Source organism: Lepidochelys kempii, chromosome 27 (genome assembly GCF_965140265.1).
Source record: "Lepidochelys kempii isolate rLepKem1 chromosome 27, rLepKem1.hap2, whole genome shotgun sequence".
Lineage (NCBI taxonomy): Eukaryota > Metazoa > Chordata > Testudines > Cheloniidae > Lepidochelys > Lepidochelys kempii.
In genome coordinates this window covers 12,992,874-13,119,752 of record NC_133282.1, presented here as the reverse complement: position 1 = coordinate 13,119,752, position 126,879 = coordinate 12,992,874, and the positions used below count along the sequence as shown (strand labels likewise).

Sequence of the window (126,879 nt, the reverse complement as noted above, 5' to 3'; positions counted from 1 at the left end):
CACCTTAGAGACTAACCAATTTATTTGAGCATAAGCTTTCGTGAGCTACAGCTCACTTCATCGGATGCATACTGTGGAAACTGCAGAAGACATTATATACACAGAGACCGTGAAACAATACCTCCTCCCACCCCACTCTCCTGCTGGTAATAGCTTATCTAAAGTGATCACTCTCCTTACAATGTGTATGATAATCAAGTAGGGCCATTTCCAGCACAAATCCAGGTTTTCTCACCCTCCGCCCCCCGCCACACAAAATCACTCTCCTGCTGGTAATAGCCCATCCAAAGTGACCACTCTCTTTACAATGTGTATGATAATCAAGCTGGGCCATTTCCAGCACAAATCCAGGTTTTCTCACCCCCTCCTTTTTTTCCCCCCCAAAAAAAATCCCACCATGATTTCAACAATTTCCATCCCACCATCAACCTCAACCTGGTCCAGTCCACACAAGAGATCCACTTCCTGGACACTACAGTGCTAATAAACAATGGTCACATACACACCACCCTATACCAGAAACCTACTGACCGCTATTCCTACCTACATGCCTCCAGCTTTCACCCTGACCACACCACATGATCCATCGTCTACAGCCAAGCTCTGCGATACAACCGCATTTGCTCCAACCCCTCAGACAGAGACAAACACGTACAAGATCTCTATCAAGCATTCTTACAACTACAATACCCACCTGCGGAAGTGAAGAAACAGATTGATAGAGCCAGAAGAGTTCCCAGAAGTCACCTACTACAGGACAGGCCTAACAAAAAAATAACAGAACGCCACTAGCCGTCACTTTCAGCCCCCAACTAAAACCCCTCCAACGCATTATTAAGGATCTACAACCTATCCTGAAGGATGACCCAACACTCTCACAAATCTTGGGAGACAGGCCAGTCCTTGCCTACAGACAGCCCCCCAACCTGAAGCAAATACTCACCAACAATCACATACCACACAACAGAACCACTAACCCAGGAACCTAGCCTTGCAACAAAGCCCGTTGCCAACTGTGCCCACATATCTATTCAGGGGACACCATCACAGGGTCTAATAACATCAGCCACACTATCAGAGGCTCGTTCACCTGCACATCCACCAATGTGATATATGCCATCATGTGCCAGCAATGCCCCTCTGCCATGTACATTGGTCAAACTGGACAGTCTCTAAGTAAAAGAATAAATGGACACAAATCAGATGTCAAGAATTATAACATTCATAAATCAGATGGAGAACACTTCAATCTCTCTGGTCACGCAATTACAGACATGAAGGTCGCTATCTTAAAACAAAAAAACTTCAAATCCAGACTCCAGCGAGAAACTGCTGAATTGGAATTCATTTGCAAATTGGATACTATTAATTTAGGCTTAACTAGAGACTGGGAGTGGCTAAGTCATTATGCAAGGTAGCCTATTTCCCCTTGTTTTTTCCTATCCCGCCCTCCTCAGACGTTCTGGTTAAACTTGGATTTATGCTGGAAATGGCCCACCTTGATTATCATACACACTGTAAGGAGAGTGGTCACTTTGGATGAGCTATTGCCAGCAGGAGAGTGAGTTTGTGTGTGTGTGTGTTTGGGGGCGGGGGGTGAGAAAACCTGGATTTGTGCTGGAAATGGCCCACCTTGATTATCACACACATTGTAGGGAGAGTGGTCACTTTGGATAAGCTATTACCAGCAGGAGAGTGAGTTTGTGTGTGTGTGTGTGTGTTTTGGGGGTGTGTGTAAGAAAACCTGGATTTGTGCTGGAAATGGCCCACCTTGATTTTCATACACATTGTAAAGAGAGTGGTCACTTTGGATGGGCTATTACCAGCAGGAGAGTGAGTTTGTGTGGCGGGGGGCGGAGGGTGAGAAAACCTGGATTTGTGCTGGAAATGGCCCAACTTGATTATCATACACATTGTAAGGAGAGTGATCACTTTAGATAAGCTATTACCAGCAGGAGAGTGGGGTGGGAGGAGGTATTGTTTCATGGTCTCTGTGTATATAATGTCTTCTGCAGTTTCCACAGCATCCATCCGATGAAGTGAGCTGTAGCTCACGAAAACTTATGCTCAAATAAATTGGTTAGTCTCTAAGGTGCCACAAGTACTCCTTTTCTTTTTGCGAATACAGACTAACACAGCTGTTACTCTGAAACCAGAAATTATCTGCTGCTTGCTGAATCACAACTTTCAGAGTAGCAGCCGTGTTAGTCTGTATTCGCAAAAAGAAAAGGAGTACTTGTGGCACCTTAGAGACTAACCAATTTATTTGAGCATAAGCTTTCGTGAGCTACAGCTCACTTCATCGGATGCATAAAGTGGAAAATACAGTGAGGAGATTTATATACACACAGACCATGAAAAAATGGGTGTTTATCATACACATTGTAAGGAGAGTGATCACTTAAGATAAGCTATTACCAGCAGGAGAGTGGGGTGGGGGGAGAGAAAACCTTTTGAAGTGATAATCAAGGTGGGCCATTTCCAGCACATTTCCAGGAGTTAACAAGAACGTCTGAGGAACAGTGGGGGGGGGGGGAATAAACAAGGGGAAATAGTTTTACTTTGTATAATGACTCAACCACGCCCAGTCTCTATTCAAGCCTAAATTAATAGTATCCAATTTGCAAATTAATTCCAATTCAGCAGACTCTCGCATTCCACACAAAGATGGACTACAAGCCATCAGGAACACTATCCCCAATAATGTCACGGCAAACCTGGTGGCTGAACTTTGTGACTTTGTCCTCACCCATAACTATTTCACATTTGGGGACAATGTATACCTTCAAATCAGCGGCACTGCTATGGGTACCCGCATGGCCCCACAGGATGCCAACATTTTTATGGCTGACTTAGAACAACGCTTCCTCAGCTCTCGTCCCCTAATGCCCCTACTCTACTTGCGCTATATTGATGACATCTTCATCATCTGGACCCATCGAAAAGAAGCCCTTGAGGAATTCCACCATGATTTCAACAATTTCCATCCCACCATCAACCTCAGCCTGGACCAGTCCACACAAGAGATCCACTTCCTGGACACTACAGAGCTAATAAGCGATGGTCACATAAACACCACCCTATACCGGAAACCTACTGACCGCTATTCCTACCTACATGCCTCCAGCTTTCACCCAGACCACACCACACGATCCATTGTCTACAGCCAAGCTCTACGATACAACCGCATTTGCTCCAACCCCTCAGACAGAGACAAACACCTACAAGATCTCTATCAAGCATTCTTACAACTACAATACCCACCTGCTGAAGTGAAGAAACAGATTGAGAAAGCCAGAAGAGTACCCAGAAGTCACCTACTACACGACAGGCCCAACAAAGAAAATAACAGAACGCCACTAGCCGTCACCTTCAGCCCCAACTAAAACCTCTCCAACGCACCATCAAGGATCTACAACCTATCCTGAAGGATGACCCATCACTCTCACAGATCTTGGGAGACAGGCCAGTCTTTGCTTACAGACAGCCCCCCAACATGAAGCAAATACTCACCAGCAACCACACACCACACAACAGAACCACTAACCCAGGAACCTATCCTTGCAACAAAGCCCGTTGCCAACTGTGCCCACATATCTATTCAGGGGACACCATCCTAGGGCCTAATCACATCAGCCACACTCAGAGGCTTGTTCACCTGCACATCTACCAATGTGATATATGCCATCATGTGCCAGCAATGCCCCTCTGCCATGTACATTGGACAAACTGGACAGTCTCTAAGTAAAAGAATTATAACATTCATAAATCAGTTGGAGAACACTTTAGTCTCTCTGGTCACTCGATTTCTGACCTCAAAGTGACTATCCTTCAACAAAAAAACTTCAAAAACAACTCCAATGAGAAACTGCTGAATTGGAATTAATTTGCAAATTGGATACTATTAATTTAGGCTTGAATAGAATATTTCCAAAATACCTCTGAACAACATACTAATCCACAGAGGTCTCCCTGCCAACACTACAGAAAGAGGGATTCTAGATGGACTCCTCCTGAAGGTCGAAACAGCAGACTGGACTTCTACATAGAGTGCTTCCGCCGACGTGCACGGGCTGAAATTGTGGAAAAGCAGCATCACTTGCCCCATAACCTCAGCCATGCGGAACGCAATGCCATCCACAGCCTCAGAAACAACTCTGACATCATAATCAAAAAGGCTGACAAAGGAGGTGCTGTTGTCATCATGAATAGGTCGGAATATGAACAAGAGGCTGCTCGGCAGCTCTCCAACACGAGTTTCTACAAGCCATTACCCTATGATCCCACTGAGAGTTACCAAAAGCAACTACAGCATTTGCTCAAGAAACTTCCTGAAAAAGCACAAGATCAAATCCGCACAGACACACCCCTGGAACCCCGACCTGGGATATTCTATCTACTACCCAAGATCCATAAACCTGGAAATCCTGGGCGCCCCATCATCTCAGGCATTGGCACCCTGACAGCAGGATTGTCTGGCTATGTAGACTCCCTCCTCAGGCCCTACGCTACCAGCACTCCCAGCTACCTTCGAGACACCACTGACTTCCTGAGGAAACTTCAATCCATCGGTGATCTTCCTGATAACACCATCCTGGCTACTATGGATGTAGAAGCCCTCTACACCAACATTCCACACAAAGATGGACTACAAGCCGTCAAGAACACTATCCCCGATAATGTCACGGCTAACCTGGTGGCTGAACTTTGTGACTTTGTCCTTACCCATAACTATTTCACATTTGGGGACAATGTATACCTTCAGATCAGCGGCACTGCTATGGGTACCCGCATGGCCCCACAGTATGCCAACATTTTTATGGCTGATTTAGAACAACGCTTCCTCAGCTCTCGTCCCCTAAAGCCCCTACTCTACTTGCGCTATATTGATGACATCTTCATCATCTGGACCCATGGAAAAGAAGCCCTTGAGGAATTCCACCATGATTTCAACAATTTCCATCCCACCACCAACCTCAGCCTGGTCCAGTCCACACAAGAGATCCACTTCCTGGACACTACAGTGCTAATAAACAATGGCCACATAAACACCACCCTATACCGTAAACCTACTGACCGCTATTCCTACCTGCATGCCTCCAGCTTTCACCCTGACCACACCACACGATCCATCGTCTACAGCCAAGCTCTGCGATACAACCGCATTTGCTCCAACCCCTCAGACAGAGACAAACACCTACAAGATCTCTGTCAAGCTTTCTTACAACTACAATACCCACCTGCAGAAGTAAAGAAACAGATTGATAGAGCCAGAAGAGTTCCCAGAAGTTACCTACTACAGGACAGGCCTAACAAAGAAAATAACAGAACGCCACTAGCCGTCACCTTCAGCCCCCAACTAAAACCCCTCCAACGCATTATTAAGGATCTACAACCTATCCTGAAGGATGACCCAACACTCTCACAAGTCTTGGGAGACAGGCCAGTCCTTGCCTACAGACAGCCCCGCAACCTGAAGCAAATACTCACCAACAACCACATACCACACAACAGAACCACTAACCCAGGAACTTATCCTTGCAACAAAGCCCGTTGCCAATTGTGCCCACATATCTATTCAGGGGACACCATCACAGGGCCTAATAACATCAGCCACACTATCAGAGGCTCGTTCACCTGCACATCCACCAATGTGATCTATGCCATCATGTGCCAGCAATGCCCCTCTGCCATGTACATTGGTCAAACTGGACAGTCTCTACGTAAAAGAATAAATGGACACAAATCAGATGTCAAGAATTATAACATTCATAAACCAGTCGGAGAACACTTCAATCTCTCTGGTCACGCAATCACAGACATGAAGGTCGCTATCTTAAAACAAAAAAACTTCAAATCCAGACTCCAGCGAGAAACTGCTGAATTGGAATTCATTTGCAAATTGGATACTATTAATTTAGGCTTAAATAGAGACTGGGAGTGGCTAAGTCATTATGCAAGGTAGCCTGTTTCCTCTTGCTTTTTCCTACCCCCCCCCCCCCCAGATGTTCTGGTTTAACTTGGATTTAAACCTGGAGAATGGTCAGTTTAGATGAGCTATTACCAGCAGGAGAGTGAGTTTGTGTGTGTATGGGGGTGGGGGGGATGTGAGAAAACCTTGATCTATGCAGGAAATAGCCCGACTTGATTATGTAAAGAGTTGTCACTTTGGATGGGCTAGCACCAGCAGGAGAGTGAATTTGTGTGGGGGGGTGGAGGGTGAGAAAACCTGGATTTGTGCTGGAAATGGCCCACCTGTTGATCACTTTAGATAAGCTATTACCAGCAGGACAGTGGGGTGGGAGGAGGTATTGTTTCATGATTTCTGTGTGTATATAAAGTCTGCTGCAGTTTCCACGGTAAACATCTGATGAAGTGAGCTGTAGCTCACGAAAGCTCATGCTCAAATAAATTGGTTAGTCTCTAAGGTGCCACAAGTACTCCTTTTCTTTTTGCGAATACAGACTAACACGGCTGTTCCTCTGAAACCTATACAAAGTAAAACTATTTCCCCTTCTTTATTCCTCCCCCACTGTTCCTCAGACGTTCTTGTTAACTCCTGGAAATGTGCTGGAAATGGCCCACCTTGATAATCACTTCAAAAGGTTTTCTCTCCCCCCACCCCACTCTCCTGCTGGTAATAGCTCATCTTAAGTGATCACTCTCCTTACAATGTATATTTTTTCATGGTCTGTGTGTATATAAAATCTCCTCACTGTACTTTCCACTTTATGCATCCCATGAAGTGAGCTGTAGCTCAGGAAAGCTTATGCTCAAATAAATTGGTTAGTCGCTAAGGTGCCACAAATACTCCTTTTCTTTTTTATAAATGCTTAGTATCCCAGCGCTGCGAAGGTAGTGCCCTCTGGTGGAGGATGGCTTTTTAAGGCACTCCTCAGAGTCCTATCCCTCTGATGAGGAAGGGTTTTGCTGTCTGCCTGATGACCCAGTCCCTGCTTTTTAACTACAGCCCTAGAGTACGCTGCCCTAACAGTCTACAGAATGCAAAATCTTCCTCCCAGATCCCTACAGTGGAGCGTGCCCACTGGTCTCAACTTTGGGACCGTTTGAAAATCCTTTCTCAGAAGGAAATGCCCCATCTGGGTTAGAGAGGTCTCCCACTGCAGTTTGCTGATGTAGGGAAGCAGACTAACTCAGCTGTGGTGCGGCATGGGACCCCGACAGATGAGTTTATAACGCTGAGTGCGAGCATGCACCTTTCTCTCCATTTATATACTGCAAACAGTCTTCCACAGTCATGGTCCCAATCACTCTTGCTTGCAATAGTGTTATTGCAGCGTTTAGGGACATCATTAATATATTCTTTCCCAACAAGTGTTTGCACCTGAAGCAAAATCCTCTTTTCGGATCTACACGCTGCAGCTCCACTCTGCGAGCCTGCTCTCCAGCTATGACAGGTACATGTCTTGAGAGCAGAGCACAGCCGGGATGTGAGCAGAGAATTTCATCCTCGGAGAACACGGCTGTTTTCCTGTCCATAAAACCAAACCAACCAGCTCCCGTCCACAAAACCAAACCCGTCAGTGCTCTAGAGCCAGGGTTGCACACTGCAGCTTGCACCAGGGGGTTGGTGAAGCAGCAAGGACCAGAGCTTTTTAAATAAGTGTTTCCACAGATCAAAATCCTCCTCTTGGTAAAGGTTCAGCTGTATCCAAAACAGGGGTGGAGGGAGGACTAGGAGAGACTACACACGTCCTCACAAACGCTGGGGAGGTCCCATCTGCCTTTTCTCATGTCTGCAGTTTTTCCTTCCGAGGGGTGCACGGTTGCAGCCTAATTCCCCAGCGCCCACGTTCTGCTGTCCAAGCGTGAGAGAGCCCAGCATGGTTCAAGCGCAGGAGAGAGACGTGCAGCAGTATCCGCTCCCGCTGCACGCCAGGGGAAGCGACCCTGGTCCCGCTAGCCCTAGTGTCTCCACAGTTTGCAAGCGCAGCATGTGGCTTGCAGAATCTTGCTGCAGCATTTAACCAGGGCTTTCTGCGGGGAGCAAACTGCCCCCTGGAGGCTGCATGGTGCATCCACGCTGGGCTCTGCCTGCCTGGTCCCCACAGGACTGAGGGGGCGGAACGGCTCTTGCAGGGTGGGGGAGAGGATGCTGCGGGGGAAGGAACAGGAAACAAGGGTGTTTTCCTGCAAGGCAGCTAGTAGAGGCTGAGGAAGGTTTCCACGCAGCATATTAACCAGCTGGTCCCATGGTGTAATGGTTAGCACTCTGGACTTTGAATCCAGCGATCCGAGTTCAAATCTCGGTGGGACCTCTGGGGACTTTTTGCCACCGAGTTCGCAGTAAATTCACGGACAGCGCAGAGGCGGGAGGGGGCGAGCCCCAAACTACCCGTCTGGCTAATTTCAAAGGACGAGGGGGCTAAAGTGGGACTCCATTTTGTGTATCGGGAGCAAAGGGTAGCGTTTGCACGTTCTTGCGCATGCGCGAGGAGGTGGGGTGCCGAGGAACCGAAGAAATCCGAGTGATGCCGAAGGGCCTGGCCCCGCCCTCCCTAGCGCAGATTGGCTGAGTCGGGGCGGGCGCCCGCCTGCCCCGCGCTGCTATTGGCTGGGCAGCGATGCCTTTCCTCGCATTGGCTACTTTCCTGTGGCCCGCTGGGTCTTGGTGCCGCCGGGTTCGGGGGCTGAGCGAGGACGGAGAGGGAAGGCTCGGGGGCCGCGCGCCGGGTCGGCGTCGTAGCCTTTTCCCGCCCTCGCCCCTCAGCGCCCCCGCCCGGGCACCGCGGGCTCTGCTGAGCGGCCCGCCCCCGTCTCGCGGGGTCGGTGTCTGTCTCCTGGGCCTCCCTGGCGGGCCCCTCAGATTCCCAGCCCCCGCCCCCTTAGCTCTGACCCCCAGGTTCAGGCAGTGTTACAAGGGGGCTCTGCAGCCCGCCTCCCCTCTGTTCGGAGGCGGATTTACCGTGAAACAAGCCGTGCGGCCCCCCCCCACGACAGCCCTTCCCCCCCCACGACAGCCCTCCCGCACCCCCCCAATGCAGGACAAATCTCATCTGACAACCTGCCTCCCAAGTCCCGGCCGGAGACCTGCTGCCCCCCTCCCCACAAGGGGCGCGCCGAGACCTGCGGGCAGCCTCCCCCCCCCCCCCCGCGCCGTGCCGCTCCCGGAAACGGCCGGCATTCCCCGGTGGCCCCTGGGGGGTGTCTCCGCACGTTACCCGAGCGCCGACTCCGCAGCTCCCATTGGCTGGGAACTGCGGCCAATGGGAGCTGCGGGGGCGGCGCACGGAGACCCCTGGCTCTCCCCGCGCCTAGGAGCCGCTGCCAGAGGGGTGGGGCGGTCGCTTTGGGAGCCGCACTGTCCAAGGTTAGTGACGCCCCCGCTGACCGCACCCGAACCCCCTGCCCCAGCCTGCACCCAAACTTCCTCCCAGAGCCTGCACCCCTCCCACACCCGAACCCCTGCCCCAGGCCAGAGCCTGCAGACAAACTTCCTCCCAGAGCCCGCACCCAAATTTCCTCCCAGAGCCCGCACTCCTCCTGCACCCGAACCCCTGCCCCAGGCCAGCGCCTGCACCCAAACTTCCTCCCAGAGCCTGCACCCCTCCCACACCCGAACCCCTGCCCCAGGCCAGAGCCTGCAGACAAACTTCCTCCCAGAGCCCGCACCCAAATTTCCTCCCAGAGCCCGCACTCCTCCTGCACCCGAACCCCTGCCCCAGGCCAGCGCCTGCACCCAAACTTCCTCCCAGAGCCTGCACCCCTCCCACACCCGAACCCCTGCCCCAGGCCAGAGCCTGCAGACAAACTTCCTCCCAGAGCCCGCACCCAAATTTCCTCCCAGAGCCCGCACTCCTCCTGCACCCGAACCCCTGCCCCAGGCCAGCGCCTGCACCCAAACTTCCTCCCAGAGCCTGCACCCCTCCCACACCCGAACCCCTGCCCCAGGCCAGAGCCTGCAGACAAACTTCCTCCCAGAGCCCGCACCCAAATTTCCTCCCAGAGCCCGCACTCCTCCTGCACCCGAACCCCTGCCCCAGGCCAGCGCCTGCACCCAAACTTCCTCCCAGAGCCTGCACCCCTCCCACACCCGAACCCCTGCCCCAGGCCAGAGCCTGCAGACAAACTTCCTCCCAGAGCCCGCACCCAAATTTCCTCCCAGAGCCCGCACTCCTCCTGCACCCGAACCCCAGCCCCAGGCCAGCGCCCGCACCCAAATTTCCTCCCAGAGCCCGCACCCCTCCCGCATCCCTGCCCCAGCCCAGAGCCCGCACCCTGCACTCAAACTTCCTCTCAAAACCCGACCCCCGCACCACCTCCTGCACCCCAACCCTCTGCGCCAATCAAATACCTCACTTTATTGTCATTTACTTCCTATTACTTATAATATAGGAGGAGGATGAAGAAAAAAGAATGAAAAACGGGGGGAAGATAAGAGAAAGTTCTTTCTCTTGGCTGTGTCCTGAGGGGGGGAGGCAGCGAAAATGAAGCTGCACACAGGGCCCCACTAACTCTAAGTCCGCCACTGCCTCCGTTCGCAACCCTGCCTGTTCTCTCGCACTCCCCACTCTTCCCCCCTCTTCTCTTGGTACCCCCTAGCCTGAGCTCAGCTGCAGCTCCGCTCTTGGAGGGAGATATCGGAATTCACTGGTGAGGTACTGTGGCCCAGTGGGGAGTGTGCTGGCCTGGCGCTTGGGAGACCTGGATTCTGGTCCTAGCTTGGCCACTGACCTGCTGGGTGACCTTGAGCAAGTCACTGTCCTGCTCGGTGCCTCAGTTTCCCCTTCCCATTGACCAGCTGTGAGTCTGACTCAGTGGGGTGGGTACCCTGTTTGGCCCTCTCACCTCTCCGCTCATACTCCCAGGGCCTGGTTTTTAGAGGTGTGTACACCATTGACTTGGACTGGAGTGATGGACGCGCAGCGCTCCTAATAAGCAGGCCTGAAGTAACTTGCCTCTTTTAACCAGGTGTTTGTGACGGCCAGCTGATGCAGTGGCTTTGAAATACTGCAACTTCTTAAAGCACAGGTTCTTCAAATCCCAGCCCTTCATCCTTCAATTCGCTGCTAGGTCTGCTGTGTGCCACGGGCAACTGCCTTTCCGGAGTGTCGTGTGTCCTTAGAATGAGAGATGCTAGCAAATTTTAAAATGCATCGTGTAGATTTCAGGATGATTTTTAAGGGCCATTGATGTGTGGACAAAAGTTGTGCTGCAAGAGAAAGGAAGCTATTTGTAAAGAGGCTGTAGCATTTGTTGCCATACTGATGTTGCATACAAATGAAACATTGGAGTACTTCAGTAGCTCTCCTGGTATTTGAAACCGAGATTGCTCTGACTGATTACAGTGAAGGCTTCCTAGTCTGGGGTGAGATAACTGGTTCTCTCTTTCTGGCACCTGGATAGATGATACTACCAGCAGATGGCAGACTGGCCACAGGTGGAGATCTGACTGATTTTGTGACTCCTGGTGTCTGTCAGCTGCTGAAATAAGATTGAGTGAGACCACTGCCTGTCTTTTGTCTATGACCACCTTTTGAGAGGGCTTCACCCTTCCTCTCTCCACTTGTTTGCAGGTGGTTCTGGGGAGTGTGTCTGAATTGCAATGTCAGAGTCAATGTTGCTTCATCCTGTGAGTCTGAAAATGGGGGCAAAATGCAGACTGAGGAATGAAGATATGCCCCCAAAAGGGGCTGAGACCAGGGAATTAGCTGATTTGGGAATATGACAGGCAGAAAAGCTGAAAACACTAAATTACCTGATGGAGACACTTATCCTTTGCTCTTACTAGAATGTTAATTTCCATGTACTAGTTAGTCTGCAACAGTTTGCCACTTACAGTGTGGTTTTACTTGCAGAAGGTGGCTAGGTAAAAATGCCCCGCTTAGTCAGCAGATCTACACTGCACACCCTCCAACTGTGTATGTTCAGAGTCAGAAATACTGGTTTTTAGTGGCAAAAATAAGATTCTCTTAGCTCAGCTGAAACACAGCAAAGAGATGGAGCTGGGTTGTCACCATTAACAGAACTTTTAACTACATTCTAATTTGGGGCCAAACTCTGCCTTGTTATACTAGTGCTCCTTCCCTCCCCCCCCCAGAGATAATGGGGCTACCTGAGTGTAAATGAGTGCAAGATGTAAAGACAACAGCATTACACAGGTGAGGGCAGAATCTGACTTGCTGTTACTGGTGATGATGTATGTCAGAAATAACCCAGCTTGATATTCAGATCCCAAGACAGGGTTGGAGACTGGCCACTGCTGGTAAGCAGAACAAACTTAATTTGGAGTCGCTGAGAGAAGATAAACATGAAGCCCTGTGGTAACATGTCTGCAGAATTGCTTTTCAGATTAGAGCTCCACTCTTCATTCATGTGTCTTTTAAAGAGAGACTTGCAAGTTGTAGAGGGGGAGCTATATTGCACCGTTGACTTTTAGGCAGAAGTCTCCGTGGAAGAGAGAGAGCAGTTCTGTCTAAAACCAGATGGTATAGTTGACCTGCTTGGGCCATCAGTGTGATCTAAATCTGGGACCTTCAGATCTAAAAGCATGACTCTTCTCTTTGAGCTAAAGGACTAAATCACCTGGGTGGGAATAATAATATTCTTGTAAACATTTTGTATGGCCAAGGCACTAAAGCAGAGCAAACGCCCACATTCTTTTAGGATGGGTTACACAGGGATTATAGGACACTGGACTCTTTTTTTAGGACCCTTTATATTGGCACAAATAAAGTTATTTTCCCTTAATTTTCTGCAGAAATATAACTATGTAGCAGCCTGAATCATAATGGCCATAGTTATAAGCAGGGAGTCACCATGCTGCGCTCATTTTAATTTCCTGAGGGCAGCACTTCTTGTGTCACACTGGAAGGGTGACTTTGGTTTTCCCCCCATCACTATTAATGCATTGTTAGTTCTCACCACCTACTGAGTCTGCTGCCTCTTTCTCCACAACTGTATTGTATGTATGATCCTGGACCTTGGAAATCCCACCTGCCCTATGGAAGACTTCTGACCTGCGGAGGGTATTCCATTGACTAACACTGAGTTCCTGTACCAAGCTGGTGGAATCTTAAAAGTTCCAGGATTGGAGTTGCTTGTTGCTTCAGGGGATTCTAAGGACGCTGCAGGCAGGGTTCAGGAGGCCCTTGCTTAAACAAATTTCGTAGGCTGGTTACAACCCCTGCTTTCAGTACTGTTGGTAAATCCTTTGTAAAGACCAGAGGCCAGTCAAACAGGAAAGGCCCAGAAACTCAAATCCCTTTAATACAGATTATTTCACTCTGACGCAGGTTACAAGGAGCTCAGCTTTGATTAAATAGGTCAATCTGCTTTGAGAACGGTAATACCTGGGTATATTTGATCTATCTCCCTCCTCCCCTCCCTCTCAGGTTGGAAATGGAGACAAAGAACAAAGCTCTTATCTGTCAATGGGCAAGTTTTAATTTTTCATAAGTGCCTGATGGTGACATGATGGGTGACACATTTCCAGCAGAGGCTGTTGGGAGAGGAAGATTTGGGGGAGGGGTATGAGAAACTGGGTCTTATTTTTAACCTGAAGATGCTTGTCTAGATTAGAAAACAGCATATTCTGTGTGCTGATTGGAAAGACCCTTTGAAAGGATGTCAGATGCTTTGCCCTTTCAGTGCCAACAATGGGCCAAACCGCGCTAATCCTGATTCGGGCTAAATTTCCATGAACTTAAATTGGAATTTCACTCAAGGAAAGATTGCTGGGTGGTTTTGCCCTGTGTCAGGTTAACTGAGCAGAGGGTTCCGTGTTCTGAGCTATAAACTCAGGAACGGGTACTTCTCGAAACTACTAATACCAACACGACAAAAAAAAAAAAGAGGAAGAATGATGAGCAATGTTTAAAATATTCAGCAGATTTATTTATAGTCCACAACAGAATGAACAAAACATCTGCTAATTGCATACAAGACATTGAGCAGGATGATGTCGGCTACTGAGGAAATGCATAATTCTCAATTTGGCTTAAAAAATTAGTTTCTTGTTATTCCCCCTCCCCACGCTCATCTCTTCTATGGGAGCTGGGCTCCTTTATGATGCATGTAGGGCCTGACCCTGAGAAGGCTGAGCCCCCCTTCCACTTCCAGGAGGTTCAGCAGTGGTCAGGACTGAGCCTCAAGTTAGTGCGAGTGGTGGCTTGGCAGACAGAAATCATGCAAGTCAAATGGCCAACTACAGAGATTTGTTCGTACGTGGTGCTGACTAAGCCAGTTCTGATGCGACTTCTACTTTGCCGCAAAAGTATCAGAAGCTGGTACTTTGGCAGGTTCCAGCACAAACACTTGACATGCAGAATTGCTACAACAGGCACCAAAAGATAACCCTGCCACCTCTTCCCACGTGTCAGTTGTGTTTTATACGGGAGGGAAGAGAATGGACAATTCCTTCACTGAAAAAGCCTTTATTGTCTTTAACGCTACTAAATCTTACACTGATACGTGCCTGCTTCAAACATATCTTTTGTACCTCTGAAGTAAAGTGTTTCATATCCTTTAATATCAAATACACTATTACAGAGAAATCACAGGATGCAGCAGGGCTCTGAGTCGTGGTCTTGGCCACACGTCTCACTCAAAGGGGAAGTGGTAGTGGTGTAGACAGCTCTGCCTCAGGAAGCTTGGATTCCTCGCTGTCTTATTTTCAATATACATTTTTTTCTGTTGATTTAGGTTACTGCACAAATCATTTTTTGGGGGGGAGGGCTCCCCAGAAAATGAAGACACCCATAACCACATCGGCTCTTGGAACATTTCAGTCTTGGTGGTTGCAGACGGATACACTTCATCTGTTGGACGGGTAACAGCACGGGAGGTGGCAAGGTGAGTGCCTCATGCTGCCCTGCCAATGCCTCAGATCTGTTGTAGGAGGCTCAGTCTCACACTATAGCTCATTTAGTGCTGAGCCTGTTAGCAAGTTAGTGCTAAATGTGGGGCAGCTTAGGGGTACTTGACCACTGGGGATTTGACTGAGATCCACCCGCTAATACCACCCAAGCCATGGAACTGCAATCTGAGGAATAACTCTCACTATCACCCCAGGCTAGGTTTGAGCAGATGGAGCCTGCAAACATTTCTTTGTGGTGCCTTTCCCCGTCAATGCTTACTATTGGCTCCTTATTATCTTCCTCTTCTGCATACCCCACACCAGACTCAATTTGTATTCTAAGAGGGTGTTTGTGTTTTAAATGGTTAAATTACATCTGTATTAAATATTTGTTCTTGCGTAGTGATCTGAGCGCATTGCTGGGGGCAGACGAGGTAGGGGGTGGGAGGGTCTCTCCCCAAATAATGTAATTAATAAAGGAGCAACATCCAAGTAACTGGTAGCCTGGAATGTGGACAGAGTAAATATGTCAATTTATCAGTTCCCCTAAAATCCTTGGACGTGATAGTTATAATAATACTTAGCACCATTGAAACTTAGATCTCTACGTGCTTTGCCAAAGGCGAGCAAGCATTATTATCCCTATTTTACAGGTGGGGAAACTCTGTCACAGAGGTTAAGTGACTTGCTCACAGTCACCCAACAAGTCAAGTGGAATTGGCTTCCACCTTGTGCTAGAGAGGTCAAGTCTGAAGTTAAGCTTTATAGTCTCAGGGTTTTCTTAATGCCTGATTTAAGTGTTGATTGATAGAAGTGCAGCGAGTTCAACAAATGTGTATGTCTATTAAATTAAATGGAAATCAGCTGTGAGGGCCTAGAGAAGAAGGCTGCCTTCTTGCTGCTAAATTTAGGTACGTCTCAAATATCCCTTTTTTTCGTCCCATAAATGTACTGCATTTCAAAAGGGCTGCCCCACCCAATGGAAAGATCACGCTACAGTGGTAAGCAAAATTCTCACAGTCTTCGTTTTGTAGGAGGAAAGGGTCCGAAGTTTGTGAGTGGTGGGGATCAACTAATTATACAGCCTCCCTTCTCCTTAAAAGGGTTCTTATCCTCAGGAACACCTTTCAAAAGAGGGTCCTCTGCTGCCATGGATTCTATATACTCCTTGAGCTCTTTGCCCGTCTTGGAGACCTGGAGAGAAAGAAGAATCTCTTCTTAGGTTATGATAAAGAGATCTCATTACATAGGATTGGCCAGACTGTATCAGACTCATGGTCCCTCATACTCCACTGTTGGAGAGAGGACAGTGGTGAGTCCCAGATGATTCATAAGAAGGTGCATGAAACCTCTCCCTATGTTGGAGTCATCCTAGCCCCTAATTGTTAGAGATTGGCTGAAGATTTTGGAGCATGCCGTCTTAGATCCTTACCAAACCCGTTTCTTAGCATTAACTATTCTAACTCTGAATAGCCTTGTTACCCATATAAATGTCCAATCCCTCTCTGAATCTTGCACCTTGATGGGAATTATTTTTCTGAAGCAGGCCACTTCCCTGAATCAGCAGCAGGAATTTCCCAGAGCCCTGGGGCATGGTGCTGAGAACCCTCAGCAAGCCAGTAAAGGCTCACTGGAGCTGAGGGTACTCAACACCAGGAGGAGTCAACAACTTCGCTCCTCTGGCACTATGGAACCCTCAACAATAAGGGTAAACGCTCATCTGTACGGGACACAGAACCTTCTTTGGGGCTGGTCTGAGACTATGTCATGAATTCCCCCAGGCACTCAGGGCTAGAACAGGCCTCATCACTTTTCGCTCCAAGTGCAAGGCACGTTTTTTTGACCATGCCTTCTCTAATGTAAATGTGTACAACAGAGATATATTTAACAAATAAACCAAAAACCCTAGTAAAGCATGACATTCCCCTACACACACTTCTCCCTCTGGGGAGAGGATAAGAGAATAAACATGTGACAGAGATGTAGTCACGTTGCTTAATGCACTACAGGAAGGTACTCAGATACTCTGGTGATGAGTGTGCTATAAAAACCGATATAGAGTAGACTAGCAACCCTGGGCCAATGAAATAGCCAATGAATTCCATGCAGAGAGACCGCATTGCTACCCCTGCTCCTGTTTTAAGAACTCTGGCCATGTTAATTCAGCTGGGTTATACTGTAGTAATTTAATGGTACAAGATGGAAACTGGCTAAGACTTTTCAGTCATCTAGTCAATCTCATCCCACAGCCGGTGCAGGATTTTGTCTTCTCTAGCACCTGACTTTGTCTTCTCTGCACGATACAACTAGATTATTTTATGGGGTCTCCTATACAAACTAGTTCTCCTGCCCCTTAACCCCTTTTTTTTTTTTAAACCAAGTGGAACATTGCATATAAGTGTCTTAACTCTAATGTCATTCTCCATCAGTTTGGGCCTGATCCTGCTATCATTGAAGTCAGTGGCAAGATCTTGCTATTATCCAAGCTCCCATGGACTTCAATGGAGCTGGGCCAGACTTTTTATGCAGCAACAGACACTGTGGGCCAGATTTTTCAAAAGATTGTGGTGTGTTGAGTGCTGAATGTCAGGATGAGGCTAAACTCCTAAAAACCTAGCCCTGTGAGACCAATCCTTTGTGCTGAGTGCTCTCTTCTCCCATATACTGTAACAGGAGTTGAGGGCACTTGGCACTGTACATGATTGGACTGTGTTGGCAAACTGCTATTTTCCATCTGTCTTTAAATACTCAAATGGCAGCCAGAGAAGACTGTGTTCCATATACTCAGGGACCAAGATCCTTATGCCTCATTGATTTCAGTGGGAGTCAGGCACCTAAGTGCCTTTGAGATCTGGGCCCAAATCATTTTCTCTTTGTGCTCTCACTAATTGTCCTTTCCTCTAGCCTTTTTATATGCACTAGAAGCCTGAAATTTGCAATCCTGACAAGTAAAACACAAGGCTAAATCCTATCTTTAACGTGGAAATGTGAAAACTCAGCGACTGGTTTTGTATTTGAGATTTAATTGAAGGCCCTTAAATTGGGGCACACTTTGCCTGGTATAAACGTTGGTCTAGATGGTTACCCCAGAGATTAATTTATCCCATTGTGCTTAGACCCTAATAGAAATACTTGCCATTTCCCTTTCATTCTTCACTTCCTTTTTTAGCTGGTCAAGTTCCATCTTCAGCAGTTCTTTTTCTGTGAGATCTTGAGCCATGTTGCCCTGCAACCAGAGTGGAAGCCCTGTTACTGATTTACATACATCTTCTGGAAATGCTTCTCCTAAGGCAGCCCAAAAGCAGGTATGATCAACAGTTTAGCTTCTCTTAGGACTCAGTGAAGTCAGTGGGGCCTGGAGACACACTAAGGCTATCTATCTGTTTCCCCATTCTGAGCTGGTATGGAAAATCCTTGAATTTCTCCAGCATTCCAAATAGAAGATATAAGCAGATCCTCAGCTGGTTTAAACTGGCAGAGTTCTATTAGAGCCAATGTTGCTATGCTGGTTTAGGTAACATAGGAATTTCCACATTAGGTCAGACCAGTTGTCCATCTAGTCCAATATCCTCACCAGCTGTGACCAGTACTAGGGGAAGGTAAAAGAAAACCTGCAGTGGGCAGTTATGGGATTAGCTGCTACCAGAGAGAGTCTTCCTGACCCCTTTGTAGCTAGGCTGATGCCCTGAAGCATGAGGGTTAAGAAGCATGAGGGTTAATAGCTCTTCCAAAGCTTTTTTTTTTTGTTTTTTTTGTTACTATAACTGGATTTTTTTGTTACCCAGAAGAACATCTAATGGCTTGATGCTGATTTACACTAGTGGAGGACCTAGACTGATATTAAAACCCCCCACCCAATTCAGTATATATATATATATATATTAGGTGGGAGATTTTTCCCAGGCACAAATGGCAATTAGGGATTTACCTACCTTTGACTTTTATTGGGTGTTAGACTCCTTACTACCATATGTGCCTTCAACCTGACCCTGAACCTCTATTACCAGGCAGCTTTAAGAGGATTCAATGACTTGAGCCTGGATATTGCCTAGAATTGCCCATTTATCTTAAATTAAAAGAATGCTCTAATCGCTAACTGCATCTTTTTGAACTCAGAGCGTACTATACTGAAAGGGAGCGATTTTTCTCAAACCCTATTCCTCCGGATAGGTTTGTTACCAGGTTGCTATTTCCAGCTAAATTCTAATACTTTGCCCTTCTCTAGCACCTTTCATCCAAGAGTCCCAAAGCACTTTATGAACATTAATGAATTAAGTGACATAATGCCCCTGTGAAATACGTAAGTATTATCCCCATTTTATAGACTTGGTGACCTGAAAATCAAACAGCTCTAGTCACTTGCTCACGGTCACAAAGCAAGTCAGTGGCAGCGCTGGCCATGGAACCCAGGAGTCCTGGCTGTCTGTCCTAGCCCAAACCATTATCTGTGCTCTCATTGTATAAAGAGCAACATGAACACAACTTCCTGGTTCTAACTGAAACACTGTTCTTAAATTCATCTGGTATATTTAATTATTGAATATCTCTCAGAATGCTGTGGGCTGGATTTTCAACTGGAGTAAAGCCGCATAACTCCCTGGAAGTCAATGGGTCTGTGCTGATTTACATCAGCTGAGGTTCTGGCCCTTGGAGTCTGAAACTAGTTTCATAGTTGATGTGGATGGGGAAAACAAATGAAGTATTATTCTGATTTTTCCCCCCTGGCCTTTGTCAGTTTAAGCCAAAACTTAAATATCTCTAATGCTTTCAGGGTTTGTATTTTATTTATTTATTTTTTTTGGCAATTTTGCTTTAATTTGCAATAATTTAACAATTAACTTGCAAAAGTATTAAAAGGAAACAGCACTATAAGGATATTTTGAACTGTCCAGAGAAATTGAACTTGTTCTGAGTATCTAAATATGTATTTAGACTATACTTCTGATCTTTATTATTTATAAGCTGGGAGATAGCAGATGCAATTAGTTAAGCAACTCCACATAAAACAGAATCCTGTTTATGGAAATAGAAGAGGGGATATGGAATCTGTGAATAAATTAGGGTTTGCAAAGAATGAGGAATCTTTAGAATAAGTGATGTGCGTGAAATAGTCATTGTTATCTTAGCAGTATTCAGTAAGGCTTCTGGCAAGAATAAGCTTGGCTGCGACTGGTCTGATGTTTGGGTCTAGTTCAGAGAGACTTTTTAAGCAAGAGTGATGTCTTTTACATAGTGTCCTTTTTTTTTAAATGTTATTCAGAATACCAAAATTAAGTGGCCCACATGATAGATTAATCAGTTTCATATTTAGAATCAAAACATGTTTGGAGGTCTGAGTGCAAAATGTATCTAAGTATAAAGCTGAATGGATTAATTTTAACACACACACTGTGATTCTTCCTGTATATTGCTAGCACTGTTATTGCCATTTTTCTTTGCTCCATCACTTCGTAAGAGTGCACTCTCTATAATGCACTGCAATAGAAATATTCAATATGTCTTGCCCTAGCTTCCTCTACCTAGAGTGGTTATATAAATACTGTCAAATTCCATAGCTGAGACTGTTACACTTTCGTGCCGACCTGCAACTCATTGACACCTGAGTGATAAACCAAGGAAAAGCGAGGCTTTGAAGAGAAGCCAGGACACAGCCTGGAACACAGTGACACGAATGAACACTGCCGCAAAACAGCCCATGCTCTGAGGAAATGAAGGAAACTTACCTACTGGGGTGAAGGCTTTTTCCTTTCCGAAATGCTGAGAAGTTTTAGAGATACATCTGTACAGGCTGCTGAGAGGATGGCCTCTGCTCTCTCCTTCTGCTTCCCACTTGAAGACTCCTTCAGACTTACCAGATGGCCAATGGAGCAGATGTCTTCAGTTCCTAATCTGATAATAAACTCCGTTTATTAAGCTGGTCAGGTGTCAGGCATTAACCTCAAAATCCAGGGTAACCAGACAGGGGGTTGCAGAGGCAGATTTTAAAGCTGATCAATAATTTCATAGCTGGCAACTAACATGCTGCTTGAGTGTTGGTCCCACAATATTAGAGGTGGATGAGGTAATCCCTTTTATTGGACCAACTTCTCTCTCGGAAGTAATGCTTCCTTTTTCTTCATGTTGTGGCATTTCTATTTCAGGCAGCAAAATTCGAGATCTTCCCTGGTTGTTGGCAGAGTTCTTGTAGCTGTGTGGGTCCAATGAAAGCGGTTACCTTGCTCACCTTATGCTACATAAGGGCAGTCTAGAAAGCACCTCCAAAAGCTTGGGAGTCGGATTTCCAAGAGGCCCCAGAGTGCTCATGTGACCAGCTTCCAGTCCAGGCTGGTCATGAGTGAAAAGAATTGCTAGAGATGGGCACAGTAGGCTAAGTTATCTGGGATTTTGTCCGAGGGTCATCTTGACCCATTGCTGCCTGAAGGCTGCTCAGTCGCTTTGTGAACTGAGCTTGGTGGGTCTGAATCAAGTTCCTGGTGAGCAGGGGTCAGTAATGTAAACTGCCCTCTCTTCTCCCATTCCCACACACAACCACCGTTGGCGGTCTCCGCAGAGGGAGGTAAGGATCGAGTGGGCCTCTTTGCCTCCTCCAAGCCAGGACTGAGGAATGCTGGTAGGGCAGCATGGGAAAAAGTTTGCACTGCTTCTATAGACAGGAAACTGACTCCCCGTGTAGACATGGATAGGTTGACAGACGGATTCTTCCATTGATCTAGCTACCACCTCTCGAATTAACTACATTGATGAAAAAACATCTTCTGTTGATGTCAGAGGCGTCTACGCTGTGGCACGGCTACTGCACTGTCGTTCTGCTGTAGCAGCTGTAGTGTAGAAATACCCTGAGGGCTTGTCTACACAGGGAGCGATTCCAGAATAGCTACTCTTGATTATCTCCATGTGTGGATGGTCTTCATCTGCTTTAAACTCACACCCTACCTTATTCTGGATTAATTTTCACGTGTGGACAAGTCCTGAAACTTGTGACCTCCTTCCCCAACTTCCCCCAGGGAGAAGCAGTGATCTCTCCCTTGTCTGCAGCCCTTCCCCTTCAGCAGAAGAGCAGCCAAAGGCTGAGATCGACTGAGAATGGAGTTGCATCTACTTACTGATCTGGCATGGCGAAAGCAAGTAGGAGGGCTCCTGCACTTGAGACGTAAGAGGAATTTGCAGAAGCATTTAGGGTGGGATTCAAGATGGTGCCTAAATCCCATTGATTTGAATGGGAGTTAGGCACCAAAGTCTTTTTCAGTTTGGCATACCTCTGCTGCCTTTGGAAATCAAGGTAAAAGTTAAATTTCCCTGGATTTCATCACGAGCAGTCAGGCTCACTGAAAAGGTTAATGAGATTAGAACCTCAGCCAGTGGTGAGCTGGAGCAAGTTCGCACGGGTTTGCTAGAACTGGTTGTTAAATTTAGAAGACCTTTTAGAACCGGTTGTTCCATGAGGGACAACCGGTTCTAAACGGGCTTCTAAATTTAACCGGCCCAAAGTGGCGCCTTAGGGGCCGACTCCACAGGTGCTCCAGCCCTGGAGCACCCAAGGGGAAAATTTGGTGGGTGCAGAGCACCCACCGGCAGCTCCCCGCCCCACCCCCGGCCCCAGCTCACCTCACCTCTGCTCCGCCTCCACCTCCTCCCCTGAATGCGCCACCCCTCCCTGCTTCTCCGCCCCCGCAGGCTTCCCACGAATCAGCTGTTCACGCGGGAAGCTGGGGCGGGCTGAGAAGCAAGCAGTGGCTTCAGGCTCAGGCCCAGGGAGGCAGAGAGGAGGTGAACTTGGGCGGGGGGGCACGAGGAGGGCCACCTGCGCCGCAGCAGATAACCTGGGGTGTGTGTGTGTGTGCAGGGGAACCGCTCCCCGCCCCAGCTCACCTCCGCCACCCTCGGCCTAAGCTGGAAGCCACCGCCTGCTTCTCAGCCTTCCGCAGCTTCCCGCCGAACAGCTGATTTGCGGGAAGCCGGAGGCGGGGGGGCACGGAGAAGCAGAGTGGGGCGGTGCATTCAGGGGAGGAGGCGGAGCGGAGGTGAGCTGGGGCCAGGCATGGGGCGGAGAGCTGCCGGTGGGTGCTCTCCACCCATCAAATTTTCCCTGTGGGTGCCCCGGAGCCCTCAGGGAATTGGTGCCTAAGGCGCCACTTTTGATGTGATCAGTGGGGGGAGCGGCTGCTCCCCCCGCTAGCTACGCTCCTCCGCCCCTAGGAGCCAGAGGGACGTGCTGGATGCTTCCTGGGAGCTGCCCTAGATAAGCACCACCGGGACTCCCCACCTCGCCCCCCAGCAGGTGCCTCTGGCTCTTAGGGGTGGGGTGGGCACCCACTACGGTTCTGGGGGCAGTCAGGGGACAGGGGAGGGGGGTGGATGGGGAACGCAGGGGGGATTGGATGGGGCAGGAGTCCCAGGAGGCGGGGGTGGGCAATGATGTGGGGTGAGGAGGGAACCCGTTGTTAAGATTTTGGCAGCTCATCACTGACCTCAACACAATGTATATTAACAACAAGGGGAAGGGAATGCAAGCCAAAATAGGGAAAGATCAGGGTAAAGAATATTTAGATAAGTTAGATTTAGATCAAGTCAGAAGGGCCTGAAGAAATTCAGCCTACACTACTTAAGAAATTAGTTGATGCAATCTCAGAACCGTTAGCAATTGTCTTTCAGAATTTGTGGATGATGGGTGAGGTCCCAGAGTGCTGGAGAAGGACAAACATAGTATCTATCTTTAAAATGGGGAACAAATAGGACCCAGGGAATTATAGACCAGTCTAACTTTGATATCTGGAAAGATACTAGAACAAGTTATTAAACAATCAGTTTGTAAGCATCTAGAGGATAATAGAGTTATAAGGAATAACCAATATGGATTTGTCAAGAACAAATCATGCCAAAACAACCTAATTGGGAGGGCTTATATAGTGGGATCTTGGGGCACAGGGGTCAGTCCTAGGTTTGGTACTGTTCAATATGTTCATTAATTACTTGGATCATGGAGTGGAGAGTATGCGTATAAAATGTGTGGATCACACCAAGCCAGGAGGGGTCGCAAGGGCTTTGGAGTACAGGATTAGAATTCAAAATGACCTTGACAAATTGGACAATTGGCCTGAATTCAACAAGATGAAATTTAATGAAGACACAGGCCAAATATTTCACTTAAGAAAGAAAAAAATCAAATGATAACTATAAAATGGGGAATAACTGGCTAGGTGGTCCTGCTGAAAAGGATCTGCAGGTTATAATGAATCACAAACTGAATATGAGTGAACAATGTGCTGCAGTTGTTAAAAAGTCTAATATCATTCTGGGGCATATTAACAGGGGTGTTGTATGTAAAATGTGTTAGGTAATTGTCTCGCTCTACTCAGCACTGGTGAGGCCTCAGCTGGAGTACTGCGTCCAGTTCTGGACACCGCACCCTAGGAAGGATATGGACAAACTGAAGAGAGTTCAGAGGAGAGCAACACAAGTGATAAAAGGTTTGGAAAACCTGACCTGTGAGGAAAGATTAAACAAACTGGCCATGTTCAGTCTTGAGAAAAAAAGATTGACAGGGGAACCCGATGAAGCCCTTCAGATATGTTGAGGGCTGTTATAAAGAGGACAGTGATCAATTGTTCTTCATGTCCACTGAAGAAAGGACAAGAAGTAATGGGCTTAATTTTCAGCAAGTGAGATTGAAGTTAGATATAACGAAAACTTTCTAACTCTAAGCATCGTTAAGCTCTGGAATAGGCTTCCAAGGGAGGTTGTAGAATCCCCATCATTGGAGGTTTTGAAGAACAGGTTGGACAAACACCTGTCAGGGTTAGTCTAGGTTTACTTGGTCCAGTCTCCATGCATGGAGCTGGACTTGATGACTTTTCGAGATCCCTTCCAGCCCAACATTTCTATGATTCTGTGATTAGAGCAGCCTAGGAGCTGCTCTAAAGTGCACCAACTGGCTGCGGCCCCCAAAGGGCCATCTGCCAATTGTAGAATAGCTTGAGCTCAGCAGCACTGTGGTCGCATCCCCTGTGCTCTGGAGAAGAGTAGGAACAGACTAAACTGGCTGTCAATGGGGACTTGCTCACATTGGGAGAATCCCCAGCTGGGGAGATAAAGTGGCAGTGCAGCACAGAGGGGTTGGAATGGAAGAGCCCCACTGTTGCACTTTATAGTGTAGACTGGACCATAACCAGGTTAAAGCTGTGTTTATGACTAAGTCAAGGAACAACTGCTATGTAGCATGTGGAGTGATGCCAGGCCCTGCATGATCTCTGGAAAACAGAACTGAGCTCATGGCACAAATATCTGAGCCAGATGTTGGGTTTTGATCTGCCCGAGTTCAGAGCTGTTTCGAGGGGTTGGTTCAGGCCTGTCTCTGCTGGAAACCTTGGTCCCCCTGAATATGAGGAACCCCATTGCTTTATTGTATTTGTCTCTAAGGTTTCCCTACTCGTTGGTTTCAGTAGGGCCAGGATTTGACCCCCTAGATGTGCTACGGAGGAGCTGCAGCCGTAGAGAAAACTGAGCATGGCATCTAGGTTCGGCTGTGAACACAGGAACAAATGCCTCAAGCAGATGACAGGAGTGGGACACAAGTCGACGCCTAAGGAACCTGCTGTTGCCTGATAGTTTAGCTTCCTAGCTGCTGGATTCTTCTTGGAAATGCTTCTTTTTCCATCGCCGACTTACTTTTCTGCCAGCGGGAACATGACTCACATCCTTTATCGCTGCTGCTTTTCTCTCGCCTGGTCCCCAGAGCTTCCCATGAGCATGTCTGGTGGCTGTCTCCATATCCCTGCCTCCGTTGCTCCTTTTCCATCCACCCATTCCCCAAGAGGATCAGATCAATGGTTTGACACCAGCTTCCTCCTTGCTGCAGCCCAGTGCATGTTGCAACCCCTCTGTCCTACAGAACGTGGGAACCCATTTGTAGCAATCAGTAAACAGACCCAGAGCTAAAATAATAGTTTCCTCTCCTGGCAAATCCTAAGTTTCCTGAGTTATTCCGATCACCTTGGTTTCTCGTTGTATCAGTCAGCCTCCAGCTCAGGGGCTGGGATGCAAGGAACCAAGGGTGGTTAACAGAGTGTTAGGGGCTGGAAGTCGGGTGTCTTTGAATTAACCCCCAAGATGACTGGGCAAGTGACCAGTGCATAGTGAATCTGAGGCATATGACTGAGGTCCTCCATTCTCTATGTGAAATGCGAAGGAAAAGGGTCACTGCTGCTGAAGGCAGTTGAAGTGTGACTGAGCTCCTCCCCAGCCAATGACTGCACCAGCGTGTCTGAGAGCTGCAAGGTTCAAAACCCCAGGCTAGGACAGCAGCTCTCTCAGAGAAGGAAGTGGGAACAGAGCAAAGCAGCAGCATGTCTGAACTGCAGAAACTTCAGCAGCATGAAATCCCCTCTGCCAGGCAAGTCCTGAGGGAGAATTACAGCAAACTTCACAAAGTGGCTGACTACTGTGAGAACAACTACATGCAGGTAGGTGCATGCTGTCTGCCCCCACACACCATGCCGATCTCTATGGTACTGCAGCAGGTCTTCAGGGGCTGGGGAGAATGTGTGCTGGGCATGTGGTGGGCTTCCCCTAATTTGATTGGGCATGTGCCAAAGAGGGGCAGAATCATGAGGCTGCAGGTGCAAAGATCTTGGGCATGCTGTTAGGGGCATGAAAACTTCAGAGACTCTTATGCAAAGGATCAGACATTGCTGTCTGTGCAGAGTAAAAAAAGAAGGAAAGAAAATCATCTTACCTTTGGAGAGACCAGGACTTGGAAGACCTGGATTCTGGTCTCTGTCATCTTAGAGAAACCACTCCATCTGCTGTGCCTTGGTGTCTTTTGTGTCCTTAGATTGTAAGCTCCGAGGTGCAGAGAGACCATGTCTTCACTGTGGTGGGGCATAGGGGGGGAAAGGTATGTTCTTAACTCAAATCCGACCCCAGGGGAGCCTGGTCTTCAACTTGACCTGCAAATGTCTGTGAGACGTAGCATCTGCCTTCTCGTCACTAGGCTTCTACCTTGCACTAGCTAACTTGAGTGAAGGACAAACCTTTTTCCATAGTGAAGACAAGCCCTGTGTGTTTGCAGAGTGCCTAGCACAATAATAATATGTAGCTCTTATATAGCACTTTTCCTCTTTAGAGCTCAATGAGCTTAGCTAAGCAGAAAGTGTTACCCCCATTTACTGATGGGGAGCTAAGGTACAGGCAGGTGAAGTGATGTGCCCAAGGTCACAGGGTCTGTGGGTGGCAGAGCTGGGGAGTGAACCTGGATCTTCTGTCTCCACATCCAGTCTTAATGACAACCCATCCTGATGATCTGTAAGTATAAGCACTGTACTATATGGCGATAAAGACTGGATCCACCCTAATAAGGTTTTCCCTTTGTTAATTTCTAGATAGGTTTTTAAAGGGGAAGAGTGACCAATTATTCACATACAACTGGGGCAGGAGGGGGTGGAGATTCAGTGGGAGGGGGATTGTTCCGCGTGGTGACACCAAGAATCATGTGTCAGGAAACACAGAGGTAAAAGCTGAAACTCTGTGCTCAGCTCATGCACCTGTGAAATAGCAGAACCCCCAAGAGCCGCAAGCGGCAGCCTTGGCTTTGCAGTTTCTGGCTTAGTCACTGCCACAATGCTTCAGTGATAGCTCCTGGGTGAGCAGCAGTCTTCTTCTGCGACTGCTTCATTGAAGAAATTGCAGCGTTGTTCCCTTCCATGTTCAACCTGGGAATTAAAACCCACCTCCTTCCCTTCTCCAGATGGGAGTGGAGAACGATCTTGGTATCTATTCTTGTTTCCTTTGCATTGTGGTAGCACCTAGCAGCCTCAGCTGAGATCAGGGCTCTCGTTGAGGGGTGCTCTAACAAAGCAGTTACAATCCAAATAAACAAGGGGAGCATTATCCTGATTTTATAGGTAGGAAACTGAGGTACAGAGGGTCTCTGGCAGAAGGAAGATTTTAATCCTGGTGTGCGGAGTCAAAGTCCAGTGTGTCTTAACCATCTTTGGTCCATGTGGATTCTAAAGGGCTGTACAAACTCTTGGTTTGAGGGATTAAACTAGTCACTCTGAAATGCAGCCACTTCTGGGGTGGAACACAGATGGCACCACACAACCATTCAGGGCACAAAGAGAAGAATCACAATGTGTCCAGTTGAAAATAGAGGTGGAATTTCAATACACAGAATGTAATTGTTCGAGCTGGAATTTGGGCAGGACACCAAGGGTAGCACTTGCACTGTTGTGAAAACGGCAATGGCTGAAGTGGATCTTGAGTGACTACAGATGGCCAGCCGCTTGGTTTTATTTCTCCTGTGAAAATCAGCACCCCCAGCCCCGGAGGTGTGCTAACACCATGACCACACACTGACTCAGAAAACGTTATCTACCAAATGGCTAGCACTGCTGAGGGGTTCCCGAGAGGATTGCGTCTAAGAACTAAGCTTACCTGACCCTGCTTAGCTTGAGAAGAGGACAGCTTGCAGTGACACAGCAACAGGCAAACAGTGCTGTAGCCTACCTAAGACTCTTGGGTTGTTCCCTTCAGTTCCCGCAGAACATGGGGGTTTTACAGCCTGATCCAAAGCCCATTAAAGTCAATGGGAGACTCACCATTGACTGCAGAGCCCTTTGCATCAAGCCTTCATTTGTTTCCACCCAGGTCATCTAGAACAGAAGATCCATTTCCAGCATGTCCTGGGCTCGGGGTGCAGGATTCTAGGGCCATGTCTATCGGTACAGAGTCACAGCTGTACCAGTACAGAGAGCTCTCCCATCGGCATAAAAAAACCACCTCCACAAGCGGCGGTAGCTATGTCAGCGGGAGAAGCTCTCCCACTGACATAGCACCATGTACACAAACATTTATGTCGGTGAAATATTCACACCCCTATGCAACATAAGTTTTGCCGACGTAGGCGGAAGTGTAGACGTAGCCTAGCTGTTTTGTTTCCCCTTCCCAAGTGAGAACACCCTGGCATCCTTGTCCAGAGTAACAGCAAGACGAGGCAAGCAAGGGAATATCTTTTATGGCACCAACTTCTGGTGATGAAAGAGACAAGCTGTCGGGCTACACAGAGCTCTTCTTCAGGCCTGGGAAGGTGTGTGTAGCTCGAAAGCTTGTCTCTTTCACCACCAGACGTTGGTGCCATACAAGATATTCCCTCACCCGCCTTGTCTCTCTAATATCCTGGGACCAATATGGATACAATACCGGCAAACGGGGATTAACAGCTGCCTTTATCCTCCTGTCAAGGCCAGGGTGGGGCTGGAGTAATAGTGTAGTTTCAGGCAGACACAAGTGTCCCTGAGTAATGGGTGTCAGTGACCTGCTCTTGTTCTGTTGACGCAGCTGAAGGAAGTTTGATGCATTTGGAAAGCAGAAGGAAACATCTTAAAATTAAGCCCAATGCCAATTAAAAGACGCTGTCTCTTCGCAGAGTCAGTTGGTTCCGCTTCCTGAGAGCCCCACCCCTTGCCAGCTATGAACTATCCTCCTCGGGGTCTAATTGAGCAGGGACACCACCCGGTTTGCTCCTTGTAAAAGGAATCACGCTAGTGAGCTGGGGCTGGGCTATGGGACCTTTCAACTCTGCCTCTGGCCCTGATTGAAAATCATTGTAACAAATCCAAGGCTGTTTAGGAGTTCATTGTTGTCTCAAACTCTGGCCTCTCAGAACTTCAAAGTGATGCTGGGATAGAACATGGGATTTTCCTGCTCCAAAACAAGCAGGCATTTAACCTTTGAACTAAAGGGGAATTTCCATGTGCAAAGTAATGCACATTGGTAAACATAATACCAATTATACATATAAAATGATGGGGTCTAAATTAGCAGTTACCACTCAAGAAAGAAATCTTGGAGTCATTGTGGATCGTTCTCTGAAAACATCCATTCAAGGTGCAGTGGCAGTCAAAGAAGCAAACAGAATGTTGGGAATCATTAAGAAAGGGATCGATAATAAGACAGAAAATACCATATTGCCTCTATATAAACTCATGGTACGCCCACATCTTGAATACTGCTTCCAGTTGTGGTCGCCTCCTCTCAAAAAAGATGTATTGGAATTGGAAAAGGTTCAGAAAAGGGCAACAAAAATTATTAGGGGTATGGAACGTCTTCCATATGAGGAGAGAGTAATAAGACTCGGACTTTTCAGCTTGAAAAAGAGATGACGAAGGGGGGATATGATTGAGGTCTATAAAATTATGACTGGTGTGGAGAAAGTAAATAAGGAAGTGTTATTTACTCCTCATAGCACAAGAACTAGGGGTCACCAAATAAAATTAATAGGCAGCAGGTTTAAAACAAACAAAAGGAAGTATTTCTTCACACAATGCACAGTCAAACAGTGGAACTCTTTGCCAGAGGATGTTGTGAAGTCCAAGAGTATAACAGGGTCCAAAAAAGAACTAGATAAATTCATGGAGGATAGGTCCATCAATGGCTATTAGCCAGGATGGGCAGGGATGCTGTCCCTAGCCTCTGTTTGCCAGAAGCTGGGAATGAGCAACAGGGAATGGATCACTTGATAATTACCTGTTCATTCCCTCTGGGGCACCTGGCATTGGCCACTGTCGGAAGACAGGATACTAGGCTAGATGGACCTTTGGTCTGACCCAGTATGGCCATTCTTATGTTCTATGACAGTAGAGGGCTTATGGCACATACAGCTGAGCAGTTCTGATCCATCCAGCAGAGGGCAGTGGTTCACATAGACAGTAGCCAGTCTGTTACACCACTGACAGCTGAAGGCTGATTGGCAGGCTGTGTGAATGGAGTTGGTGGTCGTAGATTAGTTCCTAGGTCCAAGTGTCCATGTCACATTTGGCCCTCTGGTTGGCTGTCTTAGAAGAGAAGCCAGGAACAAATGGCCCATGGAGATAGAGGGCAGTTTCTCCAGAGCAGCATCTAGACATGTCAGCTGGGGATAGTACAGGGAGGAGAAGGAGTCTGCACTGACACTACCCAGGCTGTGTTTATCCCCAGGGCAAGTAGTCTTCAGAGTGGTCCACTCCTGCACCTTACACCAGCTCTTCATCCCATGTAAACGAAAACTGGCCTGTTTGATCTCCTCTTGAGACACCAGAACTGTTGGCTTAAATATCAAAGGGCTGGTATCCAAGTCCCGAGTCCCTGAGCCTCTCCAGTACAAAACATCTTAAAGATTATAGTGGTAGAATGTCAGAGAAGCCTGTGGACCCTGAGACCACGCCAGTCTCCTGGCTCTCCCGTTCGGTTGGGTTCTTATACTGTGCCATCACAATGGTGTCAGAGTCTGGCCAGGGTGACTCCCAAACATTTTTGTTTTCTGTTCCAGGCAACAGACAAGAGGAAAGCCCTGGAGGAGACCATGGCTTACAGTGCACAGTCCTTGGCTAGCGTCGCGTACCAGATCAGCAACCTAGCCAGCAACGTCCTCCAAATGTTGGACCTGCATGCAACTGAACTCCACCAGGTGGAAGCCAACGTCTGCTGCATTGCGCAGGTGGGTGGGAAATGCCTAGAGACAATGGGGGTGGTTCACCCTGGGTATGTCTACACTGCAGTCAGCGGTGGGACTACAGCACATGTAGACCTCCCCGAGCTAGCTTTGATCTAGATGGTGAATAACAACAGCAAAGAAGCCGTAGCCACACGGGCTAACCGCTTGAGTGTATGCCCATGCTGCCGCAGCTTCACTTGTTATGTGAGTCAGCTAGATCACCGCAGGCTCCGGTGTGTCTACATGTGCTGCAATCGCCCCTCTGATTGCAGCGTAGACATAGCCTCCGACTCCTCACCCGCCGTCTGTGACTTCTGTGCTGCACACAGGTAGGCCACGCTAAATGTGTGGATCTTTGACGCTGGGCTAGGGGTTGGTCCACGTAAGAGGTTTATATTAGCAGCTGATGAAAGTGCTCCTTTAGCTCGTGTGGTAGAGGCTCGTGTTTTCAGTGCTGAAGGTCTGGGGCTCAAATCCTGCTGTTGGCTCAAGTCGGGTTTGATACCCGCATGTGAGGGATTTCTACTGTACATGCCCCGCTCCGCACTTACAGCCTGCAGTCATTGCTATTGGCGGAGCTACAGCCGTCCTCGGTGTATCTGGGCCAAGCACAGTGAGGCTGTCATCCCTGATCAAGCCACTTAGGTGCTGTCATAGCACGAAGAATAATTGGTGATCCTTCAAAGTGCCCCAGATCCCTTTGGGGAGACAGTGGGGCCTGATTTTCACAGGGGCTGACCACTTGCAGCTCCCACTGAGTTTGAATGGAGTCGTGGGTGCTCTGCATCTCCTGAGAATCCTGCACTGGTACTTAAGCGATGGCAGTTTTCGAGCTCATGTGCACACCCTGCAATGCAGGCAAACGGCACGAAGACCTCTTTGCCCCACAAGCGGGAAAGCCCTGCAGGAATGGGCCCCAGGAGCCCTGTTCATTTTGACACACAGAATAGCGAGCTGCTAACTTCGTGTGGGCTCTGTCCCTTACTGCACAGGAAAGACGGCCCCATAGCTGACTGAAGGGTTTGACTCTCTGCCCAGCAAGACCGTGTGTATCTGACTGCTCCCCCACCCCCATCCTTATCCTTTTGGAGTCTACGGATGTGTATGGAGCGTTCAGTGACAGCCAGCCCTTTTCCTGTGCATGAAAGTTGCCTGGTAACTTTCCTGTTAGCTGGAGAAAAATAATTAGGGGGTTGGGGGGAAACCTGCTCAGGAAACTGCAGAGGAATGGATTAAATGCTGCGAAGAGCTGGGGCCTTTGCTTGTTTTTAGTGAGGCTCTCAAAGGACTTTCTGAACGTGAAGGGCCAGATCATCAGCAGGTGTAAATTGGTGTAGCTCCATTGAGGTCAGTGGAACTGTGTCCATTTACCTCAGCTGAGCATCTGCCCCCACATGCCTGATCCTGCAGCATTAAAGTGTGGGAACTGCACCATGGAGTTCAGGAGCAAGCCCTCATTAAGTTTCACCACTCCTCCCCGGGAGGCAGCAACCCTTCCCTGCCCCCTCCACCCCCAACTTTATAGATGGAGAAACTGAGGCACTGAGAGGCGTTGGGACTTAAGGACCATTGCAGAGCTGGGAAGAGGACCCAGGAGTCCTGGCTCCCAGGCTTGTGGTCTCCACACAAGAGCCTCTCATTTAGGGGGAAGAGTGCTTTTGGAGCCCCACGAATTTCAGAAACTCATGCCTCTTAGTGGAATAACTATGGGGGTTTGAGGTTCCTCCAAGAGGAAAGGCCCTGGCGGGGAAGGTGACCGATGGCGATTGTCTCTCTCTGCAGATGGTAGACGTGCACAAGGAGAAAGTGGCTCGTCGAGAGATTGGAACGCTGACAGTCTGCAAGAGGCCCCCCCACTACCAGAAAATCATCTATCCAACATATCAGGAACCCCTGGAAGCTTACTACAGGAAACCCCTCAACTTTAGCACCCTGGATGATGTTGGTCATGGGATAAAGGTCAGAATAAACCCCTCAGGTGAAATCCATCCGGATGGATCCCAGGTCACAGGGAGCTTGAAGTGACCACACTCAGGCTCCGTAATGAGAGAGGCTCTAGTTCAGTTGGGAGTTATTGGGATTGATAGACTAGGGACCGAATGGCTAGGCAGCAGTTCTGCGGAAAAGGACCTAGGGGTGACAGTGGACGAGAAGCTGGATATGAGTCAGCAGTGTGCCCTTGTTGCCAAGAAGGCCAATGGCATTTTGGGATGTATAAGTAGGGGCATAGCGAGCAGATTGAGGGACGTGATCGTTCCCCTCTATTCGACATTGGTGAGGCCTCATCTGGAGTACTGTGTCCAGTTTTGGGCCCCACACTTCAAGAAGGATGTGGATAAATTGGAGAGAGTCCAGCGAAGGGCAACAAAAATTATTAGGGGACTGGAACACATGAGTTATGAGGAGAGGCTGAGGGAGCTGGGATTGTTTAGCCTGCAGAAGAGAAGAATGAGGGGCGATTTGATAGCTGCTTTCAACTACCTGAAAGGGGGTTCCAAAGAGGATGGCTCTAGACTGTTCTCAATGGTAGCAGATGACAGAACAAGGAGTAATGGTCTAAAGTTGCAGTGGGGGAGGTTTAGATTGGATATTAGGAAAAACTTTTTCACTAAGAGGGTGGTGAAACACTGGAATGCGTTACCTAGGGAGGTGGTAGAATCTCCTTCCTTAGAGGTTTTTAAGGTCAGGCTTGACAAAGCCCTGGCTGGGATGATTTAACTGGGAATTGGTCCTGCTTCGAGCAGGGGGTTGGACTAGATGACCTCCTGGGGTCCCTTCCAACTCTGATATTCTATGATTCTATGATGGCGTTGCTTACGTAGCAGGGAAGACTAAATCCACTGGAGGACTCCCTGGGTGAGATTCTGTGGCCTGTGTTATGCAGGTCAGGCTGCTAGATGATCACAATAATCTCACCCGGCCGTAGAAAAGTATGGTCATCGGTTTGAAAGTATTAATTTTGTTTGAGGTCCTCCAATTTTTCTTTGGGAGGCCAACTTGACACATCTGAAAAGGCCAGGTTTAGAAAGTGCTGAGCACCTGCTCTGGGAAAATCAGCCATCCTCAACATCTGGCAAGTCAGGCACTCTGAATCACGCATCGCCTCTGAAAGTCTTGGCCTATTAGTCTAAGGTAAAGAGCTCTCAGCTTCACTGAATTCTTCTTTATTCACTCTTCATGGTTTCATCTAGTCTGACGTCCTGTATAGCACAGGTCAGAGAACTGCTCCAAAATCATTCCTGGAGGATTTTCTTGTAGAAAAACATCTAATCTTGATTTAAAAATTGCCAGGGATGGAGAATCCACCATGACCCTTGGTAAATTCATCCAGTGGTTTAATAACTCTCACAGTTAAAAATGGTTTCAGAGTAACAGCCATGTTAGTCTGTATTCGCAAAAAGAAAAGGAGTACTTGTGGCACCTTAGAGACTAACCAATTTATTTGAGCATAAGCTTTCGTGCCACAAGTACTCCTTTTCTTTTTACAGTTAAAAATGTGTGCCTCATTTCCAGTCTTAATTTGTCTAGCTTCAGCTTCCAGCCCTTGGGTCATGTTAGACCTTCTTCTGCTAGTTGAAGTGTTATGGTGAAGAGTATGTAACTTTCCCCTTTGATCAAAGAGGCTCCACCATGTTTTACAGACATTAATTAACCCTTCAAACACTCCTGCAAGGTAGGGAATTATTATCCCACCACAACAGGTGGAAGACCTGAGGCATAGCGAGGTGAAGTGAGTTGCCTGGGGCCGCAAAGTGAGTCAGTGGCAGAAGTGGGAACAGAATCCAGAATTCTCCCAGAGCCCTGCTCTAGCCAGTAGCCCACACACCTCCCTGAATGCAGCCAACATTGCTGCTGATCCAGATGACGCAACAATCCCAATCTCAAAGCGTCCAATCCCAATGTGCAGTAGGGTCTTGTATAAAACCTGGGATGGATCTTGTGATGTCTGCCTCTAAGTCAGCCGTTCCAGAGTTCCAATAAAAGGGATGGAAGGGATTTTAACCAGGCATTACAATCCAGAGTCACAAGAAAATTGCTGTAGAAAACACTAGAGTCCAAATCTTGCTCTCATGACTTGGGCAACCTTCGTGAGTTTGGTGGGGTTGCGTGGGTGTATGTGAGACACACCAGGAGTTCTGATGTCTCATGCAGAGACAGGCAGACAGACACAGCGTCTCTAAGCGTTTCCTTTGTGGACAGCTAGAGTCCTCTGGTGAACCACAGCCCAGCCCTCCTCTTCCTCTTTGAAAGGAAAAAGAGCAGAGCTTGATGAGAGATGGAAGCCTTGGCAGGAGCTGGAGCCAGAGTGGTGCTGGTGTTATTTGCCCTAACCACTGGGCAACCCAACCTCTTCATCTCTCTGGGTGCTGCATTTCTGTCTCCCAGGCATGTGTTGCTCAGACTCTGTTGGTAAAGATCATTTGCCAAAGAAAAAGAAAATGGATTTGTGCCGTTTCCCCGCCTTTTTATATGACGTAGTAAAATGATCTGCGAGGGTGTCTTTTTGCTGCTGCTTATTTTATTTTTTTTGCCTTCCCTGTTTTTGATGGAGAACTTCTTGGATGCCTCAGAGATGCGTGCATGTCACTTTCTCATCCCTGAATGGAGTCGGGGGGCGAGATGCTGAGCCGTTACCATGGAGCTTTGCTCCCCCAGGTTTACAATTCAATAGCCATTATGCACTTTGTTGTTGTTGTTCTGAGACACCGACTAAAAATCCTTTCTTCTCTCGGGGACTCTGATGTTACTCCCTTGGTATCTGTAGTGTTATAATCCTCCCAGTTCTCCAGCTGCCCAGCGAGTTCTTCAGAGGAGAAGATGTCTGAATCCCTTCTGGTATCTCTTCTGAACGCAGCAAAAGTACCACAACAAGCCCTATTATTTTCTCCTTTTGTGAGCCACCTTTAAGAAACCAAAAGAAAAAAAAAAAGTCCCCATGCAGGAGGGTTTCATCAGCTAGGTGCCCAGCGATCTGAGACGACCGTAACCACCCGAGATCGAAACTGCCACAGCTAGCTTAATGCAGACGCGGGAAGTTGTCTGCTCGGGCTCTCTTTTCCCACGATCGCCTCCGCTTTCTCAGCAGCGTGCTCGCCACAGCTCTAAGGGCTGCTTCCTCCACCCAGCTCTTGCATGCTTTCTGCTGCTCCCTGTGGGTAAGTGATCAGCCCCATTGGTCTGAAGGACCTTCTCGGTGCTATTTTGTGCATGGCAGATGTCAGACTTTTTCCCAATGAGCTTCGCTTCTGTCAAGGGAGCTAAATAAAGGCCAGATCTTCCGATGTGCTCAGCTCCCCATGCGATGCCAATGGCCATCTTGTCAAAGCATCAGCATGTACTGGCTGCGCATGAATTCATGTGACAGTCTGTTCCTTAAGGCCCGATCCAAAAGCCATTGAAGTCAATGGAAAGACCCTCCCCCACCCATTGACTTTAGATCAGCTGCTTAATGGTTCTGATCCATTTCTTTCTTGCTAATTCTGGTAGCCTGTGGGTTAATGTTCTCTTGGCTCCTGGCCCCTAGTAAAATGCTGCATTTACCGGAGTAAGAGCTTTTTCTTAGGGTTTGGGCTTGTCCAGTTTGTATTATTTTTCCCTTTCAATATTTTAAAGGGCAGGTGAATGTGGCACTGGTGACAGATGCTGGCTGTGTGGCTTTACAGCCTGGCTAGCCACAGAAAGATGTGTAGCCATGTACCCAATCTTGTCAATATGGTGGCCCAACCTTCTTCCACCTTGTCCTCAGCTCATGCCTCTTGATCCTGTTAATTTGGCTCTCTGCTGAGAGAGCCACTTTCTGCTGATCGCATGGATGCTTGTCCACCGGGAGCTGGGCTGAAACAGAGCAGACTGGGCCCTGAACAGCTCTTGGTTGCTAAGACCTTTTGGTTGCTCACTAGAACGTGGGCTTAATTCCAACTCGGAGGTCACTGGCTCTGTATCCCAACTGCTTGAGCCATCCAATCCTAGCTTTGGGACAAGCTGTCTGGCCTGCTTGTTTTATTCTAGACCTCAGGCCAAGTGACAGGAAAATCTTTCCACTCTTACATCTTCCTCCTGAGCCTTTCAGATAAACTCATTCGCTGCACTCCGGCAGGCATGACACTTTATAAGAGGAGTCACGCACTAATACGGGGCGGCAGGTTCAGAAATACCCTAGTGCCTTGCTCAGCAGGACTGTCCCGAGAAAGTGAACAAGAGTCTGAACAGATCAAGAGGCCAGATTTGCCCCTGCTGCTGCTCCACTGGCTTAGTGGAGTTACCCCAGGGGAAACCCGGCCTTTTGCGTTCATGTGTAACAAGGTGTAGGACACTATCAGCCCAATGTTACAAAGTTTGGGCTCTGTTCCTCTGGAAAAGTGCCTGGCAAAGGGAGTGATGCACCGTGTGCCAATGCTCACCATTTTGAGGGGGCGTCTTTCCTGAGAGCCTTCTCACCAGTGGTGCATTGGCTTGCTGGCCTTGTCTCTTTCACCGTGTGTCTCCTAGCAGCTGCAGCTGTGTAACCTCCTCAGTGGATTGACAGCATGTCCTGTTTCGTTTTGATCTAGCACTCGGTGCTGGCAGGGTACAAAAGAACATGCAGTGATGCATAGTGAGGAGAGTGGCAATTCTGAAATGCGTATTAATATTTTAGGATGTTTTGCCTGTTGGTAACAGGGGAAAAAAGACTTCATCCTATTACTGGGGCTGCCAGGGCTGCTGCTCCGAAGAAACAAGATTGCAGGTTGTGACAGTTAAAGGAGGAGAGCATTTGCACTTGAAAGACGCTGTAGTTGTCCGTCTAACTTACTTTACACCTGTGTAGCCATGGCAGGAGACTCTGGATTCCTTGGGTGGTGTGGTGTAGCGGGAGCCCTGTGAGACAGGACTCCTATGTCAAACTCTGGGAGGGAGTAGGGTCTATTGGTTAGGTCAGGGAGCGGGAATTCTGGGGTCCTGGGCAAGGGAGTATAGTCTGCTAGCTAGAGCAGGACCTCAGGAGTCTTGGATTCCATTCCCAGCTCTGGCTGAGAGCATAGCACGCTGGCTATGAGAGAGAGCTGGAAATCATGACTCCTGGAACCCATTTCCAGTGCCACCCCTTCTGACCCAAGCAGCTAGCCACAAATTGGGGTCTTGTAGGCTGTTCCAGCTGGAGTCAGGGGCCCTTTGATGCAATCTTGTGTAGTTACAAAGTCCTGATTCCATGAACACTGCAGGAACCAAACAACTGGAGATAGTTTCTTTGATTACAGCCCCAAGCCTCTTTTAGCCAGCTCCCCACTGTACTTGTCCAGGCTCTGTGTGTAGCTCTGTCTGCTTCTGTGTGCTTTCTTGCCTTGTCTCATCTCTCTCTCACATACACACCCCCTTATCCCAAAAGATCACCAGCAAAGCCCTCTGCTCACATAGTTCTATTTCCAGGGCAGACTTGCATGTTTGGAGTGGGGGCTGCTATAAAGGAGCTTAACCGTTTCTTAATACTATCTTAAATGAAGGGCGGTGGTTACACCCACTAGCTCCATAAAGGTTTAACCCAGCCTAAGCACTGGCTTTGCCATGGCTTATTTTGTGGCCTTGGCCAAGCACTTTACTCTTGCCCCTCAGAAGGTGGCATGGGATGGTTGGAGAATTCATGAAAGTTTGTAAAACGCTTTGTAGTCCTTTTTTCAGAGGCCTGGTGTGAGGCCTAAGGCCTGAGCTAAAGTAACGGGCAAGACTTTGCTGATATAAAACAAAGTTAAGCTGTGAGCAAGAAGCAGGCCCTGCTCACAGAATCTGGCATGAAGAGGGCTGATGCTGCAAAAACACACATACCTAAAAGGTAGTGGGCACAAGTGGTGTAAACACGTGCCAGGATGGTACCAGCACACTCCAGCACAAGCACATTCCCCCTCAGCTAACAGGAACATGCTGACCCATCCTAAAGACAGGGTTAAAAGGATAATATGATGGATAGAGTTGTTTTGCTTGAACCAACATGTACAAGGTAATAGGCGGCACCTGGACATGTAGAGGGGTCGTAGCTCAATACGTCAGGAGTGAGGTGTAACTTGTTTGTATCTGTGTATAAAAATGGACCTCTGAGGGGTTGTCTTTGTCTGGCCTGGGGGGCAGTGGTAAATCCCGCCACTGACTGAGCCAGTCCATTGTCAGGGAGCACATATGTACTAGCAGAACTGTAGACAGCTGATCCGGGGAGCTAGAGACTGTGTTTCGTTTGGCAATAAACCTGGATGGGTGCCTTTGTAACTTATCGGCATCTGTGGTCATTGGGGTTTCTCTTGGGGTCTGCTGTTCCAGCTATCTGCGCAGAGCCAGGCCAGCACATAAAGGGAACACACCCACTCAGCCGACTGTTATCAACATTGGACAGAGCAGAGCACCACATTGGTGACGTCTGACGATATTCCTCTGATGAAAGATACAGGAAATACAAAGCATTATTATTATTAGTGTAACCCTGCTGCCAGGTGGAGCTGGCAGCAAGCATGGCCAGGTTCAATAGCTAGGGGTTCCTTTTCAACAATACAACACAGAACTGGCTTGAGCCCCCACCCAGTGACCTGGGAAAATTATACACCACTCTTGGCACCTCTTGGAGGCAATATTTCCCCACTCGCAAGCACAGAGTCTGAGGGTAGAAAAGAAACGTTTAATGAAAGGAGGGAAGTCATCCGACATTAATCAGGGAGAATGCCACAAGCAGGATTCATAATCATAAAACTATGAGCAGGACACCCACCCCAGAGTGTGTGGGGCAGAGCTTCCGCCTCATGTTCTTGAGTTCTACAACCAACAGTTCCTTTTCTGTGCCCCTCACTGCTCCCTCACCATACCCCACTCACAGTGGTTGTCCCGGTCAGAGGGGGCCCAGGGTTTAGAGATGCATCTGTGTGAGTTCACCTCCCACCTGGGGAAGAAGGCACCTTGCTTGCACTTGCTCTGGCTGGCCACCCTGCCAGATGCAGCTCCTTGCCGCCTGGCTGCCCCGCCAGCTGTGGTTCCTCACCAGCTGCATGTTGCCTCCCCAGCTGCTCATTCTGCTCACTGCCTCACTAGCCCACTCATTGACTGTCAGCCACCTTCTGCTGCCACCTGCCTCTTCTGCTGTGACTACTGCAGGTCAGTCTCTTAGTAATTTTCAGCTCTTTGCAGGCTGGGCGGAAACATTGCCCCATGTCAGGTGATTTCAGCTCTCATTTGAGCACTTTAACATAACAAAGAGGTTCCTAATGAAGCCTGTTTAGCTCTGTCATTGAACAGTGGAGAGGAACAGGTTAAACCAGACGGAGGACCCTTAGAGAGAGGCCACACCTCCTGGCTGAGACACCTGTCCCCACCTCTCTTTCTTTCACAGGGCGCTGGCATTCGAGCCCCTGGCTTAACAAGGTGCTTTCAGCTGAGGGTGGACCCCCTCATTTTGGACAGGTTAAGCACAGTTCTGCTCCCCTTTATTCATACAGTAATGACAACAACATTGGTAACAGCATTTCACTACCCCTGCATTCAGTACTAAAGTGATTTGTATCCCAACACCAGCCAGAGTTGATCACTTTGAGCAACACCGCTTTATCTGCTGGATATCTAAGCAGAGTGGGTGTGTTCATGTAAATACAGTTTGCTTCTGAAGTCTTTCCCCCTCCCAGCTAGCTGTCAGGGGAGAATTCATTCAGATCCATCTTACATCAGCAAGGCCTTGTTGTCTGTGTAATCTAGAAGTGGAGACTGTTGCAAGCGTCCTGGCACAAATTAATTTGTTTCTCTCTCAGGGCCCTGGCAGCACTGGAGGGTTTTTTGCACTGCCACAGTTGTACCACTGCAACTGGTAAATTACCTGGGCTAGTTGCACTGGAAAAATCTCCATGTTTTGCGCCCGTGCAGTGTGTCTGCATTATGGGTTTGCATTGGTATCCAGTGCAAATAGCCCTCGTTTCAACAAGGCTTAAGAATCAGAATGATCTTGGCCACATACAGCTGTACCTCTCTGTTGGAAACCCCCCCGGATTGGTGAGTCTTTGTAAACAAGCTTCTCAGGGTTTGTTCTCTCTTGGCAGCCACTGATTCTTTCTCTCTTCTTCCCTGGCTGTAGGACCAGAGCACACAGTTGTCACGAACGGGAACCTTGACTTGGAAAGGATCCAAGACATCATCTGGACAGTCTACGGGCACCCTGGGGTGAGATGGCATCACTCTCTTGCACTTGATGCCTGGCAGTCCCACTGCCCTACTTTCCGCCCGCCATCCTGTCCTAAAAGAGACACAAGCCTGATAAAGAGGTGGCAAGTTTCTCCCCTCCCCACTGGAAAATAAACCTTTCAGATTAGCTTCCGAAAGTCTGACATCTGCCTGAGACTGCCCCTTATGCAATTAATGGTCATGCTTTTCACAGTAAGGTTCCATTTATAAATGGTCTAGAAAGGGTTAATTAAAAATTGATAGATGCGTTACTAAATGGTTGATCGTTTGTTGTAGGGTCCATTAGGTCAGGAGGTTGCTTTTAGCCATGGCTTATCACCCTCTGTAACACCTACTGGTCTGCATATGCCATCTATAACAGATTCTACTCATGTCAGTAACATGCTTATGGCATCCACAAATAATTTATGAACCCTTTGTAAGCATTTGTAGGCCGTTTATAAATGTGCCCTGACTAGATCATGACCAAAATAATACTAGTCCAGACATAGCCACAAGCCTTGCAGCAGAGCTGGTCAAAAATGAAAGTGGTATTGTTTGTATTTGTGTTCCAGGGAAAATGCTGAGATTTCAAAATTTACTTTCATTCTGCATTGGGATGATAAAGTAGAAACCTTGGACTCTTTTGCGAGATGATATTCCAGAATATTTCATTTAGGGAAAAATTCCATTTAGACCTTATCAAAACGTTTTGTGTAGGAGATTACAGAGTAACTATAACATACATTATCAGATACAAGATGAAACGTTTCAACTGCATCAAAACAAAAAGGTTTCAATAATTTTCTCTTGGAAATGCAGACAACAGCAGAAGGTCCCCAGAGCAACATTCTGATTTTTGCCAAATCAGTATTTCCAAACATTGGAAAATCTTCCTCCAGCTGTGCCCTGTAGTGTCATTAGTGCAGCTGTAGCATTTGGGGGAAGAACTGTTGATAAGGGACATGCTGGGCTACATTCACGAAAGGTCTTAGGCACCTACCTGCCACTTCAGGCACCTAAATCCCAGAATCAGGGATTCACAAACCCCTGCCCAACTGCCCCCATACTCTGTAAGTGACCAGCATTGCTCGGCACCTACGTTTCTGCAGGGAAAGTTCCCACGGCACTGAGGATTCTTCATGAATGTAGCCCACTGCCTTTAAGCGACCCAGCATATTGAATGGGCCTGGAGACTGACCTCCCTTCTCGGGCCCTCCAGAGCCCTATCAATGCCATGAAGTTGGTGCTTGTTGCAGAAAACGGTCATCATCCAGTTTCCTGGTGTCCGCAGGGCGTGGGTGTCAGGGTGAGGCACACAGGTGGAGTCCAGGGGAGGGGAAAGGTGGTTTTGCCCCTGCCTTTGCGGGACCTGGGCTAAGGCGAACAAAGGGCCTCAATTTGTCAGGCTGAAAGCGCACGGAGTAGTTTTAATCTAAGGTGAAGATTTTCATCTCTGGGAAGCCGGTTTGTTTTTTTCATTGGCTGTCTGGTTGTGCGGAGCCCTGCTCTATGCAAAAGGCCATTTGCTATTACTGTTTCTGTTACGGGCAGCACGGGACCCCTTTGTGCTTGGGGCTGTACAAGCACATAGCGAGACACAGTCCCTGCCCCAGTAGACTAGACAGGCAAAAAGTGCGAGGGGAAAACAGAGGGGGGAAGTGACTTGCCCAAGGTCACCCAGCAGGTCAGTGCTAGAGCTGGGAATAGGACCTAGGTCTCCTGGGTCCCAGTCTAGTAATCTGCCCACTGCCTCACATTGATTCTCTTTATACCATCATGACAATCTAACACTGAATCACCACAGCTCTGGCATTGATACTTTCAGGCCAAATTCAGAATAAAAAAGTCTCGCATTCAGCGGAGAAAGGGGAATGAGTTTCTTCCCCAAGATGCACTGGGGATCTGATGGTGTATTCTGTGTCTGTCCTGACTGCAGGAAAAACCCTCGTATCCCAGAGCCCATTCAACTGCCTGTGGTTCCGGAAGGCAAACTGTCAGCAGCGTCCTCCACATCATCTTTAACATCCCTCAGGTAGCTTGCGTGAGGGCTCCGGCTGGGGGTGTGGGCTCTAGGGTGGGGCCAGAAATGAGGAGTTCAGGGTGCAGGAGGGGGCTCCGGGCTGGGGCAGGGGGTTGCGGTGAGAGGGAGGGGGGAAGGGCTCTGGCTGGGGGTGTGGGCTGTGGGGTGGGGCTGGGGATGAGGGGTTTGGGGTGCAGGAGGGTGCTCTGGGCTGGGACCGAGGGGTTCAGAGGGTGGGAGGGGGATCAGCCCCTGGGGCGCAGGAGGAGGTCAGGGGTCCAGGCTCCAGGCAGCACTTACCTCAAACAGCTCCCGGAAGCGGTGGCACATCCCCCCTTCCAGCTCATACGTGGAGGTGTGGCGCTGGCCAGGCGACTCTGCACACTGCCCCATTGGCAGGTGCCGCCTCCGCAGCTCCCATTGGCCGTGGTTCCCGGCCAATGGGAGCTGCGGGGGCGGCGCTTGGGACAGCGGCAGCATGCGGAGCCCCCAGCTGCCCCTACACATAGGCGCTAGAGCAGGGACATGCTGCTGCTGCTTCTGGGAGCCACACGGAGACACGGCAAACGTGGAGCGGGGTAAGCTCCTGCTCCCCAGCTGGAGCTTGAGGGCCAGATTAAAACATCTGATGGGCTGGATGCGGCCCGTGGGCCATAGTTTGCCAACTGCTGGCATTCACTCCTTGAGTATGATTACATATGATTCTGTCACTCTCTCATTTATACCCACAACAGTTCCAGTGGAGCAGTTGGCAACATCAATGCCAAGGTGCCTATCGCACAACCTATGCCGCCCTCACTGCCTCTTCCATTGGACATAGACACAATGCCTCCTCCTCCCCCTCTGCCTCCTGTAGACATGCCCGAACCTTCACCCATTGGTTTTGAGATGCCGCTCCCAGATGTCCCGCCACCATTCGCCATGCCAGGTGGGGCTTGTATTTGACACAGCTTATCCTCAATCAGCTAGCAACTAGCGTGGTATCCCTATGCTGAGCCGTGCTGGGAACTTTGCACCATCAGTCCCCAAGCATAGCACTGGGTTGTTACAGGCAGAACTGGTTGAAAGAAGATAGAAAACAATTTTTTGGGGAAAAAGATGAAATGTGGAAGTTGCTTCCATTTTGCTTCAAAGCTGGTTTTTCGGTTAAATTTTTTTCCACAAAAGTGTCTGAAAAATTGTGAATTGTCAGAACATAACGGTTTCCCCATGCCCACCTCTTTTGGCCACTGCGTGCAATGAAATGAGTGAGCTCTAGGTTTTATCATCATTGTGACTCTGTAACCTTTTCCAAAGTTGGGGCTGTTTTTGAAAGTGACAGCATGGCACAAGTGGCAAATGAACCCCCGAAACTGCGCTCCGTAACTTTTCGAAATAGCCCCAGCTTTTCCACATAAAAGTGGCAGAGTTTGAGTTTCATTTTTCCTTTGGCCATGCAATAACCTTCCCCCAGCTGAGGAAGTTCTGTAAAAGTTGAGTGGCAAAATAATGAAGAAAAAAAAGAAGTGGGAGAAAATAGAATAAAATCAACCTAGATATCACTTATTTGATTGTATTCAGTAACAAAAAGGGTGGAAAGACTGAAAATTCTTTTTTTGTTTTGTTTTATTTTATTTGAACACTCCCCCCCCCCAAAAACAAAAAAACAAAACAAACTCAAAGTTTTTTGGTTTGGAAAAAAAATACCATTACTTGTTGGACAAAAATTTTGTCCAAATCTCTGGGCTCAGCTGTTGCCCCTAGGACCTCAGCAAATCTCCACTTACAGGGTGAAATTGCTGTATCAGGTGCATTCACCACTTAACAGAGGAGGCTTAAGTGGGACCTATGCAGCACCTAGCCCATGTGCTGGCTCTCTGTATAGGGGTCAGTTGCACTCCCAGTGAAGTTATTCTATGGCAGAAAAACAGATATTCACTGGAGGAGGCTTCCCTAACTGATCTGTTTGCTCCAGTCGCACAGTGGTCAGCCCCACGTGTTATGCTTTTTTCTAAATCATGAATCAGGCTCCCACAAATTGATAAGCTTAAAAAGAATCCCATTTGGGTTCCTTCTGATTTCTGGCGTTGGAGGCTGAAGCGGCCCTGCTGTCAAGCTGTTCTCCACCGCCACGAATCACCATTTTTTAAAAATGAAAGCTGTGTGTCCCGGTTAAGATGATGCCAGGTGGCGGGGCTTCCAGACAGCCACCGAGTACCAGGACACTTGGGATAAAAACAACCACGGCTGGCAACGCTTGACCTCTGTTTTGCGATTAGGACTTCATCCCCCTCGTGATTCTCTGGGGATTTTTCTGCAGATGCCGACTTCCTGGAGCTCCCCCCTCCGCCCCTGCCAAGCTTGACAGACTTTGAAGATTTTGCCCCTCCTCCTCCTCCTCCTCCCCCCCTGGGTACAGAGGAACCTGCGTGGGCGCCAGACAGCTACTTGGAGAAAGGTATCTTGTCCCCCCGTCACTCTCCCCGCTTCATTTGGTTGCAGCAGTGGGGTGGGGCAAGCTATCTTGGCTTTAGCAAAGCTTTTGACACGGTCTCCCACAGTATTCTTGTCAGCAAGTTAAAGAAGTATGGGCTGGATGAATGCACTATAAGGTGGGTAGAAAGTTGGCTAGATTGTCGGGCTCAACAGGTAGTGATCAATGGCTCCATGTCTAGTTGGCAGCCGGTGTCAAGTGGAGTGCCCCAAGGGTCGGTCCTCGGGCCGGTTTTGTTCAATATCTTCATAAATGATCTGGAGGATGGTGCGGATTGCGCACTCAGCAAATTTGCAGATGATACTAAACTGGGAGGAGTGGTAGATACGCTGGAGGGCAGGGATAGGATACAGAGGGACCTAGACAAATTGGAGGATTGGGCCAAAAGAAATCTGATGAGGTTCAATAAGGATAAGTGTAGTGTCCTGCATTTAGGACGGAAGAACCCAATGCACCGCTACAGACTAGGGACCGAATGGCTAGGCAGCAGTTCTGCAGAAAAGGACCTAGGGGTGACAGTGGATGAGAAGCTGGATATGAGTCAGCAGTGTGCCCTTGTTGCCAAGAAGGCCAATGGCATTTTGGAATGTATAAGGAGGGGCATAGCGAGCAGATCAAGGGACGTGATCGTCCCCCTCTATTCGACATTGGTGAGGCCTCATCTGGAGTACTCTGTCCAGTTTTGGGCCCCACACTACAAGAAGGATGTGGTAAATTGGAAAGAGTCCAACGAAGGGCAACAAAAATGATTAGGGGTCTGGAACACATGATTTATGAGGAGAGGCTGAGGGAACTGGGATTGTTTAGTCTGCAGAAGAGAAGAATGAGGGGGGATTTGATAGCTGCTTTCAACTACCTGAGAGGTGGTTCCAGAGAGGATGGTTCTAGACTATTCTCAGTGGTAGAAAAGGACAGGACAAGGAGTAATGGTCTCAAGTTGCAGTGGGGGAGGTTTAGGTTGGATACTAGGAAAAACTTTTTCACTAGGAGGGTGGTGAAACACTGGAATGCGTTACCTAGGGAGGTGGTAGAATCTCCTTCCTTAGAAGTTTTTAAGGTCAGGCTTGACAAAGCCCTGGCTGGGATGATTTAATTGGGGATTGGTCCTGCTTTGAGGAGGGGGTTGGACTAGATGACCTCCTGAGGTCCCTTCCAACCCTGATATTCTATGATTCTATCTGAATGGGAGGGGGGCTACAGCTCACCAGCCGACCACCTGGTCTCATTTATTGATTAGATTCCTTGGGCGCTGATAGCCTAGTGGCATGTTACATTGTAGCCTGGGACCTAGCTCATCGCTTGTAAAGGGATCAAAGGGCTAATACTCCTCCGCCCTCCCCTGTGCTTCTGAGCATAAGCAGATGAAGAGCTGTGGTCAATTAGGGAGCATCACCTGATGGATAGAGTGGGCAGCATAGTCTTGTAGGTAGGGCTGGGACTTAGGTGACCTTCCTAGTTCTGCCACTATCCTGCTGTGTGTGGACTTGGGGAAAACCCCCTCCCCCACAGCCTCCGCTACTTGAGTTTCCCTATCTGTGAGGGGGTTCTGCGCATGAAAAATGCTGCATCGGAGCTAATGATCTGTAGTTCTGGAGCCTGTCTTTGCCACTGCAAGGTGGAGCGTCTCTCTCCTTTCACAGCTTCCCCCCAAATCAGCATCGGGTCAGGAAACCCCATTGCGGAGGAAGTCCTGATTTAAACCGACCTGCTCCCACCCTCTCACTCTCTCCTCCAGACCCTTTTGGCTGACTTGCAGCCCGGGCAGTGCTTTCTGACTGGGTGCAGGCTTACAGCTCCCACCCATGTATTTTCACAATGATCCTGGCTCTGTTTCCTTCCTTCCCATTCTGAGCTCCTCCTTCCCCTTTCAGTGGTGACCCTCTACCCCTACACTCAGCAAAAGGAGAACGAGCTCTCGTTCCCAGAAGGAGCCGTCATTTACATGACCCGGAAGTACTCGGACGGTTGGTGCGAGGGCGTGACCAGCGAGGCAGAGGGGTTCTTCCCAGGCAACTACGTGGAACCTTTCTGCTGCTGACCCTGCGTGGATGCAGGAGATGAAACCACTAAGGACCAGCAGACGTTTTCCTCCTTCACCCTTCAGGGTTAATGGAGCCCATTCTCTCTGCCAAACCAGGGAGGCCACCTCCACTGCCCCTGGCTACAGAATTTATCACTATCCATTTACAATGCAGATTGATCAGATTATAGATTCCCTATTCCCCGTCCTGCGCTGGGGTACAGACAGACCCACCTCCCTGGCAGACGGCGACAGGGAAAGGTAGCGCTCCGCATCCAAGACTTATCAGGAGCAGCTTTGGAGGCCCAAGAAAGTGCCCTGCTTTGACGCTGCTACTTTCAGGTCAAATCTTAGTCCCCCAGAGCTCAATGTGAGTTTTTCCATTGCTTACCCCTGGGGACCAGGCTTGAAGCCTTTAACCTGAAATCCCTTTGCTTGAGGCTTTGATTATTTCTCAGCTCTTTTATTTCCACCCCCTGCACGTGCACCATGATCAGAGGATCCTCTTCTGGGTTCCCCAGGGAGCCTGCAGCCAGTCCCTCCCCCTCACCAGAACGAATGCGGCTGAACAGCAGAATGCTGTTGACTAGCTGGGAAGGGACTCCGAGGTAGATGTGTGGAGTGCTCGGAGATTCCCAATGCTCGGGGCTGCTCCAAGGCTTCCCCGCTCATGAGTCCTGCAGTAGCTTAGAAGGTGCTGAGCAGGCTCTCGTGGGTCTAGGGAAGAGCCTTTTCCCCAGCAACTGGGATAGTGGTGCCCAAACACAGAAGCAGTAATGGGCAAGAGACTGAATCTCAGTTCCGACAGAGTCACCTGGTGACCTTGGGCAAGTCTAGTTTCTCAATTTGGAAAGCAGGCACAGTGCTTCCCTGCCTCACAGGGCTGGGCTAGAGATTAATGTGGGCGCATGGAGTGCCTTTGGCACAAAGCGTGATGGCAGAGCGACCGGCAGCAGCCTAGACAGGCAGAGACACGAGAAATGGAAAAACAACTGGGGAAGGTGGTTGGAAGATAAGAGGATGTTTTGCAATGAGCTTTGGCAACGAGACTAAGTTGTATAAACCAGAGCCAGTGGATCCAGGCTCAAGTGCACAGGAATAGCCCCCTTGTTTCCGGCTGTGTAAGGATACAGAGCCATGTAGTACCCTATCAGGTTGCTGCTTGGAGTATTATGAGCCTTGTCCCCAAAATGCAAATGTCAGCAGAGCTGCAGCTTCTGCTTTGCCTCGCTTGATTCTTTACTGAAAAATGGCAGCTGATTGCCTTGAGGTTGAGTGAAAGAAAGGCAGCTCTGCCTTTAAGCCCCACCCAGGGCCTTGCCTCATGGAATTTTGGTGGGCAATCCATGCTCTGAATGTGCTGGGGGGACCCACCTCGCTGATGTCTCACAGCACATTAGAAGTAGAAAGGGAGGCTCATTGAACCTGGTCCCCTCTAATGCCAGGTGCTGTTGAGAGCATTAGTGAGCAGGTCCTCTGCTGCGTGCTGTTGCTCCTGCCTCCCAGCTCCCTCACTGCTTAGATAAAAGGTACCCACTTTTAATAAAGAGTTCTAAAAGCTTGTGTCTCCCCCGGCTGTAGTGGATGGGTGGGAACGTCAGCTGCAGGCTTGCCCCTGCTTAAATATAGCTGAAGTGTACCAGCAACACACCTGGAAACGAGGGGTTAACGTACCTGCAATACCTTTTGTATTTTTTTTTGTTTTAAGGTGAGGTTTCCAAAGCAGGGAGAGTGGATCATGGGTGGTTTATGGTGCTGGCTCTCCACCTTGTTGCCAGTTGCTAAACTGCAGACAAAAATAATGATCTCTGGGCCATTTAAAGCCTCCTCCAAGAGCAGCTGGGTGATGAGGGAGGGGAATTAATCATACACCTCCCAGCTGGGTGTGGGAATGGCAAAAAAGGGAGAAGGAATCTTCCAAACAGCTGGCTGTATTATTTTCTGCCATGGGCACGCTCCATAGACCTAGCCCTACTCAGTCACTTTGCCCTTGGCCTGTTCTGTTTACCCCCCTGCTTCATGAGCGACAATGAGAAATTAACACGTATGTCCTGGAACTCGGGTAGGTAAGTGATGAAGGGAAACGTGTGGAAAAGGACAAGCTCCAGGGTCTACTTAGCCTAAGAGCAGTCAACAGAAAACTCTCCCCAACTTGACAGATGACCAACAGTTACATCACCTGTGCAATGTTTGCCTTTGGCCTAGTTGTAGCACCTTGGGGCCCCAGTCAGAGACCAGCCCCTTTGAAGTCAAGTATTTACAGGACTCAGCCCCTGGTAACATCTGGGTGGATGTGTGGTAGCTTTTAAATGAACAGCATCATTGCAAGGAGTCAGACTCCACAGGAAAAGCCAGTGGCTGATGGAAGTGGATTAAACCTCCTAACTGCCACGTTTACATCAAATGGTCCCAGTGCTAAAAAACACTCACCCTTCCCTTCATGAGGGTATTTGCCTCTGCACCTGCTAATTAAACCCATTTTACTGAGGGATCTAATGAATATGCCAAAGTCCCAGTGAGCCAGGAACAGATCTCATCAGAGGCCCTGCTCCCTTTTCCTGGACCACAGCAAGTCAGTCGACATAATTACCAGGCTTTGCCAGGAGTAAGACACATGACTAGTGGCTAGTGCTAATGGGACCTCTTCCTAAGCTAGTACTCTGGTTTCTGGCACCAGGAAACATCACTTGCTCCCCCTTCCTCCCCTACAGAGAACCCGCTCCCCACAGCCTACCTTCCTTCTTCTGCGTCCTGGGCAGCAGCCCATCAAAGATGAGTGACTAGAGCCAGAGACTGCACAAATGGCTTCTCCAAGTGCCACCCGCACTGCTTTCAACAGCCCCAGGGAAAAGCTGAGAAAGTGAAGTCACAAACCTGTAGTCGCCTGGGCATGTGCATATAGAGATATATATTAATATATTTATGATCGTTAGGGGCAGGTGGGGTGTTCGTTTAAATGTCCACATCAAAATACAACATGCTCAGCAAATTCCAGACAAATGTTTTGTACCTGCTGTTGATATTTACTAGATAACGTTCTGATATTTGTTTTAAAAAATTCCATGGCTTTACGTTCCACATGATTGGAGGGAGGAAGAACAAACAAACAAACTGCAAAGAGGAAGGGAAGCTGGGGCAGCTTTGGTTAGTTCTGTACTGCGCAGAGTTTTGGTCAGGGCTATTGGCTTTGGAGTAGACAGGCTGCAGTTGATCCCGGTAGAAGCCACCATCATGGGCAGTCAATGCTGTGGCTGCCCCTGCCGAGTGCAATCACGGGGTAGTTAATACTGCGGTTGCCCAGGGACAGAATACTGACAAGCAGAGTGGAGAGAGGCTTTGATCCTCTAGCAGTCTGACCCCCCAGGGGATGCTAAACACCACAGGTCCCCTTGCAATCAACAGGAGTTTCAGCACCTCTAGGGATCAGGCCAAGGAAGCGGCTCCATCCTAATATAACCCCCATGCCACGATCTGACCGGTGATTAGTCTACGGCACAAGGAGAGCTTGGTTTATTCTGCTACTTGCTGCTCCACGTGCACTGGAAGCAGCCCGTAGCTTGGGAGAAATAGCTCTCCTGGGTGCTGTCCACCAGGCATCTCAAAATTGCCTTTCAGGAGCTGCTTCAAAGCACAGCTGCAGCACTGCAGTTCAGACAGGGCAGTGGTTAGGCTAGATTTTAAACTAGTTCAATAAACAGGCTTTGGGATCCAGTATGGACATGGGCTACTGAGCACAAGCAGCTGATGAGTAGGAGCTTCGGCTTTGGAAATCAGCTGTGTGTGTAAAAGCATTTGAGGAGGGATGCTCACTTTCATGCTTAAAATAACAACAGAGAAAGATGTTTAAGTTACTATGGAGAAATTTCTGCCCTGGGGGAGAAAACGAAAGCAAAATGGAAGCAAAGTGCAAGGACTTAACCCTGACATCAGGACATCCAGGAATGGTAATCCAAATTAACTAAAGGTGCAAGTTAAAAGTAGATTAGTTAAACTGCATAAAACCCGTGTGGGCACACTGATTCAGAATTAAGGTGGCCTTACTTCACTTCAGTTTAATTCACGTTTGAATTAAGCTACACCAAATTAACGCCACTTTAGTTCAGAATGAGAGTATCCACGCCGGGGTGTAATGGGATTTTAAACTACTCCACTTTACTTTCCTGAGTATGCTTGTGCAAACAAGCCTCAGAAATCCAGATTCAGTGGAATGTTTTAAATGCAAACTAGTTATATTTTGGTGGGGGACAGGGCTTTCCAGCTACATATCACACACTGCCCCCTACATCTCATTATTCCACAGCCCTTTCCTACTGTGATCTGCTCAGAGGGGACAGGGCTGGGGAACTGGAGCCTTGGGGGATTTTCAAAGGTCAAAATGACAGTGATGTGCCTAATTCCCATTGGCACTTGTGGAAAATCTCACTTTTGCTTGCTTAGAAATGTGCTTCAGTGAACCACCCGTAATTGGAAACCTAAATCAACGGTGTCCTCCTAACCCCACACCTGAATCTGGTACCACACCCATGTCTTCTTGTTGTAGCAGCCTTCCTGGAACAAGGGGATATGGGCAGGGTGGCTCTATGAATAGAAACTGCCCCTGATTAGGCTTCCACCTGCCTCCTGGACAGAGACGAGCCCCGACAGGGATTCTCAGGAGGTCAGTTTCAAGTCACCTGATGTGGTGAGAAGGAACAGAGGGGTCATGCAGGGGGTGATGACATAGGTGGACCCCAGCTGCTGTGATCAAGTTACAGATTCGGAGACCTCTGCCCTGGGGCTAGCGGGAGCATGGGCACTTCGTAGCCGCATGAGAACTAGTTTGTTTTTGTTTCTTTACAAAAATTAAAGAATCATTTAAAAAAAGAATTCAAGGTGAAGGTAAAAATAAAGATCTTGGATGAACACCCACTCTCCTGAACGGGTGTGCAAACTGCATAGAGAACACCTTGTCTCCAGATTGGGAGGAGGGGGGAGAAAAGGGGATCCAGAGAAAGTGCTTTTTAAAAGAAAAAAAAGTAGGGGCCGGGGGAAGAAATCCAGAAGTTCAAAGAGTCCAACTTTGCAAAGCTAGAAATGGAGTCACATCAGCCACTGGGTATGGAGATGCTCCTGAACCTCCCACTTTCCTGCACACTGCCCCCAAGCTGCCTCAAGGGCAGCAGGAGTCTCTTCTGAACCATCAGTCCCTCTCAGCATTTCCTCTTGAGGAGCTCCTGCAGATAGCGGCAAACTTCTACAGCCGAATCCCAGGGAACCACACTGGCCTGGAAGGCTCTGGGTTGCTTTTTCTCCATCTCCTGGGTCATCTGGTGCATGGGGTAGCCCTTCCGCGGGAAAGCAATATCTGTCGAAGTCAAAGCCACGGAAGGGCAGAAGTCATTGGCCCCGTCCCCGACATAGAAAATGCTCTCAAATTCGGCTCCCTCCTGGGCCCGCTCCATCAGGTACTCAGTGAGGATTTTGCGCTTACACATGTTTGCGGGGCACTGGGGGCACTTGTGAGTGTGATAGGGCCCCAAGGTGAGGTAGCCCCTCTTATCAAACCCAGAGGGGTTGCTAAAGATTTTGCGGAAGAGGGAGTAGACACCGGCGGCTCTCAAAGTGCACTCGATGCCAAACATGTTGGCGTCGGAGAGGAGGATGATCTCAAACTGGTCTTGGTTCTTGGAGAGGAACTGGAAGAGCTCTGGCATCCCAGGAGACAGCGGGATGTTCTCATAGACCGTTTTGTAGTTCAGCATCTTGACCCCTTGGTCTCCCAGGTACTCGAAGACGCGCTGCATGTACTCGTTGTAGAAGCCATCCCGGAAGGTCTGGCGGATGTGCTCTGGAAGCGCCTGGCCTGGAGCGGCCCTGATGATGGAGTCATCGCTGTTCTCATTGATGATGGTCTCATCAAAGTCAAAGGCTAGGAGGTATTTTGGAGGCTTGGGGGCAGCCATGCTGACACCCTGTGAGTTGAACCAATGAGACATGTCAGTTACTCAAGACAAGGGAGAACTCTTTACCCCAGACACCCTGGTGTTGTTAATGGAATCAATCTGACATGGGTTGAGAGCGATCAACGTAACGCTATTTAGGTAAAACAGGGCCATCTCTCCCTCTCTCTGTGTATTTTTCTATCCTAGCTGGGGACCTAATCTGTTCCTTGTATATCCTAACCCTGACCTAAAGAGGCTTACATGCCCTGTAAAGAGATCATTTTGTCACTCTTAATCCTGGACTTCCCTGCCCTCAAGACATGCCGAGTGGCGTACTGGACTCCCTCTCACAAGAGGGTCTAGGTAACCCTAGGGCGGCACTTTGACTCCACAAACCAGCAGCTGCGTCATCTGTGTGTATCTGCCTCTCAATAAGTTCCAGTCACTGTGCTGGGTTTACATGCAGAATAGTACGTGGGGAGGTTGCCCCTTAGAGCTGCCAGATTTGCAGGCTCACCCTGGCCTCCGAAAGCCAAGCTAGACTCTTGGGCATCGTCCTGCCACTGAGAGGTTCTGCAGGTCGAATTCTGCTCCCACATGCAACTTTCATCACCTTCAAGTTTTGGGTCTGATTCACCCCCCAAGTCATTCCATTGACACCAGACATGGGCAGTGGCCCTCATGTCTTCAGTTACCCAGGTGCAGCCCCCAGTGCCTCAAAAGAAGAGGGGCCCAAGCATAAGGGAGCACAGCGTCCAGCCCTGCCATTTGAATGCAGCGAGCAGAATTTTGCTGTGGCACATGAGACAGGACAGAATGCAGCTCAGTGTCCCAGAGCCACATTTTCTCTGTAGGGCTAAGTTTAAGTACTGAAGTGGCAGAACTGCGCTTGCTTGGAACCCCCAGACTTAAAACGGGACTCTGCAGGGGTGAGACTCTGACCATGTGGAGAGAGACAGGCAGGCTTGGGGCCTTATTTCTGTCACCAGAAGCCAGCAGCTGTGACTCTGAATATGCACAGGGTGAGTCGATCAGCTGAGCCAGCTTTGCAGCCACTTTTCAGGGCAGGATTGCGCACCAGTGACAGGGGATCTTTATTAAAACAGCTGCTTCATAAGCCGGAGAGGGAGGAGGAGACAGCCCTGTACAAAGAAATCAAAACGTTGGAGAATTGCACTAACCTTAAAAAGGCATCGCAGCCCAACACCCTCAAAGCACCCGTTCATTTTAAGGACACCACTCGCCAAACACCGCTTTTCCCGCTGCTACAGTTTCAGGCTCCCTTTGTGCTGGTCACATCACTGCAAACCACAAGGGTAATTTGGTTAACAACCACTTTGTAGGCCCCCTTGCACTTTAGGGTACTGTGTCAAAAGTCACAACAGATTGCTCCAGTTCCAAAGGAAATAATCTCCCCTCCCTGTCCCGGATGGAACATGCTGGCCTCCAGCACCAAGAACTATAACAGTTATTGTGCAGAGGAAGGGCTGAGTGAGCAGGGAGAGATTGTTTAACGCAGCCGATCCCTCTTAACCCCTTCAGATGCTAAGGGCTTGTCTACACTGCCTGGCATAGGTACTCCAGAATAGCTTTCCCAGGTGGAAACACTCTTCCCAAATAAAAGTGACTTTATTCTGTAATAATTACTGTGCTCACAAGAACAACAAGTATCGGGGGTAGCCGTGTTAGTCTGTATCCAGAAAAACAACTAGAAATTACTGTGCTCACAAGAGAAAGTCACTTTTATTCTGGAAGAGTGCGTCCACATGAGCTATTCCAGGATAGCTATTGGAGAACAGTTATTCTGGAAGAGCTATGCTGGTCCATTTCCCCATGTAGACAAGCCCCTTAAGCAAAGTGAAAACCTAGGGGAGCATAAAATGCACTGGGCTGTGCACTTACTCTTCCTGGGTTCTGCTGACCCCTTGTGGCCGGTAACTGTAAAAACTGGGCTCTATAAACAGTCAAACCTGCTGGTAATTTTCTGCTGTACTGAGCACCTGCAGCTCCTATTGGAGTCTAAAGTATAAATGGGTGCTCAGTGCTCCTGGGAAATCAGGCAGCTGTTAGCCAAGGGACTGTTCTGGGGGAAGTGAGCATTTGTTGCTCAAGAATTCTGATTTGATGGGGAGTGAGACTTCAATCAAATTTCGTCGGCTTCCTGATCCAACTTTTTTTTTTTTTGGTGGCCTCAAAATCATTTCTTTTAAGTCTGTTTTGTTCTAAATCCAGTTTCATAGATTATTCTGGCCAGAAATTGTACTAGGAAGAGTTTTTGCCCTGAACCCTTGTGTTGAACTAATTGCTGCTACTAGAATAAACAACACAAGTTATTTGAACACGTGAAAGTATTTTTAAGTGTAAAGGGACATAGACAACTAAAGTTAGGCTCTAAACATTGAAAACATGGCAAGCATTCCTGCACCCAATATTGCTGCACTAAGAACTTGAAAATGAAACTGACTATAAGCAAAAGTGAAACTGACCTCCTTGATTTTCATTGTCCAAGAAGAGAGAAATGCAAAAAGTAAACAGTACAAACATGAAAAAAGTCATTTGGATTTTTAGAAATTCTTTTCTTCTTAACAATGATTTAATACTAGTGGGTAGCAGAGGTGAGGAAATGTTTGTTTACATCTGATTAAGTGGACAATGTCCCTTTAAAATAGCTTCTATACATGTTCAGCAGTTATAGGCTATGCTATTTTATACCAACTTTCCATTCACAAAATTCTAACCAGCGAGAGTCTCTGGAGAGCCAGGGCCAAGAATTAAATGGTGGGGAAATAATTTCAGTCTAAGCCCAAAGAAGGTGTTAAGATATCAGCGTGAAAGCGGCAATGAAAAGGTGTTGGAAGGGACGTTAATATGTCTCCATAGAAAAGAGTTACTAGTTAAGCTACACCTAAGGGAAAATGGGTCAATCCACACAGATGTGGGAAGCAAACCCGTGTTTTGAAAAGCTCTGCAGGGGCCCAATATTTCTGTGTTTACTCACATGGGTAAGGGCTGACAGATCAGACCCTCGGATTCTTTAAGCTTAGCATGTCAGATTACACACGGACATTTAAAGTCAAGAAAAATAATTACAGTAAATAAGCAGAGTTTTTTTTTAAGTCACGCCTTTCACTGGAAGATCTCAAACACCATGCACACAGTTGCCTCCTTTGAGCTAAGTGTTGTTACACAGCAGAAAAATCCTGGTTCAGCAATAAGTGAAAACAATTGAGTCAGTTAATTTCTATTCTTCATCCCATCCATGAACAATAGTTCTGAGGTCTGCAACAGTGTGAGCCAAGGAGATCACACATCGTGATTGTCTGCTTGTCCACAGAGGAGTTCTTGGAAAGGTGGTTGCTTCTCGGGAGATAAAATTTTTCTCTTGGACTTCCAACTTTATCTTCCCCTTAAATGTGTTATTTTCTGTGGAACAACTTTTGAAATTTGTGGCCACCATGGGGAGAATTCTAGCTACTTCTGATGAAGGCTGCACCATCCAAACATATGTAACAATACACATATCAACCTCATGTCCATGAAGGTAAAACAGTGCACTGGGATCAATAAATGTTGATACTCACTGCAGTGTCACCCCTCCCCCATTTTTACATAGGGGCAAGTGAATCATGGACACATTTAGGCTGAAGTTTTCAAAGTGCCTAAAGGAGTCAAGTGTCCAAATTCCACTGAGTTTCAATGAGATTGGGTGCCTAAGAGAGGCAAGCATCTTTGAAAATCCCACTCTAAATGACTTGACCAGGGCCATATAGGGAGTTGGTGGCAGACCCAAGAACAAATCTCCTGCAGAAGTCCTGGCTCCGGCTTCTCCTCTGTAACCACTAGCCCACACTCCCTCACCCCACAGCTTCATCAGAGAAGCTAGACTAATAAGTTTCATCAGTTATCATCAGTATCCCCATCAGTTTCCCCATCTGATGATACTTCTCTTCTGTAAAATCTTCCAATTAAAAGTGCTAATTTTTATTATTAACCCAGAGGTTGTGAACATCTTGCCATTCTCATATTGCTAAATGGGCTAGGTCCTGGCTAGCGTGAGAGGGAGGGGAATGGTACGGAACAGGGGTTCATGTTATGGAAGGTTTGAGAACCACTGACTCAGCCAGTTTAGCAATGAATTAAGATCACGTCTGGTAAAATCCATGTCAAAAGCTGGCTCAGTCTGTGAGCAGGAGGGGAGACCAGAGAAGAGAAAAACACTGTTTAACAGGAGTCTCTCTTCTCTCTGTCCTGAATTACCCCATCTAGTAAAGCAGTGAGCATGTGTAATGTCCGGTGGGTGAATCAGCAATGCCACATGTACAAAGCATGTGTACATGGTCACGAGCCATTGGTTTTGGATTTGCCAGGGGTTAACCACAGAGAGAGAGAGAGAGAGAGAGCGCGAGCGAGCTGTCCACAACCATCATCTTCCTTCACAACAGACTCAGGGCTTGAACCAAAGGTTAGTCTTCCTCCTTGCGCCCCACCCCTACCTTTTTGAAGCCAGATGTTGGTTTGGCTGGAATCAAACAGGCCCACGTAGCACCAGCTGCTGGCACTTATTGGTCACGCAGAATAATAGTGTGGTCAGTGTTAAAACAGAAGGGAAATGAGGGCCTATGAACTCACAGTCAGCACACTACTTAGTTTTTTAGGCTGGCATTTCATAAGAACCCTGCTATGCACTGGTACTGCAACTTTTATCAAAAGGCTCTCAAGCGGGTATTACCCCTGTAAGGAAACGGATGCACAGAGAGATGAAGTGACTTGCCTAAGGACACACAAAAGTCAGTGGCAAAGCTGGGGATAGAATCCAGGTCTCCGGACTCCCTGATCCTGTACACTAGCCATTATACCACATTGTCCCCCATTTTGCCCCAACAACAGCCTTGGGCTCCTCTTGAAGGTAGGCTGGATTGCTGTTAAAGAACTTGTGGGTTTTCAAAACTTAACAACTGTTGTCAGCTTTCCTTTAAGAACTTTCTGCTTCGTGGCTGGACCAAGCATGGAACCTTGGGTAACACTCTCGCCAGAACTATTTATATATTGCAATGACTCACCTAAGGGCTGCTTCCTGGGTGGTTGTTCTTCCACCTTCTGTAAAAAAAAGTAGTCCCTCCAAAATAAAATAAAAGTGGCCGTACTTCCTAACATTATTCAAAGCCTGAATGTTGAAACAGAAAATAGAACAGAAGTTTGCTTATTAATTGCGTGAAATACTGTTTTTTGGAAAAGGTTTAAAACAAAATTAAATTTGGGGCAAGGCTCACGGTGCAAAGTGGGGCAGCCATGGAAGGAAGGTTCAGGAGGAATCTGTCTCATGGAGAGGAACTGGTCATTGGGGGAGGGGGCAGATGGAGCTTCTCCCCATGGTCCCTCACCTTTTTTCACCCTGGAGTAAAGAGAGGAACATACAGTACCTCCAAGCCTTCCTACAGGATCCTCCTGCATTCACTGGGGGGAAGAAAGGGCCAGCAATACTCCTCCCCTTGACTATTTCAATTACAGTGCATTCTGGGGAAACTCTGTGCCCTCCTGTCATTCTTGTTAACCGAGGGCCTAATCCTGTAAAGGGGTAGACATGTGAACCCTGGGAGTATTAGGAGCAGTCCCTCACCTGCGTAAGCCTTTACAGGATCAGGCCCATAACTAATAAAAATCACATGAAGTCGAGCGTGCATAGGATTTACGCATGTGCCTACGACTTTGTGGGATGAGCCATTTATTTCCAGAATCTAGAATCGCTGAACTTTGGAATCATCTCAGGCCATATAAATTTCCCAAGGAAGAAATAAATAAATATACAGACCATTAAACGTTAAGTGCAATTGTTTTTCGGGATTCAGTCACACTGTCCCTGTGCTATCTATTCTCAACTCGCTTTGGTCACATCATGTAAAACAAAAGATTAAGACTAAACAAAACTCTGTTTCTCCTGAATGCTTGAAACAATGGGGGAGCTTTCAGGTCCTAAGGGGCCACAGGATCCAGATCCTCAAACCTACTTCCTCAGGTATCCCCCACAAAATCAAAATCGAGACAGAGAGAAGCAGAAGACTACTTATTGTTGCCCCGAATGCAGGCAACTGAAAAACCATGTCCTCCTCAGCCCGTTGTCAATTACACTAATATTTTTACATGCTAGAGGACTCCAAAGGTGACCAGAGAGCCTGTTTGCCTCACTGGATACTGTTGCTTTTCAATTTATGGGTGACAAGCACAGAGGCTTAGGAACAAGATTTTCAAAAATAGGAGCCTAGAATTAGGTACCTAACAATGGAATTAGGGTTGGATTTTTCAAAGGTGCCTATGTGACTTCGGAGTACAAATCACACTGAAAGTCAACACATGTGCCTTGTGCTCTTAAGATGTCTCAGTGCTTTTGCAAATCCTACCCACAGGAGGGTAAGGAACTAGTCTGATTTTGAAAGTTGCCAACACCCACCAGCTTAACGTCATCAGAGGCTGTTGGGTGTTCAGCACTTTTGGACATCGGGGTAACATTTTCAAAAGCATCTAAGTAACCCAACATCAGTGGGTCTTGGGTGCTTTTGAAAATCTTACCCTAGCCTGCTTATTTAGGAGCCTACATAAAGAATTAGGAGTCTAAGGTTTTAGGCTTCGGACCAAATGATTATAGTTTGTTTTACTTCGGCTCTTTAAGAAACTGAACACCATGACCCAAGCTATCTGGGAACTGAATTCCCACCCGCCCAGATGAACAACAAAAAACTTACACAAAAACCAAAATTCAACCCCCCCAGATCTGGATAGTTTGTGACACTACCAGAGGGTTAAACAGATTTGTGGAAAGCTCTAGGTCAATGCATTATCAGGGTTACATTTTTAAGATGCCCCACAGAAAATTAACCACCAAAATATTACATTAAGCTCAGTGGCTTTTGCAGCAAACATTGAGGCTACGTGTTTGATTTAGTAATAGATCTAAAAGTGCCTATTTCTCCAGTTTTGGTGTCATGTGCTAGATGCCTCACAGGGAAACGGAGGCATATGTCAAGTTGGCTCAATTTTGAGTGGCATGTCACTTGCCCTTCAGAGGCAGCACTATCTGTAAAGCTACTTTAAAACATGGTCTTTCCAGTTCGTAATATGTAGCAAAGTTACTTTTTAATTTTGACATTGTGAGTTTTCTTTTGGTGCTTCATTTTTAGGGGAGGGATTTTAATTTACAGCGGATTCAGTTTAGTAGGGAGCTTCTACACGTAGCGTTCACTGTTGATCTCTCTTTTAAATATTCAGTACAGTTTGAACTATCTATTCCACACGCACATAAAATCAGGCCAGATGGCAGCTGGTTTGTGGGAGTCCCACAGAAATGCCTGACCCAGAAAAACCTGGAGAAGAACAAACAAGAGGGAGGGGGAAGGGAAGCAGGGAGTTAAATAAATAAAACTTTGTATAGCAAAGTCTGTATTTGTATTATATACTCCATAAACCTGTGGGACACCCTGCTACGGAAAGAGGATCACCTAGGAGCTATATTTAAGGAGTCTGGAATAGAGTATTTTTGGACACATCTCAGTCCAATGCTGTTCCTGTCCTCTCCCTACCCCAGGCTGAGGGATGAATATGCGTAGTTTGGCGGTACGGTGTTACTCACCTGAGGCAGAGGGCAATGGGAAGAGGCAAAGAAAGCAAAGGAGAACAGGATCAGGAGTCAGAAAGGGTATTCTGGAGTGCATGTGTGTGCAGGGGAGGGTAATGGGGTAGAATGGGACTTTGGAGCAGTGAGTGTAAAGATAAAAGGTACCCGGAAAGGAGCAGGAATAGGATATTAGGGACATCAAAGAAGTCCAGACCAGGGCTGAGCCAGAGAGGGTGTCAGAACCCTGTACACATGGATTGGGTGCAATGAATGCAGCATTTCCAGCCCCTTCCCGCAGAAAGTACTAGGGTCCTTCCTGGACTGGGACCTAGTTCATCAGCGTATTGACACCTGCTAAACGCTTTTCTCCAATACCAACCCCTGGATCATTGTTCCTGGACCCCCACCCTCCATCCTGGTATTGGTCCAACTCACAACCCATTGCTCCTAGGCACCAAGACCCCTTCTGGTACCAGTGCCAACTCCTGGTCCACGCTTCCGGGATCCCTCCCCCCATCTCCACCCTCAAATAAAAAAAACAAACAAACCCCCCAAAACTTCTGGTTTCAGAGTAGCAGCTGTATCCGCAAAAAGAAAAGGAGGACTCTGTAGCACCTTCGAGACTAACCAATTTATTGGAACCCAAGCTGTTGTGAGCTACAGCTCACTGCATCGGATGCTGTGGCCCAGGAAAGCTTAGGCTCAAATAAATCTGTTAAAAGGTGCCCCAAAAAAACTTCTGTTACCAGTGCTACGCCCAGGCCCGCCGCTTCTGGGTGCGCCTCACCCCTCCAAGTACACGAAGGGAACCAGCACCGCCTCCTGGCCCATTGCCCCCCAACATCTACGGTACCGGTCCCAGCTCTTGGTCCATTTTGCCCCCGTAACCCCCCCCCCGTCTAGTACAAACATCACCTCTTGGGCCCATTTTCACGGTCCCTGTGGAACCCGGAACCGTCCCCCCCCCGGCTCATCGCCCGTGGCCGCCCCTGACCGCCCCGCGCGGCTCCCGGGGGCCAGCCTGCGGACTCACGTGCCATGCCCCGGGGCTCCTTCCCTGGGCGGCTGTCTCCAGCGCCGGCCCGCTCCGGCGCCAGGGGGAGGCTGCAGCTGTCCACGGCAACGTTTTCTTCCCTTCTCCCCGCCCCGCTCGGGAGCCTTGCCCCGGTTCGGGCGGATCAATGGGAAACGCGGCGCCTGGCCTCCCTCTTTGCCCTCGCCGCGGGCGGGCGGCTCGGCCCGGCCCGGCCTCCCACCCCGAGCCGGCTCTCCGGGCTCCCGCCGCCCCGGCCCCTTTAAAGGGAGGGACACGGGGCCCGGCGCGGCTCCAGGGGACAGCCGCAGGGCCCCGCACGTCACAAACGGGCCAGCCAATGGCAGCCGCGCCGGCGCGGATCAAAGGGGAACGGGAGGCCGCCGCGGAGCAAGAGCATCCGAGCCGCCCCCCCGCCCGCCGCCCCAGGGGCCGGGTCTCTGCCGCTCAGGCCCCCGCTGCACCGCCCGCCCCTCCCTGCGGATGGGCACCGCTGCCCCGGCGCAGGGATGCCAGCGAGCCCCGCACCCGGGCCCCCCCCCCACAGAGAGAGGCCTCCGGCACAGGGACCCCCCCCCCACAATGCCCGCCCGCGAAGGGGCCGGGAGCCTTGGCAAAAGGCAGCTAAAAACGACCGGAGCCTTTTGCGCGGGGTGCGGCGTGTCCCCCCCCCCCCCCCCACCTGGCTTCCGCATGTCCCCCACCTGGCTTCATTCGATCTGCATTGACGGTCAGTACAATTACAGGCGGGAGGCTGTCCTCGAATCGGTCCCCGCTGCAGCTCTGAAAAGGTCTGGAAACATCGGGCTTGCAGATAGGGCACAGCAGGCAAGGCTGCCCACTTAGGCCGGGCAGGGCTTTCCCTAAAATGCTAACAAAAAAAGAAAGAAAACAAGTAAGGCAAGCCTAAAACCCAGAGACTGCAGGAAGTGAAGAAAGCGACCTTAGCCTTTTTAACGAGCCTGGGAGGTGATGTGAACTGGGAAAAGGAAAGAGGCCAAATTGGGTAAGAAATACATTGACTTAAAACTCTTTTGCCATCAGAAACACAGATGTGACCCTCGGTACTGTAGCGCTCTAGTAAGACATTTGTACACCTCTTGCGTCCCATCGATTTCTGTAAGCGTTAGATCTTTGGACTCTTTTATATTTAAGTCAAAACCCTACAACATAGCTCCCTACAAGATAGCCAAAGATAAATGATAGAAGTCAGTGTGCTTCACTGTACGTATTTCTTCCCCACAATTCATCTCTCTTTTTTTGGTTCAATTTTAACTTAAAACGCCCAGTGAAAAAATTGGAGACCAAAAGAACACAAATACGCTCTCTTTGGCTAAACAAGTTGCCCACAACTGGGCAATGGTCTGGTATTAATGGCTAATTTTAGATCTCAACTCTGCCACAGAACAGGGGATTACAGAGAACTCTTCCAAATCAGTCTTCTACAACTGAAGACACATTAAACAAGTTTGTCCACACCCTAAAATATTATCAACAACGCTGTAGGCAGTGCCCTAAGTATCATCGTTGGTTTTGCAGGACTTTTTAATTTGTACCATGGGCTTCAAAGATAAAAGAGAAGCTTGTTCTAAAATTGGAAGGCATGGGGAGAGAGGGAGGGAGTGGTCAGAGCAACATGACATTAAAAACCAAATAGGAGAAGGTTACAGAAGTATTTTTATTTTCTTTTAAACCAAGCTTCCAAAAATGAAAGGACCAGACCAAAATCCAAAAGGATCCCCCCAAACAGCACAACTCCCTGGACCCTGAACCCTACGTTTTGATGGTGTCACTGTATTAGACAGCATACATTACACAAAGCGGTTCTGAATTAAGCTCGATCCCCCTACACTTTCAAACCTTGGCTTGGACTTCCACACTGAGCAAATTTCCCCCTTTTGGTAACAGGGGTTCAAGGTCCACAGGTGGGAGCCATATCAGGAGCCCTCTGGCAGCCAGGCCGCTGGAGTTTTGAGCACTGCCTTGATCTGACCCTGCTGTTAGCAAAGGTTAGGTAGCACAGTACTTCAAATGCTGGTGGCAGTTGATCCACACTAAAATTTCCAGCGTTGCTACCACTAGTGGTAGTTACCATCATTGGCTGGTGTTGCCGACAATGGAAACTAGTGAAGACAAGTCCACTGACTCCCTTCTACACTCAACCTCCCTTACACTTAAGTGTAAAGGAGTCTAATTAGCATGCCAAGGAGTCAGAAGGATGTGTAAACTAAAGTAGTCAACCCCCTACTTGACTTAAACCCATCTGTTGGTCTTTTTTCTTGCTATACTCCTATTTGCTAGCCCCTCAGATTGAGTTACACCATCCTGAACTCTCACACACAGATAGACTCCCACCCACAAACAAAATTTAGGTGGTGTGTGTAAGGACCAGATTCACTACTGCACTACATCCCCCTGCTAGTGGATAGCACCAGTGCAGGTGGCCAGTGCATCATCTCCACAGAAGCTCCCAGCGCAGGGGGCATTCCAGGAGATCAAAAGGAAGGGAGGGCCATACTCCAGGGTAGTCGTGTTTCCCAGAGATTTCCCACTGCTGCAAATCCCTAGAGAGCAAGCGACGACAGCTTTATCCTGCATTGAACTAATCCCTGGAAACCCCAGAATAGATGAGATGCAATCCATCTCATCCGTTCCTCTGTGAACACAAGAATTCCCTGTAATGGTGTAACAAGTTGGGTGCAAAGAGCCAAACTACACAAATTTACATTTACTTCTCTTTGAACTTTGGTCACTGTTCTGAACTTGTGAGAGCTTGTGTGTAGTCTTAACAACTCAGCTACAAGCCCAGAAACATTCATGCATGCATGTTCCTTCCAGCTGTTTTTCGCTAACTCTTGATCGTATTTTCAAGTGGTAAAAACCGAGGCAGCTTTAAAGCCTGAATTGGTTCAGTGGCCTACAAGAAGTGAGTCTGGCGCCTCAGCCCAAGTGTCCAACACAACTGGCATTATTAATTGGCTCTGATGTTCTCTCGGGAGAGGGCCCCAAAAGCGGAACTAGTTCTAGAGGCAGGTGTTCTCTACAGCACGGACCTGAGGCACACTGACAGGAAAATCAACGGCAGCTACACTCACATTGTATCAGCCTTTTCCCAGTACAAAATTCCCATTACCAATGTTTCTTTTACTATTGTCAGTGATTTGGCATCTGCATAAAATGTACATGTTCTTATGCTCCAGTGGCTAGGGCACTGGATTGGCTAGCTGATCTATTCTACAGCCAGTTTTTCCATTGACTTACTGTGTGACCTGAAGCATCTCTCCTCTGTGCTTCAGTTTCCCCATCAGTAACACAGGAAAATGCCTACCCACTTCTGTAAAGCACTTTGAAATCTATGGATAAAAAGTGCTATATAAAAGCTAAGTATTAGTCAACTGATGTAATGCTACAGTTAGATTTTCAAAGGTTCCTTGGCTAGGAAGTAGCCTCATGGTGTGCTGGGTTATTGAAAAGGACTACCTGCTGCTGACTTACGTTGCACACCAAATGCAATTAGTATTGGGCTAATAAGCATTTCATTAAGAAGGGGAGAGAAAGAAAAGGGCAAAAATGAGTAAAGAACTCGGAGCCAGGGACATGTATTGCTAATTGAGCAGTGGTGGAAAGGCAGTTTGAAGACTACGGCCTACACATTTAAAGCGTAGATCCCCAAGAGCAACTACAGAAGCTGTGGGCTAAGAGTCTCAAGGCAAAAGCCACACACTGTATAAGAATAGTAGCGAAGAAAGCATGTAACATAAGGCTATAATTCCATCAAGGGTGTATACAATAAAAAGAAGCTGTAATGGATTGTTAAGGGAATGCCAAGTTATGATTACGCAGCCATACATAAAATAGGCAACAGGAAAGGGGCCACTTATCAGCTGGCAGAGGTTTCAGCTGTGGTGGTACATACGTACACGCAGCAGTACAGGTCAGCCCTGGCTAGCCAGTTTAGCCACCCTCACAGCAGTATGGTGATGAAAAAAAGACTAATAAAGCTCCTTCACAGCAATGGCAGTTCACACTGTAAAATAAGACCATGCATTTCTGCATTTAATCAGATAGCCGACTTCTTGTGCATGCAGGTAAATTCAATCTTGTTCTGTAGTACTATCCTATCAATTCAAAACTAGGAATCACCCCTCCCTCTCTCTTTTGTCAGTTCCCCATAGCTCCCACAGGGTAGCACACAGCTACTGTTGTGATGGATGCTATAAAAAGCCTACGCAAGACAGACAGGTAAACTACATACTTATCACGATCCAGCAAGCACTGGTTGTAGATACCGCTAGAAAACCCAAGAACAGCATGTGCAGGAATTGGATTCAGTCTGTGCAATTCACAAGTGGTCAGACAATCCTGCTATCAGAACAGCTGCCATGAAAATGGATACAGCGTCACAGAAATTGAATTGTGGTGCTTTACACTGATTAAGAAAATCAGGTTACATGTGACATTAGCATCCCCAAAGGTAGGATTGTAAGCATTAATTTAGGAAGCAATGAAAGTTTAGTGGGATTAGTATGTGATAATTATTTTGAGAGAACGAAGCCCAAACAGTAGAGCTCTACTAAACCAGTATGTTCCTTCACACAGGGGTTCTACAACATCAACACCAAAGCAATGTGTATCCTCATTTTGTCTCCTTAGTTTGCTTGTTTTAGGGTCAGCAGTAGGTGTGGATCAACTCCACCCACTACCATCTTCTATCTATCGCTCCAGAACTTATTCCTACTGCTTGCTCTCTCTCCTCCAGTTCAAAAGTGGATCCCAAATCCTAATCCCCTGTTGGATGCTTTCCCCAATCACTAGGACTTGGGAGAAACCATGAAGTACAATGGTAATAGCAAATGAGGAGTTAATGCAACTCACATTAAGTCAGTCAGTCTCCACAGTTAAACCAGCCTAAATCACACTCTCCATGGCGATCCAATGTTCATTTCACTAGAGATGGGGAGGGCAATCAACCAAGGATGTCTGTACTCCGATTATACAGAGATTAAACTAGAGATTTGTACTCGCTTTCCCAGCAGTATCTACAGATTTAGAATCCAAAGTTTGTAGTGCAATCCCACTAAATCACTTGGAGTTTACATACGGAGGAATTCTGATTGCACCTGTATTCAGAAAATGAGGGGGTTTTAATTTTAAACTTTAAAATAATTTAAAACGCTAACAAGCATTGGAATACATACTAGATACCTGCAGTGGAACTGGACCTAAGGTTTCCATCTAGCAGGGATTCTATCTAGCTAGAATTACTTCCATTTAAAAGCAGTTATGTGGAATGTATTACATTCCATTTATACAAATAACTTGTATACAAATGTGGAAGGTCACAATTAGTACATATGACTGCATACTACATCATTTGCGACTGTTTAGTCTGCTGAGTCTAGGAAAATACCCAGAAATAGTCCAACATTTCTTTGAATGTGTACTTATTGATATAAAGCCATTGTGTTTACTTGACAGATTACACAAATTATATATCACAAGATATAACTATTATTTGAACATGTAATCAACTATTTATTTCAACCAGTACACATTCAAATACAGGGTATATACACAATATATTTTTATTAAGAATGGTCTGTAATGAAGTACTTGGTATCAATGGCTACCTGCTCACATGTATATCTCAGCCCTGCACATTGCATAATGTACTTTGCATGCAGAGTATAGTATTTTTTAAACACTTCGTTTAGTTCTAAATCAAATTTCTTTGAACATGTCAAAAGGCGCAGAGGACTAACTATGATAAGTCATACAAATCATGCTTAAAATCAAGGTGAACAAATATACACGAAGCTGTATGAGTGTGCAAGATGTAAAGAGTTATATTCTGTAACATAAAAAGGTCCAACAAATATATCCGACTTTCCATACAACTTCACAATTATGAGCAGTTTCAGCTCCAGTAGGTATTTTCCTTCAGATGCTGTAATCACCTCAAAACAAGAAGATTTATACATGCTTATTTCTAAAACAAAAAGTCTCAACTCTAATTATAGGGTTACTGGCATATTATAATATACAGTCCCTTTCTTTCTTGGTGATTGTATCATTTTCAGTTACAAATTTGCAACTAAACTGGTCAGATAAATAGGCTTCTTCAGTAGCCACACTGAAGATGCCCTCATATTGCCAAGGCATCCAGCAATATAAACAGTCCAGATAGAACAGGAAGTATAGGATAACATACCTAATTTAAATCACAAGGCCCATGTAACGAGACAGAAGAGTTATAAAAACTGGAATTTGACCAGGACACAGTAACTCGTATCATATGAAAACTGCCATAGGATCTTTATGGCTACAGATGGTATTTGGTATTTAGGCTTATCTGATAGAGGGCACCATCAGCAGCTCTGAACTTACTAAACCTGAAACAGAGCTTGAAGTGGATATGGTTCCGGGTCATAAATTAAAATGCGTCATCCCTTTTGTCTATGGCTTTTGCCTTCACATATCAGTTTAAGTGGAACCTCACACTGAGGTACACTGATAGTATCTACCACCTGACTATACTGTATACAATCCATTGTTAGAGAAACCTTACAGAGAGAGGATCATACAAGAAACTGAAGAGAAAAATCTGTGTTCTTGTGATTAGAACATGGGATTGGGATTCAAGATATCTGGGGTCTAGTTCCCAGCTTTACCACTCACTCAGGCAAGTCATACTGTTTTCCCATCTATAAAAATGGGGATAATGTCTTCCACCCAAGAGTGCTGTGACGATGAATACATACATGAGCTGCTCAAATACTAGAATACTGAGCATCATAGAAAACCCTGTAATGCAGGCAGAGATTGTCTGCCACAGCAGTGCTTTCTAATGAACTTCCTTGTTTTTCTCACGTTTATGGAGAAAGGTGTCTAGCTGGCAAAGTCTGACACCAGATATTTCTCTCTCTGAAGGGCGAAAGGGAGAACTTTTAAACAAACAAGTATATGGAAGCCTACAAATCTAGGTGTCTCACTGGACAGGGGATGCACACACTGCTTCAATTCATTATCCTGTGTTGAGTTACGAAGGCAAAAAAAAAGGCTGAATTCCTGTTGGAAAGTTGAACAGCAGAGTCTATATTGTAACCTGCTGCCTCATGAGCTCCTAATTTTGCAAGTTTTCTAGCGTGCGTATCCTGTGAGATTTCTGGATTGTTGTGTAAAGTGTGTTCAAGCCCACACATATGCAGACATCGGTACAGCACTTTCCTGGCTGTAACATATGCAAGAATCTGAACTGCTCTTTCTGTACCAGCATAGGTGACAAAAACAGAACTACAATATTTTATAAAAGCAGTTCCGAACTCCAGTCATCTCCTGCCCCAACCACATCTCTCTCAGCTATGGTCAACCTGAAGACGAAACTGTGAAATTAGGACATCAACAGTCACAGCAGCTCACAGTTAAGAACCTAAATTGATTTTCCATACAGTCAAGACTGAAATAAGGAAAAGTAATTATGTTTGATGGATCCTTACGGTTTTAATTTTTTAGTTCAATATTAGAAACAGCAGGGGCTCTTATCAGTATTCTGATTAGTCAGTGTCTATACTGCAGCTTCTCCACTGGTTACTTCTGACCTCTTTCTTTTTATTGCTTACTGGCACCAGCTCCCAAGTGCAATGATAGAGTTATCTGTAAGGGTGAGGAGAAAAAGTGGGAAAAATCTCATCTCCCCTAAATTCTTAAAAGAATCCTAGCTCTAGATGTTGAGTAACTTCTCCGACATGGAAATGTAGTTACTTTGCTTCTCTTTCTGTAGTCTACATGATGTTATTTATAGTATGACTTATTTTATTGGACCTGCAATTTGGGAACCTTCCTTTGGTGTTCAAGATATTACACAAATTAAATTAATTGATATTGTACGAAAGGGCCCAATAAACCTTCCCTCAACTGATTTTGTAAGAAGGGTTAGTGCAACATACACAGTAAAGACAGACATTTCTTTTTACTTTGAACATTCGCAAAATGTTGGTTATTGTACACATCCAAAGGCTCAGCACGTCAAACATTGCGAAATGGCACACCTGGTAGCAGAGACTCTCAAGAATAAAATATACAATGCAACAATGATGGGCTAATAAAACAGTAGTTTTTACAATGTGTAACTGTTATAAACTTTATTTTTCAGAGCCATGCTTGAGTTGGGGGAAGTGCACTCTCTTGCTAATGAAACTTAGCAACTGAATAAATATAAAAAGAAAAAACTCCAGTCTGACTGGATTCGTCCAGATGCAGACGTCAGAGCATTCGGAGGAAGAAAAATTGAGCCTTGTGAGCTAGTCTGAGACTACAGAAGAGGAAATGTGGGAACTTGCATATAATGAACTGGTGACCCAACAATGCCACTGGTGCACCATAAACCAGAGTGGACACCTCTCCACCCCATCATGGCATCAATCCAAAGAGAGGAGTATATAGTCTCATTCATTTGCAACCATCTGAACACCAAAAGCCCCTTGTATTTTCCACAGGGCGAGGGTTACTGCCAAACACCTCATCCTGGTATAAGCTCCAACTGGCCATCTTTGTTTTCTTGCTAGTATGATCAAGTGACTAATTCATATGACAAAGGGTTCAATCCTGAACATCCAATGGAATCAGTGGGAGATGTGTCCCCAACAACTACAGTTTACCTTTAGCTAGCTTCTCTTTAGATGCCATCTGTTTAGTGATGTTATCACTAAACGGTCTAGCTTATTGCTTAGATCTAGCTTTAAATGATTCACTGGATGTTTTTCTTAACATGTCAGAAAAGTCCAAGGAATTTCTGTACTATATCAACAAATCAATCCTACTATATACAAGCTGATCACAGTTTTAGTATTCTTGTTAATTGTAGATTTTACTATAGAGGTGGAATTAGAGAAATAATGCAAGACAAAATCCTCTAATCATCCTTGACTAGAGAGAAGGGTAAACACTGCTCAGTATCCTCCGAGTCATATTAACATCAGTATAGCATCTCAAAAGGGGGCTGGATCAGAGGGCTTCTTTTGAAGAGCTTGCAAGTTCTCCAAGCTTAGTTGAAAGGGAAAGAAATTGAACAAGAGCAATGTTTCTTTTTGGACTGGAAATGTGAAAGCATTTCCAATAGTTCAGAATAATCCAAACTGGGCATTTAAAATCTTCATATTAAAGTACATGGTGAAGTACCCTAGCTTACTGTAGTCAACAGTATGAGAACACTTTAGACAGGTCAACACAGATACTGGTTCTTATGCTAAATTAGTAGAGGGTGAGTGGGAGACAATGGACGAGCTGTTTGAAAAAAATGTTAATAGTATAAAGTAAAAGGACAGTTTCCAAACTTCTAAATGATTAGTTTTCTAACCCAGCCTCGTGCAGCTAGGGAAGCTGTGTACAAAAATTGTTTTACATTGGTGTTACTGTGTCAAGAAACACCTATTTACGGTCATATACAGCCAAATGTAGTCTGTTCACCACACATATGGGGCACAGCTCTTGTGAAAAGGCTGTCACTCCCAATACCCGACACAGTGAGAGAAGAATGATGAAACATTTCTGAAGAATTTCATAACCAGAAGCAATTTCCTACTTCCTTGGCATTTTAAGTCAGTGAAAAGGGCAGCAGAATAAGTGGTTATAATGATCAGGAGGCAGTGTCAAAGAGTTGTTCACAAGAAAAAAAATGGACAGGCCATTATTCTAAAGTTTAGGAGAATAAAAATCACCAAACCCCTCTTAAATTCCTATACTCCTTGAAAAGGCTCAGCTACCAAACGGAATAATCCAACATTGTCTACAGAGAGCTTTGTGGTTACTTTTCCAAATGCAAAGGGTGCCCCCTGCTGCCCACAAATGGCTTCCTCATGAAGCACCAGAATAAATGACTAGGTGGGCTCAAGCAGAAATTCCTGGGGAGAGCCATGAAATTAACATAATTCTCACCACTTTTTACTCAATCATATTAAAGATTAGCAATCACAAAATTATCTGATTGTTACCAGGAGCAAAATCATGAGTGTGTTTCTGAACCTTAAACCGGAAGGAAATTTTATAGAGAGTTCTCTGCCCAAAAGGCAACTCACTACTGAGTGGAAAATGCAGAAAATTGTTTTATCCTTTATTTTTAGCTCATCTTTCCTTCAGAGAAATTAAGCCTTCAACCAGTCCCATCATTTTATACAGTATTTGCCTTAAATTTTCAAGTCTCTCCTTGTGATATCAGTAACAATCCACCATGGACCTAAATGAAAGGACTAGTAGATTTACAGATTTTAAGGCCAGACGGGACCATCAGTATCTAGTCTAACCTGCGATTAATAATTCAAAAATTATTCCTCTCTCCAACTTTTATCTGCCAAACTCTTAGGAGTTTGGTTTGCCTTGCAAAAACTAAATTAGGTGTTTATGTCAAGGAAAGCAAATGGTAGAAGAATGAATTCAGATGGAATTGATAAACCTTAAGGCTAGACTATTCTCAGTGGTCTAATTTACCCATCCAACTAACCCAGTTTTCAGTCTTTATTCCCCTTTTCAAAAGCAACTAAGATGAGTCCTTTTGTTTGGTTTCAGACAACACAGGGGTGAAGGGAATGGAAGAGAGCTGTTCACTGTGCAAACCCCAGCTGCAGCAGCCAAAAAAAAAAATGGTGGTTTTGTTATTATGTAGGAAGCTGAACCTGATGTGTGAACAATATATTATACCACTTATAATAAAGGCAGCTTCTATTGTACAAAATCAGGGTAGAAAAGAAAGGTGGTTTATTCAGAGAATTAAAAAGAGTGACTAGAAGATATTGGGGAGGATTGGGGGAAGTGCAGAAAGACAGCTGCATAAAGTGAACATCAAACTTTCAGCTTTTTGCAGCCATGTGGAGGGGCTAGAATCAAGTGAATGGACAGAGGAGTAAACGGTTGAGTGAGCAAATACTTCTGAAAATAAAGGAAAATTTAGGACTGCATCTGAAGATACTTTGAAGCTAGTGAAATAGGACAGGAGATGATGTGAGCTTACTTCCTGGAACAAGAACAAATTGCCTAGTAGCAGCATTCTGGTCTCCTTGAACATTAGTGAGAAGGACCGGATCTAGGAAGAACTGAAATAGGAAATATAGGAAAGGATTAAGATTTCTGCAGAAGTGTTAATAAATTACACAGAAGGTTACTGAAAAGTGATTGGAGGTCAAGGAAAACTAGATTTCTGACTATAAGAGGAAAGCTAGGAAGAGTGATACAGGAGTTGGAGTCATGGGAAAAGGACTTTAAACCAGATCTATAGTTTTTAAATATTCTGTACTAGAAAGTTGCAGCATAATCACTATCCAAGAGTCAGAAGGGAAGAGAGATAAGATAAGCGGGATCAAAGTGTTGAGATGTGGAGCAGGGTGATGTTCACATGTAAATGATATTCAAAGATGAAACTATGAAAGAGAGAGAGGAGGACAGAAGAAAGCTAAAAACAGCCCCGAGGCACTCAGTGGAAAGGGACAAAGAGGAAGCCACCCCATCAGAAATTAAAGGAAGATTTTGAACTGGGATGTGTTTTGGAAACCTGGTTTCCTCAATCAAGACACTGAAGGACAGAAGGGTAGTGCTGATGTTGTACGGAGATAGGGTAGAATTGATGGTAAGACACACAGAGGTTAGCACCAAATAGGTGATTCTATTACGTGAAATTCATAGCTGGTCCTTTGTCTGAAAAGTGCATCAAAACTACATTAAATTTTACTAGTCTGAGTTTTTAGATTTTGTGTGTCCTGAGATCATGGCAGAAAAATCAGGTTTTATCTATGTACACATGAAGGTGCTTGATATAAAGCAGCTAAACATGTCCCTTTTCTTAAAGGGGACAAAGTAAGTGTCAACTACTAGTAAAGACACCTATACACAAATCAACAAATAATTCCACAAAATTGTGGAATCAAGTAGTGAGCAAAATGAGTAAATTAGAGTGTAGTAAGGTGAACTCTTTAGATGTAGGTTAGCGAATGATGTTGCATAAAAGGATATTTAAATCTTAATGAGTATTTCAGAAATGGCAAGATTTTGTGACAAGAGCTTCCCTATTTAATTCTTAGAAGAGTTAAACTATTACATATTCATAAATGTGGAATTTTGCTTTCTTCAACTGTTACAATTTTGGATGATGTACCTGGAAAAAAAATCAGAGAGTCTAGACTTGAATGTTAAAGTGTTTATCAATAGTGAAAACTGACAAGTTTTTGGCTAATGGCCTTTAAGGTCTAAAATGTCAAGAGCACCTCTGATTTGTTGAGGTAGTGTCCAGTGCAAGATGGTTATCAATAATCATACGTTACATTGCATAATAAAGATAACACTCGCATCCTTAATAAGGTTTAACTATTCTCCGTTATAACACACACATTTTTCAAATCGGAATGTAATATGTCACCCCAGTCTCAAATGTAGTATGCAAGTTTTCAGCTCAACAGCAATTTTTTAAAACCAATTTTGAAAACCAAAATCCATTTGCCCACTTTAAAATCATAAGATTGGGAGAGGGAAAGAGAGAGAGAGAGAAGAGCCTGAGATAGAGAGGAATTGAATAGTCATGACTGAAAAATGGTAGAACTCAAAAGTTCAGAAATGGGTTAATGTGCATGGGTAGTACAATTTTTCCGTTCTCCCTCCCCCCCCCATTTAAAAAAAAAAGTATATTGTATTACACAATAGACTGGAAAAGCTTCAAGAATGCTATTACTGGTCTATCAAGTACCCAATATTTGTTATGGAAACTGCCTCATGTATTTACTTAAATGATCTCAATGATCTCTCAGGTAAATGTGTGTCTTGGGTATTATTTCCCCTCAAAGCAGCTTTTTAAAGACACAGTTTAATTAAGCCTCTATTTACAGACAAGATGTTCTATCTCAATGGGTAAAATTGCACAGTTCAGGTCTATAATTATGCGTTTTTTTTCCTTTTTATTATTAGTCAATGGAAATTAAACCATAAAACATTTAAATATTTTTATGAGCGTTTGGGCTAAATTCCCACGAGCTAGGAAGTTTGGCATTACTGACTTAGTACACTCATGGGCCTCACTACAAGTCACATGGTGTTCTATCACGAGGTCCCTCAACCACTTTCAAATCAAGAGCATGTACATATACAAATACAATCCATATGCACAATCATAAAATCAAAACTTTCAGTGCACAAACATTTGTCTCAGAGTCCAAACATCACTAGATAATATGACATATCACTCTGAAAAATACTTCTAAAATGCCTCTCATACAAATATTGTTCGTAGTTGCACCATTAATCGTTCTCTCTGTACTGCAAAGGGGTAGGCAGTAATTCAAGTAACTCTTAGGTGGGAGAGTTACATTTTGTTGCTCACCTACTTGGTTAAAAACAGAAGTGAAAATGACATATGGAAGCGCTTGTGTTTCAGATGATATCACTTCAGTTTTACCTCCTTCCTTCCTCCATCAAAGAGCAACCACCACCAATAATCATTACAAGATCAACAGATTACAAGAGCAAACCAAAGAAATTCACAGTTCAGGGTAAGGTGCATAGGAAGCTCCAGGAAAACAGAGAAGAATCCCACCTATCGTGGATTTAACTGGTGAGATATAGAGTCTTTCCCCGTTTAGGCTTGAATCTGGCTCAAGATACTAAATCTAAAATCATCATACCCCAACAACTGTTTCATAATTCATTAACAGTGTTAGTATTAGTTGAAATGGTGGTTTTTTAAGTGGACATCTATCCATTAAGAATTAGACTGACGCTAAACATTCCTATTGTTAGCAGTATCAGCAAAGACAACCATTGTGTAGGCAGGCATAGACACAGAACTGCTCTCTCATCTTGAAAGACTGGTTTCCTTTCAGGTCAATCTGAGATACACACTGTATAGGGAAGCTTGCATTGCCACTGCCTTTTCTGAAAATAAATGACTTCTCTCTCCAAGACTAGCAGTTTTGTATCTATCATAAGCACTAAATTCACTGAAGGGGGGGGGGGGGGGGGGAGAGAGGGCAGCTGTCCCACTACTGCTGCTGTCTGACTCCTAACTAAGTTAATTTTGCGTGTGACAACTAGCGTTGGTCAATTTTGCTGAAATTTCTCCTTTAAAAATGCATTTAAAAAGTTCAAAAAATAAAATCTGAGTTAGGTTCTAGAAAATTTTGGACGGGTCAGAATTCAGTGCGTCAGACTTCAACAGCTGAGTCTGGATGACAGAAGCGCGCAAAACTTGGAGGCAAATCCTCAGCTAGTGTAAACTGCCTTTGCTGCATTTACCTCAACAGAGCTATGGGATACACGCCACCTGAGGGTCTGCTCCTTGGAGGTACTAAGCACTGCCACACGTATTTTAAAGACAAAGTAGGTAAAAATAAGCTTTAAACAGGAAATCAACTAGCCTACACTGGCTAAAAGCTTCCAAATTTGGAAAGGAGTCAGAGCTCTACAAATGAAGAGAAAGCATCTTGTGAATCCACATTTCCATGTTTGTTATATAGTTTAACTCAAAAAGTATCGAAATCCTTTTCACTCCTGGATTAGCATCTGGGCTGGAATTTTCTCTAGGCTGGAACTTTGTTGAATTTTAATACCTTGCTGTCACCAGAAAATTGAGTAACAAACAAAACACTTAATATAACCTAAAAAACTCTTTAGGCCAATAAAATACACACACAATAAAGCTAACACAAAACTCATGCATATTTTTTCCCCTTCACAACAATGGTAAAGTGTTAGACAAATTCTTGTCATATTTTCCAGTATTGCGTGAACCCTGTAAATGAAGCCCATGTTAATATAATTTAGGGCATATGCCATGTTAAGAATATGCCAGTAACCATGGCAAATCTCTCCTTTGAATTTTCACCTACCCTCGGTTACTGCAGTTTGTAGTTTTATGGTACAATATTGCAGCACTTTTAGACAAGCATGTCAGATTCCATTTTAAGTTTGTCCCCAGATGCTTACAGAGAATTTGTCTCCACATCATTTTATGCCATGACATTTATTAAACATGTGACTATTAAGTTAATTTTTCCTAGCCCAATTTCACTTTCTTCTGCAGAATGGTAGAAGTTCCTATATCTCAGCGGCAAAATCAGCTGAAATCCAAGATGTACAATTACTGTGTACCATAGAAGAGAAAAACGGTCTCAGATTCTCAAATTTTGAATAGCAGCCTAATACTGTAAATTTATTGAGAAGAAAATCATTTTTAAAAACCGGATTACAATTCATTTACCAAGATTTTGTTTTAGCATTTAAAAACCATTTAATAACAGGCCTGACCACAAAATCGTGGCACAACAGAAACGTAGGGTGTAAATGTGACATGGAATGCATAGAACTTTCCTGGGCGGACATGCCACAGTAAATACAACAGTCATAATCATGAGTGGCTTTATCACCTAGAAGATAAAGGGTGTATATAAATATTGTAGAGAAACTTAAAAAACCCGCATTCTTTTATTTTTCAGAAATGGGGGGTACGTTCAGTTCAGTCAAAAATGAGTATGTTGGCCCAAAAGGGCCTAATTCCTGTTCCTAAAATTTCCTATGAAAAAAGAAAGCATTAACGATTAGATGGCAGAAAGTTTGTAAAATATCAACTAAGGAGTTAATTCCCAAAAGACGGAAAATGTGGTGTTTCAAAAAAATAGTGAACAGCATTAAACTTGAAGAAATAATGTTAGGAAGAATTCCCACCATTTCTGCTACTTTGAAGGTATCGATCAGCCACAAAAGCCCAGTCCATTAACTAAAATGGCAGTCTATTGGGGTCTTTGGAGATAGAGTTTGGGTGGGATTCATTTTACAAAGCAGCATAAAATAGTAGGAAACATTTTTGAAACTTACAGTACAATGGCCGTGGGCCTCTGTGTCTTCATTGAAGGTGGCAACAATGACCTAGATTGCATAATGCTGCTATATTCAATGTCATTTAAACAAAAATACAGACCTGAAAAACCACCACTCACTGATTAAAACAGATACATTTGGCCTTCCAAGCCCACCACCTCTGCACCAAACTTGTCATTTGCCACTCACTCAGTGCCTCACAAGATTATGAAACAGTGACTTGTCTAAATTCAAAGGTTTCTAACCTACAACTGTCAAACTCCGATTTGCCCAAAAAAGGGGACTATGAACCCCTCAGCATCATCCCATATTGTCTGAATGTGTCACGTTTATGAGACAGAGCTCCATACTGTGGATACATACTGCATTTTCTCAGCAATGTGTCTACTTAAACACCATTTTCCCATTCAAATTTCTCCTCTTCTCATTCTTACAATCAACCAAACACCACATTTGTGAATCTAATTTAATTCCCCTCTCCTAAATCCAGGAATTTAAAAATAGCAATCTGAATGAGCAGCATTTGATATGATCCCAAAATTAAAATCATACCATAAACAAACATTAAAACCAGGCCTTCCTATATCAAAGAAGATATGCTTGGCTGACTTGAAATAGTTTATTTCCCTCTCCTAAGTCAGATATCTCACTCACCTGTGACTTCATAACTCATGAGCTGTTGAGTCTCTTCACCCAACAGGTGTGTCCCTTTCTAACCCATTCCACACTTCCATCTAACTGAACTAAGTGAAACTTCTAGAGCAGGAGTATGGTAACTCAATGTCTTTGTTCAATAAGCCTAAGAGACATTGTGGAAGGGGAAAGGTAAGGTTTAAAAACTACTAAATAAATTACATAAAAGTTCTGAAATCAACACCACTTCTGAGGCAGCCTTGCCAGAGACCTCTTGGGTCCCTCTCTTCTCTGAAGCACCTTTTGAGTTGTATGGATGTAAGAATAACTTTAACTATAGAAGCTATTTGCATCTTTTTAGAATCACGTTTTGATGATTATAAAATTTTATCTATTATACAACATAGGTCCAGCTACACTGAAAAAATTACACCGCTTATTGAAATACATTTCATTTTAGAAACAGACTACTAAATAGGTCTATACAAAAAACTCTAAAATAATTTCTGTAGTAAAATAAAGAGTGCGTTAGGAGAGCTACACAAACAAATTTTTTTGTCTTTCTCTATAATGCTTGATATACTGTGATACGTGGCTGGCTCACTCTGTAGCCAGCGCCAAAAGCTGAAAAGAATTCATTACGATACACAGTGATACAATTAATGCTCTGTATTAATCTCACAGCCTTTCCGATTAGTACAAAGGAAACCAGGCCCATCCCCTCTTTGAGGAGAAGTCCAGGATATAAAAGCAAGCATACCTCATCAGCTGATATGAAATTATAAAATTCCACAAGTCTCAGTATTTGAAATTTATAAAAGTCATCAGTAGAACGCAAGCAAATTGGGTTTCAGTCCCTTTGGTTCCCCTGGTTCAAATGATCACTGCTGATCCAATAGAATTTTCTTGTTCGTTAACTGATTCATGGGAGTACCAGGAGAGATTGAAAGATCTTCACGAGCTCTCCCTCTGCAATTTCCAGGAGGGCACGTTTCCATGTGCATAAAACAGGAAAAACAGCTGGCAGGAGGCAAAGGTGTTAGTGGTGTTGTGCTGAAATGTTTTTTTCTGCCAGGTGTCGCAGAAAGTTGTCCTCACTCTGGCCTCTATGATTTAGAGGCTCACTCTTAAAAAGGGCTGGAGGTGGGGGTAAATGAGGGACGGGGGGGACCGGGAGATGGTGTGGATGGTGTGGGTGAGGGTGGAGATGAAGGTGTGAATATGGATGCGGGATGGGACGTGGCGGGAGCGTGTTCACTGGGTTCAGGTTAATGGGTGGAGTTGGGGAGGTGGGTGTGGTTGCTACAGAAAGGACTGCGGAAGCAGGAGAAGTTGTGGTAAGTGGGATCTGAACAGCAGGTAGCACGTTAACGGGGCTTGTGACTCGGAAACACTTCTCCTTGTGCGCCTTGAGCATGTTGGAGAAGCGAAATCGCTGGCCACACACATCACATGGGTAAGGCTTCTCCCCTGTGTGAGTTCTGCGGTGTCTCTTCATGTTTGGGCGGCTGGTGAAGCTTTTGCCACAGATTTCACAGATAAAAGGCTTCTCTCCTATAAGACAAACACAGCAGCCAGTTAGGCTGAAAGCTTCTGCTAACAATTTACTTCAGCTATAAGCGGTCAACGAGTTGTATATTCCACAGACTACACTTTTCCCTACTTACGGCCAAAATAAAATCACAGACGACACTGCTTTCCCAAAAAAGCCCTCAATCTTTGTGAGCTCCTCTCCCAGCTTCATAGTATGGTGCATGAGGAGACCTCTAAAAAGGCTAGGTAACGGGCTTCTTCAAACCACAGTAACATGAACAGAAACATGCACAACCACTCATTTTTGCAGTTAAAATACAGTACACAGTGCAGTGGGAGAGGAGGTCAGGTGTCACTAAGCTACTGGATGGATCTGGGTTGAATCTGGCTTTAGGCATAAGTTTGGTGGGACCGATACACATGGAAGACTTGGCATGTTTATGCCTTGGAGGTGCGTGCATTTCTCTTAGATATGTTCTTACCAGTGTGTGTTTTCATGTGCTCATCGAAGTACTGTTTCATGTTGAAGTCTTTGCCACACCACTGGCACATGAACTGTTTGTGCCCAATGTGGATGCTCATGTGGGAACGCAGCTGGTATTTGTACTGAAACCTTTCATCACAGTTCTGCAACAGACACAGACCTTGACTTTCAGGCATCTCAGGAAAGAAAGCAATGAAGTTGCAGAAGGGTGTTCTACTGTTGCATATATAGAAATCCAGAAGACCACCCCAAAGCAGTACACGCACCAAGAAAACATACAGTGAAGAGATGATTTTACAACAGCAGGGCATCTAGTTAAAAATGCATATATGAAACACACACACACTATTGATACCCACAGTTTTGTTTTTTTTGGGGGGGTTTCCATTATTAGGAGCATTATCTTGTGTACCCAGGAGGTACAGCCTTAAAGAGATTTATGAAAAATCAGGGCTTTGAAACTGCTCATTGGATACCTAATGGCCACAAGTAATATGAAAAATGACTCTTCATTTTACTAACAGGCTGTCTCATTAGAAAGCTCAGTGTATTCCTTGCACTGCTGAAGAGGGAAAAGAATGGACTCTTCCAACAGCACTTTCTCTGGATTCTGTTGAGTCCTATTGTAGTTTGGCATGTAGATGCCTGGTAAGTTTAGAGCTACACCCACCCCTCCAAAGCTAGGACAGAAAGGGATGTTTTGTTTCTTCATCCTCCCCAACACTGATGAAAGTGATGGCAAGCTTTGTTTTCCTCCATTTTTCCTGAAGGTGCTAGGAAGAGAGATCTGGATAATTGGTCTAAAGATTTCTTCCTACCCTCCTTCATTCCTGGTTTTGGAAAGAAAGGGAGAGCTTCTTACCCGCTTTACCCTCTCACCCCCCAAACCAATACCCCTTTTCTGCCCCCATAGTATTCCCAGTAAAGGAAAAAATGACACACCGTAATTGGCTACTTCCACTGCAGCATTGAACCAACCCAGATTTCTTGACAGTTTTGCATTACTCCTATCTGCACTTATGCTCTGCTCTCCCCAGAGAGTACATTTTTTCCCAAAGCCTTAATACAACTGCATCTCATTACATAGATAAGACATTTTCACATTTGTAGCTACTAGATGCATATGCCTCATACCCTGTCAATACATCATTAAAGTGGCTGCCTCACCTCACATCTGAAAGGTTTCTCTCCAGAATGCTGTAGGGAATGCACTTTGAGCGACATACTGCGTTTGAATGATTTTCCACAGGTTTCACATGTAAATGGCATATCCTTTGTATGTGCTGCAACATATATATAACACATTATGAAAAAAGGTTACTAAAAATGCAACATAAACACATTACTTCACTCAAAATCTCTCATTCTGGACTCCTGAGGAGAAAGACTGGTACTATAGAGGTGAATACTATCTGGTGTTCCCAGTACTACGGACGTACATTTTTAGTTTCCCTCTAACAGATTAAGCTAATGAAGTTAGGTTACTTGCATTATAGGTTATATATTAAAAACAGTTAAGACCAGGAAGACAACAAGCTATCAGGCTCAGCAAATATAAGCAGCAAGAACACTCACCAACCATGTGCTTCCGCACATGGGCCATTGTGTAGAACTTCTTTTCGCAGATCTCACAGGAGAACTTTTTCTCTGCATATCCATGAACAATCTTGATGTGTTCATGGAGAGACCAGAGCTTCTTGAATGATTTCTTACAGGAAACACACTGAATGAATGGGACAAACAAGGAAGCTTAATTCACAAAGAGTTTCAAAGCCACAAGTGTCACATATCAACTTGATCAAGGAAGAATGTCCCCAAAGCAAGGAAGGCAGTAAGAATCCCAACATGTACTTCAGCTCATATTCACTGTTTTTAAGAATTTGGAAAATTTTGATACACTTACAAGGAGTACAGAACAAGGAAGAGTGGAATGAGGGAACAGAGGTTAACACACTTGCAGTTTGGTGCCATCTGCTGACGTCTCAAGAGCAGTGCAGCTACTATATTACAGTATCCTGTTTCCAAAACCCAGTGGGATCTATAGTGTCAGCTCATGTTAGGTTGGACTGTCCAGTCAGATTCTAGTATTGGAAGGAGAGGTTTAGAATGTCCATATCAGGGTCCTTGTTCAGCGCCAGAAAGCAAGAAAACTTGCAGGCTTTGCATAACTCTTGGCATGGCTCTTTACTTTTCTTGGCAGCAGGACTACATAGGAAGAAACATCTTAATGCCAGAGCTCAAACTCCAGCAACAAGCCCAAAGGAGACAGCAATACATGGCCAGATTTCCCCGTTTCTGGAACTTTAGGGTCCTGAAAATTGTAAGGTCAGAAGGCACTATGCAACCATCTTAATACTGACCTGGTGCACTTCTGGACACTGCTATTCTAATCTTGATCCTTAATTGAACAGGGACGGTCAACTGTGTGGTGGTTTTATGTGGTGGATAAGTAAGGCGTAAAGTCACACTGAAGTCATTTTCACTAATTACCTAATCCAGACGGCTGGATGCCAGATAGTCATGAGTTCTAACCCTGGCCTGTACAATGACACTGTGTGATCTTGGACAAATCACACAACTTCTTTGTGTCTTACTTTCTCCCTCTGCAAAATGAGGATATAACCTGCAGGGGTGTTGAGGAACAGTTAAATTCTTTATTTCACTTTCAAGAAGGAAAGCACTATACAAGTATACTAAGCAAGAATTTAAACCCAGTTCTACAGAGGTGAAAGCCTAATACACTAACTCACGTAGACAAACTACTTCTAACCCAAGAACCTTGTTTGCCTTGCCTTCAGGACCATTTTATATTGGGAAATATGCAGTACATGACCTCTCAATTCAACCCCAAACCCCAACCCCAGCATTACCATGAAATCTCCAGACAAGGATCAAGGACCAGCATCTCATGTACACCCCCATTTTCAAAATAACATTAATGATAAACACATTTAAAAATCTTTGTACAATTTTATACATTTCAGAACAACAGTTGTAAATGGAGCAATATATGAAGATACGAAACATTTTTTATCTTTGAAGGGAAAGGGAAGGAGTTCTCTAGAAATTTTAATCTTTCCTGGCTCTCATTCATGCTGCTCATGTCATCCTGCTCATGCTCAAAGTGAGCTGGATGCAGTTTTTTAAGGAGACAGACAGTGCCACTCCTGTCAACATGAGGTGTTCTTCCCCCCTCATGGGCAAGTCATACTGCCTTCACAGTGCACCCAACCTTTGCTGGCCTGGGAGTTTGCATACCACACTGCCACCAGGAAGAGCCTTCTCCTTTCAAAGGACCTACTTGGAGATGTCAGGAACAAACTGCAGTCGATGGTGGAAAAACCCTGGAGAGTAAAGCAGTGCTAAAAAGTGATCATTTGATTTAACACAAAGTTCAGCCATCGGGATATGGAAATCTAGCATTTCCATGAGCGAACAGCAGCAAGTAATCGGGATACACCAATTTAATGTCTGGAAAAAGCCTAACACAACAATAAAAACCTTTGTAAAGGCACTAATTTTGAAAAGGTACTTGTCCAACAGAATACAAAGGCTCTTTTGGAATGGCTACAATCCATCATATAGAGCTATATTTAGGTTTACACATGACTGAACAGCCATTATCATCAGTCCAACTGGCACTTATGTAATCAAGCCACATGGGATTTGTTCGAGACAAGGCTCCATGTCTTACTTGGCATATTAGAACTATATTACGCAACTCTCCCCCCACCTCTTCTCTGCCTTCCCAATCAAATTAATTTTTTAAAAAGCTGCTCCCAAATTTTCATTTTTAACATGCTGCAAGTTTTAGTACTGACAAGGTATAATTGCATAATAGATGTTTACAGGGGAATCTGAAGAAGATAGTCAGGCACCCATGAAGTTTTGGGAGAAAGTTTTTGGGTTCTGAGGCTTTTGATACGGGAGAGGGAATATATTCTCCTCTTTCCCTCTCCCTTTTGGGCAGAGGCAGAAGTGCCTAAGGTATTGCCTACATGAGAGATTTTTGCATTAGTGTAGATACACCAATACAGCTAAACCATCGCAAACTCCCAACACAGATATTCTGCACTGGAATAAAGCAGGTTTTATAGGTGGGCTGACTTATCCTGGGTACAGTAGTGCAAAATGCCTTGCACCAACATAAGTCATGTCTATGTTAGGAATTTGGCACTACAATAGCTATACCAGTGGCTAAAAATCAGCATGAACAAGGCCTTATGTTTGGCTCACATTTAAAAAGTTATCTGTGTAACCAATAAGGGCGAGACTTTTAAATGAACGCTTAGATTCTGGAGCACAAGATGCAGCCATTTATGTGGCTGCATAATAGCACCTACTAGCCCCTGGGTCCTACAGTTTACATATTATATTATCATAATATATTATATAAAGGCAAAGATAAAATTTTGCTGAATTTGAAATAGGTCTTGGATAAAATTTTCATAAGCACTTAAAGACTTAGGAGCTTAATTCTCATTTCATAAGTGACTCAGTCACTTAGGAGCCTAAATCTCATTGAAAGTCAACTCCTAAGTGCCTCAATCACTTTTGAATGTGTGACTTAAGTTTCTAATCCATTTTTACTCAATATACTGCATACTAACAATGGTCAAGAGACTAACTTATTGTACCAATGATGCCTTTCAAGTGTGGTAAGTGTCCTGACAAATACTTCTGTTCAATGTCCCCAGAGTCCCCTATATACCATAGGTTAACTATTTATATAATCCCACCGACAGTTCTAAAAGATTATTTGCTGTGAGCTGAGTCACCTAAATGACTATACCATCCTGTAAATTTATACTTAAGTGGTTTCTGCTACACTACAAGCTTTAGAAATGTTTAATTTAAGAAGTGCAAGGATTTTTTCAATTCATTGATAGTCATGAGGATGCAGCAGAATGTTTAATTTTTACACACACACACACACAACGGCAATGATATTTACATTTCTACTTAGATGACATAAGGGGCATTTATAGTGCATCCATAGTCTACTATGCACTAATTGAGGTTACAGATACCTCAAATTAATTTTATACAAATATTTATCGGCTTTTTTCTTTCTGATCTATTACAGGTAAACCAATAGGTCTAACTTCTCCTAGACTATTGTCTGCCTTGAGGAATTTTAGGAAAAAAATCCTACTGGTGCTGTCACTGGTTCAACTGCACCTGGTGTTAGCATCAGTAAAAGTCTTAGTGTAAACAAGGCTCCAGTGGGTTACAAAGCTTTTATTACCATGTCAGTTAAACTTCTTGAGAAGCAGGTTTATTTGACAGTGGTAAAAATACCAGAAGCTGCTGCTGTCTTGTGTACACTAGGTCTTCAACTGATGTTAACACCAAATGTAACTGAATTCATTGTAGCACTGCTGGATTATTATTTTTAAACACCAAAATGCCCAGGTATAAAATGGCTTTATACTAGGCCACTTCATTACATGGCTGTCTCCTGGATATATGGTTATATACATTGGCTTGTCATTAACAGACCGTGCCCAACTGTTTTACTGCAATTCTAGCTCCAGATTCTACTTTGTATCCATTCTCAAGCCTTGTCTGCTCTTAGAAATAGTTCTCACTAGGCCAGGAATGGCCACCAATCAGTGTAGCTGCATCAATCCTGACCCTTATTTGTAGACAAGGAGATACAGGTGGGTTTGCACCAACTGAGGTTTACCCATGTTTGTATTGGGGAAAATCCAGGCTTGCCTTGCCTATATTTAAGAGTCAGCACCAATGGCTGAGTCAGGGGTATTCCTAAGCATAGATATGGTCTCAACTTGGCAGTGAAAACCATTCTGGAGTTTGTGTGGTCCAAAGCCTAACCCATTGTAACCTCAATTTTTAAAGCCCAGTGTGGCCTAATGGACAGAACACTGGACTGGGTTCCAGGAAACCTGGATTTTCCTTCTGGCTTTGACACTGGGCCGCTAAGTGACCTTGGGCAAGTCACTTCACCTCTCTGCCTCAGTTTCCTCATTTGTAAAATGGAAATAACGATGCTGATCTTTTTTGTAAAGTGCTTGAGATCTACTGAAGTGCTCAATAAGAGCTAGGTAGTAATAATAAATAATAATTTATCCTTCCTTTCATCTCCCTCTTATGAGCTGGAACATAAGGTAAAACAGTTCAGTCAGAAATGTCACTTGAAATGTACTTCTACAAAATTGGGAAGTCTGCATTTATTTAAAAATTGTTACTTTTTTCCTATATATATTCAGTGTTTTGTATTGTTGTTTACTAACACTGTAAACTGCATATCAGTACAGGTCCAGAAATGCAATTTAAAATAAAAGGGAAAGCTGTTCAGAGACTTCATAAGCAAATTCTAAGTAAGGTCAAAAATTATTGGCTGCTGTACCAAAAAGTTAAGATCCACTTTAGGTAAGAATCCAAGCTTCATGGCTAGGATTATTTTCAGAATACTGGAGCAGTCCAGTAACTTGTTCAGAAACAGGCAACAAAAATGATTAGGGGTATGGAATGGCTTCCGTATGAGGAGAGATTAATAAGACTGGGACTTTTTAGCTTGGAAAAGAGACTATTAAGTGGGGATATGACAGAGATCTATAATATCATGACTGATGTGGAGAAAGTAAATAAGGAATTGTTATTTACTCCTTCTCATAATACAAGAACTAGGGGGTCACTAAATGACAATAATAGGCAGCAGGTTTAAAACAAACAAAAGGAAGTATTTCTTCACACAATGCACAGTCAATCTGTGGAACTCTTTGCCAGAGGATGTTGTGAAGACCAAGACTTGAACAGGGTTCAAAAAAGAACTAGATAAATTCATGGAGGATAGGTCCATCAATGGCTATTAGCCAGGATGGGCAGGGATGATGTCCCTAGCTTCTGTTTGCTAGAAGCTGGGAATGAGCGACAGGGAATGGATCACTTGATAATGCATTCCCTATGGGGCACCTGGCATTGGCCACTGTTGGAAGACAAAGACAAAAGGAGTACTTGTGGCACCTTAGACTAACAAATTTATTTGAGCATAAGCTTTCGTGAGCTACAGCTCACTTCACTGAAGCTCACGAAAGTTTATGCTCAAATAAATTTGTTAGTCTCTAAGGTGCCACAAGTACTCCTTTTCTTTTTGCGGATACAGACTAACACGGCTGCTACTCTGAAACCAAAGGTTTTAATGTTCTGGGCTGAAATGGGGCCTTCTGCTTGACTGTCGGAAGACGGGATATAGGGCTAGATGGACCTTTGGTCTGACCCAGTATGGCTGTTCTTATGTCACGTTTCAGTCAAATGTACGTATTCTTTTCAAAAAGTGCCCTCTTTTGGTGATACTCATTGGGTGGGAATAATTTACTGCCCTTCTGCCTTTTAACATTTCAACTAAATTAAAATGGAATTCAAGGGGCAGTGGGCCTATTTCACCACTAGGATGCAGCACTGTGTTAAATTTTCTTTAACAAAGCAAGACTAAATCACCAGATAAAACAACAATGCCCATGGTTATGAGATAACATATATACCGAAGAGCAGAAAACAAGTCACAGATAAGTTAAAAGCTCAGAAATTGTATTCCATAATTTAAATTATTTAAAATGATTCTTTCATGGCAAAGATTTCCACTGTTGTGTATATAACTAAAAGTGACAAACCTTCTGGTGAGATGCAGTCCAACAAAAATCTCCCTACTAACAGCAAATTCAAAAGGCTAATCTATTATTTATTCAGATTTTGCAGCACTGCAGAAATGGGCAGGTTTATGATCAGGTTCACCTTTTGCATTATTAGAAGGATTTCCACATATCTACGTACATGTATACAAACACCATTGTAAATAATATGTCAAGAGAATTTGAATCATCTTAATGTGATCCAGAAAGCAAAGATGACAAATTAACACTTTTCACATCTTGCAGGTGTTACAATTTTTCTAGGTCACTTTAGTCAGCCAACATTCTACACATTGCTGATTCCCTGACACTTGTTACCATTTTGTTCTCCCCTCAAAATCTTACCTTTACACATTATGTCCCTGATTTTCTAGGGTGCCAAACATTCAAAACTTTGACTGAAGCTACTGGAAGCTGCAGGTGGGTCAGCACCTCTGAAAAATCAGGTCCTATTTTGTACAAAGTGGTGCACTGCAGACAAGTTTTCAACCCATTATTCTTGTATCTGGCATTTGTTAAAAAGTAGTCTGGCATCTTCCCACAGTGTAGATTAATCCTAGCAAGAACTCTGCTAAAACAGCACACGGGGCACCCTCTGGTCCCTATTTCCTTTGGCAGACACCAAGAAGTGCTGACAGGTAGAGGCAGATCTCGGTCAGGACCTTGTCTCCATAAAAAAAATTCCCTCTCTGAGGTGTCCACTAGCCGTATCCAGGGCACAACAGAAAGGTGTGGAAATCTGGCAAGCAGGTGAACTAACCTACCTGAATGTTTTTTTCACAGTCTGTTTGCTGGTGAAGGGACAGCTCACTTTCTAGAACAAATTTCTTCCCACACTTGTCGCAGATCTGCATACGCCTGTGAGTGACGTTCATGTGCTTCTCCAGGTACCAGCGTGTGTTAAACACCCTGGGGCACTTTTCACAGGTCAAAGTCTCCTTTTCTTCACACTTTGATTTCTGCACAGGTGCCTTGGGCTCCTTTGCAGCTTTCTTCTTACGCTTGGGGGGCTCCACACTCTTTCTACGGCCCCTTGTAGTTCTGGGTGAAGGAGAAGTTGTGGCTGCTGCAGCAGATGCAGCTCTCCTTGTTCTCCTTTGGGTAACACTAACTTTTTCCACTCTTTTCTCTTTTTTCTTCTGCCTCTCATTTTCCTCATCATCATTACTGTCTTCAGTGGCCTCTTCCCCACTGTCACCCTCCTCTTCCTCACTGCTGCTCTTAAGAACAGCAGTCTCTTTGGACTGGGAGGGGACACCCTTTTCCCCTTTTGATACATTTAATGTTTGGTTGTTAAGGTTTACCTCCACTATAATCTGCTCCCTTTTGTAAGTCACTTCATCTTCCTCCTCTTCTTCCTCCTCAGAGTTGTCAGAGTTCTCTCTATCTTCTTTCACAGCCCGGACCTCTCCCACTGATCTGTTCTCCCTGAAATATGGCTGCTCCTCTCTTTCATGGAGATGTGGTTTACTCATTTTGCTGTCCACCAACACAGAGTAAGGGCTTCCTGACTCTCTTTTGTACACTTTGGTGGACAGATCAAGTTCCTGACTGGAAGCATGATAAAACGTGGGTGGCACTTGACCACGACGGTTTTCCTCTTGCGCCATCCCTGCTACATGCACGGCACTGTTTTCAACCAGCTGTTGGTCAGAATTGGCTGTCTGACTCATTGGGGGGAGGGGCCCTGATTCATTGAGCACCTTTGATCCCAGAAAAATCAAATAAGCTGCTGTGAAATATGATGGGCTTTCAAGATGATGCCTGTTCCATCAAGACAGAATGACTAAAATACGACTCTCTCCTGGTGTTTAGCACTGAAGTGTGGATCACAGAATTCTGGTATTATGGCAAGAGCAGAGCTGTAGTAAATACTCTTCTGAAGAAAGCGACCAACCAATCTTCAAACATTTTATCTACAAAGAAGAACAGAGAAAATTAAGTCAGTTTCTTAAAAATAATTGAAGAAATATATCCCCCAAGCTCCTTGTTTTCTTTCCAGGTGTACAATTTAGGCAGAGCCCAGCAAGATCTACCATACCAATTATTAATTATTCATTATGCTTAGTGGTCTATTCTTCAAATTGCCAAACAAAAAAAATCTTATTTCCACTGATTATTGGCAACGGTGCAGATCTCAACAGACCCTCTGGGAGAGATAAGAGATTATCAAACTGTAAAATATGAAAATGGACCATACTAGTAGGTCCAGCTTATAGTGGATAATGTGGGATAAAGGCCAGGTGCAAAGAAAAAAAAAGGGTGCCCACCATCTTTTTTTTTTTTTTAATTAAACTTATGTCTAAAAGCATCCTGAATGATATCCTTCCTAAAAATCCCTCCCAAATTTTGTTTTTTTTAAATCTTTTACATTACAAATTGAAGTCTGCTCTACCCTGTTTTCTGATGATCTATGGAAAGGTAGAGAACTGATAGTATGGCATATCTCTGGTTATTAAACCTCATTACTTGAGAAAGAAGTGATTTTCATTCCAATATAGTTTTGTTAAAGATTCAGCACACAATTAAGGGCTGAGAAGTCTTGCAATACTCATCTGAGACGACTACTCGCAAACAAAGTTTCCTGTAAACCTGAGAATAGCAGACTTAATATTCCTGATATATCAAGGATAAATACGAAGTATTTTTGATGGGGAGGAGGGCAGATCTTTTCAAATCTTCTCTATATATCATAAAGCAGCAAAAAAGAGGCACAGACCCTCTTTCTCCTTTTCACAGGTCACTTTTAAGTAAATCAACAAACTCACTGTGGTTCCCAGTAGCACCAAGGACACAATTTCACTGTGCTGCAAAAAAAGTTACATCAGAACAAGAAAACCTCAGATCAAAAAGGCCATGAAAAATTCTGTACATGTGCCAGCCTGGATGAGATGGGTAACCAGACAGGAAAGTTCTGTAGAACAACTGAGAAAGCATCTCTAAACTGCCTCCTCCCTGTTCTACCCTCCAGGTTGTAGTAGCATGCAAACTAGAACTGATTATGTGCCAAAGGACATTGTATTAATGTACATGTGCATGAAGAGTCTCAGTGAAACATTTTCATCTTGCAGCAGTAAATTAGAGTGGAAGATATTGTGTGTCCAGTTGTTTGTGTTTCCACCTCACAGATTGTTCATACAATCTCTACTTGATTTAAGGGACCTATTCTCTTCTATCTCAGCTTGTGCCCTGTCCCACGGTTACTCACTCCCCAATCTAGTAGCCAAACAATAACCCTTTCTATCCATCTAAATTTTACCTGCAGTTATCAAAGTTGGAGTTTGACCAGTACACCAGGGTTAAAGCTCCTACTTCCTCCTGCAAAAAATACCACGTGATCTCTACCACTAGTAATCAGAACCTCAAGATTTTTTTCCCATTCAGGAAATGACATTTCAAGCAGCGCAATATTGGAAAGACAAACCAAGAATCTGGATTGAATGGATGAGATAGAGGGGTATATCTGAGCCATCAGCATAAATGTGGGATAGTCAAAAAGTCATGCCTGCAGACAACAGTACCTAGAGAGGGTGCAGAAGGAGGGAACCAAGGATAGAGGCCTGGGCGAAGCACACAGGAAGGAGAAGGGAGGATGACAGATCACCAAACAAGAGAGTTTGAAGCAGCAATCAGAGAGCTAGGAGAACCAGAAAAGCCAACCACTAAACTGTTGGGGTTAAGAAGGAACTTCCTCTATGGGAATATTAGTACATAACTGTCCATCTCTAAAGTTTGTTCCACCAGTTCAGAGTTGAGGCACCTTTGATTTAACAACACTGTGTAGTGAGACTTATGTTGCTATTCCTATGCAATACTCATCCCATCAACAGAGTAAAGCACCTCTGGGTACAATTCAGCACCATTCACATGCACTAAATTGACTTCAATAAGAAAAAACTACACATGACTTAAGTAGGAAGAATAGTATATTACAGCTGTACATTACACACTTCTTTCCACTTAGCACTGTGAGTTACTAATAAAAACATTCTCCAAACCACAAATATGACAACTTCATTCCAGACACAGCTGAATGCAATTTATATAAAGAAGGAAGTATATGTTGCATTTCTCTATTCGACAACCTTAAAAAGAGTTCAATTAAGGTGTTTGAAAAAGGACGACTTCAGTAATAGTTTTTATGGTAAACAAATTCATTAAACCAGTGGTGCTTCTCCTAGGGTACCAATTACCAATGATCTGCAGAATAAAAAACAAGCATTCTACAGATAGTGTAGGGAGATGAGAGACTGCAAAGCAATATGGACCCAAAGAGGTACTTACAAAGTGGTCTACACAACAAAGTGTTAATTCCACCATTATGTCTCTCCCCTCAACAGAATTTTAAAAATTAGTCATAAAACCTAGCAAACAGTGTTTATGCCATATAGAAAACTATACCTAGTTATTTTGTAAGCTCATTGAACAGATCTAAGTTACATGGCTAACACTAGAAGTGTGTATAATCACTGATAATATAACACCTGAAATAGCTTAACATGCTGCTGTGAACAAGAAAAAAAACAAAATCACCTTTTCATTGAATTTTTGTCTTCATATTTATTAGAATTGTTTCACCTCTGCTCATTTTAGGAACATTCTATAAAATAAAACCACTCTACATGAATGTATTACCACTTCAAAAGCAAAAGGACACATTCTGAACGTATCAAAAGCTGTTTGGTCTTAAACCACTGCACTTTGCAGAAACAGTAACCTAGTTTCACTTTGAATATAATATTTGCAATCCTCAAGGGACCCACAACTTTCTAACAAAATGTCATTAACTGCCACAGAGATGGTAAAGAGAGGGACACTTAATACATTCTCAATACAAACAATGCATTGCATCAGAAGATTAAAAAGTTTGAAATAAAATAGTGCTGAAGTATAACTTTTACTAGCAATTTCTGACACAATATACAAATCTTAATTCTGAAAATACAAAAAAGACAAGAAAAAAATCTATTCTTCTTAATGAATTCTTAATGAGCGAGAGTCTGTCTCATATCTTGATGAATTGTTCAGACTCTGAAAGAATGCTTTTCCTATCAGATGGGAGAAACACAGGCTCTCTTTAAAGGAAGTACATCCGAATTCAAACTCAGAAGTAGTTTTATTATGAATATAAAATGAATAGTTATGAGGCACCTGCAGGAAATTTGTATTCAGAGACTACACTGGAAAAACCTAAAAAGTGAGGTTACAAGAGTTAGAGGCATAAAGCCCAGAAGCAAAAAGTGCACCAAATCTTGACTTGCAGACAAATGTGTAGGTGGAGGAAGCATCTATGTGGGAGCAGCATTTCACACAATGCCTTTGCTACTTCTAATGAAAAACCACATTTCTTCATGTTATCTGCCAGCTAAAAATAGAAAAATCTACCCAGCAATGAACTCAAACAATTATTTGTTCCAACTTTGATTCAATATCAGCTGTTTTAAATCAAGACCAGTCTGAGTCGGATGTACAGAGTGCTACTGACTATAGATTTTAAATTACATCTCCTCAGAGTAGTGTGGTTAATAGTGACCAGACAGAGTGAGAAAACCTGGCTTTTATTCTTAACTCTGCCACTGACTCACCACGTGACCCTACCTTTGTGCCAAATTTCCCTATCTGTAAAATGGAGATAATGCTTATCCCATTTGTAACACATTTTGTGATCTACAGATGAAAATTATTCCTGCTTAGCATGGTTCTCCATGCACCACATAGTTGTGTAGCTACTGACATACACTGTGAACAACTAGGTGCCTACTACACAAGTGCGCTGAATTACTTCTCGTGGCTCCCATGGAAGACAGGAAGATGACGCATTTTACGTCACTCCACAACCACTTACAGCACTGGGGGAAGCTCTCCGGGGCAGGAGTGACATTGACCTAATTCTTACCAGTTGTGCTGCTATCCATAGGGTTCCCAATATCAGCAGTGATTAACTGCCAAAGATATTGGTGGGCTTTCACTTTGCTGTAGCTTTGCAAACCTACAAGCATTTATAGAGAGTCATTGCAGTGGTCTCTGCAGACATAGAAAGACAGAACTGCACTGAGTTTATACTTAGTTATCACTTGGAAGATTATTTTTGCAACCATGAAGGCTAGAAACTTACTTTTTTAAAATGAAAGTTTAGATTGTATACAATTGGTGGCATTTGCTTGGGAAAGCTCTGTACTCACCATAAGGAAGAGTGAAGTTTTCAAGTCCTATTCTCTACACTCCTTGCAGGAGCTCTCCAACTTCCATCACACAGTTTTGAGGACTGATTCAAAGAAAGAGAGACAGAGAAAGAAAGACTCCAGTAGCCGACTCTCAGGCTATGTCTATACTGCAGAGCCTATGCCAACGTAGCCCCCTAGTGTAGACACAATATATGCAACAGAAAGGAGTTCTGTGGTATAGGACCAGCACCTCTGCAAATGGCATTAGCTATGCCGACAGAAACTCTCTTTTGTTGGCGTAGTTGTATCTCACAGAGTTTTGTCAGCACAGATATCACAAGCAGATGTTTTTTCATACCTCTTACTGACACAGCTATGATGGTACAAGTTTTAAGTGTAGACTAGGCCTTAGTCTTTAAACTCAGTACTTACTTTGATTCAGAAACTATTCATTAAAATGTCTTACGCTGGCAAACAGTATTCCAGAGTTGGAAGTAGAATAAACTAAATTTGTCTATTTTAAACCTCATTTGTGTTGGACTTCACTTCCACCAATGTGGCATAAGTGCCCCCAACTTTAATAATAAAAGGTCACAAAAACCCAGGCCAAAACTGATTTTACAGAAAAGTGCATACTAACAGTACACAAACATTAGGAATTAGTTTTACATATAGGCCCACAGAACAAATAAAACTTACAAAACTGCTTCCTTGTTATGGAATTTATAAAGTAAGCAATCTAAATTTTGCTTACAATGCAGAATAAAAAGCCCTAGTTGATGCAAGCAGCCTACTTTAAAGGGATACATGCAGATTACAGATGTGATCCATTAAATAAGAGACCTACTAAAAATTTCACCGCTAGCATGATAATGTAAAAATAGATTTTAATTTTTTATTTTTAACCTTTCCCCACTCTCCCCCTATAAGAAATTTTTGGTGCAGACAGACTGAAAGATAGGCTTTTCCTTACTGCTTCAATTAAAAACAAAACAAAAAAAAACAGAGAAAGAGCAACAAGTTTTGAAATGGATATGGTCACGTTATATCTTGTCATGTTAAGAAGTAGCCTCTCCTAACAGCATTTTGCCATTTGAGAATCTCTTATCCACACAATGAGAATTCACAATCCACACCAGTAGAAAGTATAATTCAAAAGACTTATTACCTTTTCCTCATTCCACTATTAAGCAATCCCACTTTACCTGTGCTTTAGAAATCTGAAGCAGTTAAGAATTGTGAATGTCTTTTAGTTGTAATATGCAGTGTTGTAACCCTGTGGTCTCATGATATTAGAAAGACAAGGCGGGTGAGGTAATATCTTTTATTTGACCAACTTCTGCTAGTGAGAAAGACAAGCTTTTGAGCTTCCACAGAGCTCTTCTTCAGGTCTGGGAAACTCAGGCCATGTCTACACTTCCACTTATGTTGGCAAAACTTATGTCGCTCAAGGGTGTGAAAGAACGCACTCCTGAGTGACATAAGTTGTGCTAGCATAAGCACTCTTGTGCACAGCACTATGTCAACGCCGATTTAGGTGTTTTTTTATGTGGATAGGAGAGCTCTCTCCCATCGACACACCGCGGCTACACAAGTGGTCCAGCTGTGCTGCTGTAAGCCTACTAGTGTAGACATGGCCTTACTCAGTGTCTCACAGCTTAATACAGGACAGAATAGATTGTTTAGCATTAGTACTTAACTCACACTTCAAGGGACTACTCAAGGTAAAGTGGCCAGTTAACTCTTTTTAGTTATATTGGCAATCAGCAGGTGCACTAAGTCCCAGGTTATAAATATATAGCATACACCATGATTGGGGCAGAAGAGTGTGTTTTGGCTAAAGAAACCAAATGAAAACTCTTATAAAAAGTGGCATGTTATATATTTAATGTCTTTTTTTTTTTTAAATATGCCTCATCCAAAACACCTCAACATGTTAAAGGACTAAGTCAATCTGCTGGTATTTGAAACTGTAGAACCAGGGAGTCTAAATATTCCAAATTTGATTTTTCGAACACTGAACTATCACACTCTGCAGTTGTCCTTAATTAAAGAAGCTAAAAGACTTCCAGAGACTTAGCACACAAGACCATTAGGTGAATTTAACATTTGCATTATGACATTTACAACAGCAAATGTGAAGATTCAGGTCTCCAGCCATCTCTCTAATGGTTCCACATTATTTCTTTTTGACAATACTTAAAAACTCTCAGACACCTATTTAATCAATTTGGCAAGCAACATATTCGCTATGTGGAGTTGGCCATTTGCCTGCAAATATTTAATATTCCCATGGAAAAGTGGAGCAGACTGGACATCTCCAATTTCAGAAAAAGATACCTTGCATCAGTGTCCTGCAACTGGAGTCTACAAACAAGACTGGCAAACCTGGAGGCCTTCTCCATTAATTAAGTCAGGATCTTATATTATACCTTCAGGTCAGAATTGGGGGACAACGTCTTACAGATCTGTAACTAAAGGGAATCTCCAAATCTATGGATCTGGAATTTTTTGCAAGCAATAAATTCACATGGAAGAAAGTTGAAGAGGATGTTCTGGCAGGATTCTTTAAAATATTATAATCCCATAGTCTTTGCAGTATGATGTAGACAAAATTTTCTTTGCTTTTGGGGTTATTTTTAGATAACACAATAATACACTTAGATAGTTTTTCTATGTCTGTAGCCCAATTACCTTGAAATAGTTCTAACCCAGAGATTCTCAGACTGAGGCTCGCAAATCACAAGTGGCTCTTTAATATGTCTCCTTCAGCTCCTTGCAGCACAATATGAAAACACTGTGATTTAATTATTAACCAATCAGAATGCTTTTACTACCAATTGTAGAATGCTTGGTCAGTCATTTTGCTATAAGAATTTTATATTATATTTATATAAACAGTAAATGAAACAATTAATTCACTCTGCATGGGTCTTTTGGGTAATGTTGATCGCTAATTTGGCTCCTGAATCACTGAGCTCTGAGTGTCACCATAGTTCATTCTAAACCATAAAGTTTAGGTGCACATGTAGAATCAGACTACTATTTAAACAACTAGTGTACGTCTCTACTAATCCAAATTCTTGGAAAACAGACAAAGTCAGCAATGAAACTGCAATTTCCCAATGGCATTTTGATTATAATTTCAGCACTGGCTAAGAAGTCTCAAAAATAAAAAAAGTCCACTAGACTGTAAATTAAATTAGCTTCTTGAGTTGCTTTCAGGAAGCAAAGAATGGAAGATGCTTGAGAAAAAAATGCAATTACCCTTAACCACTATAAATTTGTGCTTAGAGACTTATGCTTTTAAAGCAGTACCAAACCCGAGTCCATTTAGTACCAATTGCAGAGTCAACTGATTTTAACCAATCATAACAAACAATTGTGCTGGTTATAGTGGGAGAGGCTGTTACAGCGAAGTTGCAGAACTCTCTATTCTGCCTGCTTTTTCAGGCACTCAAAATTTTCTGAAACTCACTTTTTGGGATAGTGTCCCAGGTTCATTCCCTACCCCAGAGTGATTAATTATACTATTTATTATTATTTTAGCAAAGAAGCATTAGCTGGTTTTGAGAATGAGTGAAAAAAAATATTTCCCAAATGCTCTTGCAATTTTTTTCCCCAAACAACTCTACAGCTGAGAGAGTTACAGTCATTACAGTGAAAACTGAGCCAGTGCAAATTGTGTTACATCAGTCTAAACTGTGTATATTCTAGGTGTCCGTACTGGTGTAGCTGCACCACTGGCTGAAATCCCAGTACAGACCAGGTCTTTGCCTATTCTATTTAGATTATAAGGTCTTTGGGGAGGGAGTCTTACTTTTTTTTTTTTTTGTGGGTAGTGCCTAGCACAATGGGGCTATGATTTCAGGTTGGGGCATATAGGTGCTAACATAATACAAATAATGTTTTCCACATAAATTAGTGGAAGTATGGCACATCAATAACTGGAAACAAAAAGGTATATGTTTCCAACACAGACCACTAAATATCCTATGAAATGTGCAGGGATTGAGGAATGACCCTTTCCTTATGAATCTCTTAAGATAAAAGCTGCACACCTAAAATTTGCAAATAATGGATTCTCCTCTGCAAACTCTTTAATGTTCAGAGCAGAGAGCTAACTCTTAGTAGGACCTTGCCAGGTGGATAGGATAGGATGTTCTAATGGTGTCATACTTCCACATTATAACATTTATTTTCTCTCTTTCCTTCTAAAATCCATGGAGTTCCATCAAATATTATATTGACAATCTTAAGGTTACCCTGATGTGCATGCACGTCAGAAAATTACAGTTATGCCTGCATATGCTACCTTTAATCTGATCCTTATCCATTTGTAAACTCTTTGGGGAAGGGACTGTCTTTTTGTTCTGCGTTTGTACAGCTCCTAGCACAAAAGGCCCTAGTCCCTGACTACTGCTCATAGGGGCGACAATAATATACATTAATGATATTAATTATATGAACATGTACAGTTTCTAGTACTGTGTATAACTATATTGAACATGAGAATTGATTAAATTGATTTCTATGACATGCACACAGTAAACTTTCTTACACAACGTGTAACTACAACAAAGCACTAGTGAAATACACTAGTATATACAAGCCAGTTTTTCACTAAACTATTGCTCTAATTGCCTCATCTCCAAAATGGCACCTAAAGACTGATGGTTTGAAAGAAAAGGTATAGTAAATGGCTGCTGATTAAATTATTAAAACATATACATTAAAGATAGAAAACATTTTAGAAGTCTAAAAATACTAGATCATTTTGGCAAATAAAATAGTGTAAAGATACCAAAATTAAAAAATACAAGATATTGCCTTATCTAAAGTTTTACAATTTTATTTGATATAGTGTATTTGGGAAATAGCATTGGATCATAACTAAAGACTATCATAATGCATCCACACAAGAAGGCAGAGGTACAGTTGCACATGTAACCTCAACTTTGGCATTTGATGATTTGAGTAATTAATCATGCAACTTTAATATTTTTACCAATAGTTTCTGGGACAATTTAAAAAGTGCAAGAACTAAAACTATTCAATAAAAATCTCTACTTCCAATAACCTTCATATTACTTGACCTCAGATTTTGACCCCCTTTCCCCCCCCAAAAAAATCATAAAACCACATCTGTAGTGGTCATGAAGATTAATTACAGCTGAACAACTTTTTACATTAGAAAGTGCAGAATAATAAATTAATAGCCCAACAAAACAACTCTCAAAATAATGGAAAACAGCAGTGAAATAGATAAAACCTACAAAGGTTTTATGAAATGAGATAACACACACACTATATCTTGCATTTCATATGTATATTTATTCCTCAAACATAAGACACATACATTGTCCAAAATTAAAAGTTTGCAATGCTGTAATTTATTTGAACATAATCAAATTCCCAGTCTATTAATTAGTTATACCTAATGTCGTGATGGAAGGACAGCTGGGCAAACTTGAGTAGCGCTGTGACCCTTTGCTTCAGGTCACAACATCTGAAGTGGGGAACCAGCCCCAGCCCCATGGGACAGAAACCACTGCTGTGTGGGGTGAATGCAAGGCATGCTTGCACTCAGACAACACCCCCTCCGAGGAACTGCCCTCCGTCCTGGGCTGGGATTCGGGTTACAGTGCCAGGGCAGAAGGTGCATATATGTAACAGTGGGTCACTAAAAAGAAAATGCAGTTAGTGGGTCACTTCAGGAAAAAATTTGGGAACCACTGACCTAGCCTATAATGAAGTTTCACCCAAACCAATTGTGTTAAAATACACTCAACAGATGTTGAGCTTATTGGACAAGAGTGGAAGTCTTCTAAACATTGAAAAAATTCTGAATTAAACTGTCCTGTCTTGTGATTTTACTTCTACAATTTCCCACTATTTAATAGAATAAACAATGACAATCTCCTTCAAAAGCAGATTGGAGACAGAAATGTGGATTTTCAACTTTAAATGCAAAAAAAGAGTAGAGAATTTAAGATTTTGTTCTAATCACATTTCAGACTCTTCTTCTTTTCCTGGGCCCCAACTATGACTTTTGTCTTTGGGATCAATCACGTTAGCTAAATAATAAAGAAGGACCATACCTTCTTTTCTTCTTGTATGGTTCCAGTTCTTTGCCATTAATTAGATTTCCAGATTTCCACCGAGACTGAGAAAGAAGTGTTATCAGGCTATAATTTATCACGTCCCACTGAAACCTCACCCAGTGTAAGTTTAGTGCTTCTCTGTAGTCCCTTGTTATATAAAATAGATGCTATATTTTGACCAAAGTCCTCTTCAACACTCTTATGGCAGCTGGATACAAACACACAGTATTCCTTAGATTTCACCAAAAAATGGGACATAAAAAAATTTTCTCAACCACTCATGGGCCTAAAGATCATTTCATTGCTTCTTTTTTTTTTTTGAGTTTCCACAATGTGTTTCAGGTCTGTATTAGTATTACTTCATCCACAGGGCTTAAAGAGCATACTGAACACTGAAACACATCTGATGAAATGGGTTTTAGCCCACAAAAGCTTATGCCCAAATAAATCTGTTAGTCTCTAAGGTGCCACAAGTACTCCTAGTTGTTTTTGCTGATACAGACTAACATGGCTACCACTCTGAAAACTGAAACATCAGACAGCTAAGAGAAGTGCTCCTGAGAAGACTGTCTTCTTCATTGCAATGCTTTTATATAAGAAAATGTCACATACCTCCTTTTTCATACTTTTCTCTGAAATTTTGGATGCTATTGTGAGCAACTTGGACACAATATTGTTTTCAGATATAGAATTAATAGCACTGTGTATGTGCACATTTCTCCCCTCTATGGCTGCTTCTACTCATTTACTGGGTCATTTCTCAAGAGTATATCCTGAGCAAAGTGCTTCAATTATTTCTTTAAAATACTCATTTTGTGCTACGCTGAAAGCAACATCTACTAGCATAGAAGGTTGCAACTTTATCAAGTTTCTGCCTTTCCGCTGTTTTTACAACAAAACTATCGATTGATATTTGCCATTTATGAAGTGTCACAAACACTGACTGCTCCTGAATGAATCTGATGTTGAAGAGCTTTAACGTGGCTTGAGTAGTAGCGGCAGAGCGCTGGGAGAGAACTCTCCCAGCACTCTCCCATAACAAGAACTCTCCCAGCACTCTAAAAACACCACCTCCACAAGGGGCACAGCTACCAGCGCACTGTCTATACTGGTGCTTTACAGCACTGAAACTTGCTGCGTTCGGGGGGTGTGTGTGGGTGTGTGTGTTTTTCACACCCCAAGCGAGAAAGTTGCAGCGCTGTAAAGTGCCAGTGTAGACAAGCCCTTAGTTTCCCCATGCAGACAGCCCTAAGATGGATAGGCCTTTAACACCACATGGTGGGCCAGAATGGGGATGGTTTCATTTGGAAGGACTTACTTTCTATAAATGCTCTCCTAGGAGTCACCTTAATTAAAATGTTAACAAGAGTTTTGTTGTTTGACTATAAAATTTTGTCAATTATCCTAAATTATTCATCCTAGCAGGTAACGTGCCCCAATACCAACCATCCACCATCACAACTTAAATCAAAATCTTTACTGTGAGTCCACTATGATGAGGACTCACGCCACCTGAGCATTTGTCTTAACTCAGCCCTCCTAGGTTGAGAAAACTATCAGACTCTTTTTGTTTTTTTAAAGACATTTTGACTCACTTCCAGCCTATTAACTGGTTTTATAAATTAAAATGTTTTAATAAATTAAACATTTCAGATTTGCTGAGGGCAATAAAAGGTAAAAGTTTGCACTAAAATATGAAGCTCTTTCTGAGCTTTGTGGAAGCGTGCATTTAAAACCAACTTTATTTTTTAAATTTATTGCTTTAGAATTTTGAAATATGCCCACAGATCATGGTGTTAAGTGTGCTCCCCTGTTCAAAAGAGCCTTATACAATAATAAGCTCATCACACACCTCATATCCACATGCAAAATTGCTTGCAATGGGTGCATAACTGTTTTATGCCCAGTTGGAACCACATTTGCTTGGAACGTAACTCACTATCATGAATCTTATACTGAGTCAACTCTGCACCACTATAGTAATAGTGTAGAAAAAGGCTTTGCCTGCAATTAATTCTCTTAAAAATCCCCTTCCATTGCCACCACCAATATAGATTACACCAGTTTGGAGTTTCAGTTTAGATCTGCTGCCAGCATTTAAACCATTAGGTCCCCGAACCCTGCTCAGGGCAAGTCTAGCCAACATGGCCGTTAAGATTTCAGTGGCTGTGTCTCTATGCTATCACTATCACCTGTGGAACTGCAGCCACAAGAGCAATGGTGGGAAGTTTTTAAGAAAGGAAGTTTAGAGTTGACAAGTTCTAAATGTGCTGATGCTACTGCCTCAACTGGGTCTGCTTGCACAGTCTCTCAATGCTCCTGCAAGCTTTCAATGATCTCCTATATTCCTAACTACTGTACTTTGTTTTGACCTACTGAAGCTTCTGTAATTTTATGCATACCAAGTTTGCTTTACAAGGTGAAATGCACGTAAACTGAAGGCTTTTCTTGTTTCAACAAATAAAAAACATGTTTAGGCAATACTTCGAACATTTACTCTGACAAAACACATTTTATATAGTAAAAATGTTATACAGTTCACATCTCAAAATTTTTTTGGTACAACACCTCTCCAGCCACGTAATGCCATTCCTACAAAACCTTACTTTCAAACCTGTGCCGGAAACTATGGGTTAGGTACTCAGAATGCATTAGTACTGCAGCGGTTGGAGTGAGTGCTATATCTGGACATGCTAAACAGGTCTACATCAGCCACGATGGCCAGTGCAGACACACTGTACCATTAAAATAGTTCATGTCAACCTTCTTTTGTTGGACTGACACAAGAGACACTGCTATACAGGGTTCTTGGATTCTATTCCCAGTTCTTCCACTAACTCATGCCGTGAGGCTGGACAACTCACCTCCCCTCTGTGCAAGATAAGGATAGCACACACCTAAGGTTTTCCATCATTGTAGTACTGCAAACCTAACTCATGGGGTGAGGAGGCTTACGTTCATGTTTGCAAAGTGCCTTCACATAATTGGACTTCACATAATTGGACTCATAAAGCACCTGTATGAGCAAACAGTACTCCTGTTACTGGTTCTGGAAGCCCATATAATAAAAAGATGTGATCTCCTAAAATGACCGATTTGCTTAGGTGGGTGTAACCAGACCCTACAATCTCCAATGAGATGGCAAGGAGAGAGAAGTAGTGACTTAACAAGTCCTAAGATGCTTCATGAGAGCTGAAGCGGAGAAACACACTTTTGCCAGAGCCTGAAAAATTCATCTGTCTGGGGCAAATAGGAATCTCTCTCAGACAAATGCCACCAGCTTATGCATAACCTATGCCTTCATTTTAAAGTAATATATTTCAAGCTCTTATAATTGCAAAAACAACCTTCAGCTACTATTCATAGCTTTGGCAAACCCAGAGTGAAACTGCAGGTAGCAATGGAAGTATCAAAATTCAGGTCAAATTCACATCTTGGAAAAGCTATGAATAGCTGTAGAGGTGGGCTGAAGAGATATTTACTGGGGACATGGACCCAAATCAGAGGGTTGACGATGGCTACATTGGAAATACCAGCCTTGCAATAGCCCAGGATGACTAGTGTGAGACTAGTGGAACAGAAAAAGGTTAGAGAACGTTAAACTGATAAACTGCCAATAAGAGCAATCCCAGTATTCTCCCCTTTCCCAATAGTCAGAGGTTTGTGGATGAGGAGGGATGGCTGAGAGACAGTGGGGAACTTTAACTTCATCTAGTTCTTTGGATTTTACAAGTTTGGATGGGAGGATGAATAGAAGTGAGGATGCGCGAGTGGCTAAATGCACAAATGGATGTCTGTGGGAGAGATTATTTTTAATTATTTTAAATCACCCATAAATTGGCTAAGTTTACAGAAGATACATAAGATCAGGAACCTATCTTCAAAGAAAGGTAAAAGTTAGAAAAGAAGGAAGAGAAAAAGACTGATTTAGGGGAGAAGTAGGAGAAATGGAAAAACAGAGAAGGATGTAGAGAAGTAGAGAAAGAAAACAGATATAAGGGCATGCAAAACAAAGATCTCAGACATGACTGAGGTACATTTCAAGAAAACAAAGATAAGAAGTTACAATTAATAGCACACAATTTGTTCCTCATCTTTAAAATGCAGGAGCCATGGCTTACTGGCAGATAGGCATAGCATGATAGCAGAGGTGGGGTTTTTTACCGACTAGGTTTAATCCTTCCACTAGATTGAAGGCCTGCACATTTCAAAAACGAGACAAACTAGAGCAGTGGTTCTCATCTAGATATTTGCCTAGTTTTACAAGAGGCTACATAAAAAGCGCTAGCAAAGTCAATACAAACTAAAATTTCATACAGTGACTTGTTTATACTGTTCCATACACCGAAACGCAAGTACAATATTTACCAGTCGATTTTATAATTATATGGTAAAAATGAGAAAAAGCAATTTTTCGTTACTGGTGTGCTGTGACATTTTTGTATTTTTATGCCTGATTTTGTAAGCAAGTAGTTTTTAAGGGAGGTGAACCTTGGGATACAATCATGTGGAAAAGTTGAGAGTCCTGAACTAGAGGGCCATAGCAGCCAGTTTTGCCACTACATGACATGGGTGAGGAAGAGTTATTGCTATGTAATTTGGTCCCTGTCTCAAACTCCAAAAAATCACTTCTCTGAACAAGAGCTTGTCTTTTCACAGCATAAGTTTACTGAAAGTCATGTTCATTGAAGGCCAATCCCATTCTAGTGCATGTCTCCAGAAAGAAGAAGTATTATTAACAGTGATCTGGATCCAAGTGCAATGCTATATTACAGGAAATCTAGGTGCATTCCTGGTAGCAGATGCCATCCTATTGTGAATTGAGGTTGCAACCAACCGTATTATCCATGTGCCAATCCTTTCCCAGTGTAAATCTTTAGGAAACCCAGATATGTTCACAGATTTGGTCACAGTGAAAGAATAGGGAACCCAGAGAGGACATAATGATAGTAAACTGATCCCATCAAGAAATCTAAGAAATCCTAATTAAATAAGGTTCCTTCACTGAGTTAACTGTAGCTGCACCCCTCGATCCACTAAGACAGAAAAACAAGAGGAATTAGTTGGAGTCAGGGATACAAATTCCATTTCGTATTTTATGAAAGGATCTAACTTGCAAGGAATAAACAAAAAACAAAATGTGTAGGAAGGAGAGTTATTAAAGTTACTGCTTAAAAAACCTCAGCTTGCCTGATTTTTTTTAAAATGTAAGTTGCAAAGAACATTCACTTTAGCTGAAATCCTAAATATGAGTATTCTGTAGATGTCGAACACAACTCTAGTGATGCTATCAGGACTGTCAGCCTTTAGCAATCAGATTAACATACAGTAAATGTCCAATCTCTCTGCTGATTTATCTGCTGCCTACATTAACCACTAAAATTCACACTAGGCCTGCCACGTGATTTGACTTCAGACACAGCATTCATTGAGACATTAAAGTCTTACAACGTCCCTTTCACCACAAACTCTGAGCAGGTTTAAATAAGCAATGCTTCTGAGTAAGTGTAGCATTTGGAGCAGATTTTTTATTGTCTTCATCAAAACCAGCCAGCCACAGTGCAACCAAAGTTCCAATAAGCCCTCTGCATCTGCAAGATTCAGCTATGTTCCAAGTTAAATATTTCCATCTTATTGTGTACAACATTCAAAGAAATGAAGGTATGCAGATCATAGAACGCTAGCCCATAAATTTTCAACCATAAAACCTACAGCCTGAAAAAAGTTAAGCAGATCTGTACTCTTATACTACTTGATTACCTGTCTCCATTATGTCTCTCTAGCTTGGTTACCACCTCAGACATTCCTTTAGAAATAACAGACTAAAGAAGTTTTCAGTATTTGGAAAAGAATGAAATTGCTCGACAGGTTTAATATCAGCTGACAGCGAGGAGCCCAATACTGTTGACACAAGAACTCAAATCTCCTTGTCAAGGAAAGTATAGTAGTCATCCTCAATTCTAAAGGCTTATAGTACATTTTTTAAAATACACTTTTTGGCAGCCTCTCAAACATTCAGCACAGATAAGAGCAAGAGTGCTTTTAGATGTTTTTGCAACTATATTGAGAAAACTTTTTTGAAGCTTCATAACTGAATGTTAATTTAGTACTAAACCATTTTTTTGCACTGCAGCAACAAGAAGCAAGCCCACTACTGAACTCCTTCCTATATTCCATTTTTAACACACTTTCCCACAAAAATAATCAAATTTCCAAATTTAGGAGTAAAACTGCAAGCAAGAACTCCAGAAACTCTGAAGGTAGCTCTGGTTGCAGCAGTTTGCAAAGCTTAGGATGGCTAAAATCAGAGTGCTTCTCCTGAGAGAAAACTACTGGTCTGAAACCTCCTTAGGGAAAAAGAAAAGGAGTACTTGTGGCACCTTAGAGACTAACCAATTTATTTGAGCATAAGCTTTCGTGAGCTACAGCTCATTTCATCGAATGCATCCAAATAAATTGGTTAGTCTCTAAGGTGCCACAAGTACTCCTTTTCTTTTTGCGAATACAGACTAACACGGCTGTTACTCTGAAACCTCCTTAGGGAAGAGTGTCTGAAAGTGTCAAGGAAACTAATGCAAGCTGTTTGTACTAATGAGTTTGAGCTGCTGGCACCACAGCTACCTCAAGAGTTTCACTCCCTCTGCAACTGTCCTCCAGCAGAGTGGAGTGATATAAATCACTCAGTTTTATGAAGCCTCAAAACAATTTGAACATTTGTACTATTGCACATTTAGAAGATTAAAATTTATAATGAACTAAATTACAAAGGTTTTCTTTTTAAAAACAACATTACTGTTAGGGTAATTTATTTGAATTTTACAAAATTGCAGAACTTGATCCTGCAAATACTTAAGGAGATAAGTAACTTTACTGACATGAACTCACTTAAAGTTAAGCACGTACACAAGTATTTGCAGTATGAGACAAAAACTGTATTTGTATTATTAGAGGTATAAAATTTGTTACTTCAAAACAAACAATAGCATCAATGTTAATAATGAAAAGTTATTTAGACTTACAATACAATAAAGTTAATATGAGCTTTTTATATATATATACACACACAAATAAAAAAAATCTAAAGTTAGGCTCCTAAACCCATATTTAAGGCATTTAAGGGTAGGATATTCTAAAGCACATATGTAATTCAGGAATATAAATCCCATTGACTTAAAACCCTGATGGAGAAGTATTAGCGTGGTTGAAATATTTTAGCATTCCTGACTTATAAAAGTTCAATATAACCAAAGATGGCATAGGCTGCAATTACAGTATGGGGTATTTGCTTATCAATTCTGTGACTGAATGTGTGTTCTTACAGTAAAGATGTTAACAATGCCCTGGACTTATCTTTTTCAGTATAGATGAACATTTTAAATATGAAACTTCTTAATGGACAAAATTTCCATGTAAAATCTGAAATTCTACTAACAATTAGGAAGTTAAAGAAACATACAATAATCTACTTTAGTAATTTAAGATTGTAAAATGGGAAGAATGTAAAGAACTAGCAGCACAAGTATTTTTTAAAAATTTTAGGGTTTTTTTAAAATTATGATTTTATCTAGTTTGTCTTCCAGTACAAGCCAAGCGCTGAATCTCACAGGAAGAGAGCAGTTCTCATAGCAGAACACATTACATGACTAGCTGCTCTGTGTTGTAGGAATTTAAGTAAGTAAATGGTTAGAAAAAGTTCTGTAATATTGACCCAAAGAAGCAGGTTTTCAGAAGAGATTATCTTCTCAACAGGTTGCCACTTCTTTGCCCCTACAAAAGAAATTTAACATAACAGGAACAATAGGCTTGCTTTTTGCACAGGCATATTATGGCACTAGTATATATAGAGTGCTAAATAAACGTAAGTCATTTCTGGCATGCAGTTTTGGAATCACCAAAAACATTTCTATCGCTGTCTCAGAAATATGCTGTCTGCACGCTACTCTTCAATTAAACATTCATATATAAAACATGATACTAAGGATGAAAGATGTTCTCTTGTTTACTGAGGTCTATCCAAGTTTAGCTGCATGAGTTTAAAGGATTTTTTTCACCAGCTCTTCCTGAGGCTAACACTACATAAGCTCCCCTAGCTATAAATGGGGAATAAACTTCCTATATGTATACACAGAGTTTTCCCCTTTATATGCAATTACTCAACTCTAATTATACTATGATATTCTCACATTCCCTAACCCTAACACTCAGGCAACAAAAGCAGATTCTCCCAGCATCCTAAAAGTCCAAATTGATATACTACCCTTAAAATCTAGCTAACTTGTTACTAAACTAGAGATCTCCTCATGAAAGATGTACTCTCATAGGAAAAACTGAACCTCTGTATTTTCACATTTGCGTCAAACAAAAAAGCAGTACCACTTAACCCATCAGATCATTTAAAATAGGCCAGTGATACAGTACTAGCTTAAAAGTGCAAGCCGAATAGCTTCTGCTAGTGTAAATGACATAAGTCCACATTATAAAGCTAAATGATTACACAAGCTACTTCATACTATAGCTTTATTTTCATTCTGAACTGACCTTCACAAATAAACCAGAACTAGTTTCTTGCACATCAGTTCTGAAGTTGGTAGCCGGAGAAACCCAAATCACTAGATACAATTCCGAAAAAAACTGAGAACACAGCTCACTAAAAATTTTACAATAATAAATGCATAAAACACCTCTCCCCAGCACTGAAAAACTGCATAGTTACAAAGTCAATATAAACTATCTAATGATTTTATATTTTATGATCTCTCAATTGTACACTTCCGAGAAGCGTCCTATCCAACATCTGCACCACCCCTGACTTATGTTGTCAATATCAGGATATGAGCGTAAACTGTCTATGGAAGGGATTGGGTTCTTTTTTCATACAGCACAGACACACTGTAGGTGCTTGATTAATCACCGTAAAATAGACAGAGTATCTTAAGCGAAAAGGGGAGGGAAAAGACTCTAGAAACAAGGTACCACTGGTTATACTAAACCACATCAGGTGTTTAAAGTGGAAAGGGATGATTTTTTTTTAAAAAACAAAACACAGTCCATAAAATGTCATTAAAGATACTAAACTTTTTAAACATTCCAACCCACCCAATCCTTTTCCCATAACATACTCTATGAGCCCAGAACCCATACCAATGCATAACAGGGTTACAGAGCTCAACCCAGTGGACGCACAAGGCTAACTCCACATTAAGATCACGTGAACAAACAAGGCAGGCAGTCAATGCCATGACAAATCAAGGTGCATCAGACCATCTTTCACAAATCAATGCTTGCACATTAGAGCATCTCCTCTATTCAGTGCATACACACACCCCAGCATCATTCTCCTGATTCATCGCGCATACACCACTGTCAACAAAGCATGTGCCAGTTGTCATTCCCAGAACAATAAGGCTCAGGTCATCCTCTGAAAAAATGCACACCCCTCATACCCTCAGTGCACACACTACCTCCCCCACTCTTCCTTAGATCACTTCTACTACACCCAGACCCAAAACCTCAGGCACAATATATAAGAAAGAGTGCACCTAGAATACTGTTATGCTTAACCATTTCATTCTTACAATGCAGGTACCAAGATATTCACAGACCCCTGAGCTGCACACAAGACAGCTCCACGCAAACGGAAGCATGCACACTGCACGATTTGTCCTGGGATCATCAAGGCAGTGTGCCTTATGGAGTGATTGAAGAAACTAGAAAACATGGCCCACAGCCCGAGAGTAGGAATCACCAGGGGGAGAAAGAGGGGGTGAATACATTTTCCCCTCCCCGCATAACAACTCCAGAGCCAGCAGCAGAGGAGGGAAGGGGATGCATAGTAGCAGCCCCCACGCATCCCAGCCGAGGTGGGGGGCATGCACACCCAGTGGGTGGCGGATGCACAGCCCGCAGGTGACAGCGGGGAAGAGGTTGCACCTGATCTCTCTATTGCCCCACACGCAATGCCGCCGCTCGCGGGAAGGAGGACGGCGAGACCCGGGCCCATCACCGAGCGAAGGGAGGGGATGTGCGGAAATGTAACCCCCCCCCCCTTGCTCAACGCAAGAGGCAGCACGAGAAGGTTTACCTGCTTCGGGCAGCCCAGCCCCCCACCTGCCCGGGCTGCAAACAGCCGGTGCAACCCCCCCCCTCCCGCCCGTACCACCCCTCCGCCCCCAAGGTGCAGCAGCCGGGGGGGGCTTCAGCTGCTGCCGCCTCCCGACTCTGCCCAAGTTCCTTCCCCCGCCCCCCACCGAGGCCGGGCCTAGCGCTGCCAGCCGGCTGCCCCCCAGGCCCGGCCGGGGTCCCCTGCCGGGCGGGCGGCCCGTACTCACCCAGGCCGAGCCCCTCTGGGCCACCTCCGCCGCCGTCCATGCCGGGCGGTGGAGGGGAGGAGAGGGGAGGGAGGGGGGCGGGCGCCAGGGGCCCTCCCTCCCGCTCAGCCCCCGAAGCCGCCGCGGCGCTCGCGTAGCTGCCGCCTCAGGCCCAGGCCCCGCCGCCGCCGCCGGACGCGGCTCCCGCTCCCCTCAGCCGCCGCCGCCGCCGCCGCAGCGCTACGTGGCCGCCGCAGCCAGTCTCGCGACTCAGGCTCGAGCGCGAGCGATGAGGGGGGAGGGAGGGGAGAGGGGGGGGGAAAAGGGAGTGAAAGGGAGCGCGCGCGAGGCGCCTCGCGCCGCCTTTTCAGCCTGTCGCGCGCGCAGCCCCATAGGCGCGGCGGCGGCGGGGGGGGAGGATGGAGTTGGCGCATGCGCCGTAGGGCGGCCCGGTGCTCACCTCTGCCAGCAAGTGAAGTCCAGCAGGAGGGGAGGAAGCGGGCGCAGGGGGGTTCGGTGCACACGTGAGAGGCTCGCCCTGGGGGCAAGCTGGGTGTTGGAGAGGGGTAGAAGTCAGTGCTCAGAGAAGGGGGTGGATACTGAGCTCAGCAGGGTGAAGGGGGGGGTCAGGAGTGGAGTGGGGTTATGCTGGGGGGGGCGCTCAGGGGGGTGGGGGGGGGCGCCAGGCTTTGAAGGGGGGTGGGTGCCATACTCAGGGGGTTGGAGTGGGTGCCAGGCATGGAAGGGGGATGAGTGTAGGGTTCAGGGGGTAGGTGCTGAGCTCCGTAGTCTGGAGTGATTGCCTGGCTGTGGAGGAGGGTTGGTGGGCTAATGATTATTGCTAATGATTAATATTCTTTGCACTCTTAAGAAACCTAAAGCTACTGTACTATACAACTACCGCAAAGATGCAAAAACCTGCAAGTCTTGCCATCGTAAAATCTGGGCCACTGAGACCACAGAATCCTGTAGCATGGTTAATAAGGGCAAGCACTAAAGACAGAAGCCACAAAATTGCAAAAGTGTTGCATGCAATTGTTGCAAACGCAGCACTGTTTGCAGGCATATGTGATTTCATTTTTCTGGGATCCCTCTGTTGCTGCATGGAATCCTGCAACCAGGGGGGCTATGGCAAAACTCCAATAAGAACAGATTTCAGAGTAACAGCCGTGTGAGTCTGTACTCGCAAAAAGAAAAGGAGGACTTGTGGTACCTTACAGACTAACCAGTTTATTTATTATGCAAGGTAGCCTGTTTCCTCTTGTTTTTTCCTACCCCCCCCCCCAGATGTTCTGGTTTAACTTGGATTTTAACTTGAAGAGTGGTCAGTTTGGATGAGCTATTACCAGCAGGAGAGTGAGTTTGTGTGTGTATGGGGGTGGGGGGGATGTGAGAACCTGGATTTATGCAGGAAATAGCCCAGCTTAATTGTCATGCACATTGTGTAAAGAGTTATCACTTTGGATGGGCTATCACCAGCAGGAGAGTGAATTTGTGTGGGGGGGTGGAGGGTGAGAAAACCTGGATTTGTGCTGGAAATCACTTTAGATAAGCTATTACCAGCAGGACAGTGGGGTGGGAATAGGTATTGTTTCATATTCTCTGTGTATATATAAAGCCTGCTGCAGTTTCCACGATATGCATCTGAAGAAGTGAGCTGTAGCTCACGAAAGCTTATGCTCTAATAAATTGGTTAGTCTCTAAGGTGCCACAAGTCCTCCTTTTCTTTTTGCGAATACAGACTAACACGGCTGTTACTCTGAAACCTTTATTTAAACATAAGCTTTCGTGAGCTACGATGAAGTGAGCTGTAGCTCACGAAAGCTTATGCTCAAATAAATTGGTTAGTCTCTAAGGTGCCACAAGTACTCTTAATAAGAACAGAGTCAGACACACTGCTGGCACCTGCGTGCGCAGTCTCTCCTGCAGCAAGATTAAAAAATACTTCCAAATGCTTTCTCTCTATGCATGCATTTCTGTGCCCCCATCCCCCCAGTTCCTTCTTAGTATTGGCATGCCTACACATCCTCGAACCTCTTATGTTGGAGAAAGAGGCTAATGCTGACTGATTGCAGCACGGATAAAGCAGTCGTGTAAATGATCCCAGGCTGCCTAAACCAACCGTTACTCTATTGTCCTCAGCTAGGTAATTACAGTGAGATTTCACTTAATTAAAGTCATCTGAGCTGGGCGAGCTGTGGCAATGCTCTGAGAGCTTTGAGGAACTGTGGCTAACACCAACCCACGCATAGATTGTCTTTTGGCTCTGAGTAAAAGTGACTGGATCCTGGGCTTAGTTGCTCTTCAGCAGCATGAGGGTTTATATTCGAAACAGCAGTGACCCCTGTCTGTCAGCTTCACTGAAAGGTGCATGGAAGCATGAACCTCTAGCATAATGCAAATGCTGCCCAATTTTCATTTAATCAAGGGCTTGTTGCACTTAAGTGTCCTAACATTGATACGGAATATATGAAGCATAAAGGTACATGTAGAGAGAGATGTGGTCTGGTTACAGGGCTGGGAACCGGAAGCTCTCCTGAGTTTTCTCCTAGCTCTGCTACTGACTCATTGTATGGCACTGGCCAAGTCATTTGATCTTTCTGTATCTGTTTTCCCATCTCTACAATGGAGATAGTAATATATTACCTACATTCCAGAGGGCTTATGAAGAAGAATGCTTTTAATGTGCTTTGAAGGCAAGTGCCAAATATTAGTAAGTGTTCTGATTGTTTCCCGTGGTGTTGTAGCTGTGTTGGTCCCAGGATATTAGAGGTGGGTGAGGTAATATCTTTTACTTGACCAGCTGCTGTTGGTGAGAGAGACAAACTTGCAAGCTTACACAGAGCTGTTCTTCAGGTCCTGAAAGACCGCTTGTCTCCCTCCTCAACAAAAGTTGGTCCAATTAAAAAATATTACCTCATCCACCTTGTCCCGCTCTATGTTCATGTAGCATTCTACCCCTGCAAGGTTTGGTTCAGATTTCATTGACTGAGAAGGCTTTGGCCCCTCCATCAATAACACCCTGCTCGACCTCTCTAGAATAAAGTGATCCTCCATTTTACAGATTGGGAAACTGAGGCAAAGATGTGGTCACTCAGGAAGGCTGATGGTCCTGAGTTTTGTTTTCCTTGGTGTAAATCAGGAGTAGCTGCATTGACCTCAGTGGAGTTACGCTGATGTAAAACAGTTGTGGTAGGAAAGTCAGGGCCTGTTGTGTCAATGCAGTTAGGATCAGACTTCAGTGGAGTTAATCCAGTTTGACACTGGTGTGACTACGTAGAATTAGGCCCCAAGAATTTAAGATCTTCAGATCTAGCTGCCTCCAGGTTAGATTTGGTTGCAGCTCAGCTGGAAAAGCACCTAGTGGTTATAACAGCAGATTGGGAGTCAGGAGACTCTGTTCTAGTTACATCTCTGCCACCAGTTTGCTGTGTAACCTTGGCCAAATCACCTAACCTTGCTCTGCCTCAGTTTCCCTGTTGGTAAAATGGTAATAACGTTTAACTTACTGGGATGTTGTGAGGCTAAGTTAATATTGTAATGTGCATTGACATTCTCAGATGAAAAGTGCTATAAAAGGGCAACATATTGTATTGTGAAGGCCGCTATGAAAGTACAAGTATTTATCTCTCTCACAGAGGCATTGTAAAACTTTTTAGGTTTGTAATTGAGACAGAGAGAGATTCTATGATTTACCCATGTCATTGGCAGTCAGCAAGAAAAAACAGTAGTCTTGATTTGCAGTCTGCTGCTCCAAACCCTACCTCCAAGTTTCTCAATCTTTTTCCACCTAGAACCTCCTCCCCGCAGAATTCTGCCTCTAGTGGATAGCACACTGGACTGCAACCCCAGGGACCTGTGTTCTATTCCTGGCTCTGCCCCTGGCCTTCTTGGTGCTCTTGGACAAGTCACTTGACCTTGCTGTGCCTCAGTTTCCCCACAGGTAAAATGAAGATAATGATACTGACCTCCTTTGTAAAGTGCTTTAAGCTCTACTGGTGAGCAGCGCTAGATAAGAGCTATGTATTCTTTATAGCACTCTTCCATGGCTTCTTACTGTGTCCTGAATTTCCCAGTGCTTTGCGGGAACAGGGTCACTGCAGGAAACTAAGGGGTGGCTCTTTGGTGCTGGTGGGGCTATTGCTTGGTGGGTGGGTGGGTGGCTGCTGACTACAGGTGGCTGGTGGGAGATATAGGGCTGGAAGAGGATGCTGGATTGCTGTGGAGCTGTTTTCTTCCTGCTCCTGCATCTCCCGGTGCTCGGGGAGGCCCTGCTTTGAGAGGCTGTGAAGCCTTTCCCATGGCCTTTAGACACACGACTTCCCTTGCCCCAGAGCGGAACACAGTGTAGGAGGGGCAAGAATTCCACTGTGACCAGGTTAGGGGGTAAAAGAGGGTAGGACAAGGGAGTGGGAGCAACTGGAAAGGGGAGGGTTCAAAATGATTAACCTGAGCTGGTTCCTGGTAGCATTTTCCCTGTGGTTCAGCAGTTGGGTTGTGACCCACAGTGAGTGTCGCCTCTGACCATGTATCCTCTGGTCCTTGGGGTTGTTTCTTGTATTGCCTTGTCTGTTGTGCACAGCAGGTGAAGTTTGGTGGGAGGTTCTCTAAGCAATTCTTTTTGTATGTAAATTACCTACAAACAGATTTGACCTGGTCACAATTAGTACAGCATGAAAATGACTCAGAGCTTTAATACAGGGTTACAATAAAGCTCTCCTGAGATCTTTCATTTACAACAGTGATACTCAGAGCTCAGTGGCTCAGGAGCCGAATTAGCGATCAGCATTATCCAAAAGAGCCACAGAAGTGTGAATTAATTGTTTCATTTACTATAGTACTATATATTCATATTTAAATGGTATGACGTGGAAATATTAATAAATATACAAAGTTCTCACAGCAAAATGACTGACCAAGTATTATTATTTTAATCAATTACAGTTGGTGAATAGCATAGTTAAAGCATCCTGATCGGTTAATAATTAAATCACACAGTGCTTTAATAGCATGTGCTGCAGGAGACGCATTAAAGAGCCCCTTGCGGCTCGTGAGCCTCAGTCTGAGTATCACTGAATTAAAACCTCAAATAAAAGGGACAAGTAAGTTGGAGAGCCCCCCGTGGCATACAGCCAGCATAGCTGACTTTTGTGTCTCACCGCCTACTGCACTCGCTATAGGGACATGGCTGCAGTATCTTTGCTCCCATCGGTTCCTGGAAGTCATAACCTACCAGCTGGCTCAGTTCAGAGCTGTCCCCAGGCTGTTCTAATCTATACTGAGGCTGAGGTAGACCTAACTTGAGAGTCAGGGAGCCCTTGCTGTGGCCAGGGAAGAATCTCAGCCTAATAGAATCAGGGCTGCCTCTTTTGACCACAGGGAGAAGGCGGCTCAGGTGAAGGGTGGTCTGTCTTTGCAAGAGCAATACCTGCCTGTGTGAATTAATTCAATTATAAATAAACTCAGTGTGTGCTCCAAAATTACAACTGAAATGCAAAAATGTAGGAACCTGCAGCTTAGAGAGCAGGATGATTGAGATGGCTATGAGCAAAGAGATCTGCCTACTGGATTTGGTATCTCAGGGAAGGAAGGGTTTCTGATCTGGTCTTCCAGTTCAGGCCTGTTTCTCAAGAGAATGAAATACTTTCCCAAACATCTTATCTGTACCACAAAGGCTGAATGGTGCCCTATAGAAGATACCATTCTATAGCAGTTTGACTTTTCTCCTAGCCTTGGGCCCCTCTCCTGTACATCTCCTGCAGGCCCCGAGTGCCTTGCGGGACACTCTCTTTGTTAGTGATTGACCAATCCCATTGACGGTTCTCAGTTTCCCCAGTAAGAATATCTCAGAGACATTGGCTGCCAAACTCAGTTCCTATTCCCACAAAGGACTCTGTTTTGGCTACTTCTGTTTTTCTCTTTGATCCAAGTTTTGACATGAAAAGACATGTCAGCCAGGGGAAGGAAAAAAAAACAACCAAACCCACACCTCTGCCTCCATATGAGCTTCTTCAACACATGGAGCTGCACGCTTGCCAATCAGCCACAGATCCTTATCAGCCCTCTGATTTCCTCATTGTCCTCTTCCCTCTACAGTCTCCCTTCACATCATTCATTGTACAACCTCTAGCGGTATGTAACCCGTACTGCAACCCCCGCAGTCCTCCGAAAGGATATAAATCATAAGCCCCGACCACGTGCTCACTGAAGATCCTGTGGCACGGCTCAAGATATCCTGGGGCAATTCCAGTGTGGGTAATTATCTTCTACATTCCCCCTATGGTTTCAGATGGATATGACATAGTTCTGCCCTAGACTGTTGTGTAAGGTTCCCAAACAGCTGCTCTATCTCACCCCAGAGGTAGCTGCATTTCAGTGGTAGATGAAGTGCTTCCTGTGCATAGTTTGTTGATCAGCTCATTAAATCTGCAAAGCACCTTGGGATCTCATGGGATGAAAGGTGCTATAAAAATGTAAGTAATTATTAGGCTAGCATCATTAAACACGCCCTGGGATTTTTAATATTATCATACATTTATTATATATGAAGCATTTTTTAAAATTAAAGAATCCTGAAGAGCTTTACAAAACTTAACAAATTATAGCAGCAGCACGGAGGTGCAGCTGGCTCTGGGGTGGAAAGCAGTGACCAAACACCACGCAGTATACTGCAGAACAGCGTGGGAAGGGAAAGCCAAGCACGCTGAGGTAAGCTCCTACTTTTACAAGAAGTGCAATGGGATCGTAAACATCCCTGTGGCATAGGCAGGGTCTCAGTTTTGACACCTACCATGACCCAGTAAACTAAATGGTCTACACTTTATATCTACCTAGGAAGGAAAAAAGGTTGAGGTCAGCTCTGCTGGGATCAGAACTGATGGTGTCAAGGAGCCCAGGTGTCTCAAACCTAATGCTTAGACTGCTAAGCCATCCTTGCTGGCTGTCACTTTGGGAGAGGAAGAAGCTACAGACCCAGTATAATAATGGAAGCTCTAATGGATCAGCACATGGTAATTAAACTGTAAATTCACTGGGGCAAAGTGTGTCTTATCATATATGTTTGCACCGCGCTGGACACAGTAGTGATGCTCAGAAAATGAACAGTTATTCCCTGGGGGTCCGTGTGTGGATCTTTGGTCTAATATCACTTTTAAACACTTGAAAGTAAGCTAATGAGTCTGGGACTGTGGCAGCTGGACAGGGCTGGGAATGGGAGAGCTATTGTGTGAAAGGGAATCTGGCAGGGGTTGGGGGGAATTGTAACTTACAAATTCTCTTCTGTTGACTCTTTGTTAATATGTTGGTTTTTTGTATCTGTCTGTCTTATCCTTACTGTAAGCACTTCAGGGCAGGGATGAACTCTTCTAAAGTTTTGACCAGTTATACCAGTATAATTATACCAATGTAGTTAACCTGATGTACTGGTATGACTCCACACACGGACACATTTTTTTTCTGATTTAAGTGGCTTTTGGGGGAGAGGGGTAAGCTTAAACCCCTTCCCAAGTAACAAGCTAAACCAAAACCAAGCCTGCTTATACTGGAATAAGTGTCCACACGGGGGTTATACTGCTATAACTACAGTGCTTTAAAATCACATCCTACCTTATACCAGTATAACTTCCCTGGTTAGACAAGCCCTAAGGCCCAGATCCTCCAAGGTATTTAGATGCCTAACTCCTATTGATTTTAATGGGAGTTTGGCCCAGATTCCGCAAGGTATTTAGGCACCTAAGAGTTTGTAAAGCACCTAACCCAATGGCTCCAATCCAGGGTGGAGTTTTTGGGGTAAGAGGAATACAAAGAATCCATAGGTTCTTGCTCCCCACCGTATAGAATTAGCCTCTGGAGTCCTGTCCCCTCCAAAGAACTTGTTTGAATTAATCTCTCTTGGACTTGCTCATTTTGCTTAGACTTAACCCCTGCTTCCTTCCTGTTCTTGCCTCTCTTGAACACAAGAGTATTTTTAACCTAGTACTTTGGTGGCATGTTGAGTGCTCTTCTGTCCAGCCTTGTCCCACCCTTCCTGTTGCAGCCACCACTCTTTGCCCTCCAGTTTAGTTATAACTGAGAGGACAAATTTTGCATCTAGCCAGTGGTACATGGACCCTGAGTCTTCCGCATAACCCTCCTGAACATCCATAGCTCCCCTCTGCTCCTGATGGACTCTGGGGCAGTTCCTAGGAGACTGGAGGGAGCTTGTTCCTTATTACGGCTGCTACCCATGGAGCTGAGAGTCAGGTCTCCTTGGGTAATGAGACCTTCTCTACTGATGTCTTGCTGTGTGACCTTAGGCATTCTCTGTTCGTCTTGCTGCACCACCATGGGTGTCCTTTCGACTTCGCCATTTCTGTGACCTTGAGCAAGTATTTCACAGCTGTGTCAAATGGGGATAGTGAGGCTTGCCTTGCAGAGTACCTCTACATCTAGAGATGAAAAGCTGCCTCGTCAGTGGAAAGGTTTTTTTTTAATTAATTTCCTCTATCAATCCGGTGACACTGTCTCCCACGTTGGGGTGAAGTGTCTTCTATCATCCTGCAGCGCCCATCCTTTACAGCTCTGGTTTTGATTTCATGGGATGACAACACATCAGTGGCATTTTTACTTTGTTCTTCATCATGGCACTTTTTCTATATCTTTGGGTTTTATGCTGTCACCCATCACTGCAGTGTCTGGGCTTCTTCCACGTAAAGAGCTAGAACTAATTTGAGTGTTGCCCCTAACTTGAGTCAGTCCACACACAAAATCCTTTCACCGGAGGGTAGGGGTGCTTTTCCACTCAAGAAGGCTGGCCTGCCAGGGGTGTAGGTTCCGTCAGCACAACTTGACAGCTGCTCCCCCGACTGCTCTGGAGTGTGGATGCAGCTTAGCTTTGCTGGAGCGCTGCTAGTTCTCCTATGCCTTCCCACAATTCCCCCTGTGTGCCCAGAAAGGACAGACACGTTATCCCCCAAGTCACTGGGAAAGAATTCATAGAGTGGTTCAGCTTATTGCCGTACAAAGAACCCAGGGATGTGTCCTCACATGAGGGGCCCGACACGAGTGAGTGCCGCGTCAGTGTGGAGACAGCCGCTCCAGGGTTATCGCTCAGTGGGGCTGTTCTCGCTTGAGCTTGGCTAGCTCGAGAGGAGCAACCCCCGTGAGTCCCCTCTGCAGCAAAGGCAGACCAAAAATCAGTAGCGAAGGCTCTAGTGGAATGACTCCTCTCCCTTTTGGGGGTGTGAGCTCTGCTTGGGGCGGGGTGTTTTCTTTTGTTTCCATCTGGGTTGTTTTAGGCTGAGTAGATGTGGGTGTCAGTGGTGTGAGAGTCATTTGTGCTATGGTTAAAAGGCTTTCTTGAAGAGGAAGATTTTGCAGTATTTTCTAAAGATGATCAGATTACTGTTTACTGTTTGTATCACCATAGAGCCTAGGGCAGAGGTCCCCAAAGTGTGGGACGCGCTCCTGAACATTCAGGGGTGTGTGGCAGGGCCTGAGCTAGCCCCCACAGCGGTGGGGAGGGAGCCTGGCAGCAGCTCCACACCTGGCCATGCAACCACCCTCAGCCCCTGGCAGAGGCTCCATTCTCAGCTATGCTCCTGGCCCCATATGCAACCCTTACTCCTGTTTGTGGTTCCCCCCACCTTTCCCCCGGGAGCCACAGCGCCGCTGCCGGCTCTGGGGAGAGCAGATAGGGGAAGGGGGGGGCACGGCCCTGAAAAGTTTGGGGACCACTGACCTAGGAGCTTCAGTCAGAGACCAGGACCCCGTTGTGCTAGGTGCTGTACAAACAAACACAGAACACACAAACAGTCTCTGCTCCAAGGGGCTTACAGTCTGCTAGGATCGTGTCATCTCCTATTCAGGTTTCATCCAGATCTCATTGACTGAGAAGGCTTTGGCCCCTCCATCAATAACATTAACACCCTGCTCGACCGCTCTAGAATAAAGTGATCCTCCATTTTACAGATTAGGAAACTGAGGCAAAGATGTGGTCACTCAGGAAGGCTGATAGTCCTGAGTTTTGTTTTCCATGGCGTAAATCAGGAGTAGCTCCATTGACCTCAGTGGAGTTACGCTGTTGTAAAACGGTTGTGGTAGGAAAGTCAAGGCCTGTTCTATCGATGGAGTTAGGATCAGACTTCAGTGGAGTTAATCCTGACTGACACTGGTGTGACTATGCAGAATTAGGCCCCAAGAATTTAAGATCTTCAGATCTAGCCACCCCAGGTTAGATTTGGTTACAGCTAGGTTCAGAGCTTTGCTCACTCCCTTCTCCCCCACTTTTCCAGTGCAGTGTATTTCTCACTCTCTGCACCTCAGCGTGGTGGTGTTTTATACTGCCACTGTGAACTACTCCACCAGCTACAAAGCAACGATGAACCAGACCCTAGGTCTTGCCTTACAGTCCCCAGCCCTAATGGCTATAAAACATACCCTTCAGCTGTGCTCTATGATACACGGTACAGCAAACCCAGGGAACATCCTTACCTGGATAGAGTTCAGCTCTGGCAGCTGCTGCAACAGAGAAGAAGCATGTTTTCTGTCTGACGGCTAAGTTCCAAGTTACAACCGCTCTGATGATGTCTGGCTGTATGGTTACGCATGGTCTTCTCTTCACAAATCAGGTGAACTGGTTATCTATTTTAAAAAATCAGGGGGGGCGGGAGGGGAGGTGAGGCAGAGAGGAAATCAGGCAGTTTCCTGTTTGTTTGTGCTGAACAAAAGTGTGTTTGGTTGTTCTGAGTGATAAGTGAGCCTGCGAGCAGCCTTCAAGAGACTAGAGCACAGCTATGCAAATTAACATATTAACATTAATCAGAGAAATTATAAAGATGCAGACTGAAATCTTCCTCCATATGAAAAATCTCAACCATCAAATCATCTTGGGACACTTAAAACAAGGGAGAGAAGGGATGGGGACCTTCACCTTAGCTTGCACCCATCCTAGGTCAGCAGTGACTGGAGCCAGCGACCAGATGATTGCCCACAGGCAGCTTTTGTGAAATAAGTTTGGCAGTTCTCAGTCTAATTCCTCCTTGGAAAAGCCCCAGTGCACTTGGCCCCAGTTGTCTCTTGTTGGAAGTCTCCGCTGGCCCAAGATATGGGGCATCCAGCTCAGGCCTGAGAGATGTTGGTGGCAAAATGCTGGGATTAAGCATACACTGCTGTCCCTGTTCTGTGGCTAAATAAATACAGGACCTTGGTCTTAAAGTAAATAGTTGGCGTAGCACTAAGGGCTTGCCTACCCACAGAAGTTGCCCTGACTTAACTTAAATTGGTTTAAAAACCGATTTAAGCTAAACCGATGCAACTTGGTGTGTGGACACTCATGCTTACAGACACGAGCTAAACTGCTGTAAGCCAGGTTTAAACTGATATGAGCGTCTGTGCCCAATGTTGCACCAGTGTTTGAGTCACACCTGGTGGTGCAACTGTGCTTGTAGACCAGTCCTGCTAGGATAACTAGCTTCCTAATAGGGGGCCTAAGAGAGAAATTCTCAGAGAGAGAGGCTCCATTGTCCACATGCCTCATACACCAGCATGTTTTGAAAACCAAATTCCAATTAGCCATAAATCCTCCATCCTAAATCCTCGATCGTGATTGGCTACAATAGATACGAATGCCACACAACGTCTGTCCCTCCTTCCTGATTGGCTCAGACCCCAACTGGCTACAGGAGAATGAGGTAGGTTTCATTTCACTTCATGCATCATCTGTGCTCTGAGTGCAGGATTGTTATTACTGGCAAGGCTGTCTGGGGCAGAAAGAACCCAGATGGACTTTCAAATCGCAGGAGAACTGATGTGTATCATTTTTTTGGCTTGTAAGTGGACCACATTTTTATTGAGGTCACCCAGTGGCAAGAACAATGAACCTAATACATTGTCTTAGCTAGCACTCCCTCCCACCCCAAGAATCTCATATGCAGGCATAAACTAATGAATTCTCACAGTCCCCTCATTAGTTTGGTCAACATCATTAAAAATGGGAAGATGGAAACCAATACCTAAGGTCAGTGGAATAGCTCTGGATCTCGAGGTCCACCTTGTTCTTTAACCCCCAGACCAGGGATTTCAAACTCAAATCACCACGAAGGCCACACGAGGACTAGTACATTGGCCTGAGGGCCGCATCACTGAAACCTTTTCACACAGCGATACAAAAGTATAGTCAAAAATGAAAAAAATGAAGAGTAATATAGTATGTTATTAAAAGTCAATGTATTCACTTTTTTAAAACTGTAATGTGAAGAGGGGTTTTAATAAAATATAAACATCTGTAACTATTCCTTATGTGGTCAGTAACACTGATGATGATCTACACTAACAGTCTATCAACATCGCTGTAATGGCAGGAACTTTTTAAAGTAACTATTCGTACAAAATACATTGCCACTTTTAACAAACATCTTCCCAACTACTCACAGCAAAGAATCATACATGCTGAACTTTGTATCTCAGACTGCTCGTCTAGTCCATGAGGCCCCACCCCTGTCCCGCCACTTCCCACCCTGTGGCCATCCCCATTCCAACCCCTGTCCCAAAGTCCCCGCCCAAACTCTGCCCCCTCCCTGCCCCTATTCCAACCCCTTCCCCAGATCCCCACCCCAGCCCTACCTCTTCTTCCCCTGAGCTTGCTACATCCCTGCTCCTCCCCCCCCGGAAAATGCTAAGCACTGCCAAACAGCTGTTTGGTGGCGGGAAGCACTGGGAGGTAGGCGGAGGAGCGGGGACGCGGCATGCTTGGGGGGGTGGAGGAGGGGGGGCTGGGGGTGAGGGGAGCTTGGCTGCTGGTGGAGTCGGCGCCTATGGCGGGCCACAGGAAATAACACTGCGTGTTTGAAACCCCTGGTCTTAAAGGCTTCCAGGCTAGCACCGTCTACCAGTTCTACATTCATTTAAACAAATTGTGTAGAACGGATCAAATAAATGAGAGTACTGGGTCCTGGTGGATTCCTCTGCCGCTGATAAATTAACTGTAGGCAGCAGGACTCCAGCACAACAGGATTGGTGTAATCCCTGCACAGCTTAAAATTTCTCCTCTCCAGCTCTTGGTTTTATCATTTCTATCCCTCTATGGAGCAGCTGTGAGAAGATCCCACGTAGATTCCAAGCCACAGTCTACTGTGGAATGAGAGGTGCTGCATTGGACGTGCAAGAACAACATGCTTTCAACACCACCTCTTTTCTTCCTGCTTGTGGATTCACCATCAGGCAAAAATCTTGCAGCTGGATTTGCTCCTGGACACTGGGTGCAAGAAACTTCCTGCAACTGAATTCACCACTAGGGATAAGGTGTGAGGCAGCTGTTGTGAGAAATATTGTATCTCCAGAATCAGCGTGCACAGAGGATGCTGCCATGTCGGGCATGGAAATTGGCAGGGGAAAGGAGGATTAAACAAGGAGCTGGCTATTGACGGTTTTGGAGAGCTGAGAACAGTTCCACACAGGCAGGACAGACAAGGTCTCCCACAATCCATAAACAAATCCTAGAATGGCACCTGCTAGTGAGGCGTGAAGAACCCTGCCACATGTATGTCCGCAGGAGCCCGAGCATCAGACAGGAGCCTGCACTTCCAGAGTAGATGCAGCTACACTGGTAGTGGAGGACGTACCAATGCAATATGCTTGGCAAGTACAGGTTTCACGTGCGAGTGCCCAGGCGCGGGTTCTCTGTGCTGTGTAGATGTGACCAAAGATACAACTAGAAAAGGAGGACTTGTGGCACCTTAGAGACTAACCAGTTTATTTGAGCATAAGCTTTCGTGAGCTACAGCTCACTTCGTCGGATGTAGCTCACGAAAGCTTATGCTCAAATAAATTGGTTAGTCTCTAAGGTGCCACAAGTCCTCCTGTTCTTTTTGCAAATACAGACTAACACGGCTGTTACTCTGAAAGATACAACTGTTGTAGCTACCAAAAGCGTGGCACGAGATGTATTAAACAGGGAAAAGGGCAGCATAGCTTGAATGAGACGCCTTAGTAGAGTAGCAGTAAACCAGTGAAATGAGCAAGGGAGACTGGTTTGGAAAAGCCTGCCCTGGCAAGGCGTCTGGTATCACGAGTTTAATGGGATAGCCTGGCACAGAAGGGGTTAAACAGGCAGCTGAGCACCCAAACTTTGTTTGTACATGACCGTGTGACAGATTTCACACCAGTGGTTTGCATGTTTAGTGCTGGCCCAGCACTTTCTCAGTATTGTGTTTGCCCTCAAGGTCTGGGAAGAACCTTTCTCCTCTGAGGGTACCTTGACCTATTTACTCACCTGCCCTGATTGCAAGGGATACACCTTCTTTCTTTTCTTTTCCTTCCCTGGCCACAAGTTCTGCTCTGCTCCTAAGATTTATTGCTGCCATCTAGTGGTGCTAAAAGGACAAGGCCTGATCATGACTGCCACCCCTGCTCTACCAACACAGTGCGGGGTCTGTGAAAAACGTATTGTTCCCTCTGTAGATCTGTGCTTTTCGGTGAATGAAATGGCCTGTCCTGGCTGGAGGCTGCAGCCCTCATTTCCCATCTGGTGAAAGAGCCCCCCTGACTTTCAGCATCTAAACTATCTTCACAGATACCCGTAAGAAACTGGAGGAGCCATGGATTTTGTCCGAACACGATGTCGCTATCCGTGTCAGTCAGTGGGGTAGGTAGCTACAGGGAGACTTTGGAGAAACAGAGAGGCATTTTTTGTTGTTGGTATGGAACAATAAACAGGAAAGATTCTGGACTGGGCATTGCTTTGAGCAACTTCCGTTTTTGTTTCTAGTATATTTTTAGCGATAGTGACGTGCCTGGAGTTCCCTCCAACATTCACAGAACAGATGCACTGATGTGAGGTGGACACATACCTGGTGGAGAGACCAAATATGGCAGGGAGAAGGGAGTTGAGTCTTCATGGTTCGGTCAATCCCCTTTTCTGAGAAGGATGCCCATTAGTGGTGATAGTGGTTTTTGATTGCAGACACCTTATCTACTGAGAATTAACTAGAGGTCTTTCAACTTCATTTCAGCTAGCTCACCCAACCACCATCCATCTTTGGTCACCACTTACTCATGTTGGATTCTAGCACAAAATTACCTCCATGCTTGGCACCTTTAGATGATAGGCAAGTACCATTGTTTCCTCGCTGCGTAAGGCTGATCTCTCAGGAACAGGCTTCAAGCATGTTGGTGAGGCAAGATGGAGGAAGCTAGTGCTGCGACTTTCCAGGTTGCACCAGTTCTACTGGTTAGTAGAGATCGGACTGCCTCCTTCAAGGGTGCCAGTCCAGCACCTCTAACTACCACTGAGTCAGTTCTTCTTTCATAACTTCCCAATGATTGCATGCACTCTGCTATGGCTGTCTCTCCACTAATACAGAATCCCTTTCTTAGGTAGGAAAGGGTAGAGACAGGTGGGTCTAGCAACTCAAGCCAAATTAAGCCTAGGGGGGGCTCCCATAAGACTCCTCAGTAGCTGGAGGAGGGTGTTAACAGAAAGAAGAGAGGGGAATAAGAAACAGTGTGCTTTAACTGGAGATCGGGGTAACAAAATAACCCACGTTGCACTGAGAAGCTCAAGATGTACATGCTTCTAACCTGTCCCCATTTTTTGACTTTCTTGCATCTTAGTCCTTGCTGGTGTTTCACTTTTATTATTTGTTATTTACATCA

At 44.9% G+C, this 126,879-nt stretch overlaps 4 protein-coding genes, 1 long non-coding RNA gene and 1 other non-coding gene across 17 annotated transcripts; 3 read left to right on the top strand and 3 right to left on the bottom strand.

The window, feature by feature from the left end:
• The first annotated feature begins 8,207 nt into the window (after positions 1-8,207).
• TRNAQ-UUG (transfer RNA glutamine (anticodon UUG)) lies at positions 8,208-8,279 on the top strand. Its single transcript has one exon. It is a non-coding gene; the product is annotated as a tRNA-Gln (tRNA).
• A 376-nt stretch (positions 8,280-8,655) lies between these two features.
• On the top strand, positions 8,656-55,185 carry ABI3 (ABI family member 3). 6 transcript variants are annotated; one of them, XM_073325870.1, is made up of 11 exons: positions 8,656-8,786; positions 14,665-14,814; positions 24,175-24,285; positions 25,261-26,277; positions 31,122-31,289; positions 33,069-33,245; positions 41,362-41,447; positions 43,387-43,482; positions 44,205-44,398; positions 45,770-45,907; positions 47,815-55,185. In XM_073325870.1, the coding sequence occupies exons 4-11, from the start codon at positions 26,161-26,163 to the stop codon at positions 47,979-47,981; spliced, it is 1,143 nt and encodes a 380-aa protein (XP_073181971.1). In that variant the 5' UTR covers positions 8,656-8,786; positions 14,665-14,814; positions 24,175-24,285; positions 25,261-26,160; the 3' UTR covers positions 47,982-55,185. The 6 variants fall into 6 exon arrangements, with proteins under 6 accessions (XP_073181971.1, XP_073181969.1, XP_073181970.1 ...); XM_073325868.1 differs by lacking the exon at positions 8,656-8,786 and adding an exon at positions 8,807-9,331; XM_073325869.1 differs by lacking the exon at positions 8,656-8,786 and adding an exon at positions 8,807-9,331 and having other exon boundaries at positions 25,258-26,277.
• GNGT2 (G protein subunit gamma transducin 2) lies at positions 15,624-18,237 on the bottom strand. Its single transcript, XM_073325879.1, has 2 exons — positions 17,955-18,237; positions 15,624-16,012 (listed from the first exon to the last, which is right to left on the bottom strand). The coding sequence occupies exons 1-2, from the start codon at positions 18,036-18,038 to the stop codon at positions 15,887-15,889; spliced, it is 210 nt and encodes a 69-aa protein (XP_073181980.1). The 5' UTR covers positions 18,039-18,237; the 3' UTR covers positions 15,624-15,886.
• Positions 50,851-79,837, bottom strand: PHOSPHO1 (phosphoethanolamine/phosphocholine phosphatase 1). 4 transcript variants are annotated; one of them, XM_073325874.1, is made up of 6 exons: positions 79,763-79,837; positions 63,228-63,394; positions 61,175-61,239; positions 58,945-59,276; positions 55,066-55,185; positions 50,851-53,914 (listed from the first exon to the last, which is right to left on the bottom strand). In XM_073325874.1, the coding sequence occupies exons 5-6, from the start codon at positions 55,108-55,110 to the stop codon at positions 53,153-53,155; spliced, it is 807 nt and encodes a 268-aa protein (XP_073181975.1). In that variant the 5' UTR covers positions 55,111-55,185; positions 58,945-59,276; positions 61,175-61,239; positions 63,228-63,394; positions 79,763-79,837; the 3' UTR covers positions 50,851-53,152. The 4 variants fall into 4 exon arrangements, with proteins under 4 accessions (XP_073181975.1, XP_073181977.1, XP_073181979.1 ...); XM_073325876.1 differs by lacking the exons at positions 63,228-63,394; positions 79,763-79,837 and adding an exon at positions 62,524-62,955; XM_073325878.1 differs by lacking the exons at positions 58,945-59,276; positions 63,228-63,394; positions 79,763-79,837 and adding an exon at positions 62,524-62,955.
• Positions 77,677-111,603, bottom strand: ZNF652 (zinc finger protein 652). 3 transcript variants are annotated; one of them, XM_073325865.1, is made up of 6 exons: positions 111,271-111,603; positions 89,439-90,590; positions 82,595-82,742; positions 82,187-82,302; positions 81,018-81,195; positions 77,677-80,556 (listed from the first exon to the last, which is right to left on the bottom strand). In XM_073325865.1, exons 2-6 carry the CDS (start codon positions 90,345-90,347, stop codon positions 80,042-80,044), a joined length of 1,866 nt encoding a protein of 621 aa, XP_073181966.1. In that variant the 5' UTR covers positions 90,348-90,590; positions 111,271-111,603; the 3' UTR covers positions 77,677-80,041. The 3 variants fall into 3 exon arrangements, with proteins under 3 accessions (XP_073181966.1, XP_073181968.1, XP_073181967.1); XM_073325867.1 differs by having other exon boundaries at positions 81,018-81,162; positions 111,271-111,594; XM_073325866.1 differs by lacking the exon at positions 111,271-111,603 and adding an exon at positions 94,857-94,876.
• A 93-nt stretch (positions 111,604-111,696) lies between these two features.
• On the top strand, positions 111,697-118,599 carry LOC140903974 (uncharacterized). 2 transcript variants are annotated; one of them, XR_012156399.1, is made up of 4 exons: positions 111,697-111,773; positions 115,044-115,192; positions 117,346-117,504; positions 118,084-118,599. It is a non-coding gene; the product is annotated as an uncharacterized lncRNA (long non-coding RNA). The 2 variants fall into 2 exon arrangements; XR_012156398.1 differs by lacking the exon at positions 111,697-111,773 and adding an exon at positions 113,048-113,945.
• The last annotated feature ends 8,280 nt before the right edge of the window (positions 118,600-126,879 follow it).

Bases quoted from the DNA above. Each gene is read 5' to 3' on its own strand.
- GNGT2 (XM_073325879.1), bottom strand. From the start codon at position 18,038: ATGGCTCAAGATCTCACAGAAAAAGAACTGCTGAAGATGGAACTTGAC. The intron at 16,013-17,954 runs GCAAGTATTTCT...CTTTCTCTCCAG, and splicing joins TGAAGAATGAAAGGGAAATG to GTCTCCAAGACGGGCAAAGA.
- ABI3 (XM_073325870.1), top strand. From the start codon at position 26,161: ATGTCTGAACTGCAGAAACTTCAGCAGCATGAAATCCCCTCTGCCAGG. The intron at 26,278-31,121 runs GTAGGTGCATGC...TTTCTGTTCCAG, and splicing joins GTGAGAACAACTACATGCAG to GCAACAGACAAGAGGAAAGC. The intron at 31,290-33,068 runs GTGGGTGGGAAA...CTCTCTCTGCAG, and splicing joins ACGTCTGCTGCATTGCGCAG to ATGGTAGACGTGCACAAGGA.
- PHOSPHO1 (XM_073325874.1), bottom strand. From the start codon at position 55,110: ATGAACGGGTGCTTTGAGGGTGTTGGGCTGCGATGCCTTTTTAAG. The intron at 53,915-55,065 runs GTTAGTGCAATT...TTCAACTCACAG, and splicing joins GGCTGCGATGCCTTTTTAAG to GGTGTCAGCATGGCTGCCCC.
- ZNF652 (XM_073325865.1), bottom strand. From the start codon at position 90,347: ATGAGTCAGACAGCCAATTCTGACCAACAGCTGGTTGAAAACAGTGCC. The intron at 82,743-89,438 runs GTAGGTTAGTTC...CCATTCATTCAG, and splicing joins ACTGTGAAAAAAACATTCAG to TGTGTTTCCTGTAAGAAATC. The intron at 80,557-81,017 runs GTAAGAACATAT...TTTGTCTTATAG, and splicing joins GCACATGAAAACACACACTG to GAGAGAAGCCTTTTATCTGT.